Genomic DNA, 144,179 nt, shown 5'->3' on the forward strand with positions numbered 1-144,179 from the left:
ACTTTGTGCTTCTTCTTAGCAGAGCCGAGGGGATTTACAATTTCAAAGGTATCGTGATGTAGAATTAGTGTTTTTCTATTTACATTTTTTTGATGTCATGATTTTAAAGCAATTTACTTTTAATTTCACAGATATTTCTTACAGTGTACATTTTATGAAAAACTGCTACTGCACCTTCTGATATTAGTTTAATTGCTCTTTTTATACTGAACCTTCTAACCACTGCTGGAAAAATATGTCACCTTTGTTCAGCGATGGCCCTGTATCCTCTGCCATCTTTCTTACTCTAAGATTTAAAATTCAAAGAACCTTATTATTCCTAGAGTGAAATTGCTTTGGACAGTTCCTCACTGAGGAAAGTGTGATGTTCACCGGGTCTTTCATAATCTCACCTTAACTGGAAATGAGAAGACCAATCTGTTGCAGAGATCACAGGCAAACAGATTTTCCTTTTGCTGATGTTGTCTTTCTTTTTTAAGAAGGAATTGATCATGTCCATAGAGTTACACACGCAAAACATATGTCAAATGTAGAATTGAGCATTATTAGACTATTATAATACTAATTTCTCTGTATGCAGAATAAGTCCTCTTATTTTGGGTATAGAAAAAATAGAGTAAAAATAACTTGACTCCTTTGCATCTCGCAATAAAAAACTTGAGATGATCAAGTTAATTCCGTATGAGAATAGTACGAAAATTCTCACAACAACAACAACAGAGAAACAGGTTTCAGCCTTCAGGCCATTGGCTCAGCTGAAAAATAAAACCATATGGTAGCAAACACAATCTGCCTTCATCATCCAAACCAACAAATACAAACATTTGGTGTTATAGTTTCATCTAGACAGAAGTCAAACGCTTCACTGCCTTTGTAGTTCAGGGGGAAAGGAGGGAAAGTTAATGGATTTGTGAAGTGGGGATGGGGATTCATCTGGTGTCTTTAATTACAAGAACAGAGGAAAGTAAAATAAATGCTTCCTGGAAGAAAAAAGGTCTTCTTTTGATCTCTAAATATGATTGACAGTGATTCAAACTGAAGTCCCGACAATTTACCTCAGAGCTTTTCTGGACATGAGCACCAGATTTTGTGACATCCTCACACAGTTACAAGGAAAGTCAAACTCAAACTCTTATTAAACGCAACAGAATGAATTGAGAATAACTTTCAACCCCAGAAATAAAATCTATATAAACAATTAAAAATGACAATTTAGTAAAAACATTCATAAATTGCTTTTCTCTGCAGCGGTTTACTTTAACCCAGCCAGATGCCTGCTGAGAGGAAAACTGTTCATACCAAACTTTGTTCTAGGTTGACTGAAAACAGTCCATTGTGGTTAAACACATGTATAATTCTGTTTTCAAGCATTGATGTGTGAAAAGGGAAAACAGAATGTGCACCGGTATCTTCTTTAATAGAGGTAGAATATAACTGCTATCTGTGAACACGCCATTCAAATTTTGTCTGTCTGTAAATGGTAAATGTTCTGCACTTATAAAGCACTTTTCTACCTATTGGCACTCAAAGCACTTTACACTGCTTCTTATTCACCCATTCACACTCACACTCACACACTCATACACCAATGGCCAACGCTCACCGGGAGCCACTAAGTTGGGGTTCAGTGTCTTGCTCAAGGACACTTTGACATGTGACCAGAGGAGCCGGGGATTGAACCAACAACTGTGAGATTGGTGGACAACCGCTCTACCTTCCTGCGCCACAGTTGCCCTTGTCTGTCCGTCTGTCTGTCTATGAAGGCCTGTCCTCCAAGCTAAACCAGAGTGAGAGAGAGCAAATTTTTGCAATTCGCTGATCTTCTGCATTTTCACGTCATGTCTATTCTTTCAACAATGTTTGTATTTACAAAAACTATATTTATAACTATATTTATTAAAACATAACTAGCAATCAGTAAGAAAAATCATAAAACATAATAACAAAAAAGTGAGGTTCCAAACATTTCCAAAACACAGGTGACAGTCTGTACCTTCCTTGAATCCATCAACTGTGGCCATTGCTCTGTGTTCTTTGGAGACACAGTACACAGTGTCTCTTTCTTTTAATGGGGACACAAGGGGTAAAAGAGAGAGGAGCAGGGATGTCTGACATATTTTATACCGCAGAGGTGCTTGACTTCCTTTCTTAGGTTTTATTTTGTTGTTTTCACCTGCTCTGACCATCATTACTGCAGCTTCTTGGCTAACAAAGCCAACATACATGCAGGAACCTCTAAGCAAAGAGTAACAGATCCAGAGAGCTGCTGGCACTGCAGTGCGAGTGACAGTAGAGCAATAGTCTCAATTCTTTCTTTAAAAAGGAAATTCTCTTTAATTAAATGCATTTGATATGTCCACTTCTCTGCTATCTGTCTAAGACAACAAGAGTCACACCTGTCAAAAAAACGTATACTTAAAGCTCAAAAACATTAAAAAGCTCAATAAATCATGTTTCTGATGTCAATAAATAATTTGGCAAATGACCGCTTTCACATTGATAAAGAAAATAAACATGATTATGATTTTTGTCATAATCAAGCTGCTAGTCAACATAAATCATTGTCCTTAGATACGACTGCAATACAAATAAGTTCTTAACTAACCATTCAAACCCAGTTTTCATAATCTGGCAACAACTTTAATTGCTCTAAACATTAACTAGGACATCATAGTGGTCCAAGATGGGTAGAAGTGCAGGTATTGGCCTAATCAAATTCTCCACTTCAAATCTTTTACTCAAGTAACAGTTTTAATCTACATTTTAGTTGAAGTACAAAAGCAAACGTAAGATAATGCATTTTAAACAATACTGGGAAAACGTATATGGTAATTCATTTTAAAAAGGTGGTTTTAACCACAGGGTTAACGCAATAATATTTAATATTAAAACCACCAGATGGATTTAATGGTTTGATCTGTGTCGGCTTGATCTGTGTCACTTGGTACTAGTCCTTCTCCAAACGATGAGCTGGCTGAATCGTTGCATCCTTATCGTTTTCCTTTTCCGGTGCCAATAACCAGTGACCATAAAACCTAAAATACTTCCAGACACTTTGGAGCAGCTGCCAGCATGTTGCCCTATGGTTTGTGGCAGAGGTTAATAACCACTGTGGTTGCTATATGATGTTTTTCCAAGGGTGATGGTAACGTGTTTGTGAAGACAGAAGGAGAAAGAGACAAATACTGCCGTCCCCCATCAGCTTTCCCTCTGGACAATAAACTAAACCAGAAAACTGGCAGCACTTTGTTGAATGTTTATTTTTAATGTATTATTTTTTCACACTTTTTAAAATGATGCTGTGATGGATCATAACATTTGAAGAGGTTTTTGGGTGGATTGCAGTCAGAAGCTCACTGACTTGCTGCATGGAGACTGGAAGTGGATACAAAGTACAAGTCTGCACAACAAACCACACAGACAGTGGTGCAGTGGCTGGAGACTCTGATTGATGATTGGCTCGGCCAGTAATTGTTTTCACACTGTTGTGTTGATACTACAGCTGTATCAATGAAATGAAAAAAGTCTAAAGCCCATTCTCTGCATTCTTTTCTGTACCTGCATTCTCATGGACTTGTGAAGCTTCATCAGTGAAAGCCGAAGTACTGCTCCAGGTCAAGGTTTGTATTTAATCAAATAACTGGAAGTGTTCTCGCTGTGCCCATTTTATTTAAGGATGCGTTGGAAGCTGACTTGTATCCCACAATGCCTCGCGCGCAAACCCGCAGCCTTGGCAGAGAGTTTAAGCTGAGCTTAGAGGTTATAAAACCTCATACTGGCTACACTGTCAGTTGAATAAAAGCCGAGCTGAACATCCGCATCTTACCCCCAACTCTGTCTCCTTAAACACACGATGCTGCCACACGTTTGCTTTCAGACACTATCTTACACTCAGCAAGCAAAAGCTGACTGTAGCTTCTATAAATAGCAAGTCAATACATGACACTAACACAGTAGCAGATGCATTATGGACACGTGTCTCCTGTTAGGCTGTCCCACACTCTACAACACAATTACAGATCTGTAAGTGGCATCCTGCATTGTCAAAATGTGTAACTACACTATCAGAGAGAGGCAGTGGATTTCAGCAGCCCACCTAGCACGCACCCGTCTCTGGCTGTCCAAAGTGGTTCAGTTTAACTCACATTTTTTAAACTAGCAGTATCCTGCCAAGTATCCAAACTAATAGAGCTGCCACCGGTTTGTGGGATTCATCCCTCAAATCAGGTAAAATACATTCACTGTAAACTCTGATTTCATTACATTTCAGCAAAACAGTCATTAATGCACATGTTTTAGTGACAAGCTGCTAAAGGCAAATAAAAAGCCAAAAAATACATTCTTCTGCAAGAAATTTTGAACATAATAAGCCCTGTTTAAGCTCATTTATACGAATAAGACTGACTTCCAAACTCAGTTATCTACCAAATTTCCCTTAACAGGGTGAAATTAAAGGCTCCTCTTAGTTCTTGTAAGCTGCAAATATTCTGATGGAAACTACCACATTTAGAAATCATGTGCAGATTTGAATTCTTCTAAGAATCCTGAACCTAAATTATAGTCACTTTTAACGCTTTCTTTATCTAAAAGCTTCTTTGCCCTTGTCTTCCTCTCCTCCTCCTCCTCCTCCTCCTCCTGCCACTCTGAAAGCCTTTGTATCCTGCAGCTCTCTTCTTCTCCATGGCACTGCTCATGAGCATGACATCCCTCCTCATTTTCTCAATGCTTTGCCCATCCTCCTGAGGCTCTGTCAGTTTCTTCTGCTGGATCACCCTCAAATTTTAAACCTTTCACTCCTCTGTGTCATCTTATCTACCTTTGCTAACCCCTGCTCAACTTGACTGTCTGTCATTTAAACACCAATCTGCAGTACAGATAAAGACACGACATGCTGTGAGGCACACACACACACACACAGACAGACAGAAAAGAAGCCTGAACTGTGTTAATAAACCTGTCTTGTTTTTCTGGTTTTAACAACCTCCAAGATCGAGATCCCAAAGTAAGCCATAGTTCTTAAGACAGCTTCACACATGCACCAAGTCGGCCATACCTAACAACCCCATCAGAGGGAATTAAGGGTGTTTAGAATTGTACACATTACATCCCTTTGAATCCGTAGTGTTCTCACCTCCCCTATTATTCAGGCCAGGTGAGAAACTTGGGCTCCCCTGGAGGATAGAACTGGGTCCCCTACTCAAGTTTACTTCAGGCTGAAGAAGCTGCTTGTATGAGTAGCAAAACATTTCCACCCAAGACGAAACAAATCCAGTTTAGATGACTCAACTTTCAGATAACCGAACCTGGATAACTGAAAACCTTCACAGACCCACAGCTCTTTATTGTTTTTTTTTTATTATTATTATTATTGTGTAGAACAGGCTACTCTTAATTTTAATTTGAAATATAAATGTCTTTGGTGATTATATTACTAACAGTGGAAAGGCTGAGATTTAAACTTCTTGCCCATTATGCTTTACCATTCATGCCAAGTTTGAAGAAATAAAGAGTAATTATGCAGAGGAATGTAACAAGCAGAAACTAACTGATTTAATACATTACAGGTAAATAAAATCAGGCAGCCAGGGTAACATTAAATGTCAGATCAATCGGGATCAAATACAACCAAGGTAGGCAGTTTCTATTGTGACTATGTGGCAAACCACTTGTGATGTAAACAATTTTTAGCTTTTAATAATTTCTCGAATAAACAGACAAACCTATGCATCAAGCCGACAAAGCATAAACCTCAAACTGTGTTAGCTGATCGCTCTAACTTGACCCAACAGCCACACAATAGCTCCAACAATTGCCTCCCACTTCTCCCTGCTATCCAGGTACAATAAACACATTTATGCCCCTAAGTATGTTTAATTTCACAAGGAAGCTGCTCTGGGCTAAGCAACAGCCACTATGGTTGAATCCCATACACCAGAAACACTGATACTGAAGTAGTAAAGTAATTCATTCCTTCCTTCTCAATTCCTTTTAGAGATAAGAAATTCACTTTCATGCTTTCTAGTTTCATTGAATCACAATGGTAATGTTACTGGGTTACCAGATGAAACCAGCTTTTAACATTAACAACCCATCTTAGTGATATGTAAACTAGGGGTGAGGCCAAAAAATCTAATATTTAACCATTCGATTGAGGAGCCTGATTCAACTACCAATCTCCCAAAATATAGTTATGAAACAAGAATTATTCCATTTCAGCTAAATGGAGGTGCTAAATAGAATTACTTGAGAGGATGTTGGATAGATTACTGTAATTAATGATAGGAACAGCATCTCTATCTATGTTATTAATCAGGAAGGTCAAGTCAGATGTGTTTGCTTGCTCTGCTCTTCAATGTTGTTTTGTTTATTTTTTTTGCTTGTCTTTTGCTTTTTCTGCAGTGCACAAATGTCAGCACTGCTGACATAAAACAGAGTAGCTTTACTGGACATTTCCAATTTAGCCAAGCATTGGGAATTCACTGGTTTTATGCCTCTGGAGCTACAAGTCATTGTTCGCTCCCATAGACACCCCCAAAACTCCCAGGAAGACCCAGAAACACTGAGCTCATGTGAGGCGGCCGACACCAGGAAAATGCTCCAGAGACTGTGACGCAAGTGAGGCGGGAGGGGTGGACTCCATGCTAGGCTCAAAGCCCAAGCTGGACGATCTGAGACTAAGAGAATGTGCTTTCACAAAGACACTCAAAGAAAGTCCCTGAACCCACTGTTCAGCTACAGACTCACTTAATGCACTGAGGAGACCTGACCTCAGCCTCCTGTGATGCTAAAGGGGGAGGTGTGTGTGTGTTTATCAGCAACCTGTGGTGTGGAGATGTACAAGCACTGCTCACCAGACATGGAGTTTTTATGGCTGAAATGCCGAACCTATTACCTACCAAAGGGATTTTACTGCTGTGTTTTTGGCCGCAGCTGGCATCACCCCATCGACAGCGCGACAGCGGACTGTACTTCCCAATTATCAGCAACATGTGGACAAATACAAGGTACATGCAGAGCTGCACACCACCCCCACTTTGGACACATCACAGCACATCACAGACTACAGGACCACAACAAGCAACACTAGCAGCTCCTCAGACAGCCTGCAGAATGACCTCAACACCTTCTACACCTGCTTTCAGAAATACAGCATCAATACAGAAAGGAGGCACACACACACCTAGGCCCACACAAGTCCCCTCCCCCCCACTTACTATCTCATCAGCTGAGGTGCACAAAGCTCTGAGGAGGATCAACCCCTGCAAGACAGCAGGTCCAGACAACATCCCTGGGTGGGCCCTCAGAGCTTGTGCTACAGAGCTTGCTGATGTACTCACATCTATCTTTAACCTCTCCCTCACCATACCCACCTCCTTCAAGACCACAACCATTATTCCCCTTCCAAAGAAGAACCCCCGACCTGCCTGAGTGACTACACGTTAGTAGTACTTACTCAAATCCTTATGAAGTGCTTTAGAGAGTGGTTCTGACCCACATTCAGAGCAGCATTCTTGACACATTGGACCCCCTGCATTACGGATACCAGACCAACAGATCCACCTCAGACGCCATTGCTGCTGTCCTCCATATTTTCTATCCTACCTGGAAGATAATGAAGCCTACATCAGGATGCTCTTTATCGACTAGAGCTCTGTTTTTAACACATTCCCCATAAACTCACCCACAAACCGCTTCCACTTGGACTACACCCCACACTCTGTGACTGGCTCCTAGACTTCCTGCCTGCCAGGCTGCAGTCTGTCAGGTTTGGAAATAGAACCTATCGATCATAGGAGCAATCACCATTACAAACACTGGCACCCGGTAGGGGTGTGTTCTCAGACCCATCCTCTACAAACTGTTCCCACATGACTGTGTTGCCTCCCATAAGGACAACATCATCCTGAAGTTTGCAGACGACACCGCAGTGATAGGATAGGTCACTGGCAGGAATGAAGCAGGCTACAGGAGGGAGGGGGCCAGTCTGATGACTTGGTGTGAGGACAACAAACTCACCCTCAACACAGACAAGATGAAGGGCGTGATAGATGATAGTGGATTCAAGGATGGAAAGGAGAACTCAACAACCACTGTTTATTCGGGAGCTTGAAGTGGAGAGGGTGACCAGCTTTAAATACCTTTGGATTCACATCATTAAGGAGCTCACATGGACACTCAAAACCACCCAGCTGATTAAGACAGCACAACAGCATCTGTATTACCTGAGAAGACTGAGGAAGTTTGGCATGTGGCCTAAGATCCTAACTTCTATAGCTGTACTGTTGAAGGCATCAACCTATTGGTAGGGCTGTTCCACTGGGATGGGCCACAAATGTCTCAGCAGGCTCTCTATCACCACAGAGTCCACAGGAAATTTGCTTCCACCCTCAAGAACCCCACCCACCCCCAACAAGGACTTTTCACACTTTTACCCTCAGACCAACGGTACAGGACTTTGAAATGCTGGAAATCCAGACTAAGGAGCTCCCCCTTCCCCTCAGCTATTAAACATGTAACAAATGGACACAGACTGTCCTCATCCATCTCAAAGAGCAGGTTGATCATCTAAATGAGCGCATTTCTTTTTTCTTCCACCAATTTACCATTATCATGTGGTTAATTTACACGTCTTGCAATTTTCACTAGTCACTGCTCGAACATTCATGTCTGTTGCACATAGGTCATTATTGCAAACTTACTTTGTGCATACAGTTGTACACAGTCTATATTTCTACTATTATTATCCAGTTTATACTTTTTACTAACTGCTAGTATTTAGCATCCACTGTGAACAGCAAAGGAAGAATTTTGTTTTACAGGGAAACATGTTTTCCTCACTGTGCACATGACACTAAATGCTTGGATTTGACTTGCTGGGTGTTGCCCAAACTGCGATGGTGCTGAAACCTCCAGTCTTAAAAAGTTTTATTTTAAATTATGACTGGTCTTGAATTTTGAGTTGATGCAGACTAATGAGAAATTCAGTTGATTTAATATTATGTTAACAAATAGAAAGTTGGTAATCTTCCTACTGGCAGGGTTTTTTTTTTTTTTCTGAAGTTTCAATGCAAGGTGTCCCTTTCGTCGGTTTCTGTACTGAGATGAAAGTGAGGACATAGCTTACATCGATGTTACACTTTGCATCCGTTACATTCGATCTCGTCAGTTTCCTATTTCCGACAACACAGAGAAGCACCACTGATAACTACTAGTAAAAAGACAATGAGTATATAACAGATACATTTAGTCTTTTTGAAGACCCTTTGAGCCTCTTTAGGGCAGGCACCCATTTACTGCCACCACACTACAATACTTTTTAAATGGATTTTTGGGACCCTTTTCATTAATCTTCACCATATTCTGCTCAACTGTCACACACAAAGAGGCACCTCGCAAACCAATTACACGTCGGCATGGGAAAGAAAACACGCGGGGATGGCGACTTGATGAGATGGATCACACAATGAAACAACAGAAGGGAAACAAATTGCACCATGTAAGCGACTGTGTCAAAAGCACCCAAAGGGATGGCGGTGGAGCCGCCTCAGACAACTTAATTCCTCTGCTCAAACTTCTCCCAGCTGCTCCCCTCCAACTGATGAGTCAAGTCAATCACTCACTGGCAAAAACAAACCAATACATTTGTAGCTATGCATTAACATTTTGTTCTATTTTCAGTGTTTCACTATCCTGTTTTGAGATGAAGTAGGAGAAACAGGAAGACGGAATGGTATGAGTGAAAAAATGCTGCAACTCCAATGGGGGACAGCCTTTGATAGAGGACTGAATTTGTGTTGAGCTACTAGCAATCTTCGAGAGCACGGTGGTGCAGTGGGTAGCAGTGTCCAGCAACAAATTGCTGAGTTCAAAAACCTGTGGCAAGATTAGAGCCTTTATGTGTTGATTCGTGAATGCAGTTCTCGAAACACGAACAATGTGACAGCCATAAACATACTGTGTTTGGTTAAACATACTCAGACACAGCACATGTTAGAGTCATTTTTATTTGTTTAGGCAAGATCAGTCCTCTTTTCTGACTGCACTTGATTCACACACTGTGTACATGCAGAAGAAGAGCAACCTTTCTTCTCCACATCAGACTCTTTTGGAAGCCTGGCTGACAGATGTTAACTATGCTGATCTAAAGTGGAAACTGAATTAAATCCAGGGTGACAAGCAACTTATTTAAACTTCTACGAGGCAAAACTTTAGTCGGGTTTTGAGCAGAATATCAGATAATATTAGCAGATAATAATCCTTATTAAATCCTTAATAACTTCTCCCCCATTCTGCATTTCATTCCGATCACTGGAAATCCGCATATACCTTCACTTGTGTTCCTTGTGCAGCAGAGTGACACCACACTGGTGAAATTTAGTCAATTGCTTGTTCGCATCTGCAGCCTTCAATGTTCAATGTTTTCTGCCAGAAATTTGTCAGGTTTTCATAAATTAGCTTTCGGCTTTAGTTTAAGACTTAAAAAACAACCTTTCCTGAGAACGGTCATGGGCTCCAGGGTTACTGTTGTTTCCATTGTAAATGGCAGAAGACCTAGAAAAAAGAGCTCAGAAATAGACCTGCATGGGCATCAATTAACTGCATTAATATTTTTAAAGGCAATTCAGACACATCTGTTGGTGGGAGAATGTTGGATTAAAGTGTGTGTAAAGTGTTTATTTACCAAACCTATCCCAGCTGTCACTGCACTAAAGGGTGAACCCTAGAAAGGTTTGTTTTTAAAGGTTTTGTATTCAAATGCCAAACTAATTAATCATTTCAGGGTTTGCAGCCATGATTAATCGGACATGTGATGGAGGTCAGTAGAGAGCCCTAACAAAACAACAACAGGTACAGCATGTGACGCTTGCCTCTTGCATTCCTTGCAGGACAAACGTCAGCTTCATGTACAAATCTGACGGGCATCATGGTGCTGAGTGGTTTAAAGTATATTTAATAAAGACGACCACTTCGACCGCCCATGCTTACATTTTTAAAATGTCTCCTTCATTTATGGTGTCTGGGGTGTATCAAATATGATTAGATCGATGTGCAGGAACTATGGGTGCAATTTAGCTAATCGCGGCACATGTACAGTCCCATACAATAACAATTTTAACTGCCTGATGAGAATACAGCATGTAGATACATGCTAGGAAGAAAGCAATGGGCAACTGCCGAAGTGAGGAACTAGTGAGGATTAGGGTAATTAGCTAAATACTGACTGAGTGATTTGAAACAGGAGACTCTTCTAGTTCATAACAAAGGAAAGAAAATCCCAATGTCAATCCCACTGTGGAAAAGAGGCTTACTGGGAAAAAATGGTCCACCTGTTTCAGATCCACACAGTCACCAAGATTGGTATTTAAGAGCCCTACTCCTCCCTCTAGCTCTTGCTCTTCTCTTCTAACAACTGTCCTCTTTGCTTGAGATCATGTTTGGGGCCTGCAAAGACCCACTAAGGTGTCACAGCTAGATGATATTTTATATAGCAAACCAACTTCACATATTGTAATAATCTCTTATAATTAGGTTAGACGGCATATTTATTGTTTTATGTAGTGTGATCATTATTGGCCTGTACATTTGTAACAAGGGCATCTCTCATGACCCCACAAACACAACAAGCAGGGTGGAAGGCTGAGCTTGAATGTTGGTAAGGTCTGAGAAACAGTTAATTGTGGAAAAAATAAGTTTAATCTCTTTGGTAATGGTTCAGCAACAAATGAAACCTTTGGTATTTGTAAATTGTGGCCTAAACCTGAACGAGCAAAGTGCAGAAACATGAAGTCAATTAGTTCCACCAGTTCAAACAAATACCCTAATATTAGGAGCTTTTAAGTGATTATTAAAGTAAAGAATAATAACTTGAATTATATCATAATTACCAATTACTGACCGATATAAAAAAAAATCATAATATATTTTTTTCTTGGTTGAAAGTCGCCCTACTCACATTTCATACTTCACAACTGTTATTTTCTGGCTTTTCTGGCTTTTCTGGCTCTGACGTGTGCTTATACGGGGAAACATTCTCAAAACTCAGCAACAGCTTTTTTTGTTTCTTAAGAAATAATGAAATAAAAGTTATATTCCACTTCCTTTGACTTCCAGTGTTTACTCAGAGATGACTTTGCTTTTATTTCACTCATAAATCTTGTTGTCAGACTTTGACTGGTAGATTGAGCAGACAAAATGGGCTGCAACTCTGAGCCTAGAAGGAGTTTGTTCCACGACATTACACAGCTGTTTGCAGGATGCCTCCATCCTGAGTGGTCCAGCGTCAGCACAGAAAAAGGAAATAAATCCAGTAGACCCTGCTACGCACAGTTGTAAGACATCAGTCGCCATTTTTACGATGTAACAGGTCAGTTGTTAGTTCCTTTGTCTTCACGCAGTTTACTTGACTTCAATGTCTTTGACTTTATTTACATACCTGGAACTATTATGGTTTCTGTGTACGTGCTGATTTATTCAGAAACATGCTCTATAGGATCCCTTTCAATAAAATCACAAGTACTGAAAGGTTTAAGGACAGAATAGGCTATTAAATGCACGGCTGGTGTTCTGGTGGAAACATTGTAAGTGCCTGACAGCATTTAACTCAGCCCTCTCTTGCGTCTTGAAAGCTAATTCTTCAGAAAGGCATTTCTGTAATATGAAGCATCTGGATATATGAGCATCCTTTGATTACCCTCCAGTGACCGTCACACAGACGGAGCAAGAGGGAGGAGGCCGAATGGAAAGGGAGAATAGAAGGCAGAGAGGAAAACCCAGTGGAGACTACATCTTAAACACTTAAGCAGCGTGTGGATAAGAAGACGGTATATAGTATGAGACACGAGCAATAGAGCTGAAGCAAAATGAGGAATGGGGAGAAGTGTTTGGCTGTGTGTCGTGGCTGGAGGGAAGTAGTTTGTTTTACCCTTGGGACATCTTCATCCTCAAAGCATAAGCTCACAGCTGGCCTTACATTCAGCTGGTGGTAGCCTTAAATTTGTAGAAGCAGACCTACAGTCAAAAACTGCTTTTCCTAAATCTCGGAAGTATTTAAGATTATGCTAGCGAGCAGTGACTTTTTGAAAAACACAAGATGCCTTAAGGCAAAGCAAGCGAGAAGTAAGAGAGAATGAAAGAAAACAAAAGTGTGTGTGTTTTTGAAAGGCTGTTACTATTATAAGACTAATGGCCTTATTTTCATAGCAGCGTGACGACCAGCATAAGCAACACTCTGACAGTGAGGCCTTTTCCTGACCTTGAAACTCTGATTGCCCATCTGTGCGGTGTTTTGGTGCCCAGGAATTTGGAATTGAAGCAGCACAAAAAGAGCTGTTAGTAAATGACACCGAGAAAACCATGTAGGTTTCAGGCTCAGCTTTAATCTGGTGCCACTGATTTTACAGAGATACAGTAAGCAAACCAAATACACAACACGAAGCAACAATTACATAATGTTGCCTAAACTGTTCATAAATACATTGTCTTTACATTCAAGAAAGAAGACGTGTTCAAAATTAGAAATATATGTGCTTAAAGCAGGAGTGCTGACATGTGTGAGCTCCGGTCCATCCAGAAAGTGTTCACAGCACTTAATCTTTTCCACAGTTTGTGATGTTACAGCCTTATTCCACAATAGATCATTATTTTCATTCATTATTTTCCTCAACTTCTTTCACGTTGTCATTATATATCATTGTTTGAAAACAATGATATATAATCTTTGCAAATTTATTAAAAATTTAAAAAATCACATGTATTCACCGTCTTCAGCACCAATTACAGCCTCAAGTCTTTTTGCGTATGATGCTACAAGCTCGGCAGAGCTATTTTTGGGCAGTTTCTCTCTCTTCTTTATTGCAGTACCTCTCAAGCTCCATCTGGTTGGATGGGGAGCGTCGGTGCACAGTCATTTTCACATTTCTCCAGAGATGTTCAGTCGGGTTCAAGTCTGGGCTCTGGCTGGGCCACTCAAGGACACTCACAGAGTTGTTCCATAGCTACTCCTTCTTTATCTTGGCTGTGTGCTGTGTGTGTGTGTCGTTGTCCTGTTGAAAGTCGAACCATCGCCCCAGTCTGAGGTCCAGAACAGTCTGGAACAGGTTTTCATCAAGGATGTCTGTCACCACGCTTTACTGTAGGGATGGTATTAACCAGGTGGTGAGCGGTGCCTGATTTCCTCCAGACATGACATTTGGAATTCAGGCCAAAGAGTTCAATGTTTGCTTCATCAGACCAGAGAATTTAGTTTTTTTTCATGGTCTGAGAGGCCTTCAGGTCATGTGCATTTTTACTAAGGAGTGGTTTCCGTCTGGATACTCTACCATACAGGCCCATTTGGTGGAGCGCTGCAGAGATGGTTGTTCTTCTGTAAGGTTCCTCTCTCCACAGAGAAACACTGGAGCTCTTTCAGGGTGACCATCAGGTTCTTGGTCGTCTCCCTTACTAAGGCCATTCTCTCTTGATCGCTCAGTTTGGCTGGCTCTACGTAGTGTCCTGGTGGTTCCAAACTTTTCCCACTAACAGATGATGGAGGCCACTGTGCTCATTGGGACCTTCAATGCTGCAGAAATGTTTCTGCACTGTTAACTGGGACCTTATATAGACAGGTGTATGCTTTTCCAAATCACATCTAATCAACTGAATTTCCCACAGGTTGACTCCAATCAAGTTGTAGAAAAATTTCAAGGATGATAAGTGGAAACAGGACGCACCAGAGCGTCATGGCAAAGGGCATGAATAATTATGTACATTTGTAATATATTCATAATAAATTTGCAAAGAAATTTAAACAAACTTCTTTCATGTTGTCATTTTGGGGTATGTTTGTAGAATTTTGAGGAAAATAATGAATTCAACTACATTTTTGATAGGCTGTAATGTGGTGTGGTGTGAAAAAGTTAATTGCTGTGAATACTTTCTGAATGCACTGTAGCACTGTATCTGTGGTGTAAATCTGCTTTATACAAAATGAAGAACTTTAAAATGTTCAAATGCCGCCATTGGCAACTGTGGCGCAGGAAGGTAGAGCGGTTGTCGACCAATCTCACAGTTGTTGGTTCAATCCCCGGCTCCTCCAATCACATGTCGAAGTGTCCTTGAGCAAGACACTGAACCCCAACTTAGTTGCTCCCGGTGAGTGTTGGCCAGCTGCATAGCAGCTCCCCCATCGGTGTGTGAGTGTGTGTGTGATTGTGAGTGTGAATGGGTAAATAAGAAGCAGTGTAAAGTGCTTTGGGTGCCAATAGGTAGAAAAGTGCTATATAAGTGCAGAACATTTACCATTTGAAGGATGTAGGACACATCAGAGTGCAGTAATGTTTTGCATGGTTGTCGATACAATCCCCAGCTTCTACCTTCAATAAATCATGCGCTAATGCTACCAGGCTGCTAAAAACAAACACGAACTGGTCTGTTGAACCTTGGTACTCTCTTGGTCCTGCAGGAGACACTGGGTGTAAGTGTCCTCTTAATGTCTCCTTTAGGTTTTTTAAAGAGGTTTTTAGAGCTGATAATGTGATTAACTGAATTTATTAAATACAATACGCTTTAACAAACTGCCCTTAGATGAACCTGAACAAAAAGTGCACGCAAGTCCTGCCAGTGTTCAAGTGTTAACGAGTTTACAGCTTCGTAAGGCTAAATGCTACTATCAACATGCTAAATACAAATATGCAAAAGGTGGGTGCAGAGGAGGATCCATCCAAATGAAACGCTAAACCCACAGATGTTAGGCCCATGGTGGCAGTATATGAAAGGTCAGAGGTACTAGATTAGGATTCATCCTTGTAGGATCATGAATCTCAGAAACACAATTTCGTTATATCCACCTAAGAGATCAACCAACAAGCCAAGTTATTAAAATAAAACAGCACAATTGTACATGCATCTACAATGTAATTCCACTTAGTTTAGATGTTTGCGCTGTGGAGCCCATTCAGTATTACTATTACAGTTCTAGTGATAATCATGATCAGCCATGTTATTACAAAATGGGTGCTGTCAAAGAAAAATCCAGGACACCCAACAAAGGTACCACTGTGCCCAAAGAAGAACATGAAAATACTTTCTTTTATCTTGACCTTCATCAACTCCTTTCTCCTTATGTGCCTCCTCTTTATTGCGTGTTCATGTCACCTCTTTCTTTTTTATTTCTTTATTATTGACAGGGGACTGTCAACACTTTACCATTTCAAACCAATATAGTTTTGCAGAAGCGTATTTGTTAAATCAACTTTGTCTGCTGTCAGTAGCCCAACAGAATCAGCTCTGTGCTTTTAATTTTCTTATTTTCTTTGGTGCATATGTGAAAAAGACAAAACAAAAAGGATTCATGGAAAAAGCCCCTCTAACTACTAAGATGTATCCAAGGCAAAGAGAACAGTCTCTGAGCAGGTCCCCCTCCCATCCTCCTTGAAGTCTGAAATGTGGCCTCTTGCCTGCTTTGATATGGGCTCAGAGTATGAGGGAGAGCCCTCAGGTAACCAGAGCTGGCTCTTTGGACTGCAGGGCCAGGCTCCAGAGGAAGACAGACATGTCATAGAAACCAGCCAAGCATGACCATGGCAGGCAAGACAGCCTGGGGCTGTCTGACTAACAACGACCACATTTCTGCAGGAGAATTCACTAAGCCACCTGTTTTTATTCTCTTAATAAGAATAATAGTGTTGACAGAAGTTTTATTTTCAGCCTGGGAACTTTGAGAAGATATGTCTTTTTTCTTTCTAGAAGATTTCCGTCTTTACCCTTCTGATGAATTATATGTAACTTTTAAATGAAACATGTAACTTCACCATGTGAACAAATTCTAACCTGAACACCCATTTCCCCAATAAGCTTTATTTTATTGCCAATAGGGTCCCACTGTTTTTGTCTGTGTCTTGACTCTCTCCTAACTGGTTTAAAGTGAATGGAACTAGGACATTTGAATTTGTACTCTGAAAGCTTTCAACAACTGTTGGGTTCATATAAACATTTTTTACACACATTGTCCTAATGTCTTATTTTGTGATGTATTTCACTTTAATCAATGCCATCATCAGGTCAACGTGTCAGACACAGGTGTGCAATGACTATAGTATCAAATATAATATCTCTACATAGGGTACATATTATGTACTGAAGGCGTGTTCCAACGCACTCAAAATACCAAAAAATACTGGTCCCGTGTGCTACTATCCGTGGAAGAGTCAATAAGATTGGAAATAGGGCTGTGCACTGATTTAAATGTTGATTGCCAAATTTGATTTTGATTGGAGGAACATGGCAAAGGATTTAGTTTAAGGTGTTGCCGTGGCCTCCAAATCTGCCTCATTTGATGCCTGATCAACATATTTACATATCTGTAGGTTTACTGTAATACCAATACAAGTCCTCTTCATGCCTCAATGATTTAGAGCTGTTTTGTGGTAGAAGTGTGATCAACACCACATTAAGCAGGTAATGTATTGGCTGACTGTTGTATGACAAAACTGAAGATTACGCATTCTGACAAAACACAAAATCAAAATGGGATCATAAAAAAACATTAAAGTCACTTCAGTGCACTGAACAGAACATCTGATTGCAGCAACAAGCAGCTTAATTTAAACTACTGAACCCGAACTGAAATCAAAATAGTGTTTTTTTTTTTAAGGTAAATGTAAAAAAGTGCTGCCAACAGCAGAGCATCCTGAGAGTAACGGAGCGCTCGTTCATTCTGAGGATTAAAGCAGAGCATTTTTTTGATGATGAGCAGACTGCACCATCTTTCCACTACACGTCGCTGTCAGGCTCACGTTATTTGATTTGCAGGTCAGTTTGTATGTGGAAGGGTGATTCCATGGCTACGGCTTTACACATTATAGTTAAATGGGGTCATTTGGCAGCCGGTTTCTGCTCTCCCACTGTGTATCTGCCACAGAGATCAATAGGGCTCTTTCTATTTCATTGACTTTCAATCACGTTTTCCTGAGCTCCCTTGTTCCCCACCAGCTACCAAATACTGACTCATTAGAGGGCTGGTTAAAGGTAACCAGAACTCTGCAGCCAATGCATTATAGCCTGTTTGCCCCTGGGCAAAACTGTCTCATCCATGTTCATGGTGCTGTAATGACAGGCCACTAGTGTTTATGCAGTAAACTATCCTGTCTCATTTTCAGTTGTAATTTTCAGACAAAACAGGGTGAAATCATTTCAGCTGCCTGAATCTCTGGTGAGATTAAAATCTGTGGCAACTGAACAAAAAATGTTATCTTATAGTATTAAATCTAATGGCTTCCTAAAGAAGGTGGAATTCTCTATGGTGTGCAATGGCAGCTGCGGAGATGCTTTTGATTTAAGATTGTTACCGAAACAACTAATAAAATAATAAAAGTTACACGTAACAAAATGCAACAAAGTATTGCATTAGCTCTCTGAAGCTCACTGCGAAAGGCAACCGATATTTTGTCAGACTAAACAAGAAAAAAGCGGCTTCAGCAAAAGGGTGTTTTTGCTGTAACCTTGATAAGTTATAGATTCATTCCACAGTATGTGACCTAAATTACTTCTGATGTCGGCATAGTCGTTAAAAAAAACTCCTTCGGAGCACAGTTAGAGGCAAATTGAAACTTTATAGCAAAACAGTGACAAATCTTTTCAACAGCAGTAAGCAAGAGCCTAAATGTGAAAAAGGCTGATCTAATCAACTCGGGGGTCATTGAAGATCATTTTTTTTGCCAAACTCAATTAAAAGTCTCCTGTTAAAAGAGTAACATACAAAAGACATTTGAGTCCTCTGTTTAGTTAGTCACAAACCTAAATGTCCTCAATAATGAAGAATAATATATTTTCCTAAACCTACAGTACATATGGGAGTAAAACACATCCCATCTGCTCCATTAGTTCAGCAAAAAAGGACTGAGATCCTTGTGAGCTACCACACAAAGAAAAACAGGATCACCTCCTTTTAAAAATATTATTAGGCCTCCATGGCTCTGTGTACACAGGGTCTGTCTGCTGCCAAGCACACAAACACAGATGAGTTTTTACTGTCTCTTTGGCTTCAAGTGAGAGGTCAGCTGGGAGAATTTTCTCCTGTGCTCTTGTTCACTCAAAGTCAGTTCACTTTAACACAGTGCAAACGTATCCACCTCAGTTTTAACCACTGCGGAATAGTCCTGCCATTTTCCAAAATTTCAGCCACATCCAAATAAAATGGACCTGAGAACCATTAAATTCAGAAACTTACATTGTGGACATACAAAACTGTTCTACACTCTTCTACACTTCCTATGCACTTAAATGTATTAATAAAAAAAAAACACTTCCTTTCTGCTCTTTCTTGCATCTCATGAAATGTAAACGCTTTGATGTTTTCTCCTTGATTTAGATTTTTGCTTGCCTTGTAAATCACTCACAAGTCACTGCAGATAAAAGCATCTGCTAAATGACTAAATGTAAATATAGAGGCAATCCTCTATGTAAGTGTGCTACAAATATTGTGTATAAATAGATCATGACTAAGATGGACACCTGGAACCTCCTTGGCTGCTTACCAATGTTAATTAAAGGCCTAGAAGATGTAAAATCTGCACTATGAACAATCCCTCCTTCAAACATCACTGAGACCAGCAAGTTCAACATAAGGCAGATAGAAGAGTATAGAGGTTGGAAAAAGATCAAGGCAACACAGAGAGAAGTTAACCAGCTATCAGAACTGCAGAAAGGCATGATGAAGAAATGGGTACCTAAGAAGTACAGCAGATGGTCGATACCTGAGGCCTTGGAGACTGCGTACAGCCTTGTATACCCAGTTGAAGAGGTACAATAGAGAAGTTGAAGCCAGGACTTATTGTCCTGGCTTTAGCTTCTCTACTGGATGTTCTCCAATGAGGCATCTAAAGAATACTATGAGTGGCAGGCCGAAGACTGAACGATACTGGAAAAGCATGTGGGAGATGCAAGAATTTTTAATTTTCTCTGCAAACTTCTGTGTCTTTAAGATATGTATCTGTCACATCTCTATGTATTCCATGGTTCTCAGATTACTGTCTGGAGGGACAGACATGCGGATACAGTCTGTGAGAGATGTGCAGATGGTGCCCTTAACCTAACCATAAAGATAGCAAAGACAGGGATTCTGCTTGTGCTTTTTATACTTACAACCTTTTATAAATAAACTGCTCAAAATACCAAATAACAGAAACTTGGTGTTAGAAGCAGGATCAGGCTCAAAGGTTGGACTCCAGCGGACAACAGAAGACATGGATCCAACAGAGATTCCTCCCTGAGGGTTGAGAACCTGTCTTTTATGTTGAGAACACTCGCTGACCTGATTCCCACAGAGAGCGGCCAGAAGAAATTAAGCATTGAGTTACACACACATTCACAAGGGAAAAACCATCTCACTATATAAGAGTTTGTAACCAGTAGCTTCTAGGACCAGTAAGTTGGCTGATGCTCCTTAGCTTAAGTGTTGTGTCAGTTTGTGTACTGCACTACTGTTTAGTGCCAGTGGAAGGTCACAACCAGCACCAACAAAACACACTTGTAAGCTAGAGTTAAGGAGGTCTGGTGTTGGTTTGTACTGGTTTTTATATTGTGCTATTTTCTAATCACTAACTAACTATCTAACACTAATATACTCTGTGCCAGCAAAAGCCAATTGATACTACAGGGAAAGAAAAAGAGTGACATCATGGGTCAAGGTACCAGCTGGTGTAAATGTGTGAGACAAAGTCTAGTGCACAGGAGAAGTGTGAACTGTACTTTTCATCTTGGGTTTGTCTATTGACATAGAACACACTAACAAATTGTATCCTGTCTTGCGTGGGTTTCATCGGGTCAGTTCTGATCTGGACAGCTCCCCTCCCAAAGCTCCACCACCCTACAACCAGATGAGGCAGATGAGGGCCTGCACGTAAACCCTGATACCACTCAAGCCCACGGAACTCAACCCATGAGGACACGGTGTCACGCAAAACAAGTGGAGTGACATGACCAGAGGGAGGACGACGAAGGTGTTCCAAGATCCACCAGCTTGTCCATGATCAGAATGGCAGGGGCTACAGGCACTCAGCTTGTTTTCTGAGCCTGGAATGATTCAGACATGAAGGAGGCCATAGAAAGAATCTGTCCCCTTCTAAAGTGGATAAATGGGCGGATGACCTTCGCAACCTAGCACGTTACTACAGACCAACATTTTAGGAGTTTGAGAGACTGATGGAAAGACATCTGTTCACTGTTCCTAACAAGGGACATCGTCCTCCCTACTGGGAGGATCAAGATAACAGTGCATACACTGCAGCACTGACAAATGTGATTGCAGGGGTGAAAGAAAAGTTCCCAGAACACCAGGAAATGACTGGGATGCACTCAATGCAACAACTGTAGCAAACTCTGGCAGGAGTGGAAGAGACCTGGGGGGACAGGGCAGCCAGTTTGACCTAGATGTTGGGAATAAATATGGGAAAAAGGGTCAGTCCAGATAAGAAGGATGAAAGGGTGGTAGCCAACTGAATGGGGGAGAGCGGGGGCCAGCATGGTGGCAGGTGACACAAGTGGCTGCCATAGTGTAAATGAGAATGACTGGCAACCTGTCTATGGTGCACTGTGCCTCTCGCACAATGAGAGTGAGGATGGGCTCCCGACCCTGAACAGCATACGCAGTTAAGATAATGAACGGATGGAAGGACATTTGTAAACTAGTCAAATCTAACCTATCGGTTTAAGTGCCAATAAAATGCACCTAGTTGAAGTACTGACACTGATGCCCCCAATTATGTTTTCCGAAAATACTAAGACTCGGTCGTATATGTGAGTGAAATGTTGTCAGTGTAGGTTCCAGATGTGTCTGCAGACATTTTTTGTTTAATGGGAGGCTTGAGCACAGGAGTCAGCGATGCAGCTTAATGAAGAATGTGAAATTAATTGGCTGATCACACTGCAGTGGTTGTTCAGAGTTGCTGCAGAGTAATACTTCGTATTTCTTGATCTCAGGCACATGCAGCAGCATTGGATGGAAGCCTGTTTCTGCAACATAAAGAGAGCAAACACACAGACAATTCGTTTGAATTGGCCTGTCATCATAGTAAATCATGGAATCAACCTTACCGACGGGTGATCTGAGCTGCTGTTTGACATTGTAAGCAGCAAATAAGTAGCCTACAGGTGCAGTAACGTAGATATACTTGGGGGGCCTGCGTAAGTCTGACTTGTATTTCCACTCAAGAATAAACACTTTGTGCAACACTTTGACGTTAGCGTTACATCGCAAGACTGTGGCGTATATTGTAGGTAAAATTACATCATGCTTTATTCGGTCTTTAGTGTATTCATTTAGTTTTCCCTGTGTTTTGAGCTGTGTAAGTATAAAATAAACAGTTCTGTGAACATAGCGTAGGTCTGCGTCAACGTTTCTGTGTATCAACAGAAAAGTACAATTCTGCCTCAACTCTGCATGGTCAGCAGTCTAACTGCTGAAAACAGGACTCTTCTACAGCTTCTTATGCATCAAATCTTAAAAAAAGAAAAAAAACTGTTGTTTCTTGCACTTGTATCTCGTGAAATGGAAACAATTCTTGTCATAACAGTTTCCTTTAATGTTTTCTCTTTGAAATTTAAAAAAATGTAAATAAACGCCTGTTTCATGTGGATGACACATGAAAATTCCAGAAAAGATGCCATATTTCCACGTCTGAAAGGGTCTGTAATTCTTCATACAGTACTTTCTAAAGAAACCCTAAATTATATTCAAGCTGACAGTTGATGCATTAACCACCAATTGTGGCTTGGATGTAAATATATTATCTTAATAATTGGAGCATTTTCTCCCTCAAATACATAGCATTTAATAAAACCATACTTTCTAACAGATTGTTAGTTAATGTGATGCAGAAGAGCTGTAGGCCTCTAACATTTCAGTACATCAGGTCCAGGGTCTTCTCCCCCCTGTTGTGACAATACTTACATACTGTGTGAAAGCGGAGAGGCTCATGGAGAAGGTTGCATGACTAAAGTCAACTGAAATAATAAAGAGGGCATCAGGATGTCGGCTCTGGAGTCTGGCAGCGACCGAGTGTATGACATCACATGCGCCATCTGAGGAGGCAGAGGGAGGAATATAGATCAATATGGCGTGTGAGAACTTACATATAGTAAGGACGGAGGGCAACAGTTCAATGTCCGGGCAATAGACTCCTGCTTTCACAGTAACATGACCAGTATGACATCACACATTGTTGATGCACATGACAAGGCCCCCTCCTTTCCTTTTTTCTTTCCTCTCTCCTCCGATCTGCCCGCACTGTTCTGAAGAAGTCAATGCTGATGCATGTGCCATGTTTCCATGAAACATATTACTACCTCACCAGTGGAGTCAACTCATCCACCTTGTTCTCCAGAGACCTCACATTACCTGGCTCTCATGTTTTCTCTTCCACCCCTCCACTCTTTTCCTGCTCTGGGACCTCTCGGTGTTTTCCTTCTTATTTTGTCCGGGATGTTTGAAGACTTAAAAGAAACTTAAATCCCTGGTCTGCTGCAGCCCGATCAGCTGTTCCCGACTGTAAACAAATAAAGCGGCTTCAGTGCGCTGGTCACAGCATGAAGCAGAAAAAGTTTTGCGATGATAAAAACAAAGATAAAAACTCCTTTCAAACGCATGATCAGAGAGGCTAAGCTTTACGCAACAAACTGGATACTTTACTATACTAAAATTCAATATTAAACGTATTTAAAAAAAGAAAGAATAATCTAAAAGAAAAGTAAATGGTAAATGTTCTGCACTTATATAGCGCTTTTCTACCTATTATCACTCAATGCGCTTTACACTGCTTCTTATTCACCCATTCACACTCACAATCACACACACATTCATACACCGATGGGGGAGCTGCTATGCAGCTGGCCAACACTCACCGGGAGCAACTAAGTTGGGGTTCAGTGTCTTGCTCAAGGACACTTCGACATGTGACTGGAGGAGCCGGGGATTGAACCAACAACTGTGAGATGGAGGACAACCGCTCTACCTTCCTGCGCCACAGTCGCCCACAAAAGGAGAGCAACTGCGGCTCGCAGTGACTGTTTACTTTTGAAATTTACTGACTGCCCTAAAGTTGATTAGCACTGTAGGAGTGAAAATGTATTTTTAAAAAAGTCTCATTTTTGCAGCCCTCTCTTTCCCTTAACGTGTGTTAGTTTATCCCCAAATCTGTCCTTTCACGCTGTCTTATCGAAGGAGCATGTACAAGGGGAGACATTAATTAAGGTGACCATGACATAAAACGCTGGTGTGCAACATAAAATGGACACGTCTAAAGAGAAGGAAACTAGCTGCAGGGGGCCTGAGAAGCTCAGGCCAGCGAAAATCTAGGAGGAGGGAGAAGGAACAAAGCATCAAAGCATCACAGCATCAAAGCATATGGACAAAACAGCCCTTGTGTGCATCTTGGCAACTGTGGTTGTGCATGTTTTGCTCATGAAGTTGATGGAGATTGAGCCATTAAAGGCATCATCACCGTTGTGCTCAAGGGGACAACTGATGCCGACCCAAGGAGACAAAATCATCTCAACCTGTCTCTCTTCCATTTATCATTGTTGGGACAACAGCTGCAGCACTCCCCGTATCCCCACTAAATCCCTCAAGTGTGTGTTAATGCATCTAAGAATATCTCCGTCTTAAATTGTATATTTCACAAAGGAGGCAATTTACAGTCATGTGATAAAAAGAAGCAAACACAAGATGCTACTGCAAAGAATAAAATTATATCTTGGAAGATAACAGGTGGCCAAAGGGTCAATGATGTTTTTGTATTGCAGATGCATGATTGAAAATGGTTGGTTGTCTGGATTTCTATGTAATAATATTAATAATAATACGTTTAATTTATAATGCACTTTTCATTTACAACATTAACGCCAAACAAGCAAGGAGAAGTTATTAAAAAGCTTTTTTGAAGAGGAAGCTCTTCAGGTCCCTTTTTAAAAGCAGCTACAGTCCATGGGGCCTTCAAATGTTCAGCACAGGAGTTTCACAGGCAGGGGGCAGCTGAGCCGAAAGCTCGATCTCCCATAGTCTGTAACTTAGCTCTGGGGATATTTAGGAGGTGGGCGCTTGTACAGCGGAGATTGTGGGAATACGTTTGCTGAGTGATATGTTCCTTGAGGTCGGCCGGGGCATGGCTATGTAAGCAATGCAGTTTTATATTGAATTCTGTAGGAGACAAGGAGCCAGTGAAGGGACTTGAGAATAGGAATTATATGCACATGTTTGCGCAGAGACAATGGGACCATGACTTTTTCTGTAAATATCCATATGTATGTGTATATTTTCAGCAGGACTCTACAAGCATCTCTTCAAACAAACTTTCACTCTGCACAGCAGACTCGCAGCACACCTGTGTGTGTGGGGGGGGAGTTTGTGTGGCTTTTTCTGCGTGGGACCCCCTGAGGGGTCTGTCCAGGTCAGAGTGTTGAGGACTGAGGGCTGAGTCAGTGCATTAGTGTCATGGCAGATGCATCTCCCAGCCTGTCCCCTGGCACTCAGTGCTGGCCCATAGAGATGCATTCAACCACAGCCAGGGGCACTTTGTGTGATGAGCCTGGCCAATAAGCTCAATAAAGATGGATGGCACCATTCAGAGAGCAAGTAGGAAGGAGGTAGGAAGTAAAGAGGGAGGTGAGAGGAGAAAAGAAGTGATGGCAGGATTACCGACTTTGTGATGGGGACAATTTGTAAGGAGACTGGGTGATGTTGCTGTTCACTGAGCAGTGTAAATGTTCATATAAGCAAACTGTTGGCAATTAACAATGAACAGTCATATTTTCTGACTACAGCCAACCAGACACCTATTATCATGCCTCTAAATTCATTATGACTCACAGAGAAGAAATGAGTCAATTTCACAGCCACACCAAATCAATGAGTGAGCCTCGTCGGCAGCTGAGTCCACGGCACGTGTTGGCCAATGGCATTGCTTTTTGAAACTTTGCTAAGGGAAAGAGCTGCTGTTGACGAGAGGGCAAATCAGTGGGTGTCACCTCATTAGCACTTCAGATCCATATTGCTGAGACTTATAATTATCTGTAGGGCTCTATAGGGAGGCAGACGTGCTGTTATTTAAAAAGTGAAATAAAAGGGTGACTGATTGGGAAGATCAACGATGCGCTACATGGTTCGGTCATCACATGTTGGTTAGCAAGAGAATCTTTATCAAAACACAATAAATGATAGAAATCGGAGCCTCCATTGGGCAGTTACTTTGACAAAAGAGTGACGTGCGATCTTAACTATTAACTTTTCAATAAATGCACTTTGCTTGCAGAGTAGCTGGCGGCTAAGAAAGAGTCTCAAATATTGTTTGGTATAGCATTAAAAAATCCTTTAAAAGAAAATATTAAAATAACAGTCCTACACCAAATCAAGAAGATCAGACCAAAAACAAAAGAACGTGTGTATATTCAACAGGTATTTACTCTGTCATTTTGACAATATTGTGGAATTAGTCAGAATTGCAGTAATTCATGCTACTTAAGGTAAACTGAGAACATATCTTATTCAGGCAGACAAACTTCCAGCTACATCAAAGGTTTCTGTAAAGCAAATACAATGTAAACCTCATTTCTGCTAAACTCATTTTAAATAAATAAAGTTGAATTTGAACTAACTGGTCATCACATAGTACATGTTACTGATGTTGACCAATAAAGCTTCTAATTCTTCTCTTTTTCCAATTACCCGCTAAATGAGTTGTAATCTGTGGATTCAACAATTCCCTATAGTGGAATAAATAAATCACATATCAAGTTTGGTGAACTTAGTAAAGTGGAAACTTGCCATTTTTAATGGTAAAATTGGCTGCTGCAGCTGCTGGTGTGGGGCACAGATTGTTGGCCACTGAACTTTCGTGCATGTTGAAAGGAGACTGAGTTCAAATCCTCCCTGAATCTTACAATTTCGTTTTTCTCTCACTTAACCAAGAGCTATGAGAGCAAAGCTAGTTAACAATACAAAACACTACTGTTTGTTTCGTGACCCTAATTATGCATAAACCCACCCAGTAGCTTTGTGTCCTTCATGTTTTGACTTGCTATTTATTGGAGCTACATTCTACCTTTGGTCGGCGCAGTTGCCCTCTAAACTATGCATAATTATGGGAATATTGAGAAGTTATAAGTGATAAATTCATTAGATCTATTATGTGTAAAAGAGCAGGCAAATCTAATCAATGCTGATATTTAGTTGACTTACATGACGGATGACTAATAAAATGTATTACCATCTTGGGATTATCGGTAAAAGCAAATCAATTAACCAAATTCTTAATATTTTGCATGTTTACTAAATATGCTCTGGTATTATTAGTGCAATTACATTTTCATTGCAATGTTTGCAGATGTACTGTAATGCAGAACTACTTCATTTCTATTTTTACAATGTAACAAAAAAACTATGCTACCTTAAAGTCCATCAGAAAGTAACCAGATGAAACATGCAGCATTTCACATAACCCAGTAAACAGTCCTTATGTTGTACGTTTTGTTCTAATATGAGTGGGCATCCTCCCATTTGTTTTTAAGGTAGATTATTTGTAGAATTGCTCAGTAGTACAACTCATTTCTGCATTTTACACTCGGATAATAAAGTCTGGTAATGAGTTCTTCCGCTGAGAGTCGACTCAGTCAGAAAGCTTCCTAATCAGGAGCTGATCGCCCGCCGACCTGCTGCATCCACTTCCACTGAGCTTGATTATCTCAGCGCTGATTTCCGGCAGTGTTGCAACACGGCATGACTTCTCTATATTGTGAGATCGCTGCTGGCTGCTCTGACTGATAATTAAGATGGAAAGGAACAAAGGAAGGAGCAAGTAATCATTTGCAGAATGTCAAGAGAAGTGGTGGATTAGCACCTCACTGGAAGTTATGCACATTTTTGACCAATGTTTTGTTTTGTATATAGCTATATATTTAGCATCTATGCTAAAGCAAGGTTTCTGCACTAAACTCCTAAACTTATACAAATTGCTTGAACCCAAGTGATTTGCAGAAAACTCATAAATGCATTTACCCATTTAAAGAAATTAAAAAGTGATAAAAAATGTAACTGTCTAAAGAAGATATGAAAAAATACTTAAGAGCTTTAGTCCTTGAATGCCTCACTATGAAAGTAGGATGAGGACAGGCTGATGTCCAGGGTCACAAGGGGCTGCAGCCTATGTCAGCGGTCATTGGGCAAGAGGTGAGATACAGCCTGGACAGGGAGACATACACAGACAGATGTAATGAACATCTCTCAAAAAACTGGAGGCCACTGGAGGGAAAGTATGTGGTGTTTTCACAAAGATTAAATAAAAAACCATCACATGTGGCCCTGGATGCCTGGGTGGGTCCGCACCTTGTGGGGTGGCATTCCAATATGCAGAAAGTTGTGGGTTTGAATCCCACCCAAGCAGCAGTCAGTCACAGTCATATACAAAACATATAAAACATATAAAAAACCCTGTGTCTGAATCCCATTTCTACTACCTCACAACATTAAAATCAGTTATTAATGGGAGCCAGTCAGGAAACTGTCAACTATGCTAACTTCTAAACTGAGTCAATTAGTGAAGATTTCCAATTCTAATCTTCTCACTAAAATATTATATATATATATATATATATATATATATATATATATATATATATATATATATATATATATGAAAACTTGATAAAAATTCACACAGAACTCAGAAACCGACTGGACAAAATTATTGCCATCTTTTACAAATAATTGCTTTTCCAGCATGTGATGCTCCAGTAATTTGTATTAAGACAAACCTGTGAGCAATGTAGTAATCACACTTGCTACCAGTTAAAATGCAGAAAAGTTGACTCAATCTTTGTGGTGTGTCACACTGAGCATGGAGAAGAGCATGGAGAATTCCAAGGGTGTCGATATTTGTGGCCATGACTCTGTGTGTGTGTGTGTGTGTGTGTGTGTGTGTGCTGTAAAGCCCTTGAGTTGCTCAGTGGGGATTTACATCACACCATACATATGGAGATAAAACTGCTTGTTTTCACAGATTGCATTTCACCTGCTCAAATGTTTCCTTGACAGGTTTCAGTATTGTGAAGCAAAAACAGCTGCAGCGTGGATAAATACATACAAAAATCAAACATTACATTAAATCATCACTTGCAATTTGTTTTTGTCTGTTTGTATTTTTAGGACAGACACTGTTCCGTTACAGGGGACAGACAGACGATCTAAAATTCGTATTGTCCATACAAAAGTATCTGGACAGTTAAAAGTAAAAAGATATTGAATGAGACGAATATACTTGACTCTCTTTGCATAACACACAAAGGTTTTTTTTTTTCTCAATTCAATTTTGGTTTAAAGGAAAATCAAGAAAACAAGATTTAAATTTGAAAATGAGTCAGTTGTAATGGTAAAGATCATTAGGTCAGCTCACGATACGAGACAATCACAATCTTTTCCCACTATTTCGAACACTTGTGATTCTGTGCAACACGAAAAGGTTAAAGAAACTGATCAATCGATCACTATTCCTGTGACTGAAAAAAGGCAGCTTTTAAAAACAATATAACTTTTCAAAAGCCACAAAGTTGTCAGACAATGCAGTATATGTATGTAAAGTACATCTTTATTAACAGTACAGCTGTTTCATAAAATAAGTGCAATATAAGCACAGACAGCTGTCAAGCCTTGAAGCTGCAAAGGCTTTAAAGTAGAAAAACATGGGCACATCTTAACTAGTAAATGAGATTTTACGTGAATATAGAAACCTGTGTGCAATACACAGCATATTTAAAACCCTGTGCCCAAGTTGCAAGACTTTCTTTGAAGACTGACTGCAGACTGTTGCACTCTAAGTCAGTTGGTAGAGTTATAAAGTCAGCTGGAGACCACATTTTCAAAGCTGATAAAATCTTTTGACAGTTGCAAAATCACTGCCTAAAAATAAGAGGCCAATTTTGTGCTTCTGTGTGAAAGAGACATTGTTTCAAATGCTATGAAGGATTTACATTTGGTGTCAATAATCTAATTTACATAACCCGTTTTAGATAAGAGATCCTGGTATATTTCCGATAACCTAGAGTGACAATAAAAAAACAAGAACAAAGCCAACAGTGTTCTTTTCAGACAGATGATATTTAGGGCTGCATCAAATAAGTTTTCATAATCAATAATCGGTTAATAATTTATTATTTCATAGATTAATTAATCTGTTATTAGAAACTTTGAATTTGATCCAAATGTATTTCCTGATTATAAAAAGTGTAATGAATTTTGTACCTTTAGCTTATTATGTTTTTTTAATTTTTCTTCAGGGACCATGTACAAGAACATGAATCTGTTCTATCTAAAGTGAGAGGAGATGCATTACACCAGATTTAGCTAATAACTAATTTCAGTCCCCAAACAGTCCCTAAAACTATATTTACATGTGATATTTTTCTTTTTATTTGCAGACATTTCTAAAATGTCATTATGAGGTACTGAGTGTAGGTTCATGAGGAAGAGAAATTTACCTGAAAGATTGTAAGTATGAGGCTGCAAAGTAACCAAATTGAAAAAAGTGAAGGGGGTCTGAAAACTAAACACACCAAGATAATAAAACACCACGACATGCGTGGAAACCTCTGTGTTTACTTCTCCATTCTTCTACTGATGTCAACCTGACAGATCTGCACTGCTGAGTGCTTCCTTATTTTGGTAGCAGTAATTACAGAGGTATGATGTTGGTCAAATGCACTTTGTATGCACTCAATTTGTAGGACAAAGGGAAATTTGATTTACTTAAGTACAAGGTGCAACTCTCCTTTTGGTCTCTTCTTGGTCTTACAAGAACGTTTTTATTCTCTCCTAGAACTAAAGCATGATCATTAGGCCGAAGGTCACAGGCTTGATTGTGTGATCAGTGATATTTGGGCATCGACATCCACAAGAACAGCTCTCAGTTCCCTTTGTAGCTCCACACAAGACATTAGAAAGAAACGGAAACGTAACAGCCATGGACACTAAAATACATTTTGACCTGTCATGTGGGCATGGCAGGGGGGTCTCACTGGCAAGGCTTGCCTGTACTATTGTGGGGGAAACACATTGTACTGTGAGTTGGTATTTGCTAAACCCATGCAGCAGTCGCCTAATAGTCACCTACACATTACTGCAGCAGTTTTCATCCTGTCCATATGTGGGTCATGTGAAGGTATTTTGGGGAGATGCTTCATGTTTCCTTCTTTTTTCCTCAAATCATCAAATCCACGCCCAGACATTAGGTTTTGAAATTAGGCACAAACTGCAAGTCCTACCCTGGAAAATATACAATTTGAAAACCATTTCCCAAACCTGCCCTTTCCCTCTTCTTCTGTTCACCTTCAGCTTTCTAATAACAGTCTTAAGTTGACATTCAGTTTTTCCTGGGGCTAAACACTTCAGCTGGTGCCGTCTGCTTTCTAATTGTAATAATAATTGTGGTTGTAGCTAATCATGGTCGGGGCTTTGACCCTGGTCTGCAGTGAGCGGATTTGAGATAATGAAGTAATTGCCCCAAATGCTTTATTTCCCCTTGCTGTCGCTGAAACCTGATCCTCTTCGTCGAAGAGGCGTCAACAGTCATTTGGCCCTTTATCAGCGGCCTTTTCCACTTTAATTGAAATTTTGATTGTTAAGGGAAAGGTCAGTAGACCAAGCACAGGACAGAGAGGTTAATGTCATATATCTCTCATTGCATTGGGTGTTAGTGTGTGTGTGTGTGTGTTCATATTTTGATATAAAACAAGTCTCATCATCTGTGTTTTCCAGTTTGGAAGCCGTGTCTACATATGTATGTGTTTGTGATGATTAGAGGTTATATCAGCACAAATCTTGTGGTCCAGGCGCTGATTCAGGTAAATGCAAAGGTAATTTCACATTGGTTTGTTAGTATGCTGCCCTACACCACAGTGCAGCACAGGACGTTGTGTGTTTATATAAGCTTTTCCTCTCTTTCTTAACAGGACCTGAGGGATATGAGTATAAATGAGCTATGCTGGCTGAACTGCTACTAACCCATTAATCAATTTGTCTCCGTTTCATTTCAGCCTCTTTGTCTCTTTTCTGTACAGTATATCTGTCTTGCTAAGTCAGAGCAGAAAAACCCCTGTAGCAATACGTTTAAAGAATAACTGACAGCTTGCAGTATGTCTGTTTAAGTCCCAACTTAAAAACTGTTACGATAATGTAACTAAAGGTGTCATTGATGGCGCACGTTGAAGCATTTTACACTATCCCTAATGGAAATGTCTGCAGAAATCCAGTCGGTGCTGCATTTTGGTGCCGTGCCGCAGCTATTGATTAAAATATTTGCCCTCTGGTGCTCTGAAACAAATGCAAGAGCAACGAAAGCAGCACTGCACGTCAGCCACTAACGATAATAGGCACCTGGTTAACTACTGGCTCTGACAGCAGGTGATTATTTTAGCTAGCAGTCACGATAAACATGGTTAAAATGCCTGAAGCTATAGCGTAGCTGCAAGGAATATTTCAAAACAACCATGTTAAGTTCATAAAGCATCTAGCGAGGTATCTATTTGTCTCTGCTCTTAATTCCAGCTCACAGCCCTTTTAGGAAGTGTTTCTATTAAATCATGGATTGTTAAAATGTGCCTTTCATCAGCTGCAGGATATTTCTGAACACTGAATAAGCCCTTTATTGGTCAAGCTCTATCGCATCTAAAAGGCATCATCATACCATATTATTCCAATAGACCACTTGAAATATTTGTACAGTGTTGACTTTATTATGTAAAGTGCAGTCATCACTGAGATTACTTTCTTATGAAGTGACGCTATATGCAAATAAAGCTGAATGGAATTGAACTGAATTAAAAAGTACTGGACGACAAGAGACGTCCAGTGCTTGCTCAGGGACGTTGCTTTCAGGTCTGCTGATGGGACAAAATACACTGCTGCCAGAGTCAACCTGAAAAGAAATGAGAACCCCTTTTTCAGTAACCACACAAGGCAGATGCAGGACGGTGCAGCACATCACCAACCACAGATCCAGCAACATCTCAGTTTATAACAGTGATGCATCACTGGCGCCGGAGCAGAATAATATTTTTGCCCATTTCACGGTTCTAAAAGACCAGCTGGCAGGGGGACTCTAAAAAGATCTTAAACCAGTTTTTATTCATTGGACAATGGTCAATTTCCAACTTTAGTCCCTGACAGATTCACACAAACAAGCAAATACACATTTCTAATCATAAAATAATATACAATAAAAAAACCCGCATGCTAGAATTCAAAACCAAAAACCTACCTAAAAAAACGAATATTTACGGTGCCAAATATTCAGTCCTACCACTTGTTACCAAGACATTTATCACTAACGCCATTAAGATGAAGAAAAATATGTTACTAATGAATTTAAGTGGTTTGCTTAAATTCCATTACATTTCAGTAAGGAGCACAAGTGCTGCTGGTGGAAAAGGTTCATCTAAAGCCCTACAATACACATAATATTCAACTTTTCAGGTGTAGTCACTGGGAAACTACCCATTGTTCTCATTTATGTTTGACTAATGCATGTCCAGAAATGACAGCACAAGCTTTTTTTCAAGCTTTTCACCATTCAAGCTTTCACCACATTCCTTTCCAAAGTAAGTGTATGCAGTGTGTGAAATAAGGAACAAAGGGACCCGTTCTGTGCCGAATGGCATTTAGATCCTGGTTCGTATACTATTCATCAGACTAATTAAACAGACTAAAGAACAAAAGCAAAATTATCCCATCCAGTTCCCTTAATTGCTTCTGACGGAATGCACAGATCATTAAAGATAAGATTCACAGTCTGTGTTAGAATTAGAACACTTTTTAATTAGCCTCTTTCACAGAAACAGACACTTTCTGACCACTGAGACTGCAAAGCTTTAGAGAGCAGTCAAATGAAGGAATGACCTGATTACAATTAAGTAAATTCCTTTATTACAATGCGCATGAGGTTAAGCAAGTACTGCTTATTCTAATACAATGATCAATTATGGCTCGTATACAGGTTTTACTAACTCTAAATTGCCGTCACGTGTGAATGTGAGTGGGAATGTTGTCTGTCTGTGCATGTCACTCAGTTTTGTCTCTGAGACAGACTCGTGACCTGTCTCTTGCCACTGTGGCTGGAAAGAAAAAAAATGGAGTAAATTTAGTAAACAGGCAAACAAGACGGGCTTATTGAAGAGGTCACAAAGAGGACAAGAAGTCACAGGGTGAGTTTAGAGGACTGCTTAAGGTCACAGTAGGCACTTTGTTGTTACAAGGCCCGAAGCAATGTAGTAGATTTTGGATCCTGGTCACAAGATCTACAAGAAGGTGCAATAAAAGGGTTTTATTGCTACACAACTGACATTGACAGATAAACTAAAAAGGGACATGAATGATGCGTGCACCTGATTTCTTCATGTTTTGTGAGGGTGGTTCCTTCCTTAGGTTTGAGTATAAATAGAAAAGGGAGAGATACAAGTCAGAAGACACCAACATCCATGTGTAAACTGAGATGGTTCATAACGCTGAGTTCTGTCTTTAATTCTTCCAAGATCTAGTAACACTAGACTAAGGTAGAGGGGAAATTTCTATCACAATCTTGTGTCAGGATGTAGCTTCAGTCTGTTCAGCAGCTAAGTTGCAATAAGACTCATCAGAAAGCTATAATTGAAAGCTGCTATTTAACTAGAGTAAATATAGCCGCTTTTAAAATGGTGGACTGCATTAAAAAAAATAGGACCTAAAAAGCAGCCTCAGTTTAAGTCAGAACACCTGAGATTTCTGCCACAAACATATGCTGTGGCTTCACAAATTCAACCAGGCATCAAAAGTAAAGGTGGACACAAATTATATTCAAAAAGAGAAAGCAAATGAAGGGTCCCTATGGTTATGAAATATGATATTGTGTACTGTATTGTGTTAAGTGGAGGCGTACTGATGATGTCATCAGTGACATCATATGGCTCTGATGATTGTCTTCGTAGTCTTACCGTTTAAATTTGTCCTCCAGTTGTCAAAGAAACAATGCATAGCAAAGGTTTTGTCGGCTCAGCTCCTGAAAGAACCAGACGTGGACTCCAAGAGACATGATACCTGGGGCAAAGGAAATGACTACAAGGTGGTGTCGACCGCAACAAGGTAGAAGTGAAAGGTTCCGTGTGTAGCTGTGGAGGGAGGTACTTGTTGGAGCATCAGATACGAGTAAGATCACCTCTACAATGATGATGATTATGATATTTATTATTATTATTATTATTATTATTATTATTGTTTTTTTATTGCTTTAGCGAAAGAATGTTTTCAACTGACAGGACACATTTTAGTGAAATTAACAAGGGGTTTACTCACTTTTGCTGTATATAACACAATGAAGTTTGAGTTTAGATGCACTGTTTTCCACTTTGTTGACATCAGTGAACACAAAAGAAATAAGAAAATGAGATGGTTGGATAATCGTCTAAAAAATTTGGGAGGTCACTTTTCTACTCAGTTAACAGGTTATCACGTTAGAGTTATCACGACAGACTGTTCTTCATCTTAGTAACTTAATAAAAGTTAAGCTATTACTCATACAGAACCAAAACCCGAAACAATTAAATGTGAATTATTAAACATCATCTCTCTCGTCTAAATCCCTGTTAGTAAATGACTCCATCAATGATCATCAAATTTACTTTGTCTCACTGAAACTTGGTTGCAGCAGGAAGAACGTGTCAGTCTCAGTGAGTCAACCCCCCCAAGTCATATCAATTATCACATTCCTAGAAGAACAGGCTGAAGTGGAGGAGCAGCAGCAATCTTTCACTCAAGCTTGTACCAAAAGCTCTTGTGATGCCAGAACAGCATATTATTCATCATTAATAGAAGAAAACAAGAACAACCCCCGGTTTCTGTTCAGCACTGTAGCCAGGCTGACTAAGAGCCATAGTTCTGTTGAGCCTAGTTTTCCCTTAACTCTGAGCAGCAATGACTTCATGACTTTCTTTTTTCTTTCTTTCTTTTCTCAAGGAAGCTTTACCTTTAATAGACATGTTTGTATTAGATAGTATTAATCTATCTTTAGAAACAGGTTATGTACCACAGGCCTATAAGGTAGCTGTAAACCACTACTTAAAAAAACCTGTCTTGACCCAAGTGTTTTAGCCAATTACAGACCAATATCTAATCTCTATCTAATCCAGTGTGCAGCTACTGGTTCTACCAATCTGCCCAATGTTTTGTTGTTGCTTTTTGTTGCTCTGTTCTTTTCTATCTTCACTTTCCACTTACACCAACCGCTCAAGGCAGATGGTCGTCCACCCTGAGCCTGGTTCTGCTGGAGGTTTCTTCCATTAAAAAGAGCTTTTCCTCTCCACTGTTGCCTATGGCTTGCTCCAATGGTAATTGTTGGGTTTCCTCTACATACTTGTATAGTGTTGACTTTATTATATAAAGTGCTTTGAGATGACTTTGTTGTGAATTGGTGCTATATACAGTAAATAAAACTGAATTGAATTGAATGGATTAAGAAGAGATTCAGAGATGCCCTGAGTTATGAAATGAGAAGTCAAGTCTGGATCTTTGGGCTACAATCCAGGGTGAACTAATACAGGCGAGTGTGTCCCCTGACAAATCTTATTTAACAATAAGACGTTGCAGAGTTACAAATTCAGCCTTACAGGACATTGTAGGTTGAGTGCACATTTATATTTCACATTTAAAGTAAGATTTGCCGAGTATTTTAATCCGAACATTTTAGCCTGTATTCCTTAGAGGTTTAGAAATGAGATTCTGTTGTTGTGTATAATCCACTTCTATAATGACTTTCCTGTAAATGGATAGATAGCAAAGCCCTGTGGTCTCACTCAAAGTAACTCTGTCAGGGACCAACAGCTACTTACCACTAACACAGGCACTTAGTATAAATACACAGTGTCTGCTGAGCACCATAATACCAAAGCTCTGTTCCACACGGTAAATAGACATTTTCTGTGTCTCCACTGTACAGGGGACAACTCAACGTTGCATTCAGCTCACAGTAGAGGATTGGTTCTACATAGCCCCATCTGTGGTGCTGGTATACTTGCCTGCCCCGAATCATTAATAATAAAGATTCCATTATGAAGTCTTAAATCGATTCAAGTACTGCCCAGAGGTGCACACGTCCAGAGTTTGACAAGGCAGAAGAGCTCATTTTTATCATCTGCTCCTGCTGTCGTGTTCTCATGTTGTACAGCAGGTGGTTCATTATTGACTGCTCACAAACCCACCGGGAGGCCACGGCATGGGTGGTTGACTCCAAGTGTCACCTGGTTACACAACCCCAAATCCAAAAAAGTTGGGACGATGTGTAAAACATAAATAAAAACAGAATGCAATGATGATGGAAAATATTAGCCCATTTTGAATTGGATGGCAGCAACACATCTCAAAAAATCCATAAATCACATGTTTGCAGTTAAGCACCTTGTTGGAGAACAGCATATTATGCAATATTGAAATATTGGACAGTTGGACATGTGCTTTCAAAATTTTAGAGAAGCTCAAATTAATTTCACCTCTAACGGTTACAGTGCATTTTAGGTGCATTCTGAAATTTCACCTGAAAGTCAGACATCCCTAACTTTGTATGAGTAGTGTATTATTAACAATGGTGTGTCCATGCAAAAAAAGGTCAGAAATCAATTGTTAAGTAAACTGTCAGGTTGCATAATAGGCCCCCAAGACCTTGTCTGTCTGTCCATTCCTCTGCACTGGAGTTATAAGAATGTTGTTATAATTAAATGCGGATCCTGACGGTTGGCTGATGTATATTTGTAATGAGTTACTAGTTATATTCAGAATTCAGAATTGGCTTTATTGTGCAAGTTTCCAAACACAAGATGTTCAACCTTGCTGTTCAGTGGTGTTTGTACATAGTCGGTGCAAATAAGACATATACTGAAAAAATACTCTTTGTCTCCTGGTCACGGCTTAGAGTTGAAACATTCTGTAACGTATGAGGAAAATATGGTTATCTTCACTAGAACAGAAACCAATTGACACTGCTTTCATAAAGTGAAGAATGGATTCTACTAAATACCAGCAAATTGCGAATGCAAATGTCCAGCAGTCAGTCAAGAGAGTGAAAGGGAAAAGAAAATCTGTAACACGACAATGATCCAAAGCAGACCTCAACACCTGCCATGAACCACTTCAAGAAACACAAGCTAATACCACAATTCACTGGCCTCAACATCACTGAAGATCTGTGGGGAGAGTGTTTGAAAGACTAAAATGTCCCAAAATCTAAAGAGCAATAGTAATAATAATAATAATAGTAATAGAAAAGAATAATCAGCTACTACAGAATGTATCTGTAAGCTGTGATACTGTCTCAGCCAACAGGGGCCAAGGTTACTACAGTACAATAACTGTTTGGCAGGTAAGTAAAAATGAACTCATGTTAATGTTCGTTATGTTCAATATACTTCTTGCAGACTCCAAAAATCATCTAAATATGGAATTTCTTATTTGCAAAAATGTATATACAAGTCATTACTTGAGTTTCCATTCAGGCAGTAGACAGACTTCCAGGGTTAGGTCATCAGAGATGTGCCCACATGTATGGGAGTTAAAAAGCATCTCAAAATGAATTAATGAAAAGGTCAACTTGAAAAGTTGTTCTTATGACTAATCACTTATGACACAAATCACAAAATTAATAACCAGAAAATGTTAAATGTCTCAAGAAGGCAAACTGCCTGTTAGCTCAGAGATCAGGATTAGCAACAAGTTCCTTGTATTTAGTCTGAGCTCTAGATTTATTATAAAGCTACGCACGGATTTATTGCAGGAAAACACTTCAGTTTTAAGTTTTAAGCACTTTTTAATAAATTCAGCTATTAGGCTGTGGTCATCTCTAATATGAGTTTTTGCTTTAACTTAGTTATCACATTTTGGTTGGTTTGATCCCCAGCTCCTCCGGTCGTGACCTTGAGCAAGACACTGAAGCCCAACTTAGTTGCTCCCGGTGAGCGTTGGCCAGCTGCATAGCAGCTCCCCCATCAGTGTGTGAGTGTGTGTGTGTGTGAGTGTGTGTGTGTGTGTGTGTGAGTGTGAATGGGTAAATAAGAAGCAGTGTAAAGGGCTTTGAAAGCCAATAGGTAGAAAAGTGCTATAAAAGTGCAGAACATTTAGTGTATTTTGAGAGAAAAGGATCATGTTAATCTTAATGTTAAGTTTGTAAAGAGGCTTTTGAGCTTCTATGTTTAAAATGTGTTATCAGTTAAAGATTTCAAACACACACTGTAGCTAATTTTTCTCTTCCTGTAACATTGTAATAATTTGTAAGAAACTTGAACTCTACGGTCTTACTGGGAATTAATTACAGCTAATTTAGCTACCAGAAATGTCTATAAAAGATGATAATATAAAAGTCACCCATGTCCTCTAAATAGCAACTTCATAGGTTTCCGTATATTTTATTTATAGTAAATGTGTTAATGGAAGGAAGCATCCAAAATGACACGACAATGAGGGAGCAGCAAAACCAAATCAGGTCTTAATACAGTAACAATCGAATGTTTAGATCAACAGCCAGCAGCCACAGAAAGAAGCCATTACCTCCGGTGCAAAAGCTGCTCGGAGTGTGACATAACAGGACAAATATCTACGTTTAAACACTGTAATGTACATTTGTTTTAAAACATTATTACCAAACTGTAGCTGACACAGGTTTGTGTCCCTGCAAAGTTTCATCGTTTCCGGAGCCTCTAAATCAGGCTGTGACTTTTCCCACTGTACCTTTGCTAGTAATGCTACATACAAAGCTACGACTAACAACACGATCACACAAACATGCACAGGGTCAAACGCGTCCACACTGACAATTCAGGCTGTTAACTGGACTAAACAGATTTGATTGGGTTGGCCAGTGATGAATCTGACTAGGGCTGATCAGGGGTCCACTTAATGTTTTCAACATATTGCACCACAGACAATAAAAAATTTTACTGTTAGTTTTAACTACTGTGATTCAAAAGGCAGCTAGGAAACAAGCAAGCAAACAGAAAGAGATTTCACTTGGCTGAGCTTCTCCAGCTGAGGTGATGCGTAGACTTACAAGCAAGTTTGCCTGTTGAAATTAAACTATTGTCAATTGAAGGTTTATGATCTCAATCGGACTGACCTGGAAAAAAAAAAAGACATAATTCTAAAGCAAAATATAGACAAATCATGAAAAAACATGATGCAGACTGCAAGACAAGTGCTACTTGGGAGAAGATTTTTCCTCAAGCGAGACAATGACCCCAGCAGCCAAAGCTACACACAAATGTCAGCAAGGTTAATGTTGTGGAGTGGCTGAGTCAGATCTCATGGCTGGACTTGAAAAGAGCTGTTCACTCCCTGATCCCTGTGAAACCTGACAGAACTGAGCTCTTTTACAGAGAAGAATGAGGAAAAACAGCAGTGTCCAGATGTTCAAAGCTGATTGAGTCCACACAGGCTCAGTGCTGGAACTGCTGCCAAAGGTGAATCCACTAAAAACGGACTTAAAGGCCGTCACAGTTTTATGTTTGATCATTTTATCTGTTTTCACTTTGAGATGAAAAAATCTTTTTTGTAAAGCTTAATCACATTGATTAATATTCAACATCAAAAGAAAGAAAAGGCAAAAACGTCCAAAAGGAGTGAACACTTTTTATAGGCACTGTGTGTGTTTTGGTTGTAGTTGTTGTTTAAAACACCAACTACTGCAGCCAGATAGTCTGTTAGTATCAGCTGTCCAAAAACTGAAAAGCTGATGTCATATAATATCCACACTGGGGTTCATCTTAGCATCTTTGATCACATCTTGCAAATTGAGGTTGTATAATCATGTTCCTTCGTCTCTTCCCGTTGCATTTCCATTATACCAAAGCCCAAATTGGATTTAACACATCACTAAAATTGGACACTAAGTCATCTATAGAAAATGCTTCCACACTGGCTGCAGCATCTGACAGGAACAAACTTTGGAAAAGGAAGGTTTGGTGGCTTTTCTTATATGAGTTGTTGGTTTGGTTTTATTAGTGGAGATCATTTCCAGGATTCTCTGTCCAGTAGAGTTCAGTCCTAGGAACAGGACCCTACTTTTAAAACGTTTTTGGAAACACTGTTCATTGTAAGTGGGCCCCTGAAATGCTTTATTGTAAAAAGAAATGTAAAAAAACACTGCTATAAATAATTTTTTCCTCAGTTCTACAGCCTCACATGTAAGTTGTGTGTCTGTGATGACGACTCCTACAAAAACCTAAACACAGAGACAATATGTCCATGTACATTAATGACACAAACATGTTTCACTTACGTCCTGTAAGTAGAACATCATGCAGGTATAGATGTCTTTGCTAGTCAGCCACCTCCTGGTTTTTATACAGCACAATATACAGAAGACAGCATCCACTTCACAGCCCCGTTTGTCCTTTGTAGAAAGACATTCACATCAGGTTGACTGCCTTAAGGAGCTCGCTGTCTTTCTCGTGGATGCATTAGTCAATAGGACACAGGTCCAGGGATCCTTCACCTGCAAAATATCCCTAAAACAAAATTGACACTAAACACCAAAAGATGCCACTAAACAACCACAGAGCGACACAAAATGATCACAAAGAGACATAAAAATGTCCTTAGAGACACTTAAAACACCTACATTGACACACTGATGATACAAAACAACTACAAAGAAACACATCAGGAACACAGACACAACTTGACCACTAATGACACGGCCGCATGTTTGTGTCCCTTTTAGATTTTGTGTGTTTGTGTGTGTGTGTGTTGGGTTTCCGTGTTATTTTGTTATAACTCATCCATCCCTGGTGTTTCCCACAGTCATTCGCTTCAGACATTCTGCTGTCATTTCATTCTAACCCTCATTTCCTTAGACTTAATCCCTGCGGACGACTACTTGTGAGGGGAACATGCTGGTCTTCCACATTAACGATGGAGATGTGTTTAAGTGAGCCCATTAAAACCACAGAGATCTTATCCCAAATTGCCTGAGATTCTGAGAACAATTCTGCTGAGTAAAGGAAAGAACGAACATTTTCTTTGGAAACAAACAGGGGCCCATCATGACTGTGGTACCAAAATAGTCCAGAGCTCACATTGAGACTTGAGACAAGGCAAAAAAAAGAGAGCTGTGCAGTCAGCTTCTCTGGACTGCTTGAAATGCGTAACACTTCCTGAGCCTGGGGTTCCACTCTCTGAAAATAATCACGGAAAAGAGAGCGAGACAGAAAAAAAAAAGGGAGGGGAAACAGTCTGGGCCGTGTTGATTTAGCAAATTTGTTGCTGAGGTCCTCAGAAATGGCGTTGTTCAGCACAATGAGACGTCTCCTGCTGTTCAAACTTTATCACAAGCCCTTTGCTCCTCTAACGTTCTCGCAGTCATGCATTCACTTCTGCAAAGGTCAGAATGCAAAGTCAAGTGTGTATGAAGCTGCTTTCTGCTCCAGCTTGTTGGGAACTTGAGAAAACGTACAGCAACTAAACCATCTGACTTCATTGTGCGTGTGTGCAGGAGTTTTTAAAAAGTGTCAAATGAAAAAGTCCTACGCTTGTGTGATAGTATGTCTGCAGCGTCTCAGAGGGTTGGAAAATAACAGTAGTCTGTGTCACATTTGCAGGTACGTGGCTTTCATGGTGGATGAACTCCATTTTGAAATCTCATACATCTTTCTGAACGGTGGATATCAATCAAAGAGAGAGACCTCTCACTCCGCCGTCTGGGATCCGGCCACTGAAAAAATGAAACCAGTTTATGATGTCTGGGTCGAAGAGCTGTAGAAAATCTTTGGAGGGGATTTAACAAAGGGAACGTAGCTGCAGAGAGAGTGAGATCTAAGAGTCAACTATAAGAATCAACTGTTCCTCCAAGGAGCGAAAAAAACACAGGGAGCACAAGAAAAGAGGCTCCAAACAAACTAAGACGTACTTTTCCTTCACAATTAAAGCGTATGATTTATAGTTAACCACAGCACCAGGTCAAAGACTCCAGAGTGACAGAGACAGAGAAGGAGCTTTGCATTCTGCCACTGACCAATCAATAGTGTGATTAATGGAGCTAATTTTACCTGGACACTGTGGATCATTACCTCCTGTGCTCCATCTCCTCCGTCCTCCTGTCTCTGTGGAGGCCAGTGTGGATAATGTGTTTGCTTCATTAACGAGAGTCCTGCAGAGAGACGGAGGCCATCGGAGGGTAAAGCCACAGACGACCGGTCACCTGGGACTGCAGCCTGGTAAGCAGAGACGCTCCATCTGAACAAGTGGCTGATATAGGAGCCACCGGGTTTTCCACAGTGATGACACAAAATGTTAGGCAGCATACAAGTCTCAGAGCCATAATCCACGACTCTAGCTTTCATGGACTCTTCTTTGTTAAGTAGAAACACTATTGGAAATATTGAAAATAAATAAATGACGAGTTCTCAACACTTTTATTCTCTTCAGTAAAGCATCAGTTCTGATTTCGTGATAATGGAAACATCTTTACTACTCGGGAGTTGTTTAAGAATTGGGCCTAAATTTAAGACAGAGGTTCACAAATCCACCTTCTCATTTCAAATCCTTGAAGTGATAGCTCCAGCTGACTTTTTAATATTACTGATGAGAGTATTGTTCCTATGTTGCTGTGCAAAGATAGTTGGTCTTTACGTTTGTTCGTGTTTGATTTGTCTTGAGTTACAACCTTATTCACACCACTTCAACTAATAGAAAGTTTGACACGTTTCACTTGGACTTGGTTTTAGTCTAGTTGAAGTACTGTGTTTCTCTGTGGGTTGAGAACATTTGCAGACCTAAGAGAAGGTCAACATAAGGTCAAGGCTGGTTTTCCTGCTCTCTGGCAAACTTGGCATTTCACAGGTTTTTATCTGACAGCAACAATAAGCATCCATTGCTGACCTTAACCTTGAGCTTGGTTTCAGAGCACCAGTTGCGATGCTTTTCTCTGTGAATTTGAGATGCATGGCTGCAGAGACCACCTGAGACTGCAGTCTGAGATCCAGTCCAAAACAGGGAACCTCCAGGGGCGTGAGTTTCTCAGGACGACCCCCACAAAATATGAAGTTGCGGGAGAACAGAAAACAAACCCAGAGGAGCTCGTGCAGTAGATGTGTTAAGGCCTCAATGTGACTCAGCTTTGCTCCATGACTTCCTGAACTCTGTGTCTCTTCATTAAGAGTGTACTAGTGTATATTTAGCAATTAATGAGTAGCTTTACAAAAAAACACATACTTTCTCATTTACTTCGAGTGGTGTCTGGTGGTGTAAATGAATCTCTCCACGGTCAGACTATAGCTCTCAAACTACAGCTCATGCGTCTTTTTCAAAGTGACCCATTAAATCTATTTAAAACGTGTTTACAATATGCTGCTGCATTTCATAGAAATCCTTCAGTCAAAACACGGTGGGAAAGCTAAATAAAGTGTGAGCAATTACAACAAAAAAGCTCTGAACCTCTTATTTTTATTATTATTGTTATTACAGCAGTGCAGAAATCTGAATGTGTCTCATTTGAGTGTCTGGAATGTCCACTGTGCTCTGGGTGTGTTTTCTTATGCATGGAGGTGTTATTCTAAGCACATTTCAGTGAGAAGGTGCAGCACATCTGAAAAAAAAAAACATTTGAAGCCAATGATGGAAATGATAGAAATTGGAAATACATTATGCGAGCAACAAGCCCGAGCCGCTCATTGAAAGGCAGCAGCCACAGAAATTGGTGTTTGCTTGTAGCTGTGGCCCAGTGGATTGCAGCAGAGGGGGGTCACTGATTGGCTCATTTAGTATCATTCTACCTGCTGCTGTTAGAAACCGGAGTATTTCTCAGTTGTCCTGTCTATATGGAAGTGGTTTATGCCGGCAGAAATATGGGAGACCAAATAAGATGGTGGGATGAGAAAGGGCCTCTGAATGGACCTGAGGGAGGCTGCACATACTCACAACAAGTGTTTTGTCTTTGATCCAAAGAGACAGAATTCATCTGTTTCTGCTTTGAAGGAACGAAGAAATGACATACGCTGAAACTGTGAACGTAAAAACTGGAATGAAAAGTTCAGACTAGGATTTTTGAAAAGAAAACTTGTTTCCTGATCCGTTTTCATGTCACAGACTCAGTTAAAGCGTATTCCCTGCAGAGATCTGTGGCAGGTCAGGAACTGTGGACACATGAACATGTGTTAATGTGTTTAGTGATCGACTGAGTGCAGCCTCTAAAGACAACAACAACAGAAGGCTGCAGAGAGACATGCAGCGGACAAATGGCATAAAATCATTTTTTTAAATGGACGTCATCAGAGCGGCTGCTGAAACATGATAAAAAAGGTGATGGGACATTTGTTAATCACCCTCCCAATGAGCCAGTGTTGGTGATGGGAACTTCTGCCATGTGGCAGATTGACCAATCTGAATCACGTAACCCAGTGTGAATAATATCATGTGACATCTGATATTGTTGATGAATGGTTAGTGATTTTAGTAGAACGGTCTGTAGTGTTTAGCTTTGACTTGGATTCCTTTACATGCTTTAATCTTTTTCATGTGGACCAAGGCAACAGCTTGACCTCTGCTGACTTTCAACAGGATCCTTTCAAGCAGCTTCGCTGCACAAAGCTACAACACCCCCTGTGCTGGGTGTATGGTCCTGATCCTAACAGTGGCAAGTCAGCAGTGCGCTCTAAGGACTTGGGTCAAATGAAAATGTCTTACTTTGGTTCACTCACACACACACACACACACACACACACACACACACACACACACACACACACACACAGGGTGTGCAGGGTGAAGATGCACTTACTCATAAGCCAGACACAGACTGAGACACTGTAGTGGGCAAAGCAACATGGGGTTTGTGTTACACCCAAACTGCCCTCTGCTCATACAAACACAGCAGAGCTAAATGAAGGAGAGCTGACTGACATGTTAACAGTAAGTTGCTTGTATCTATCTTAGAGGGCTGCTCCTCACAGTGCACACACACAAAGATTGTATTTAGAGGAATGGAGGGAGGATCTAAACATAGCAGGGAACAAGGTCTGAAAGCAGAGGAGTCCTGTGATGAGAAGCAATCAAGTGTAATTTCCTCTCACATTCCAGTCTTGTCACTAACTTTATGTCTAATGTGTCCCAGCAAAGATAAGGTAGATGCTGTTTCCATCAACACTAAATGCCAGCTCTGCACCACTGGGATTGCACATCCCAACACCCCAGAGAGGACAGCTGGGTTGTCTTTACTATTCTTCTTTACTGTGTGACTGTGTAATCTGAACAGTCTCTGCTCATTTTCATAGGTTGAAATTCAGTTTAATCCGGTGCCTAAAAATATTCTATATAAAACCAACTTAAGTAAATTTGAGTCTCCACTGTCAGGTCCTAAAGTTTCCTGAGAACTTCCTCACATTTCATCAGAACTTGACTGGTGGCAGAGAAAGGTCAGTTTGTCTTTGCTGGCATGGTAACCATGAGCACTCAACCTTAAAGCCGTCATTTCTATGTTTACCTATGTGTGAATGATTGATGGTTAGAGATGCTGTAAGTTGGATTTTGTGACCTTTGGACTTTTTGTTGGCACCTGTTTCTGGTTTTTGTGCTAAATTAAGCTCAGCTATGCTAATCTACTGCCGGCAGTATCTAAAAGCTACATTATGCAACTTAAACTAGCAGCATCATGAGTCTCAAAATAAATCCACTCTTCCCTCCTACAATGTGCTTCCACTTTCTCCGATGACTTGTCAGGCTCACGCTCTTTCAAGGTCGTTTTACTAGAGACTTTACTCATTTTATACACATATGTAAGCTTTTCCTGCTTCCCACTGTCCACACCACTAAGCTGTAAGAAATGACACTGTACAGCCCTCATTCCACGGACAAAATGCAATCCTGAGTATTTTTGCGCTTTAAGCTTTTGGGACACAAATAATTGGATCAAACTCACTTCGAGTCCGTGTTTGGATTATATTTGCATGTGTGTGATTGACTCCAGTGTTTCTTCAATCATCATCCAGACATCACAGCTTTGTTTCTGCCAACATAGATCGTATTTGTTTTTATCAATATTGTTCTGAAAGAAGCAAGTGATGGGTGGAAGTGTTCCGAAGACATCACCTGAGACGTCCTGAAAGCAGCAGGTGCTGGTTGATAGCAATCGAAATGGACATAATACAGTTTGCAGACAGTTTCATGTATGTAATATGTAGAACATAAAAATGTTTCTAACATTGTAACTTTGATAAAGTTGGGTGCAAACGTTTGCATGTTATTGTAAAATGACATAAGTGGAAAACCGAGTTGTTTTTTAGACATCATATGTATTATTATTATTATTATTATTATTATGGATAGTTTAGGGTTAATTTTGTAACCCCTATATACAATTTTAATGTAAAGGGAACTATTCCTTTCCAAAAAAACCAAAAACAAATTATCTCTGGTGCTGTTCTGCAAGTTTGTATTGACATGTTTCTATTAAAAAAACATAAATACAAAGGATGAATGTGCTGAACGTTACTGTAAACCATTTCCTGATTCATGACTGCAGCTTCTTCTACCTGAGCGTGTGATGTAGTTTATGACACCAAAGAGCCAAATGCTCCCAAACTACCGTACACACAAGTTAAAGAGTGACAGAGACAGAGAAGGCAGTTGTTAATCATGTATTGATCAATTTATTCATTCTGTCAGGACGATTCTCTATTGTCCCAACGTCTTACACAAAGAAGTCATTGTGACATGTCCAATTTGTTTTTGACCAGAAAACAGGAAGGAAAGAAAACCCAGCACATGGTCATGAAAACAGACACACATTCACACTGCTCGCCATGACAGTGATGACACTAACTTTTGCTAATGCTTGGTTTGTGTGTTGGAGGCCAATTTGATTCCCAATTCCGCCAATTTCCCCAATCGAGCCTCCTGAACTGTTTTCTTCCTTAAACTTACTTGTTCCTAAGGGTGGGTGAGGGGTGGGGTTTTGGGTACACATAAAATGTACAAAAAATAGATGCAAACAGTATTTTTTTCAAGAGAAATGATCCCCCCCCCCCCAATCTTTCGGGGAGTTTCAAAGCCACGTTGAGCAGAACTGGTTGTACGGCAAATGCTGGCATGCATGTCCACACAGGCACTGATCTTGACTTAATGTCTCACTCATTTGTGGGTAAGGAGACAAGAGCATTTGAAACGGATCTATGAGCTCTCTCAAACAGGCCAGGCAACCAGATTTCTTTAAAAACAACAAAAAAAAAGTCACTTCATTTACATACTATAAAAGCATAACAATGAGCATATTAAATGTATATGTATTCAAATTGAGGGGATTATGGGCCAAGGACAAAATAATAAGATTCACACATCAGAAAATCCAATTAAATGATGTCAAACTTACAATTTGCCTGATGGTGTTGCATTAATATGATAAAAGTAACACACAAAAATAGTGGCTTTACTCTGGAACCTGCTGACATCTTTTTATGATACAATTTCTAAATACAGAGTGATCCTACTGTATATTCTGCCCGGAATAGCTCAGCAAGCCAGTGCTGAGAACTAACATAATAAAATCTAAATATACCGATCACAAAATGCTCTCAATTTGCTTCTTTTACAACAAACAACAGCGGTATACAAACCCCCCCCCCCCCCCCCCCCAAAAAAAAATAAAACAAACAAAAAACAGAAAACAAACAAACAATTTTTTTTTTTACCAATAACAGCAAAACCAAGCACAAGTGATCTATAATTAAGGCGAGTTAAAATATTGCAGAATAATTTGGCCCCTGTGTCTCCAACAGACTGCCACAACAGTCAGAGCTCCCCGACTCTTAATCACTGCAAGGATCCAGAGCAGGGAAGGAAGGATGAACTTAAATGAGAACATAAGAAAAAGGAAACGATCCTCTTTGGAGAGAAATTGATTTTTATTTGGTTTGGTTTGGTCTCTTCCTCAGAAGCATCTTAAAGGGAACAGTGAGGACCTCCTTTCAAAACATTTTAAGTTAAAAATGAAAATTTAAAAAAATCAGAAAGAAAATTAGAAAAGGAACTGGTGATGTGATTACCTTGTGTTTCTCTTTGAGTGGAGAATGAAGTGTGTGTGTGTGTGTGTGTGTGTGTGTGTGTTGGGGGGGTGATAAGATCAGAAACTATAAACCAGCTGTTTAATCAACAACCTGATATGACAGATGACGATGCCGTGCCCTGTGGGAAGAGAGCGTGTCCCCCGGAAAGTCCTCCGTCTGATCAGGAGCAGTCAGATAGAGAAAGAAAAGCGGACAGGAAGTTTCTGAGATACAAAGTGTTGTCGACCCTTCTGTGCTCTTGGACTGAAGGTCAATTCAGGCAAAACCCCCACTGTTCCTCTGCTCCCCCCGTTTGTTAAAAAGGCCGGGGGAACCTCGATGTCCCGGGGTTACCTTTTGCATGAGTGGCCGCCGACAGGCTGTCGGGCTGTTTCTGAGGCTCTGCACAAAGCCATCACATCACCCAGGAGGAGGCGTAGCTGTGTGATTTAATACAGATGTCCAAAGTCCACAATCCTCGTCTGTGTGAAACTGGGGGCTGCCATCCCGTTTGCGCCAGTCTCTCCCCCCACCCTTGCCCCACCCTCTTGTCTCTCGCCGCTACTTTAAACCCATTCCTGCATGGAGCGTTTGCAGTAGAGTATGTGGCGTGGCGTGCCCTTCCTCTTAAACTGCACCACAGTGTAGATGAGCACCAGCAGGCACAATGCGAGCACGCAGGGGATGACGATGGCAATCGCCTTCACCGTGTTGGCCTCGTTGTCCAGCTCGATGACCACGTCGGAGTTACCGTCATCAGCCGGTGGGCGGGCGGGGTCGATTGGCATCAGCTCACAGCCCATGAAGTCCTTGAGGATGGAGCGCGGGTAACCCGGCTCCACTCGGAGAAACTGGTTGTTGAACTTCCAGTACTCCTTCCCCTTGTAGAAGTAAGTGAAACCTGAGTGGAAAAAAAAAAAACACCACACAACAAAAAATCAAGCAGGGGCACCGCAAATTTTGAAGCCTATTTTCTGCGATTAACAATTCTACTCAAGTGATGGAAAAGTTATATTAAAGCAAGCAAAATGTAACTTAAGTATTCAGTTACTTACATAACTGCACGTTACTGTGAAAATCTGTGATTGATTGACTGACTCAAATTTGTACCCGACCTGAGCAGGTCACCTCATTCAGATGACATTTCAGTGGGAACACGGATGTATTAAGGAGATAATGGAGAAAATGTCAGTTCTTCGAAATACATCCATCTAACTGAACACGGACAAATGAATGAGTGAGATCAATTATCACATCTGTCAGAGTTAAGTTCTTTGTTAGATCTAATAGAATGGTTTTCCTTCCAGATTAGGCCTTTTGTTTTTCAAAATACATTTTTACATGTCAGGTTAGGTTCGGTTTGGGTCAGATCCAAACTTATAGTCTACTGTACATTTTAGAGCCCTTGGAAATTCTAGCATCTAATCGTCCTGTACGCTGAGCCAGCTACTGCTCTGTTGTGACACTTTCCTGAAGCTTTCCAGCTGCTTCCAGACGCCCTCCCAACACGTTCCCTGCAGTCATCAGTCCGTTAACAGATCTCTGTTTTAGGTCGTGACACCCTCAGCGTACACAATTGCACCCAGTCAATCTCATTTTTCATCCACGACCCACCACTCTACTTGGCCAACCACCAAACTTCTGCAAAAGTGCACTTAGGGTGAGGGAGGCCTTAAAGAGACAGAAGCTAAAAGTGTTTCACAAGGAGCTGAAGCAGAGGTACATAAGGGCCAATTATAAGACAATGAAAAAAAAAAAAAACAATTTGGGAAATTGCAATGCATTTTAAGCAAGGCTGCTTTTTCACGCAATCACACCATAAAACAAACTGGTCAAGAACATTCAAATAATTTTCAATATACAGACTAAACCCAAATGATTGACTTTGTCTAGGAAGCAAAGTGTGTGTGTGTGTGTGTGTGTGTGTGTGTGTGTGTGTGTGTGTGTGTGTTTGAGGACGGTCATGTTGGCCACACAGGGTAGAACCCTTATTTTCAAATTAAAACACTGAACAAACCTTGACTCTCAAAAGTTACCTCACAGGAAAAAAACTGACTGAAGTGGAATCAAAGTGGTAATAACTGCTGGTTTGGTACAACAAGGCCACCTCAAACAATCCGAGGGACGGTGTTGCTAAGCCATTGTCTCCATTGCCTTCCCCTCAGGACTAATTAAATCTGGTCATGAAAGAGAAAACGCAGCCAACCAGGAGCCAAAGCCCACAGCTAATATCACACAGAGGTAAAACAAATGGTTTGGAGAAACAAGCTGCTGTGGGGCTTCTCCAATCACAAATGAATAAATGTGCTAAAAAAGTGAGCCTGGTCATTGTGACGCCTGCCTCCAGAGAAAATGAGGGTTAGTTCACTTGGGAAGACTTGTTTCTCGGCTTGGTTGTGAAACAAGTGTTTCTATACTATTTCAATATACACCAGTATTTAATTCACAAACTGAATTTGCACTGTTGAATAAAACATCTTTATATCTAATCTAAAATCTCCTTGGGCTGTGTGTTAGCATAATGTGCATTCTTCACTAATATCTCATATTTTATAGATATGATAATGACAATGATAAATCAGTTATCAGTTAAAACATAATCACCAGATTAACTAATAATCTACTACACAACCGCTGCAGTAAACATTTTACCAATGAATACTAAAGTAGTGATATGGCATTTTCCTGTTATTGCTAAAAGGTGGCGTTCATTTGTGTTGACATGTTGAAAACCAATGTCCCTGCAGTCCTCGCTCAGAAAGTCCCCGATACACTATGTAAAAAACTGAGCCCGGCAGCCTGGATGAACTCAGGCTCTTTTCTTCCTCACTGGTCCACTTTTACACTTTGTCTCCTGTGATTTATTATTCCAGCACACAGTTTTGGGGGAAAATGAGGGAGGAAACGCTCTGAACTTGCAGCCAGATGGTGGGATGGACCAGAGCTTCTTAGACTACTTGTTTGTTAGAGATGGTAGTGGTGAGGATGTGAAGAAGAGACAGGACAAAGTTCTAGGAGCTTTATCTGGGAAGGACAGGAAGTGATAAAACTAAAATCCAGAAAGCCTTAAAGAAAGTCTGTGTGCTCTGTGCATCCTGTATGAGTGTTTACTACCACACCCAGAATCTGCTCAAACTCACTGTTTTCAGAATTTTCAGCAAAATCAGATTACATCTCATAGTAACAACCTCATGGAAGAATTCTTCTCTCTTACTTATAGTTGCTTTATATTGTTGTGTCTGTGTCTCTACAGAACATATACAACTAATCTTAGAAGCAATAAATCACAAAGCCATTTTTTGGGGGAAATACGCTTATTTTAAAAGTTGTCTAAAATGGCAACTGGAAAACATAAAATCTTTAGCCTCTGTAAAAATACAATGTGATTAAGACGTATTGTTTTTACAGGAAGTATTTCTGGGCAACTACAAAGAGAAGCTCTAAGAAACTACCTACACTACAAAACAAATTCTAAAACCTAAAGTTATTCTATTTACATTTCTGCTTGTGTACAGAAAAAAAAAATGTCTGTCAGTCTTATTGAGCGTTCATATGAATGGGAACGGCTATAGGGATGGAAATCAAGAACCTGTTCAAGTTATGAACCTGTTGCATTAACTAATCCATTAGAATCACTACCTTTTACTGACCCCACGTTCGGCATCTAAGCGGCTTGAAACTGGAAGCTGCAGCCAGAGGCTCAGGTTATACAGCAGCTGTGTTGTTGATGACAATCTGTATGAGCCTTTTTTCCCCTATAGAAAATTGATCAGGTGTCACAAAGAGGCTCGATAAAGAAGTCAGACAATAACCTGAATCTGTAACAGCATTTGTCTTATTAAATCTTTAAAATTTGAATCCCTGAAGGGCTGAGTGTCACACACAGTGAAACTGTTTTAAGGTGGTCCAACTCTCACCAACATATAAACTTGTTGCTGACAAACAGTAACTCGGAAAAACTAATCTACACAACAGAGGCAAAAAGATAGAGAACCTGGCTTGACCACTTAGACCAGAACATCTAGAGCTTGCGGTTAGCTAAAATAAAAAAATAAAGGCTCTGGGGTTGTTGTTTGAACATGGAAACACACCTTTGTCCAACATTCAACACAAATGAAGTGGACACAGGGTTATTAGAGTCTGAACTGTTGTGGGTAATAGCCAGGTCAGCATCACCCCGGGGCCTCTGCTCTGAAATGCATTGCCTCATACAGACTGTCATTGGCAGCCGTTGCATGCTCAATTATGCCTGCTTATCTGGGTCACTATTGTCAGTGCACCACTTGACACACTTGTCTCTGTATACAGTCAGTCTGGCAGGCAAATGCAGGCGGTCACATACACGAGCGTAAATACATGTGATGGACACAGCCATGGTCCCCCTGGATATCAACCCACACTCTTCATGCTCTGATTCATGCCCACTCCACCTGGCCTTACCGGCAGACACGCCCGGCTACAGATCTGGCAGCAGATCCATGGCACAGATGGCCGAAGTGATCAGCACCACCTGTCCTGCTTTTGTTTTTCAACCCGGTAGCTGCCAGGACCAGGCCCAAGCCTGGCACAATGCGCCCAATAGAAGAAGCTTCTTCACACTTCACACCCTCTGAATGGCCAATGGGCAAGCGCTCCGACAGCTATAAGTCCCGCCTCAATGTCACTGCTGATGGCCAGCTGGCTGAAACCGGAATAAACGCCCAGCGGTGGTCTTGTCCTTTCTACCTTCCACAATCCTGCTTCAACTGGGTCTTGTGGTTTACAGAGCAGGAGCGGCTGATCATCGAACAGTTTGCTGGTGAAACTATTCAAAAACATACAAACAAGTCTTTCATCTTTCATTTCCAATATACAACCCCTCCCTCTTTCTGACTGTGTCCCACACTGCTACATGTATGGATGCACCCACTGGGTCTCAGCATAGTAACTGGGGCAAATTTCAATCAATGCTAGCCTGGTTTGTCTCCTGTACAGTGTGTGCCAGTGACCAGCTATAGTCAATGCTGCCTGGCACATGCACTGCGCCGCTTTTGCCAAGTCAGAGTATTGGACAGGACAAATCGTACCGTTGGCTTTGTCGACAAAGGCCCCCTGTGGTGATTCAGGCACACCTCTCCATACTGTGATGGGCTTGGGATAGCCAGGGTCCATAGTTCTCCTTTCTTCATTAAAACGCCAGTACCTAAACAGGAACAAATGATGAGCCACGGGAAGACAAAGCAGGTACAGTATGTCTGTGAAGTCTGGAATGAATCTGATTATATGATGAAAATGACTTGGTTTTTCATGCTCATACTGAGAATCATAATGCTTCATGTTAGGTTAAGAGAAACGTCTTTTACTAGTGATCCATGAAATCCAAATAGTGAAAAAGTTAAAGCCAACTTGAAATGAGATTCGTGGAGACAGGAACTGATTTAGTTTTTTCATCTTGCATCAAAATACCAAATTAAATCAGGGCTGAGTTCAGCTCTACTCATGACTGTGTGGTCATGGTTACCCACAGCTCACTGTCTGATCTAGCCTTTCGTTTGGGGACCAGAAATGTGATTTTAAGTGATATGTCTGATCTTCTTCTATGTGTTCTGTCAATATAACCAGTAATTGGTTATGGTGCACGGCTGTGTCCGATAACATCCCCGGTAATATCTATACTATGACGTACTGAGACATGAGCAATGTATTTCAATTTATCGTGGCTATTAAGCTACAATTGTGTGTAATTATAATATAACTGAAGTGGCTTATGCTGTCCATCTTAGCATTTTTAGCTTCGCAGCCTTTTGCTTAGTGTTGCCACATGATACCAAATGGATTTGCTAATAATTTGCATTAATATACCCTAAAAAGTCTGTCAATATCTTTTCATGACTATTTATGAAGTAAATCTAAACTACTTTATTTAAGAAACTTGATTCATTGCTGTGCAACAGTGTTGAGCTTAATACATCCATAGATCTGAATCTGTAAATACAGGAGATTTTAATAAATATTGAACTCTCCACTCCTGAGCCACACAATTTCCCTCTGACTTTGCAGATACATGCTGCTGCTGTGTGATTACAACCCTGATTCAATATTGTCATTCTACATTTGTTTGATTGCTGTGAGATAGTTGCATCTTGGACCACATAGCTCTTATGCCACAGTCTGCCCAAAAGTGCTCCCTCTGCATTTGTACCCACCTGTCCCCTTTGAAGAAGTAGGTCTTGGCCACATCCTCCCACCACACAGCGGTCTCAATGCTCTGGGCGGGCATGCCATAACCGAAGTGGGTGATGTCCTTAGGGTATCCAGACTCCAACACAGTGTCCTTAAACACCCAGAATTGCTTTCCTGCACATGGAGAGAGGAGGCAGAATATAAATTAGAAGGACAGGTAACTGCAGGGATTAGCTACCAGGAGCCAATCACGAGAGAAGGAAAGATTTACGAGGACAGATACAATGATTGTAACAAACAGCAGCCAATAACCTACTGCTTTGTGTTACTATATTTGATATTGATGTTTCTTTCATAAAAGAGTGCACACAGACATGGAGACAAGGTCCTCTGCCTTTGCTCAGAGGTACTCTAGACATTTTGCAGTGCTGGCACACTGAGCCAGGAACTGCTCGACTGAGATAAACACAAATAGCAGCAACCCTTGTGGAAAATTGACAACCAAACAGTCACATTAAATGTCTTTCGTTTTTCAGCCGCAGGAAACCAAGCGCAAACCTAAAAACTGGGGATTTTTTTTGTAATAATATAAAATATTAAGAAAAACAAATGAACAAATTCATAAGACTGGTTTTTCCTTCTCCTCGTGTCTCTCTGCACACCCTCCATTATGTGGAGTAATCGAGTTAAGCAGTGTGCTTTGACATCTTGTGACCTCAGGAATTACTTTTTTGGTCACTAGTGGAGGTCTAGGGTGGACTGGGAGGAAGTGGGGGAGGTGTGTATGCCAAGAGAAAAAAAGAACCAAGAGGTAAAGTATTTGGTATGTGAAATAATGCAGACTGGATCCCAGCATATCCCATATCTGCTCTCTTTCAAGCCCACACATCTGACATCTAATCCTAAAGAAGTGTTTACACTGTACTGCTGAATTGAGGGCAGTGAGAAATAAGGTTCTGTAGGAGGACTATTGGAGGAACAGAGGGACAGGGTGTTGTTTGAACGTAGGTGGGAAGGAGAGACCTCTTTTGCAAAGGAAATTTCTCTCATTTCACCTCCTTCTCTTACTGTGCCCCGCTGATTTGGGGTCATGCTTCCTCTGGCCCAGACACACACACACAAAAACGACACACCCTGGGATTCAAAGAGTCTCCCAACTCCCAAAGTGATGAGAGCTGCTTTTTCAAGTTCAACTCAATTTAAAAAAAAAACAAGAAGCATCCTCAGAGGAGATCTTTGTAAAACTACACACTTTCCTACACAAAAATCTCTTTTCTTTTAATTTCTCCTTTTCATTACTTGAAATACTGGAGATGACCTGCAAAGCCCTCCACTTAAAAGTCTGTTGTTAATGTGACTGTAAGGGAAGCAGTGATGTGGTGGCTGCTCCAATGCTCTGCTGTAGTTTGACTAATCTATGAAGAGTGTAAGTTACATCGGATGAAGATCTGTTAACAAAAAGAGACACACAAACACATAATATAAAGCCAAACACGTAAGAAAGTTATTATGTGCACTTCACCATTCCCAGTGTGACCTGAAGGATAAGCTGCACAATGTTTCCATGACTCTGCGTATGACCTACATTTGTGTTTCTGGTCTTTTGTTGACTGTGTGGGACATGGAATTATTCTACTTATATTAACTAGATACCCTCTATATAAGGGTACATCATCAGATCATTCACAGTATGGAATGATGGGGATCCTCAGGCCCTCTGGGGCCACTGCATTGAAACCAGACATGATTTTGGTTTCAATATAAAACTTTCAAAATGTGAAATTCTCTTTGGAAACCTTGGATTACACCTCCTCCATACTAAAGTTGATAGGGACCATTTCTGGGGGGCTGCTCTGGTGCATGAGCTCACGCAGCAAGGGTAACCAGACCATTTGTTAAGGCTCCAATGAAAAAAAAATTCCCTTCATGGTTTAATAAAGTATCTATATATCTATCTATGCTCCATTAAGAATATGCTTAATTATACTGTGCAGCATTTCAAATAAAAGTAGACCACACATGGCTCTCTTGCACGTACACTTGTGATGATGGAAACATGGAAAATGTCTAATTATTAGCTTCATGCTGCACTGAAAGAATGAACAACCCAAGCTACATGTATTTCTAATGTATGCCAGCAGTATCTGCTCACTGCCATGGTCTATAATGCCTTAACAGCAATCTGCTAATGAGAGTGCTTTCCATAAATTATGAGCAAACTATATTCTGTGCTTTCATGTGAGTACACTTCATCAGACAAGGAGCTGTTAGAGGGCATTCACAGAGGCTGCTTGGACGAGGACCTTTGAGTGCTGCTGCATGTTGTTTTCTATCCAAGTTTTTTCCAATTGTTTTTGTTTTTTTCTTCCAAATGGGGGTAGACAGAATAAGGCCTTCTGGGAAATCAGCTTTCCATGTGCTAATAAAAATGGCCTTCTGTTAGTATACACTTTTATAAATCTGTGTGCCACCCCAGCCTGGGAAGCTCAAACCTGCAGAGCTTGTGACACATGGGAGCAGTGGTGCACATTTCCAGGAATTGTTTGGGGCTGGAAATAGAAATTGGTTTGAGTGAAGATCTGTAGTTTTTAGCCCAGCAGACTTCTGCTGCTTACCTACGCCTCCTTTCATCAACACCCTCTCTGTCACGGGTTCTCTTAAGTGGCTTTTTGGTTTCAGTCATAATTAGCATTACATTTCTGTTTTTGGGGCAGCTTAGTCTAGATTTGAACATGTGGACACATCGTTTTAGAAAATAGAATTCCTGTAGAGAAACATGTGCTGTGACAGGGATTCTAGGAGCTATGCCTGCAAGTCAGGTTTAGCTACTTCAATTAAAACATACTGTGTTAGTAGTATCAGGAAAACCAACCTCAACAGCAGTTATTATTAAATGATACAACTATTGGATTATAGGGATTTTCCAACCAAGGGAGCAAAATACTACTTTAATCTTCCACAGATTTACATCAGAATCACACACACAGATAGGATAAAGGCAGTTTTCTTAGTAAACGTAACAACAAATAGCAGCTCTGAAAGATAAAAATCCTCTGGTTGTTCCAAGTGCATAAACATATAGAGAATATGTGCAGAAAACTACAGATTAAAGAAGCGATCTTGTGGTTCAATTACCCAAGCACAGGATTAAATCTGGGTGGGAAAAGTGAAGAAGCAGCACTTGCCCCCTCCCTCATCAACACGACCGTGCTGCCCTTGAGCAAGGCTTTTAACCCTAACTGCTCCCGTTGAGGTACTTAGCTGACCACATGTCGGACTGTTCCCTTTCAGTGAAACTAACCTGAGTAAAAAATCATGTGCATAAAGCTGAAAACAAAATGTTTAGACTTTGCTGTAGATCATTATTCAACAAGACAGTGTAAACCAGAATTGTGCAGACATACGTCTGATCTGGGTTGTTGTGGCTCTAACAGAAAGATCTTCACAAAGTGATGATGACTGTGGTCGAGTATATAACCTTACCTTTGAAGAAGACAAACTTGCCCTCACTGTTTTCATAGACGGCATCTATCTTGGGTGGCAGGCCCCTCCAGAAAACACTGATGAGCATGGGGTACCCTGGCATTACTGAATTATCTCTCACTCGCCAAAACCAGTGGTCCTAGAAGAGAACAGAGGACTTTTGTTTAAGAGATCTAAGTAAAGCATGATCCAGTTCAAATATGATGAAGTTAAAGCTAAAAATGTATCCCATCACTGCGTGGGAGACACTAAGGGGGGCTGCTGTGCAGTGAAGTTCACCAGATGAAACTTTTTTTTTCATAAGAACCAGTTGCAGCTCTCTGAGCTTATTGCTGCCCCTTGTTACTGATAAATATTAGGGTTTAATTAAAAATGTGAATCAGCAAACTAAAATCACAAAGTACTATAGTCAAATGTCCCTTTGAAATATAGTGAAGTAAGTACAAAGTGAAGTACAAAGTAGCATATGTTTGTACTTTTGTACAGCACCACACAGTCCTGTTGGCAGTAGATGAGTACATCTACTAAGTTACTTTCCACAGCTGGTTTTGACTAATCTTCCTGGCTTTGAAATACAGCATCACAGAGCTTTTCTACTGGAGGAACCCAGTACTGTCTGCCAGTACACAGGCACCTACTACAACAATTGTCAATTAATACCAAGGTTTTAATAATTTTCTGCTTCCACACTTATTTTTATATTGCCAGCAATGTTTTCGGAGTTTTTTTTTTTTTATATTAGATCAGGTAAATTTTTTGTTGCATTTTCTTAAAACTATAATTTTAGTTTTAGCCCTACTTCATGCAAGTAAAGTCTGTGTCCTGGATGAATAGTATGTAACAAACTTGAAGTACTCTTCAACTATAATTTGCATAAAACATGTATCGTCAAACGACAAATTGTTAATTACTTAGCTGCTGCAGTAACATGGTAAAGAATATACAATGAATTCTGCATAATCCAACAAGGTTGGCAGTGAGTTATTTTGCCAGACACCGGTGAATTTGGGCCAACTTGTACAACAAAGCCTGGTGGTGATGTTTGACTTCGTTTGCTTTGACAGCTGTGATGCCTTTGAGATCCAAATATACTTTCTCAGGGTGCCTGGAAAGCCTGTGTGACCGTCACTACACATGCACGCCAATCTTGAAGAACATACTGGAAAAACCATCAAGTAACAGGGGCAAAGTGATAGCCAGGACCTTAATGGAAAAGCAAGAGTCTCTGATTTCCTTCGGGGGGAAACGTGAGCGCAGCCAAGTGGAAGGTGTGTCTTTTTGATGTTAGATGAAACTTGATGACAGTGGGAGCCGAGGGGAGACCCAGCTGTGAAAGCCATTAGAACCGGCGAGATGTCCCACCCTTTGGCAACAAAGAGCCAATTGCGCCTCCTAAACACACTTGGGTGTCAGGGCCAAAAAGCCTGACCTCATAGAGAAGGACGCAGAGCCAGAGAGAGGGGACACAATGCATCATCACACCCTGTCTCATTCACAGTGAAAGCTAAATAAACAGCCCATTTATCAAACTCTCTGCCCTGCTCTCAGTCTCGTTCTCTGTCTAATGCGATTGTTTCACTGGGACTCTCCACAGTCCCTGGACTCTTCCTCCTCTTTCTTTTCATTTCACCTTGTCTCTCGTTTCAGTTCCCCGACTCGCTCACTTGCTCAATGCCTAGTTCCTCAATAGATTTCAATGGTTCAGCATTTTCCTCTGGACCCAGTCTGGCCCCATAATTGAAAACAGTTCAAACTGTAAAATCCAAGCCATTTGAATTCTTTTCACTTTATAAACCCTGCTGTCCTGCTCTCATCTTGAAAATTCACTGGTCAGCCACAACCATAATACCAACACACCCTGACACAGGTCAGCTATGATGCTATGTGTGCTCTGTCACCTGTTGTTCATCATCAGCATTACATTTTTTCTAACTGAGCCCTGTCCATCATAACATTAAAACCACCTGGAGGTATTAATGTTGTGGCTGACCCAGGGAGCATACTGCTGCACTTAGAATCTTTCTTCTTTTGCTTTCGGCTGTTTCCTCTCAGCGGTCGCCATAGTGAATCCCTTAGAATAAGTATCTGATACTCTAAAAGTTTATTCTTATTTGAAGCTACAAATCGCATCCTCTGTTCTAAAAGGACAGTGCAGGTTTTCTCACAGAAACTGTCTCACGGTGCAGCATTATGGATTCAGAACAATATTGCTGAATTACCACAGGCCCTCGATTTAAATATGAATTTTACACTGCTCTGCGACATTAACAAATTGCCTCTACCTGTGATTTTCCATCAGTGTCAAGGAACGTTTATGAAGCAGAACACAAACTGCAGAAATTGTCCTGCTAATAGGTTTTGTGAGTTGTCAGTTATAAACCCTGTCACTATACTGATAAAGGCCTGAGGTGACAACTTTTATCTTCAGAGCAATGCTAACCATTTTGCATTTCTGAATTTTAAATTACTTCAGCAGGTACTAGGTCAAAGATCAAATGACAATATTAATTTAAGGGTGAACAAACATGCCCATTGTAAAATATGATTAAAAACAACCAGAAAGAGATGCAAAACAACTGACAAAGACAAGCAAAGAAACACAAAAAACTGCAAAACTATCAAAGAGGTGCAAACAAAAGAACCACAAAGAAAGCAAGAGCAAAAGCAAAAGCAAAAGCAAAAGCAAAAAGAAAACGAAAAAAAAAAAGAGAAATAAAGTTTATTTTAAATTTTAACAAAAAGGAAAATGAATGCAGTCTTTCCCTTGGGAAAACAGAGGTAATGGAGAAAAGGCTGCAATATTTTCTATCAGGACGAGGCCCAGCTGTAACAAAGAGATTAAAAGTAAAACCTCATCAGCACCAGCATCCAGGTCAGTCCTGTAAGTGTGTCTGCTGCTGCCATGTGTTTGAGTGAGGAGGTGAGAACATGACACAGCCGGAGGATGAACTGTGTTATAGGACGACTGTTTCTGACCTCACACTCAGTTAATGTGACGCACACACATTGCAGGTGTTAAAGTGATAGCAGCATTTTCTAGAATTCCTTGCCAAAATGTTTTTCACCAAAGACAAAAGTCTACAGATATCCAGCTTTTTAGCACACCGTATTTGCAGTTATGTAGTGGACACTTTTTGTGTCTTTTGTGTCCAGCAGACTGTAACAAAAGTTTATAAATGACTATACGTGAATGTAACTGCAGCTGTTGTAAATAGTGAAGTATGACCTTGAAATACAGTCACTACCATATTAAACAGTGGTTAGATTTTTCAACCGGCAGCGGGTTTTACTCTAATCTGGAAACTTTACAGTTTATCCATATGGCAACATTTTCAAATCCAATAAATGTAGCCAACTTAATCAGACATGTAAGCTTCCAGGCCCCTTAACATTAGAAGGCAGAAGGGCCTTGACAATAAATGGAATTTTACTTACACGAGATGGGGTTTACAGTGTAATTCAATAATAATACAAATAAAAGTTCTATATCCATAGATTACACAGAAAACACATTATTTCTTTTTTCCTGAGGTGGGATTAGAACTGGGATATAGAACTATAAAATGAAACCTGATGAAACCTTAGAAATTACAAGTATTGTACAATTGCTAGCTACTGGTTTACGAGGTTGAACGTGTAAACAAGCAGCTTACCCACCGCTTTATCAGCGGGTTGAGACTTATCATATTGTCTGTTGCCACATGTCATATGCTGTGTCCGCCAATGTCCACGATGTAGTGATAAACCTTTGTAGAATGGCAGTTACATATTATAACTCCTGATTCTATGACCCTTAGTCACCCTCCATCTCTGCTCCCAGGAAAAGAGACAGTAAGAAGACTGGACAACTTACTGCTCACTTGACCACTGTGTTCTCATTAATGGAAGTTGAAATCAAAGCTCAAACAGTCAAGTGGTCAATCCTGAAGAGGCGTCCTAGAATTCCCTGCTCTAAATGTGTCAAGGAGGAAGGACATGTCTCTCAGTGTGTGGTAAAAGCCTTTGAGGAGGAAGCGCGGTAAATTCTAATTAGTTACCTTACTTTAAAAAAAAATGCAAACAGAAAGATTTGTAGCAAATTTCTGTTTTTAAATACACAACTAATTAGAATGTACAGTGAGGAGAAGGAACACTAGAGAGTGGCAGCTGATTTTACTATATCTTCATCAGAAGTAGAGGAGGCCAATGGCCTGATGACATAAGTGTGGTCATTATACATGGCTACAGGTGACATCTGACTCTACATCCATATGTTACTACACTCCAACCTTTAAGGGAAATGAGTTTGCTCAGGGTAAAACCAGTGGAATAGTTTGTGGGATCATACAAAGTTGAACCTGAAGTGACTGATATCATAAAAGTGTAAGCTGTGTAATTTTAATAGGACATTTATTAGTGAAACTGGATCTATGTGACTATACTATACCATCTGTGAACCTCAACTGACCCTCTGTCACCTCACTGCAAAGCAAAATCAGCAACCGTAAAACAAGTGTGGCACTCAGGCTGCCCTGTGCTTTGTAAATCAGCCACTTTTTAACATTGGAGGGAACATTACTGAACTTAGTGCTGTGTTTAACATTTTACCTTCTAAACTTACATCTGTTCAGAAAACATAGCTCTTCCAGCTGTGGCAGCTGTGATGATATTCTTTGACTTGATATAATCAAAGTATTGGAAATACTTTCACTCAGGAAAATACAAATGAAGCACAGCATCAGGTGAGGCAGAGCACTGCAGTCACTTTTGATGGCAGATGGCTACAGCTGTTTGCAAAATTACTTACAATGATTGGCTCCTTCACAGCTGTGCTGCTACTAACATCCAATCATATATATATATATATGTTAAAGTGCACCTCGTAAAGTTATCCTGGGGTTGGAGAGAATTGGCCATTTAGGAGGCAGTCTGATGGAATAACATTGTCCAGTTGCATTATGGGCATTAATGAAGTTAAAATGAGCATATTTTAGTCTCTGCTGAACAGGGTTTGACAAGAGTTTTTTTGTATTAACTGACAATAATCATGATAAACTACACCCTGCTGTCATGTGGAATAAATTTGGTTTTGTGACGTTCCAAAACTGCATATAGCACAGTTTTCTCAGCAGTACGTTGATGAACTGCACTCTGTGATCCCTAAAGTGGAGCACTGAAATATTTTGGAAACAAAACCTCTATCACTGCAGGGCAATAGTTTTCCCTGGTTTCACCTTTTTCTGCTCCCAAAAAACATACAGATACAGGTACTGCTCCAGTGCCCATCATAAAGTTACTAACTTCAAGTGAGAAATGGCCCTAAAAGTCTAACACAGAACAAACCTTCTGTCAAGAAATGTTCTACTTACATGTAAATGTAAATAAAACTCCAATCCAAGTAGACATGAGATAAGGGGAGGAAAGACGGCTCTACCGTAAACATATTGTAAACTGTAACTGACCAGACTGGTGCCAATATACCAGGTTATACAATATATATAATATTGTCATCATATTCTTCATATTAATATGATGACAATATGATTGTCATCATACTGTCATCATATTCTACATATTAATATGATGACAATAGGGCCTAAAAGCTTTGAGTTCTGTAGTACACTGCTTTTCACTGAGCTGAACAAACCTCAAACGGGTCACACTGGTGTGTACTCAAATGTGGGTCAGCCTTGGTTCACAATAAATCAGTTTCACTTCCCACAATGTAGATGCAGCTTTTGCTAAACTGAAAACCTAGTCTCAGTCTTCCCAGGCTCTTTGACCAGATAAACCTGCCCTGAAGACTTTCCTCTAAAGCTGTCTACTTTACATAGCTGGACCACCTGTGGACTTCAGGGGCTGAGAGAGTGCTGGGATATCTGCTATAATGACTTGGCATTGCCTAGAATGGATTCTTGCAAAATCAAGAGGGGGATAGAAAATATAGTCAAGCCGGGCAGAGCAGAAAGACCTACAGCATGAAGTAACTGAGCAGACTATCAGTCAATCAGGCAAAATTGAAATCAATCTTATAAATGACAGCAACAGAAGACAAACATTAAAACATAACTGATACAAGAATCATTTCCATCATGATAGCCAGTCTTTAGCCTAATATGTAAACTCTAAAAGGAATATAACAAGCTCTGGAGAAATACAAACATCACTGATTATGTTTCCAGATCCGATGCTTTATAGTGGAGAAGCTACCAGAAGGCATTGACATGATATCTTATATTTGTGGACAAAACTGGCACAACACTGTCAGAGAATCACAAAATACGAGGACCAACTGTTCCTCCTGTGAAACCTTTTTATGGAGTGAATCCAAGTCAAACCTGGGATGCCTTATTGATTTCACTTCATTAACCACACTTCATCCGCAGGCTGAGACATAGATTATGCTAAAGAGTGAGCAAATCATCACAAGTAATGTTACTGCTGCTCTCAATGAAGTGAACACAGTGGATTTAAGGCAAAACTTACATGTGTTCTGCATCAAATTATCTCGCTCTTCCATCCATCTGTACTTTTGAAAATTGTGAGCTAATGCTACTTAGAAAAGCCAACAAATATTCATATAAGCAGTCAAAATGAGGAAGCCAAAAGCCAGCATGACTCTGCTTATGCTCATGTAACTTCACGTTTTACTTTTTCTTGTTATCAGATTATTCTAGGGCTGTGCCCAAAAAGGTAAGCTGGCAACAAGAATGAGCTGCCAATTAACAACTCCTGAATCGAAGAACCAAACAGTTAATTCTACGTGTGTTATAGAATAGGAAAGTAAGAATATATGCCTGAATACCAATTCACGAATCCATATCCCCATAGTCAAATATTCCATATGATTTTTGCTATTTCTCCATAACTCTGAGCTAAATCTGACCCATGAAGTAGATAAAAGGAACCAAATGAAAGAAAAAATGAAACTGACATTTTTAAACATTTACAATATTTAGCAGTAAATGTCTATCAGCCCTGCACATTGCCTTGGAAGGATTTTAGCATTCTTAAAGAACAGCATCACCTCAGGTCTTAGGTCCTTCTACAGCATTTCTATAGGATTAACTCAGGACTATGGGTATGGAAACATCTTCACTAGATACTAAAATCTGCATTTTAGCCACAAAGTATTGCTGAGGAACAAAGACGATGTTAATTTCGATGTAAATGTGATTAAATGGAAGAATACAACAGCAACGTTCCAAGTTTGACTCTTTCAAGGCTACCAAAAATAAAGGTAAAAAGGCTATAAAGAGAATCAGAAAAAATAAATTACTTAATCTACTTTACTAGATCACACAAAAATACAACTGTTAAATCAATATTTGTGTTGGCTGGCCACTGCTGGTGGGATTTGGCTTTAGTCTAATATAAAAAGAGGTCAGAATTTAACAACATTAAACTGATGTTGGATTACTTATGACATATAAGTTAATAGATTGGGATGATCACACAGTGGAATTTAATTGAAAAATTAAACTGAAACTTAATTTACCATCTCTGCCTTACAAACAATGCTTCTGTGAGCCCAACTACCCTTATCCTTTACTTTCTAGACTTATAAAAAGGTTTGCTGATTCCTCAAAGTCTTTCTTCCCAACACTGCCCCTGAGTCCAGTATAAACTTCCTGATCCTCATCGGTCCATCAGACTGTGGCCATGGCACTAATGACAGGCAAAAGACACAGGGTCTTTATTTATAGAATTAGGGAAAGTAAATATTAGTTCCAGTACAAAACAGACACAATGTGAGGTCAATGTAATGTTTGTGACAAATAAATCCACAGGTAGCAGCTTTGTTTGTAAGACATTCATTTTTTTAATCTAAAGAACACATGGGTAGAAGGGGGAGGACAAAAAAGTTGTTTTTTTTACTCTTGCCTCCACAAGCCTCTTTTTTTTGAACACTATCTATTTATATTTCCATACTGTCGCTCTCACACACAGGATCAGAGGAACTCTTTCTGCTTTCTGCAGAGAACACAGCACAGCTTTGTGTTGCCCCAAGGTTTTCCTCTTCTCCTTACTGCGTGTTGCCAAGGTCTTGTGCTCACAAGCTTAGACCAAAGATAAAGATGCATTAAGGGACGTGTGTAACTTTTCTCCTGTACTGACGAAAGGCAAACTGTGGCACACTGAGAATGGGTTTGTTACTTCTTAGCAAAATACCTATATTGGCAAAATATAGCATAAACTGGCCCAGAGTAACCTGGAGATCCAACCAACTTTTCTGCTAAGGTCTAAAAAGTTGAAAAACTCAGCCAGACTCATTTATATTTCATCCAAGTGAGCTTTTTCCACACTGTACTAATACTAAACACGAAGCAGAATAGCAGAAAAGCTCTCAACCTCTGTATATTTAGATAATCCTCCAAGCTCAGGAAATCCATACCCCATTCAGCTACTGTCAGTTGCAGCTATCGCTCACCACAGGATGTTTCCAAATCTACAGGCCATTTTCATTCGTCCAAATCAACAGATGAGATGGGCCTTTGTTGCTTTCCTGAATTATAACCTTTATATAGTTAGGAAATATGTTAACACTGTTCCAAAAAGTTGCCTTGGCCTGCAACGATTGACCACTGTGCTCTCACACAGCTGAGAGATCCAGGCTAAGGATAAAACACTTCCAGAGTTTAAATGAGCTCACTCAAACAAAAAATGTGAAAATGCCCTAGGTTTGTTTTTCTTAAAAATTTTTTCACTTACCTTGAAGACAAACATCTCTTTCCTCAGAATGGCCAGGGTGTTGAAGCCTCCATCACAGATGTTGGGTTTGGCATTGGGGTGGGATGGTCTGTCCCCTGGAGGCAGCCTGGGAGGTCGTGTTTGCCTGTCTGGTTTACGGGGGTCTGAAGGAGGATGGGAGCGTGGAGGGGGTGCTGTCGGCAAAGGCTTGGTGGGTTGGGGAATCTTATCAGGAGGCCCTGTGGTGAATAACAGAAAAACAGATAAATCATTTGCTAGCAGAACCTGCAAACCACATTTTCACTAAATGTTTCAGGGTTTATGGTGTAATTTGGACCAAAAATCATCACAAGCAACTGTGAACATATTGTAACAAAAACATGTGAAAGATACTAAAAATGCACCTGAGGACTTTGTACGCAAAACATTCCAGCAGGGTCCTTTAATTGTTATTAGTCAGGTATATATAGTATAATACATATATAATATATCTGACTTCTTACACATGCATAATGCAACTGGAAAAACATTTTATCGCTTGTATTATTTTATTATTATTGTTGGTTCATTTTCTTTAATTTGAACCTAGAACATGGGAACTTAATTTTTAGCTCCCATATTGCTTTGGTTAACACCAAGTAAAACTGATTCATTTAGTTTTGTTGTGAGCTACAACTCGAGACATGTTTTTCTGTTTGCACTTTACATTTATTTTATTACATTTATTCAAGTCACCTGATTAAACATTTGATTCATTATATATCAGCAGTTCCTGCCTGCAACATATCTATGGATGTTGAGACAACTGCTATGGGTTTCCTGTGATATTCAGGGAGGTTCTGCAGCTAAAAGTCCCATGGTTTCATGTGATTTTAAGTGGTGTTAAAGAGAATCATAATAGTATTCAGTCCTGGGAAAAAATTACCTCACTTCTCTTTTTGTGTTTATCTCATATTAAACTGTTTCAGCTTGTCAAACTAAATCTAATATAAAACAAAGGCAACCTGAGTAAACACAAAATCACAATTGTATTTATTGACGCAAACAGGTGATGTAATTCCCACTAGGCCTGTGGGAAAAAGTTTTACCCCTTAGTTACTATATCCAATAAACTGAAAACCATTGATTTGGGAAGCGTTACAAAGCTGTTTCTAAGGCTCTGGGACACAAACACAGTGAGCCACATTATCTTCAAATGGAGAAAACATGGAACAATATTACTCCTTCCCAGAAATGTACAAAGAACAGCATTGGGGATTTGTAAATTATAGTAATGTAGGAAGTAGTAAGAAGACAAAGCAATTTATATGCGTAACATCCACATGCTCAAGGATGTAAAAATGCACACAACCACTTTTATTAATAGTTGGCAGCCAAGGGAGGCAAATCATCCAGTTATGTTTCATCCTGTAACTAGAGCCACAGTGGTAAAGCAATAGGTAAGAAATTAAGAGAAAATATGGCAACACTAAATTGTAAAAATAAAAAATAAAAATAAAAAAAGACACAAGAGACAATGGGTACGATAGAAAAACAAGAAGTGGTCATTTAAAAAGCAGTGGACAGAGTCTGAGTCTGCCAAGAGAATCAGTTCAACAAAGCATAATACTACATGTTATGAAGAACTAAACAGAAAATGATATACCCCTTACAAAAGAATACAACTTCCTCTAAACCAAGGGTCCAGAAATGTCTCGGTACAATTAAATGTTACATGAGAGAAGGGGAATGAGAGACAGGCATAGGAGAGACTGAGCGGAATGAGGAGATGGGTAGAGGCAGGTCAAGTGAGTGAGTGGTGTGTTTAAATAACTGAACACATGACGAGGCAGGAAGAACACTGTAAATGTGAAAAAGAGGTTATGAGTTGCCATGTGTTGATCAGCAGATGCAGGAATAGATGACTGAAATATGAATGCTGCAAATCTAAAAGCACACGTACACACACACACACACAGTCATGAAAAATGTCGATGAGAAATGGTAGCACATGAAGAGCCACTATAAACAATCAAGAAATATGCATGAATGATTAAAGGATTTATCAAGGGATTTTAAAGTCAGTGTATGAAAAGAGGATTAAAGGGTTAAGGGAATAACCAGTAATTTAACTGAGACTCCATCTATTGAGGGCAACCAAACATAAAGATAAAGCATCAGCCGATCAACACTGATCACTGGTCTCCATCAGACAGATTTCCTTCACTGACTAAATTACTGTGAATCCCCTAAAATACACCCCGGATTAGCGCAGCCGAAGCTCTCTGTAGTTATGTAAGCAGGGGAAGACTCACAGAAGACATCATGGCATTAGACAGACTTTGGATCTTTCCACAATTTTACCATGTGATCTTTCTTTTTCTATTTAATTCCTGATCAGCTCACTTTAAACCAGCGAGCCGGCCCCTGTTCTTTGTATGCAAATAATGGAATTATCAAGATAATAATTTTGATGAATTAATATAATGCTTTTAGTTTTGAAATCTGCTTTAAAATTAATCTTAAACTGCTGTAAGAGCAACATGTTGTGAAACTCAAACCTGATAAAGTGCTTATTATTTAAAGTTAGGTGGATCAGGACCAAGACGATTCAGGGTGAACCCCAAAAATGAATCATTAGATGGAAACGACTAACCTTTTTTAAAGATAAAACTAACCCTGTGTAGTGTTGATATTATTATAATGCAACCGCAAGGGGACACAAGCCAGTGTCTTCTTGTCCCAAGTCTGGATTAATGCAGAGGGTTGTGTCAGGAAGGGCATCTGACGTAAAACACATGCCAAATAAAAAATGCGAATCATGACAATGACGTCCATACTGGATCGGTCGAGGCCCAGGTTAAGAATGACCGCCACCAGTGCTGTTTACCTGCAGGTACCGGTGGAAATTGGACTACCGTTGGTCAAAGAAAGAGAGGAGCAAGGTGTGTTTGTAGGCAGAGAGAGAAGAGGAAAGCTAAGAATGTAGGACTGACAGTAGGGACTGTGAATGTTGGAACTATGACAGGGAAGGACAGAGAGTTGATTGACATGATGCAGAGAAGGAAGGTGGACATACTGTCTGTCCAGGAGACCAGGTGGAAAGGTAGCAAGGCTAGAAGCTTAGGAGCAGGGTTCAAGTTGTTCTACCATGGGTCAGATAGGAGGAGAAATGGAGTAGGAGTTATACTGAAACAGGAGTTGGTGAGGAATGTTCTAGAAGTGATTAGAGTATCAGACAGGTTGATGAGTCTGAAGCTGGAAATTGAAGGTGTGATGTTCAATGTTGTTAGTGGATATGACCCACAGGTAGGATGTGAGTTAAAAGAGAAGGAGAAATTCTGGAGATTGCAATGGACATGTAGGTGAAGGGAACAGAGGTGATAAGAATGTGATGGGCAGGTTTGGTGTTCAGGACAGGAACACAGAAGGACAGATGGTGGTAGACTTTGCAAAGAGGATGGAAATGGCTGTAGAGAACACTTTCTTCAAGAAGAGGCAGGAACATAGGGTGACGTATAAGAGCAGAGGCAGAAGCACTCAGGTGGACGACATCTTGTGTGGACGTTGTAATCTGAAAGAGATCAGTGAGTATTGGTAGGGGAGAGTGTAGCCAGACAACACAAGATTTGTTTTGTTTTTTTGTTTTTTTTTTGGCATTTTGGCTTATTGATTTGGCAGGTTTTTTTTTTTTTACGCCAGACAACACAGGATGGTGGTGTGTAAAATGATGCTAGTGGTGAGGAAGATGAAGAGGACAAAGGCTGAGCAGAGGACGAAGTAGTGGAAGTTGAAAAAGGAAGAATACTGTGTAGTTTTCAGGGAGGAGCTGAGACAGACTCTGGGTGGTTCGGATGTGCTTCCAGATGACTGGACCACTACAGCTAATGTGATCAGGGAGACAGGTAGGAGGGTACTCGGTGTGTCATCAGGAAAGAGGAAAGTGGACAAGGAGACGGGATGGTGGAACGAGGAAGATCAGGAGTGTATACAGAGAAAGAGGTTAGCTAAGAAGAAGTGGGACACTGAGAGGATTGAAGAGAGTAGACAGGAGTACAGGGAGTTGCAGCGTAAGATGAAGGTAGAGGTGGCAAAGGCCAAACAAAGAGCATATGAGGACTTGTATGTTAGGTTGGACACTAAGAAGGGAGAGGTGGATTTGTACTGGTTGGCCAGACAAAGAGACAGAGATGGGAAGGATGTGCAGCAGGTTAGTGTGGAGAAAAGTGTCAGGTGTGTTGTGTGATAAAAGAGTATCAGCGAGAATGAAAGGAAAGGTGATAAAAACGGTGGTGAGACCAGAGATGTCGTTCGGCTTAAAGACAGTGGCACTGAAGAAAAGACAGGAGGCAGAGCTGGAGGTAGCAGAGCTTAAGATGTTGAGGTTCTCTTTGGGAGTGACGAGGATGGACAGGATCAGGAATGAGGACATCAGAGGGACAGCTCATGTTAGATGTGTTGGAGATAAAGTCAGAGAGGCCAGATTGAGGTGGTTTGGACATGTTCAGAGGAGAAACTGTGAATATATCGGTAGAAGGATGCTGAGGTTGGAGCTGCCAGGCAGGAGGTCTAGAGGAAGACCAAAGAGGAGATTTATGGATGTAGTGAGGGAGGACATGAAGTTAGTTGGTGTGAGTGAAGAGGATGCAGAGGACAGAGTTAGATGGAGGCACATGATTCGCTTTGGTGACCCCTGAAAGGGAACAGCCCAAAGGAAAACAAGAAAAAGTATTGATATTATTTTGTTTTTCTTCCAGGGACATGCAGGTTATTGGGAAAGTTGGTGGCCAGCAATCAGCCATATCTATATTACCACCTGGTGGTTTTATTATGGGAGTAAAAAGGAGACAGCAAAAACACTAGGACTGGTCTATGGCTATGCAGCAAGCTGTGATACACTTGGATTTCTGACATCTGCTGACCCTGGTCAGCATTGCTGACCCATGTTCACCACAACATTAATATCTCCCAGTGGTAATAATGTTGTGGCTTAGAGAGCACTAATATTGTGTGACATGACAAAGGGAATAAAGGAAGTCACATCAATGAGACTTACTGTATGTCCATGAATGTGTTGCCCCAGTGCATGTGGAGGGGGTTCCTAACATACTTGTCTCCATTTTGACTTCATTTACAATGAGATAACTTCATCCAGGGTTAAACTCAAGCTTAAAACTCAACTTAAATTGGCTGGACGAGAATTAACAGGATTTCCTTAGCCTGCTAACAAGTTAGCCTAAATTAGTTAAACCACATTTAAGGTCTTGGAGTCTAATCAGTGAAGCTGGCTGGTTTGGTGATTGGCTACAGTGAAAATCTGCACACTCTTGACCTTTAATAGACAGATGAAAACAAATTGTCTAGACTATAAACAAAGGCGTCTGCACGTTTTTATGTGGTACATAGTGTGTTTCTTCTCTCTACTGAAGGTATTTGTTAGGTGATCAATTGGCAAGTTTGGTAGTGAAAAGCAGCACTCAAGTTCCCCGAGTACCTTGTGTGGTGAGGTTTCAGGGGACACATTCTGTAACAGAGACCAGAGTTTTTCCTAATTGTAACCAAGGTCTCTGAGAGTCTGGCATAACAAGAAAAATGACAATCATACATAGGTACACAAATAAACTACATGGGTTAGTGAACAGTTTGAACATTTGATTAGTAGGAACAAGTTAGAATTGGCAGATATGTTGTATTTATTAAAAGTTTAAATCAATTTGGACAACTTAGGTAAAATTATGTTACAAATAACATATTTGCAAATTAGCAGAATCACTGATCTGGGATAAAGAAAAGCGCCAATAGTTAGAAATGTTCTATGGGATGTGCATGTTGGGGGAATCCAGTGTTTTCTGAGGTTAACAAAGAATCTGTCTCTTGAAGGTCACTTTTTGGAAGAGCAACACTAAATGACTGGAGTCCATGTTTAAAATTACACCATCCTCAAACACATTCCACTGGTGTTCGTGTGCTCCAACATTGTACTAAGCTTCTTATAAGCTGTGCAGTATAAGTGACACATGATTTTTCTTTAGAAAATAGGCTCAAAATGTGCATCTGTGAAATGCTGTTTTGTTATGTAATATGGAAAACTAGATGTTGGTTTTTACTTTCCTCAGTGGCTTTGGAGTTTCTTGCTGTTGAGTAAACAGGAAGCAGGCTACTCTTTTCAAAACTGTAGGAAGTCATTATGTTCAAGCTGTTGATTATTCTTGTAAACGGAATATAAATAAGATAAATGCAACAGCAGACATTTCTTCCCTTCTTCTCTACTCACTATACCACCTCTATGTGAGGAAAAACATTTTTCCTATTCCATCTTAATTCCACAACCTAATAATTAATTAATCTAAATTACGCAGATCCCACCTTTGTCTCTGTTTAGCATCTATATTGCCACAAATAAGAAAATTAGGCCAATTGGGTAGAAAATTGTGCAGAATATTTTAATGGTGTCTCTGGTTTCGGAGATAAAAGTATAGTTTTCACTAGACAATGTTAATAATTTCCAGTTTCTGTTCCAATATTCTTCATATTATATCAGAACAAAAGATGAAGTGTGTTAGTAAAAAAGAAAAAAGTCAAAGCTACAACATTGTGCACACAACTCCCACGGTGTAAGTCACAGAGTATATGATAATGTTGTTAGGAGCTAGAAGTATTGCAGTTGAGAAAACGGCAGCTGACATTCTAAGAGGAAAATAGTTTGCTCTTTTCCAAAAGGAGCTGTGCATGTAAATTTTAGTGAGCTGATTGATCAACCTCTCACACTCAAACTCTCACAAATGGGAAATTGGGAAAAAAACAAGTCAGAGCAGAGGAACTGGCATCACTTTGTGCTGCCCTTCAACTCTGGGCCCAGGAGGCCGGGCAGCAGCAGCGAGGAGTAAAACAGGAAGAGGACAGAGTTGATCACTTGCCCAAGTCTGTCACTCCAAGACGGATGTGCCCTGACCATGTTAGCAGATGGCAGGTTCTTTTGTGTGTGTTCCTGTGTCTGTGTGTGTGAGGCCATTCATGTGACAGAACCCAGTTTTTCAGCACAGCTACACTGGTTTATAGCCCCGACCACTGTACACTTTCACTCACCAACAAGTTGTTTCCTGACCTACACGTCAAACTGAAGTTAAGGTGACAGCAGGAATAATTAAATAATAAATCATACATGATGACTCCAGTCACAACAGCACATACACTATGGAACAATACACACAAAATCATGTGTAGACTGAGGTCTGATTTCAACATCCTGATCTACTAATTTAACCCTGCAAATGTAAAGTTGGAAACTATTTTGTTATGATATAAATCTGTATGTGATACACGCATCCCAGAGCTGTATAAGATTTCTAAATACACGAAGCACTGCAATCAGTGTCTGTCAACTCTACTGTGTTTTAGATGGAGACTTATCTAATATAAAATTTAAGCATTAATTGTATATATATGCATTATGTGGTTATCAAAGTGATCTTGTGCCAGTGGTTGGAAAGTAATGAAGTACAACTAATTTGTTAGTGTACTTAAGTAACTTTTACATGTATGTGTACTACTTAAGCAGATGTAATTCTGGCTACTTTGGCTTTTACTCCACTACATCTAAGATCAAATTTCTATGCTTTTAAATCCAGTACATTTCTAATTTCAAAGTTGCGTTACAATCGCGTCATTTTACAAATTTCTTAATAAACCACTTTTTCCATTTTTTATTTTTTTTTAATGAAAACAATCACTAGCATTGTGTCAGTTTCCATTGTCTTATTTAAAAGCCTTATTTGACATAATAATGCAGTAATTTTACATTTTGGCTTCTCACCTTCTTCTCACTTGACATGAGTAGTTTAGTTACCATTAGTTATTTAATGTCACCCCAAACATGAATAAGCACTGGTCCACATAAAAGTTTACTTTTAATACTTTAAGTAAAATATAAATCATGTACTAACTAACTTTTACTCGAGTAGAAATTTCAGCAAGTACTTATACTTTTTATTGTTCCATGATTACATTCACTTATCATCTTGTTAGTGTTCAATTTAACTATTTATCTAACTATAGCATAACCATGTTCAAAAAAGGTATTACGGTGTGATTCAGTCTTAACCAGAGTGACTGAGTAGCACTACTGGTAACATGTTAGCAGGCAGCTCATCAGCTACAGTACATTACAAACTATCCTGCGAGTAGAGACTATGACTTCAAGGTCCTGGAACCCAACATTTCACAAAGATGGGGACACATTTACTGTACACTGATATTAGCAGCAGGCATTATTGATGCTGATAACTTACTGTTTTATTGGCTACGACTTTCTACTGCATTAGAAATATACTGTTGACTTACCATAAATCTTCTGGATGCCCAGTAGGTCATCCATAGGAAGTTTAAAGTTGTCCGTTTCCATGTACTGGTAGAAAGGAGCCATTATAGCTGTGGGATCATTGGAGTGCTCAAGGCCCAGTGCATGGCCAAGCTCATGGACCGCTACCAGGAACAAGTCGTTACCTGGAAACAGAAAGAGAGAGAAAAGAGGAACCGTCATGTCAGTGCTGGGCTCAACAGGAAATTTGTTTGAAGAATGTTATGTCTGTCACAAGCATTCGAAGGTGAAAAAAAAACCTTGGTCAGCCCCAGGTTATTTGTTTGTTGCTTCATGGCTTGTCAGGTTGCACTTGCTTGGTTAACAGTGCCAAAGTAAGTTCTGCCTGTGTAAAATAGTCCATGCAGCATCTTGCAGAATTAAAATATGTAACCAAACATATGTGAGCATTTGTGTATGAGCGCTGATAATCGACCACTTTACCACCTACTGAGCATATTGTGTAGCAAACCACAACCACTGCTGGGACATATTACAAAGAACTACACAGAGACACACACACACAGAGTACAGTATAAAGGATGCATCCTCACAGAGAACAGAAAACTCTGCTCCCTGTAATTACTCTCGACCTCTGGTGAGCAGATGACTGCATGACTGCACTGGGGTTTAACCTTTGACCCTTTGTGGCCCAACCCAATCTCAAATGTATTAGGCTGAGATATTTGAGTTTTAGATCCATCTATTCAAGTTTCTCAACTTACGTCACCGGAAATCAAACAAAACCACTCCTTAACATCCCCTCTCAAGTTTTGCCAAGACGTCAAAACAGACCCATAAAGAAGCCCATCATCACGGAGAAACACATGAATATACAGTACAGGTAGGGTTAGACTGCTATGCCATGTATTATTTGAAATAGCACATTTGTTGTCTATAACAGCAGGCTCAGGAAAACGTATTCCAAGCTATCATAAATAAAAGTTAGGACAAACAGAGATAAAGACATTAGAAAGTCAGAAAAACTCCTAGATTAAAACTTGAATCTTAGACGCTAAATCTAATGCTAATGCTAATGCTTCCAAGGAAGTTTTTTTATTCTGTCCCTCATTCCATCTTTCTTCCATTTTACTCTTTTGCTTTTTTAATCACAGAGTGACTCTACAGAAATGAGAAAGACCATCACTTATTTATTAAGAATTCTCTTACAGTGAAGCACCAATCTGTTGCAAATGTGTCACATGAATAACATTAGCAGACAGAGATGGTGATTTACAATACATTGCCTAAACATATATGAACCAGACAACAATGGAGAAATATCTTAATTAGGACCTGGTGTATATAAGTATATTGGCCTGTATAAATGATGGTGAGACTTTGTAGGGCTGATGTAGTGTGTCAGTGCACAGGTGTAAAAAGACAGACACTGTATAATTAACTAGGATTATGGAGAAAAACCTTTTATGTTTTAGAAAAACTATTGCCCGAAATTAGAAAGCTTGTAAAAGGTGGGAAATACAAATGCTGAGGCAAAATTCAAGGCTGAGCAACAAACTAGACAGAGGAGATAGGGACAAGTTAGGTGGAGGTGATACTTCTTCAGGCTGTATGGTGGCAGATGTGCCTACAGAAACTGTTGCTGAACAATACACTTATGACTGCACAATAAACAAAGTTTGTGCCACTTAAAATACAACAAAAGAGAACAATCCTCTCAAGGCTTTTTTAGACTGTATAACTCAATATACCTCATTATTGTTTGCTTTGTGTAATGGCGCAAGGTTAAATTGTAAAAACAAAGTTTCTGGATGGGCTTATAGAAAATTTAACACATAAAATAATGAAGGCAGACTCGCGCTACATATGCTTGACAATACTAATTTTAAATAATAAAAAATACAGGTCTACTGTTTCTCATATACACAGCTGACAGACAATGGGGAAAATGTTATTGCATTATAGTAAGACAGGCTTTTATTAGTTGTTATAGATCTGATTAATGCAACTGACTTTGTTTTAGCTAGTTATACATAATGAAGTGATATCAGACTGAATCGTGCATATATTTTTGTTATACATATAATTTTATGCTCAGTTTTCTCTTGCAAAAACAATCTTCATTTCCTGTTAAAATAAAGCAAAACTTAGTAAATAGAGTAGTTAACAAAATACAGTAGTAATCTAATGCCCTTAAAAATCTTCATTTACACAAAGTTTAAAGACAGTCTGGTTTTCTCAGCTGTAAGAGAAAAAAGAAGGACTTTCTTTGTGTACTTCCATCCTTCAATCTTCTGTCAGTCTTTCTGCCTCCTGGGGTCATTTGAGGTCAGTGCTGTCACCTTATTTCGGTTCTTATGTAAGTCACGCTGTGGCAGACAGGGAGGTCCTCTTGGCCCTGGGGCCAAAACACAGTCAAGGCAGTGTGTACTGCCTGGCTAATTATCAGCTCGAAGGTATACACAGCCTACACAGGAGCCGGTGAAGTGTGGTGAAAAAGGGAGAAGGCAGAAGGCAGACAGCAAAGGATGAAAGAGACAGAGAGGTGATGTGAGGGGAAAGGGAGAGGAAGGTGAGACAAAAGCTAATGGAAAGATTTGAAAAAGTAGATAAATACATATGTGTAAATGGTGAGAGGAGGACGGCCGTTGGAGTGATACTGTAGCTGCATGTAGAAAAGTGAAAAAACGACATGATGATGAAGAGAAAGACAATAAATGAGGCAGAGAAACTCCAAACTATTTGTTATCTTGGAAGAGTTTCCAGTGTCCATGCAATCACAAAACATAAAGGTGATAAATTACACCACTGTAACCATTGACTTTGGCATTTTTAACATCGGACGCCTGTCAGTGGACATATCTCAGCCACATAAACATGAGAATAAAGTAGAAAACATAGGGAGCACTGTACCAGGAGAATGCAGGAGATGCAGAGTAACAGAGGGCAACAGTTCTGGATATATGGTGTTTAGAGGGAAAAAAAAAAAGACAATCATTTCTGTATTTGAACTATAAGGTGATTCATCATTTGAATCTTATATGCTACTATGTTAATATAGAAAATAGTTAACCATAAAAGTAACCCTCTATTTAAATAATTAAACTACATTAGAAGTAACAAAGCACAATATTCTAGCACTATTACCTTCCATGTATGTTCCATGTAAACTGCATGTCATTTCTGGCAGCAGCAGTCTGGTTGACACCATCCTCAGAATAGGTCTTTAATTAGCTTGTTGCTAATGAGATAGTGTAGCCAACAGAAATAAAAAGGGTAAGATGGAGTGGAAAAAGTTAAAGGGAAGAGTCGATGGAGATTTAATCAGTCGTACCTCTCTCTCTTTCCCCATAGCAGTTGCAGTAAACGGGGGTTGTGATTACAAACCAGAAACGTTTACCTGCTCCTTCTCCATAATTTACCGGCTACCTGCACATGTCACGTCTGCTGCAGCCCATCTGCTGGCTGAGGGCACACGTGACATGGGAATACTGGGTTTCACACATAAACAAACACACAGATAAACACACACTGGCTAGCAAATTAAATATGGGGCCCTGGATACGGCTCTTCAATTGCAGTAATATCTCAGGTTGTCAGTGAAGGCCTCCAGGGGTCTGTAACTCCTACTGCTTCCTCTATGTTCAACCAAGAGCCCCTGGTTCACTCAATAAATTTGACGTAAGCTACATGCTGGTGCAACCAGCAGCCTGTCCACTTGTTTGCTTCGCTATTTTTCAAACCCATATGCAACTTTTTTATTTGGATAACAACATCCCAAACTATTAAAGGCTCACTGCTTCTCAAATGACGAGGATGTCCAGCAGTGAATAACAATTTCTAAGTTCTGCAAACTTTCTTTAGAAAACACAGCTGCGGCCGTTACTGCCGTTACCACATTGCTGCTGTTATGTTGTCCAAGTGTAACCAAGCATAAGCACTGTCTTTGTCCCGCTGGACTTTAAATGTTTCCCATTGTTCAACTCCTACAACTTGCTGACACTGCATTTTCATGAAATGTCTCACACTGCCCAATAAACACAACAGCATTTAATTTCACTGTTCAACAGCTCAGTCTTAACCCTTTATTAATAAACTTAAAGTAATACATATTATTAAACACACAGGTTGTCATAAACTGTATAAAAAGTATTTCTTTTGAATAGTTTTAATTTATATATGGTATAAAAGAGGATATTGTCACAGTATAGAAAAAAAGGGGGGGGGGGGGGCACCTGATTAAAACAACTGACCTAAAACAACTGAGTGAGCAAAAATGTAAGTACAATAAGTAGAATATATAATGTCACTGACCAAACACTGGCTGAGAGTTCAATAGTGAAATGCAGGAAAGGGAAAGGAAATCAGCTGTTATCCAGAGCTGAGGTGAAGTTCATAACACCAACAGTGGATGTTGCTCCTCTGAGTTGGCATGTCACCAGAAATCTTAACAACCCTGAACCTGAAAGAACCTGCAGACAAAGAGGCAGCAGAGACAGTGGAACCCAGTGCAAGTCAAAGAGAGCCCTGATTGTCCAGGAGTGCTGTGCTGTGCCGACAAGCTGCCAGAGGATCTTAGCCCAGTGGTTCAGTGCCTGGCTCGGTGACCCCCATGCACACATACAATAGCTCTGCTGGCTGTCAGACCAGAACTGTGTGCCGGACCCAACAGAGTGAGCATTGTGAAGGAGGTAGCCAAAGTACAATGGGTGCATTCTGCTCGCTGCCCTGTCACGTGCCTTCTGCTCCCAATACCACCACAGGACATAACAGAAACAGGCATTGACTCAGTTGATGCAATTCACCATATCAGATTACTGCACCACAAGGTTTCCACATGTCAGATTACAAGAATTTTCATCAGGAAATTGGTTTGAAAATGTTACAAAATGTCCTCTTTTGGACTGACCCCCAGTGTACACGTCAGTTTAATTATTTACTTGTACATCCAGACACCAGCCAGTACTACAAGAATTAAATGATCAATTAGGTGATTGTCTGATATTGCAAAACACCCGACTGACCAGTGGAAGCTTTGATTAACCTGTTACTAATGTGATATAGTAGCTACCCCTGCCTTCATCTCAGTTGTTCCACCTGCAGTCCTGTTTCACACTTTCAGAGTTCCCCGGCTGTAGGCTATTGACATTGGTTAAGCAACACTTAAATCAATTACACTTAATTCTCTCAAGCTTGTCACAGAATAAAACCAGGGCTGGTGGGAGAAACATATGTACACTGGAGCAATTATTTATTTACAGAGCCTGCTACACACTGAAATTCTCTGTGTGGAACATTGCCAGGGATCCAAATATTGGCAATTCCAGTGGACTTCAGGTAAATAAACCAGCAGAAAGGAGGAACAAAATGCTGCCAAGAAGAGGACATCCGTTATGCTTGTCATGTTTATCTCTGTGAAGCACCTGTGAGTGGAACAGGAATGGTGTACATTTTCATTGTGATCATTAATCATTAATAATGTGTCTGCATGTGTACGCTCACAAGTGTGCACGCACACTCCTGCAGCTGTGACTATAGACACAGTAAATAGTAATGTTACCACAAAAATGATGGACTTTCTAACTTCTGCACTAAAACTGTACCAGTGAACTAGACAGAACTGTAAAAGAATCTTGTAGGAAACTACAAAGCTGCAAATGCTAAAATATATAAGTAATTTGATATATGTCTTCAATAATGCTACACTTATAACAGTGTCTGTCCTATACAGCATTGATTTGGACCCTCCTCAGGTCATTAACATCCTGCAGAAGATGCAGCGCGCAACTGATGACCCACTTTTACAGCTTTTACAAACATATGGCTTTTTACATCTCAGACTTCTGTAACTATTGGTTCTTCTTGTGGAGGAAAGCAAGAAAATGTTCGCTGCTTTTCCACAGTTGACAACTGACAATGACAGACAGGCACAAACAGACAAATAGAAGTTCAGAAAGAAGTTGAGTTTTTTCAGTTTTAACTTTTTATTACCCTTTTCACTACAAACTTCCTACCTTCAGCGCCTACAAAAGTCACATTGTGTCGAGAGCATTTTTCTATTCACTTTGACAGACATTTCTACTTGTAATGGTTGCACCTCCACTGACACTTTAAATCCGTTAACCTAACAGAAAACCATCTCATATGCAATGCACAGACAGTGATGATCCAATTATTCATAGCACCACCAGCATATGAAAAAGTGAACAGACAGTTGAACACACCACTTTTTTACATGGAAATCTCCAGATTAACAGGATCTGGCTAAAAGCATTAATATATGGTGGACTACAAAGTGTAAACACAGTTAGTGGTCTCTTAACTAACTCTAACCTGACTGGATCAACAAAGGCAAAGACTTTATGTATTTGCTTTTGTTTGAATGTATGGATTTGTTCCATAAATTCTAGCTTAAGGTCATAATGTAAGTAGTAAAAGTAAATGTGAGGGTTTATAGAAAAGCTCCAAACAGTAACAAAGGTTGACATTTCAGTGATGTTTAAGCTGCAGTGTGCCAAAGCATTTTACCTGTGCGCAAAGGTAAATGAAAGGTTCAGTCACAACAAGAACAGAGGAATTATCAATCACGGTCATGGTCAGACTTTAAGGTACGGAGAAATATACAATCAGCTGTTTAATTAGCATAGCACTGAGTGTCTCACACCAATCACACTAAGGTCCAAACACTGATTTTTGATTAGCAGGTCATTCCTGTGCCAGCTAATCTATTTGAATTGAAGTGTCTCAGTTATTTGTTCAGTTTGTTTGTTTGATTGATTGATTCTTGTGTATGCATAGAGCTTGCAAAGTTGTTTTTAAACTTCCCCCCCCCCCTTATTAAGCAATGAATGACTGGTATGCCGATATGGCTATTTCAACTTTTAAATAAAAAAAAAAAACATACACAAGTGAAAAATGTTGAAATGTGTGTTCACAGAACAACGTGTACCCTCAGCAGGTTTGTTTACACTTTTTGTGTGCTAAGGATTATGAATATGAGGTTATGAGAGCATCTGACTGACTGGTGGGAGGGCAAGTCTCCCAAAGTGCACAATTTGTGTGTGTGTGATCATGTGTGGGGGCGGAAGAGAGTACTGCCGCCCACGTGCAAGTTGATGCTCCTGTCAGTAGGCGGCTGTCTATTTCTAGTGGCAGCTTGGTGGGCCGGAACGCATGCGGATATCTCTGCTTTCTTTCTCTTCATTTCATTTTTCTTTCCAAAGTGTGAAAGCAGTTATTTAAGTCCTCTATCTTTCTCCAAAGTGGTGCTCATAGTTTTTGTGTTTAATTAAACTACTATGGTTATGTAACCACCATTTCCACAGAGGTGCTGTATGTATAGTTTTCAATATTGCCATTGTTGATACACAACCTTGCAATGTCATAAAACATTGCAACAAGCATTACAATTTTTAAGAAGAGCTGTTGCAAAATTAGCCATTTTAGGCTGCAATAATCACAAAAACATCTGCAAAATCCTAGAAAGGCTGATCTACTGTAAATGGTCAAGTCATTTAGTAACCAATGCCTAATGCCTGTGCTATGGTCACAACTAATATTAACAGAAATGTAAGATCCACATTTCTAATGAAATATGTAGCTTTTGCCAGAACAAGAATGTTAATTCCGGCATCTCATTTTGTTATGTTTCTTATGTGACCATCTCTCAGTGCAGCAAAATCTAAAAATGTCTTATCCCAAAGATCTATTGATTTATTTATTATTGTCTGCAAATGGTCTGCACTTAAATATCCCTTTCGACCCATTGGTGCTCAAAGCGCTTTACGCTGCTTCTCATTCACCCATTCGCACTCACAATCTGTCAGACACACACACACACACACACACACACACACACCGATGGGGGAGCTGCTATGCAGCTGGCCAACGCTCACCGGGAGCAAATATGTTGGGGTTTAGTGTCTTGCTCCACTTTAATAAGATTTATTCTGTAAAGGAATTACATTTTCAGTAATGGCCTGTAATGACACTATATGTATAGGAAGGGCACATATTTAGTTTCAGAAAGTGGTGAATATATAAAAACCCTTTTACTTACTTACAAAGTTGTTGTACTTTTTTCATTACTGAATAGTTTCTGCAGCTTTTCCTGTCAGCTCATGTACAGTACAGCACCAACAACATCAACCAATAACTTATGACAGCCTGTATATTGCCTGAGAAGCAATGCATAAGGTAGAAAAAAATCTCTAGTACAATAACTGCTGCCCCTCAAACATACTGGGATGAAAAAAATATATTTATAAATTACATTATATATTACTGCATCAATTATATTTGCCAGCTTCTATGACATGAGTAATACCTCATATAATGCCATTGCAATGCTGCATCCCTGAGACAAAGAAGCATCTACAAGAGAGTGACTTCTTTCAGCAGCAGACTTTGTTTTGGTGTAGGTTTTTCTGGTGTTTTACCTCCCGTGTCCTCCCACAAACTGTTATATTTACAGTAAACCAACCATCAGTACTTTTCCTACTGTCTGCCTAAATGTAGCCATGTTGAATGTTCCCGGGTCTCAAACATACTCATGCTTTCAGTAAAAGATAATGGTTTGCTCCTGTGGTAAAAAAAAAAAAAAAAAAAGGATCTGATTATCCCTCTTTGTTTTCTTGGGAGACAGAGGCAGAGGTAGCAGCAACATAGAGGCGATAGCATGACAGAGACAGACAAAAAATAAGTAAGGATGGAAAGAAAGAAAAAATTTGCTTTCATTTAATAAGGGCTTAGAGAAAAAAACATAAATATTAAGCTGTAACTTGTCAGTACACATTTGTGACTTTAACTGATCTCATTTATAATTACAGTATATAAATATATATTTACTTCTACTTTTAAAAGAAGGAAAACCATCTTCTATGCAGATGACATGTTTCTTTTCACCTTAACAGTGCAGAGATCATTGCGTGTAAAATGTTTTAAGTGAGCATTGCTGTTCTATTTTTTTCAAGTGTTGCAGAATTATTTATTATGATATGTATTTGATACTTCCACAGCAGTTGGAGCACTTCTACCACAGCAGTAGTGTAATAGTAGTAGTAGTAGTAGTAGCAGTAGTGTAGTCTACTGCTAGTTAAGCTAATATTGTAGCTTTAATGTTGAGGTCATGTTGTGGGTTACTTCAAAAGTAGGAGGTCAACATTCTTAGTGAAAAATAATGATTCCGCCCCATTACATTACTGAGTCCTTGTCCCTATCAATATAAAAAACCTGAGTGAACCACCAGACACAAAATAACATGCAGCAGCAGACTAACTGATCAAAGTACATGATAAGAAGCCTAAAAAGGCAATGACACTGTACAGACTCAGTGACCAAATCTCCTAAAACTTTATCCAAACAACATACAGGCACATTATTTCCAACATCTGCAAAATATACACTGCAATCTTTGCAGGTGGAAAGTATTCTACTAATCCGGGTAATGCTGATTGTTATGGCCTGGCCACAATAAAGTTAGAAGTGAGAGGAAACAAATTAGTCTTTAATCTACACTTGAAAACTTCCAGGGAGTCATATCATCTAATATTTGGCGCATTGCATTGTTTCAAGTGAGAAGGGAGGAAAGGGACGAGATCTGAGAGGAATAATGGCGCTTGTCCATTTAGACGGCGATAAAGCCAACAAAGTGAAGCAAGAATGTGTTCATACTTATGTATGTTCATACTTCCTAAGTTCTATTTACACTGTAGCATCAATTTTCTGGACCAACTGCATACTCTTGGTGTTAAAGAGTGGGAGGCCAGAAAATAAAGCATTGCAATAATCTAGTCTGGATGACACAAAAAAGAGAGACAAATGAGTAAAAGAGACTGGTAGGAGAGTCCACAGCTTTCTCCATATCACCCAGCAGGAGTAGCAACCTAAAAATAATCCTGCAAGGACACCATATGTGCTGCTACTCTTCAACCTTGCCACCTTTTTTCTTGTAGTCCACCTACTCTATCTCTGAATTTCTCTATTTTTATTTTCCTTCTTTCAAACACCCTGACTCAAGAGAGTCTGCTCAACAATGTCTGCACTGCCCACCACTAAGAACCTGAAGACTGACCTCCTTTCATTGCCTGCTGATAGAATTGTGCAAAATGAAAACTACTTAAAATGTGCAGCCAAATTAGTGGATTGGAAGTGAATGATAAACTGATTGATGACAGGGAGCTAAGCTTTCTCCTACAACTATCAGTCAGTCAGGTGATTAATGTCAGGCGCATCCTGAGACATCATTTCTCAGCCAATCACCATTGTTATTGAGTGCTTTAACCACCCAGCCCCACGTTATCCAATGCCAATGCAAAGGAACATAAATCCTTGCCGTATTTTTCCTCCTGGTGACAGTTGTGTTTTTCTATCCTCGGTTTTATTTTAGGGGCAAGGGTGAAGAAAATAATAAAGCCTGGAATCTCTCATTTCCCGCGTGTAGGTCTAGCCCACATCTCATGTTATTGAGCATCGAAGGCATACCAGGCCTTATAAGTCACCCTGGGTGAGGCTGGGTGTTTGTGTACAGTCATGGTATGCAGTGGTGGTGATGAAACTTTTTTTTCTTTCTGGTGCCATGTTGTTTTTTTTGCAAAATCCCATCAGCCCACAGTGTGATTGAATGTCAAAATGGAATCTGTCTTATCTGTTTCTGTTTGCATCGTTGTAATTTTTCACAAAGAAATACACAGCAGCCTCAGCCCAACAAGATGACCTTGTGATAAATCACACATGAGCCTAGAAAAAAGAAAACTGTCAAACAAAAAACTGGCTTCTACAGATACGTTCACTTTCAAAACTGGTCATGACACATTGAGAGCTGATGAATGGACAATCAAATGCTTTCTATCTCAGTTCCACCTTTTCCCTTATTCTGTGTTTACACTAAATCCCTTCACAATCTTTGGCTTTGCCTCCCAGCAAAGCCTCTGCAACCAGATCTGACCTTTGTTAACATGTTTCATCTAATCAAATTTCATCTTTCCACACTCTCGGTTCAATTTTCCCATCCAACCTCTACTCTTCCCAACTGGAACCTATTACGCCTTTACTTTATTCTCCTATGCATCTATCTGCAGTATGCCTCCATCCACTGACCCCTCACAGCTATTCATCCATCAGTCTCTAAAGCCAAGGAGCCGAGGAATGTAGGGCAGCTGTATGAGATCTAGGATCAAGTCTCACTATTTTGCCCTCAAGGATGTTGCACTCTCAGTCGGGATATCGGCCGATCACCTACACCCCCACACACTGCTGTTGTCTCTCGCCGTGCACCATCATGGCTAAAATAATACTAGCAGCTATCATTGTGCAATCCCTTACACGAAAATGTGTGAATTCTTACAGTGTGAGATAAAATGAGATGAAAAGACTGATATACAAACACAATATGATCCAGGGACATACCGTGTGAGTTAGTGTTTTTCTTTTTAATATTTCACTCTCTCTTTTCAAAGCTCAAAGGCAGGAAGAGAAAAACTACTGAGAAATAAAACTGCACTGAAGGTGCCTACAGACTTGATATTACTTAACAGTGTTATTATCGACCTGTAGGATTTATAAACAAGTAAAGCATTTCACAAATCATGTAGGATGTTAAGCAATTCTGTAAAAAATTAACAAGCATGTTGATCTGTCTTGTATACTGTATATAGTATTTTATCAAGTACATCTCCAAATTTACAATGTGCAAGATTGTGGATATTCCATTTTTTACTTTTTCTGTCAACTGGAAATCTACTGTAATATGAACAAAATGTGATTATGATGGATAGATAGACAGATAGATATTGTATTTATTTATTTTATTCATCCCAAAGTTAAAAAATAAATACAATAATTACAGTAATACTAATAATGCACTGTACATTTGGGTAATTGGAACATAACATGAAAAAAGGGTGAGATATGTTCCTGTATTGCCCATTAAAAGTGCCTCAGTTATTCAGTCTATACTAAATGTGTATATACAGAAAGTGGATGTAAGTTACAGTTGCTATGTAATTATGTTGCAACTGTCTGCTGATATAAATACTGTTCAAACAAATCTTTCTCCTCGACTATAAACTCTATTGTCTTCAAGCAGCACTAAAGATTTACAAACATGAACTGAACAAGAGACAGAGGGAGTGTTGGAATATGGCTAAATCTGTCTGTTAGTATTTCTAAAAAAGGATTTTGTCTTTGTAAAACTCTTAACATACATACAGACACAATTCTGTAAACTGGCCTAATGGTATCCTGCAAAAGGTAAAACTGTTGAGTTGTGTAACTACGTACAGTAATCAGCCAACATGTGATCATCTTTCTTCATAAACAGTCTTTGAGTACAGACTCAGTCAGTTACAGAGACACTTTAACTAACAAGTTCCTTACAGAATTAATGATCTCATTAGTGAAGTTGAAACCATATTTGTCATTTTATCAGAAAATGCAGTGTCAGCAATGACTAAAAATGAGATTCTGACAATTAAATGTTTTTCTCAGTGACCTTTGCTAATGATGCATAGGCTACCAAGTATACCAACTGCTGTTCCGCCTAATCTTCACATCTTGCTGCCACCACCCCACTAGCATATACATGTTAGTCTGAATTTCTTCTAGAAGAGTGCAAAGCAACATTTTCAACCACAGCAATTTACCATTTATTGTGGAAATTCTGGGAGTATTGCACAAATTGTGCTACACGCAAAGTACATGCCATATCCTACAAATCAAATATTTTCCATTCTATTCATTGTAAGCAAACCTTTCATTTGCCTGTGTGTGGACTTTATGTTAAGAAAGTAGACGATCGGACTGGCAGAATGTGTGGAAGGTGTTCAGGGACCGTGCAGTTCAGGACCTGTGCTGCTGTACATGATCATGTGTGTGCAATAGTGGAAAAATTAAATGCATTTAACTTAGTCAATGAAGTCCATTGTGTCTTCATAATAAAGCTCAAAAGAATATTCTACATATTTTACTTATATAATACAATTTTTATCAGCATTTAATAGAGTAGCTATGGTGAATTATCCCTTCGCTGTGAGGGAGAATGTTTTTTGTTGTGTGGAACGCATGGCGGAAATTAATCTAGAAGTAATAATTAAGTCTAGAATAGAATTTAAAACCCTGCTTCTTACATATAAAGCTCTGAATGGTCAGGCTCCATCATATATTGAAGACCTCATAGCACCATATCATCCCAGTAGACCACTTCCATCTCAGAATACAGGTCTACTTGTGGTTCCCAGAATATCCAAAGGTAGAATGGGAGGTAGAGCCTTTAGCTATCAAGCTCCTCTCCTGTGGAACCAGCTCCCAGTTCAGATTCAGGAAGCAGACACCCTCTCTACTTTTAAGTCTCTGCTTAAAACCTTCCTCTTTAATAAAAGTTATAGTTAGTTATAGTTATGCTGCTATAGGCTTAGACTGCTTGGGGACCCACCTCCCAATGCACTGAGCTCCTTTTTCATTCTCTTCGCTCTCTCCTCTCCTCTCACTCCTTTATTTCCCAACACTGTATGACTTTAACTTTGTGTTTTTCTCCTTTAGTTGTCCCTCTCCTCCTCTGTCTCCCTTTTTCTGTCCCTTTCTGCTGGTGTCCCCAGCTTTGGAGCTGTGTGTTTTCTGGTGTGCAGCTACTGGTCCTACCAATCTGCCCAATGTTTTGTTTTTGCTTCTTGTTGCTCTTTCCACTCACCCCAACCAGTCAAGGCAGATGGCCGTCCACCCTGAGCCTGGTTCTGCTGGAGGTTTCTTCAATTAAAGGGAGTTTTTCACTGTTACCTTGGGCTTGCTCAAAGGGGATGTGTTGGCGTTTTCTATACACATCTGGATAATCCAGACTTTATTATGTAAAGTGCCTTGAGATTGAGAATTGGCACTGAATTGAAATAATAATAAAAAAATTTATAATTCAGCAAATAATTCTTAAGTCCTGTAATAGGTGCAATAACGTCGTTCTTCTTGCATCCAGAGAAGCCGAATGACCAGCATCATATATGGAACGAGATGGCTGTAGTCCCCCTGGTCACTCTAGAAATGCACTTGCACTATTTATATTAACATATATTGTTTGCTTATTAGGTCTTAAGTTACAGTGTAATTAAGAATAAAGTTGTTATTTACATTGTAACTGTCACTCTAACTCTAAAACTTCAGTGCAAGTGCTGTTGAGTGAGCTTAGATCAATCATCAGATTTGTCAGTGTTCACAGCTCAGTTACATTTGATGAGGGCTTGAGTCCCACAAATATATAAGGCTTCACAGCGAAATGTACACCATCAGTTATGTTTTTCTTAATATTTGTCGGTCAGTTCAGAGACAGCCAAATAAGACCAATTAAATTAAACAAAGTTAATAAAAGGTTTGATAATGAATTTGTTTGACCACAGAGTTTTATAAATCCAGGTATTTTTCCAAGTTGGATCTGGATCCAAATTGGAACCAGCTGTCCTCCTCCTGCATCTCTTCGCTGCTGCTGCTACAGCTGACACCAAATACCTCTGTTCATTAACTGTGTTTGTTAGTTGTGTTTCTCAGCTGATCAGAACAACAGCTATCTGATAAATTACTTCATACAAACTTGAAATAATGTTAGATCATTTTAGCCTGATGCAACCCTCCCAATTTCTACCAGGCTTGAGACCGGCACTGCAATGCTGGGCGATGGGGATGGGCTGTTGGGGATTTGGTGTCTTGCCCAGGGAAACTGCGACATGTTCTCAGGAAGAGCGGGGCCATTCTACTAACTGGATCACTGCCGCACCCACAATTGTAATTATTTTAATATTTAATTATAATTTAATATCATGAATATAGTGACCAGTTATTTGTATTATCATGCTATTGTAAAATGTGCTGAGAATGTAAAAACAGTACTTCAAAAAGTAATGATATAGTATATCAGTACTACAGTTAATATCAGTACTATAGTAACACAGTTAATATTCTGAGTTGATTTTGAGTATATAAATACAAATAAAAAGAGAGTAATGTTAACTGTAATGATTACAATTTAAAATGAGTAGATATGAAGAAATAAGTGTGGTGTTCACCATGCAGTTTGTCTGCTGTCAGTCTGTCTGTCCACAGTGACCATGTAGACAGTATTTGTTAACTACAATGGGTTTATTGAATTGCCAATATGTATGATTAAGCTAAATCAATTGCTGTCTGTGTGTTATGCTAACCGTTTATTGTGTCATTACTTTATAACTATAAGTTCTGGCAGACTTTGTAGCACCCTCCATGAAGCCCCCTCTCTCCATTACCTATACTACTGAGCCAGCTCAGGTTAAGAAGAAAAAAGGATCAGTATTGATCAGGATCCTGACCAACAGTGACTTCTGTATTTAGTTTAAACATTGCCCAGTGATTCATACCAGGATTTTTTATTTTTATTTTGTGTAGATACAATTATATTATTTATATTACATATACATAGATATTAAATCTACAGTATGTAATTTTACAGATGTAGAAATAAATGAGGCCTTTAATTTTCACTCAGTTGGCAGTTCATTAGCATTACCTGCTAAGTACCTTCAATGCCACATGCCAGCTCCTATATTGACAAGCGTATTAAAACTTTCTCTTTGCAGATAAAACACCTGCAGTTTGCGACTGACTATGGAAGATCATTAACATACTGAGGACTAATGAAGGTGCGTATCTTGATTGGGATTCTGATTACTTGGCTTAGGTGATTATGTATACAGTCAAATTACTTGCTTGACGAAGGTGATCAGGCAGTAAGTAAGCAGCCAACAGGCAGCTGACCAACTCTGCCTTAAGTGGAAGCAAACCAATTAAAATATGCAGCACCCTGAGAAACCTTTACTTGCTTCCATCAAGAGTTTTTTTTTTTAAACTATTCCTCAGATCAGATACTTTTTTGTTGTGGTGTAAGTGAACACCATGTGAGTGCATGGGTGTGACTGCTTCAGCATGTGTATCCAAGTGTTTATCTCCATGCAGATGCAGATTAATCCTCCAGTTAGCGCCAGTGACGTCATCATCCAATACAACAACATTATCAACGGGGGCAATGCTGGCAATGGTCGCCGGGACGACTGATCCTTCCCAACAACAGCGTGGGGGGATTAGATATCGCTTGCACAGGCAGCTTACCAGACAGGAGCACATCTATACTGTGCGTGTGCAGTTGTAACTGGCTTTTTATTTCGTTTCATCTTTTTCTGTTTATTCTCTCTGTTCATTGTGTTTTTACAGACATAAAAGACATGTTGTCTTCTGTCCCAAAATTACATCATTCCCAGCTGTTTACTCCAAAGCAGGAATACGGGGTGAGAGAGGAGATGAATGATAGATGCATTACAAAGCCCTAAAACAAAGTGCACTGAAAATATATGGTATTATCTACCTCTGTTGGCAGAGAAATTGAGACAATGTCAAATGTCCATGTGCATGTTTTTTAAATACTTCAGAAGTGAGCCTATCATCTGACTAAATAATAACACATGGTATAACGTAAGTTGAACGCATGCATCCTTGCACATGTGGAAGATGGGACATGGGATCAGTGCTGGTGGTGACTCTTTAATTCCATCTCCTCCCTTAGTTGAAAAAGTCAAGCAGCCTTCTGGACATAAAGCACATTGATTTGAATGGAACCAGGTGACACAAAAAGATTTAGAAAACCGTTACTTGAATGCATTGCACTGTAGCCTGGGACAGTACTGCACTTACTATAGGTCAGTATATGTGTGAGCCTGCCTCTGATTCACATGTGTGAGGATCTAAAATAATCACTCAGATCATCAGACACACAGGCCTGTTGCTCTCCTGTTGCTTTGTGTACAATCATCATTTAAAGAACAGTGCCTTGAATTTACAGTTTGCAAGTGGACTGGTTGATCCTGTCCACCTTAACATGTAGGGCCAGTCAAATACTTGCAGGCACTTGTAAAATCCTTATCTTGCCAATAACAACAAGACAAAATTATATATTGATTAAAATACGGGCCTTAAAAATCCAGAATCAGTCCAGCTTTAGTTCTACACATTAGGAATCAAACTTGTTATTGCATTATGAAAGGCCCTGTGTATTACAGCAGGACAGACTGCTGTGATGTTCCACTGATGACTCAGACATTTTAACATATGATCAATGGTAGACTGTGTGCAAAAATCTTTATTAATAGTGACACTTGCAGTACTGTTCTCTACTCTAACTGATTTTTAGTTTTCGCTTGCCAAAATTTGCACAATGCCTTAGAGCTTTCGGCTACCGTGCCAAGACGAAAAACAACCTGGCAGGGATACAGATGTACTCGATAGTTGTACAGTAGTAGTTTTTGGCATAGGAATTGTGAAATTTCAAGATATTCTATATCCTGGCACAAAATACTTTAAGCTGTATCTGCCTTCAGAAATCTCTCTCTCAGAGTAACACTGTCCTAATGCAGGAATAAGAACACCTCCTGCCACGGCCAGCAGTCAGGTTTCAGCCAGTGCATGTTCATAAGTTGGCAAGAGAGCCAGTTGGAGAGTGTGTAATAGAAGTGCATTATGGGATGTTTTCACAGCAGTGTGGGCCACAGCAGGGCTGTATTAATATTACATTGAGGGGTAGAAGACATGTGTGTCTGTATGTGTGTACTGAAGGGGGTGAATCATGGCTTTCAATGACAGCTGCTTCTCCTTGCTGTGCGGCAAGACAGCAGAGATGATAACACAGGCTGTGTGTGTGTGTGTGTGTGTGTGTGTGTGTGTGTGTGTGTGTGTGTACATGCTCAGAATGCATCATCACCTGCACATGTGCACATATGTGTCAATATATGTTTTGTCATGTGGGTGGTAAAAACTGCAGACACATCTTTGAGGTAATTAATATACAGTACTCTGATATCGTTAACCTGCTGAAATGATTCTTGTCAGTTCAATCAAACAAAACATTCTCAAAAGTCTTAAATAAAGTCCTTCACCAGATATTATACAGCCCATAAAGCCATGAAAAGCCCCTAGACTTACTACTTAAAATTCAGCCTTCAATAGCAAGTTCCTCACTTCTATTTCCAATGCATAGTGCTCAACATCTCCCACTCATCTCCTCTTTCCTCACTCCTCGCTATGCTGCTCTCTCAGTCCTTCTCTCTTCGTTTGTCTCCCCTATGAGCTCTTTAACTTCCAATATTTATCTAGAGATACTCTGCCATTCTCTCTTATCCCCTTTTTTCTTTTTCTGTTAGCGCCTTCCTGGTGCTAATTTACTGCGTTTCTCTCATGTGTGTCCTCCTCGTCCCTCTCACTCAGTCTTCTCTGACACTGTACCGACTCATGACTCAGTAACAGCCATGACTCCCGTTGAGCTGTGTCTGGGGACCACAGGGCAGGCTTGGCTCTTTGATTTAATGAGGATTTCAAAGAGGGAAAAACAGCAATCCTTTAGACTGTGAGAGATGCTTTCTTCTAGCGACAAAAGTCCAGTCAGAAAATATACCAGGCTTCCATGTAACTTCAACTTCCATTGCTATATTTAACTTGACTTGTATTGAGTCTCTTTTACAGTGTTTTCTTTCATCCTCTATCCTTTTCTCTGTCTCTTTCTACTCTCGTACAAAATCCTGTCATCACCATACTGGAGGCAATATGCATGCACACACAAACAAGCACACACACACGCGCACACACAGCTCTGTTGAATCTCATCCCAACACTAAACAGCAACGCAGCTGCTCGACACACAACTCGCACAACAAAAGGACGTACAGACTGCGCTGAAGGCTTACACACAGCCCAACAAGCTGCACAGCTCTAAGGGCTCAGCTGGGGCACAAGCTCAGAGTGGAGTGAGAGGTGATATGATTACTGTAAGGGAGATCTCTGCTAGTAGGCTTTGATGTTTTCAGAGAGAGAGAGAGAAGGACAGACACAGGAGAGAGAGAGTGATAGAGAGATTACCTAGCAACAGATCAGGCCGAAATCACACCAGAACAGAAATTAAGTCAGCAGTAAACAGATGAACAAAACCGAATTTGAGCATGTATAATCTGCAATTAATCACAACTGTTAGCAGAGCACAGAAGTCAGTGGTTCACTGAGAGCAGATATAGTTTAAGAAGAAGTGTATTCTGAGCTTCCTGTGTCATTGGAAATTGGTCAACAAGATGGCATGTGAATCAAACTCCTTTGAAAGTTGTTAACGAATAGGTAGTGGAAACACTAGTTGTGAGACCAGCAACAGTGTCAAAATAGTAATTTTGTGCGTAAGTTTGTCCGTATCTTCAAGTAAAAAATAATTTTTTGTTTTTGGCTCATCCCATGAGGGTTGCCAGGGTCAGGGTCGCCACAGTGGATCATTGTCTGCATGTTGAGTTGGCACATTTTTTTACACCGGATGCCCTTCCTGACGCAACCCTCCCCAGTTACTACCGGTTACTTGGACCGGCACTGCGCAGCTGGGGAGAGAATGTTGGGGTTTCGGTATCTTGCCCAGAGACACTATAGCCGGGACCAGGGATCGAACCACTGACCCTGTGGTACGTGGATGAATGCCTTACCAACTGAGCTACATTCAAGCATATTCAAGTAAAAATTAACAACTTAAATTATTTCACGATAATAGTCAATATCGACTGATATCAAAAGACTTTAGGTGATTAAGTTTCCATATCGCCGAGCTCTTCTTCAGGTCCGACCAGATTTGGCTGTGGTAAGAGTGTTTACCATCAGGTTCCTCTTTTTAGAGAACTAATTTAAGCATGTCAAATTCAGCCGAGTCCAAACGTTTTAGGTCAGTCCTGCTGGCAATGTCCAATATGAGGACAATTTCGGGATAGAACCATCAGGACAGGAAATAACACACAGTTTTGCACATAAATTGCATAATTTGCAAGCATAAGCACCGTAGAACTTTTTTTTTCAACTAGTAACATGATTGTTTTGTACTCTGTACTTGTACAAACAGTACTACTGTAATACTATTTATGTAAATCTCAACATAATCTATTTAGACTGTATGATATCTAGGACCATGCAATGCACTGGTAGTTTTAGGTCGTTGACTGTTATGGCAGGTTTGGCTTAAAATTTAAATCTACTGTTTACAATGTTAGACATGGCATCTAAACTAAGAAGGCTAGCGCGTACCCACGGCTCTACCGAAGGGGAGCATTGTTATTGTCCTGGTGTCCTCCAGTGGGCCGTCTTCTGTGGTATCAAGATGCCCACAGGTCTATATCAGATTGTTCTGCAGGGTTTTAGTGTAATAGATCCTTCTATTCAGACAGTGGCTGTGACCTGATAGTGGCACCTCCACCGCAAGCGTCCTTACAGGTCTCCAGTCAGATCAGCTTTTTACACATAAGTAGACCTCTAGTCAGAGGCTTGATTCTAAATATAAGTATATATTGTACTTTCTACAATTGACCCATGTGAGGTTAATTTGCTGAAATTGTTTTCATTAACATGTTGGACTTTGTAAATATACTAATCAATGCTTACCATCATGGTGTGGGTTACCCAGGGTCCACGGCTCATCTGAGTCAAAGTGGGTGTCGCCCCCTATGCCTGGCCCTGGAAAGTAGGCGTGGGCCAGGAAGCCACCTTCCCCATCAAAGGGTGAGCTGTCGCCATGGAAACCTGAAGCAAAGATGATGGTGATGTCGACGTCTTTTTTGGTCCTCTCCAGTTCGCTGTAGGGCACAGCCTCAAAGCGAAGCGGCGTCACATTTTGCCAGACGTCAAAGGCTCGCCGAATGGCATCGTGCGTCTCCTCAGCACCCACTTTGGGCGTCACGTTCTTTATGCTTCAGAGACATGAAATAAAGGTTTGAAAAGTTACACTGGGAATACTTTGAAATCTCTGAAAAATCCTCAAGAAACAAGCTAATTTCCTGTGGTGCCCATGTCCCCAGATGTCCCTGTCTTTTTGTTTGTTTGTTTCCAATAAGGACTTCTCCTTCAATGTCAGGATGAGCACATTTCTTGTAAATGGGTCTTATAGGACTCGTGGGTTCTTCAAATTCTTTGTGAAACAAGCGAGAGCAGCTCTTTCTGCTAGATACTGATTTACAGGCAAAGTAAAACAATGGAAACGTGACAAAGGATCACAAGTATACTACTGCATGTCAATCTGTGTCAATATATGTGATCATACACACAAAGCAAGCGTCTGTCACTAACACTTTTTTCCCTCCATGTAGCCATTTCACGCTCATCCTGTTCACCGACAGAGAGCTAAATGGAGCAATTGGTGAGAGAAAACAGCTGAGTCCTCCCCTGCAGGCTTTGAGTGGCTGCAGGTGTGGAGAGGAAGGACAATTTCCTGCCTCTGGAATTTATTTTCTAATTAAGGATTATCAACAGCCCACTGCCTGCTGAGAACCCCAGCCTGGTTTGGGCAATCAGGAAAGCCTCTCTCCACTTTATTCGCTCCGTAAATATCTCGGTGTCACGCTCTATTAAAATTTGGTTTGCCTCCCGGGATAGAGAGAGATGGGTGTAGTTTACATCCTCCAACTTAGACGCACAATATTCTACAGTATGTGTAACTGTGCAGATGGCACAGTGTGGATGATGCTCAGTTCATAAAAGTTTTGAGTAAGCAAAATGCACATCAGACAAACACTGTGCCAATTACTGTTTCTGTCTCTTATGTTTGATTTCAGGAGTTTAAAGTTGATCCAAGAGTGTCCTCTCTTTTTCCTCCCATCTATTGTGTTTTCTTTGTCTGAACTATCTCTCCTGTGTTTCGTTTTTCAATTCAGCTCTTTGCAGCGTTTCTGTCTTTTTCCATAACAGGAACAAATAATTTAAGAACTTGCTATTGAATGCAAGGTACAGTACATCCATACACTACATCTTTCATTCCCTAAAGGGTTTTGCAATGCTAAAATAGCAACAATTATTACAAATTCATCCAATTCCTTTCATTTCTGTGGGGTCATTCTTCAATCACTTGCTTTCCTAAAGTCAAACCTACACACAGAGGCAGATCATAGGTCCCTGACAAGAAGAGAAGAAATATTTGATTTCCTAAATACTGAATAGAATTTGTGGGCATCAAGGAGCTGCTAATTAATATGCAGGAGCCTGCTGAAACTTCCAGGAGAGGTCACAACCAGTTACTAACCAATATTTACACTCAATATAAATTGATTTTGTAAAGGATGGCAAACCTTTACACATGAAAACAGGTAATATGAGAGGTAAAACCATAAAACATGTAAGAATAAATAATTTCTACAAGAATTTACAAATTGCAATTTAGTGTTTATTTCAAGATATTAAGACTGAGTTGTGTATTTTTACATACACACGGTATGTTCATTTTCATTAAAGAAGACTGACTGAAACCCATGCAACCAATGCTATGTGTCTTCTCAACACATCTTTCAGACAAGTTTCGCACCACTCAACTGATCAGTTGGAACTCAGTCACAATCCGCATGGCCATGAGTTGAATGCAGCAACAACCATATTTTGATGGCTTTCCACTGATTGCTATCAGGTTTGCTGTAAGTGACGAAAGGTGTGTGAGTAATGAATGCTCACATCTCAAAATGGGGACTGGCAAACCCTTAAATTGCAAAAACAATCCGGATTATCAACTGAAGAGCTGCTCTGCAATTCTGACGTTTGGCTCTTGAGAAAGTAAATCTGTGCCTGATTGAGACTATGACGGCAACACAAATGGTCCTTTTGTCCTCTAAAGTGCTTTTGTGGAATGCAGGCACAAGTGTGATACAACCTAGGAAACACACTAACAGGTAACCAAGAGAGACTCTGCATAGGCAAAAATGTTCTTCCCAATATTAAAATGGAGTCAAAAGTGAACACAACCCAAGGGTTCTCCATTAATACATGTCCATGTCCTGCTGTGTGAATGCAGCAACAACTGTGACCACTTGAGGGATGAAAGGATGGTTTCATTTGACTCTATTAACCAATTTGCTGAGTGTGTGTTCTATTTTAAGGGTAAGATGGAAAAAGGGAAAAAAAAAAAAAAAACACACACAGGCAGAAGCTGCAAACAAATAAAAACAATCCCAACCTGCTCTAAGGCCATATCAAATATTAAACTCCACGCTGGGAGGTGATAATGATTCCGGATAAAACTCATGTGCCACAGTAGTAACTGCATGCAGGGAGAACAGTAGGGATGCCAAACCTAATTAGTGCCTCCCCACAGCAAGTACTGTATGTGACTACATGAAAACCAGCACACACCTGGGGCCGATATGCATTTGTTATATTTTCCAAATGCCAGCATTGTTTTTTTTTTTTTTTTTTAAGATTAAGTTTTGAGCATGTTTGGTTTAATTGGAAGAAAAAACACTTCTAGGGGAGAAAGAATTTAAAAGATTCACCAATAAAAGCATTTCTCAGCAAGTGTAAAGGTGCACTATTAATCATTTATTAGTCCTAAAAAAATATGTCACACCCAACAACTGACAAGCACATGCTTTAATAACCAAACTAACTGTAGTAGTCCTGGCACTTCTATCAGTTACGATGAAACTACACACTGGTTAGACAATAAGACAGGCAAGTGAAATTCTTTCACAAGACAACAGTTGAACAGCCAAACTGTGTTGTAGTAAACATCTATCCCACGTTTGACCAGCTGGACTTTGTAGTTTAACTTGGGGCTTCGTTACAACCTGTCTGAGCCTCTCGCTGCTCGTTTCTTGTTTCTTCCTTGTCTTAATCTTTGTACAAACCATGGATAGATATTCACCTGTTTATGAACTATTTTTACTTACCTAGTACATAGGTTTCCTTTTTTGACAGGGTAAGTAAACCTTCTAATGCTTTTTTTGGAAGAAATATGCTCAAAAACGTATCATGATGTGAAGAGGTGCTGCTGAAACCTCCTGTGACTTAGACTCATTGAATAGCACTGGCAGAAATGCAAAGATATATGCTATTAATAAATTCATCATTCTATTCATTCATCAACTATTTAGAGAATTTTATAGATATCCACCTGATTAGTAATTTTTTAAGCATGCTTAACAATTGTATTATTATTTTATGACAATGACCTCCTACAGTGCTGATGAATCACGGTGACGTACAGCAGATGCTGTACGTACAGAACACGGAGTTCTGGGTGGAGCAGAGTTGATTGATTTTGAGTCGCATGCTCCTGACAGCTTAAGTTGCATTTTGAATATTTATCATTACCAACAAAAACTTGTAATCTGATTCGAATTGCATCAGCATCTTTCACAAATATCCTATGAATTTACATGCATATACCCATTGATTCGCAGTAAAACTATGAGAAATGTTTTCAAGAAATTAGCCACAAAGCACACGACCTACAATAACAGGCCACATTTTCTAACTATTTAAACTGCTGCAATGTGGAATTAACGAAGGGGCTGCAGGCACATCTGACTACTGAATGACAATGAAGCCATGAGAAAACACGCTCTCTCTCACACACACTCTCTCTGTCAAAAGGCTCCCATCCTATTACATAAGCCTAATTTGTCAGAGAGCACCCTCTGCCTTCCACTGGGGTTTCCCCCTCTTAGCTCATTTCTTTCTCTCTGCAGCTGATTCCCCTCCAACACTGCTCATTCCCACATCTCCACTCCTCCAGTTATCTTTTGCTTTTCATATCACACATAAAGCTGGCTCCCATACCACCAACCAATAAAATCCAATTCCAGTGCAATGTTTCTATAAGAAAAGTGCTCTTCTATCTGGCCAGTTTTGCCATTAGTGATATACAGTCCAACTTCAGCTGAAGGTCACTGATCTGCTAGATTACACTCAGCATGTAATACCGCTTATACATTTATCCTATAGGCAGAGCAAAAATAAAGTGTTGGAGCTGGGGGCATGCATTTATATTACAGAATCTATGCTGCTGACCCCATTAAATCAACAGAGAATTTGGAGCTTTCTGTACATTTTAAAAATCTAAATATCACCGATTGTGTTCAGTTGTTGCTCTTTTGCTCCAGAAGGGGGATGTGAGGAAATACAAAAGAAGACCCAAATGTTTGGTCAGAGTATTACAGTGGTTGCTATGTTGAGGCAGGATGAAGCGAGTAAACAGAAGAAGTTGTCTTCACAACTTGACAAAAGCTTGGTCTGTGGAAGCTGGGATGGTTAGAGCAATTATGAAATGCTGTATTCACACTCCCTACATATGTAGTTACTAATTACAACTACACTCTAAATATAGTGATAAATCCAAATCCGCCCACCTGTATGTGATATGTTTGTGTTGCCACTTCTGTCCTGTGAGCGCATACCGCCGTTTCCTGACACTGAATTTGGATGCACCACCTATCTGGTCAGGAACCCCACATCTGGGCTTCTTCATCCACCTACAGGAAAGGACTCACTCGTCAACACTGAAGGTAAAGATATTATCAGCACAAGTTCTTATAATTTCTAATTAGCAACACACATAATGCACTTAAACTAAACACACAACATGCCATTTCATATTTCAAATTTCGTACACAGTATACATTCAAATATTTATATAAAAAAAGGCCTCACCTTATCGTATTATCACTACATCAACAAAGAGAAGCACAGGGAAGACAAAAAGGGCGGTTATACTATTAGATTATCACATTTCAGCTCCATGGTTGGACAGCTGTTAGTCTGCATTAGCACCGCTGGCCACTACATGTTACAGTTCACCGGCCAATTTGAGCTTGCTGCTATTTGTAGCATATATGATATTTTGGTGTTTGTGGGGACAAATGTCAGTGAACAGTTTTACTTATCTGCAGGTCAGAAGATGTCTGAGTAAAGCCTAAGGGTGAAAACGGGGTCAAATCTGGGCTACATTAAATTTAAAAACAGGAATGTCTAAGTGTTGTTTCTGCAGGATTTCACGACTCTTACGATTCATCGGTTTTATCATCTACTAATACCCTTACTGAAACCAAATATGCTCCCTGTTCTATCTTCTCTTCCACTGAGTTTTCATACTTTGGCATTTTTCAGCCTTTGATCTGACAACAGAGGTGTTCTCTCTGTAAAAGGCCCCTTTGATCAAATTAAAAGGCCCGTCTTAAACCATGTCAGTGTAACTTTGTGTCTAGATGTCAAAAACAACTAAAAACCACATATCTAATCACTCATTTGTAGTTTAAATGCACACTTTACCTTCCACCTATTATTTACAGCTCATGTAAAGTTTCTGTTTCACAGACACAACATTCAGTCATTTGTCCAGTCTAATATAAGAAATGAACACTATCTATTACATTTTTACACAGCTGCTACATTTAGCTTTGAGAATAAATGTGCACGTAGCTGGTTTTCTTACTTTTCAATATTAACACCATCAACCCACTTGTATATATTCTTTAAAGAAAGCCATTATATTCTAAAGACACACAGGTATGAAGGAGTGCGACTCACTCTACAGTGTTGCTATCCAGAGTCCCCGTGACATTGAGACCGTAGCGGCGCTGCATGGCAGCAATAGCTGACTGCATGACTCGGGCAGAACGCAACACTGACATTCTGGGGTCTGCAGGTGGGAGGTAGCCATATCTCTGGAGCCATGCCTATGGACAAAAAGGTGAAAACGGAGAGGGGATATTAGATGTTAGAGCAAAGACTCGCTTAATCAAACTAACTATGATGCAGAGGTAAAACACGACAGGCTGATTGTAGCTGAGTAGTTAAATGTTTTGGTAAAGCTGTTCATTTGCATTGTTGCCAGGAGTTACAGATGGACACCGTAGTCACTTCTGTACAGAAAAGAGGAAGCTAGAAATATAAGCTGAGCTTAGCATGAAGACTGGAAACAAGGGAAATGACTGATCTGGCTATTTGCTAAGGATAAATAATTCACCTATCAGTAAAAACTCCTCCCATTACACCTGTTCAATTGCATTCTCTATTTGTTCACACTGACAAGATTTGAGAGAGTTATCAAGTCTGACAATGAAATGTACGAGGTAAAAGAAATACAACACATTAGTAAATGAGGTTGTTGATACATGTGGGAAAACCGAGGTACCTGTTTTTAAGTTGACTACCTACAGCATCTGAAATCATGTTGGACAAAATCTCTCACTTTTTCTTTAAATAAATGGACCTAAAGAGGTAAAAACACTGAGCAATTTGAAAATAAATATGTCTGGAATAAGGTGTTACCACCACTTCACCCCTACCTGGCCCAGGATGGTAGCAACAGTGTCACAGTAAGAGATCCTGGATTGCCAGCTGTAAATTTATACTACTGTATTTGGGCACAAGAATCACTTAAAAGAGAACATTTAACTCAGCTGAATTCCCTTGAATAAATTAAGGTATAAAATGCTCCCTGTAATATGTGACCTACAAAACAATTTGAATGGCATCAGGATACAGCTTTATTTGAGAGCTGGAGATAATAAGATGAAAATGAGTGTTCAACAGATCTTTTTTCTATTTGCGTAAGGAAAACGGCACCAGAAGAGAGAGAGAGAATTCTCCATACCAGTTATTTGTCATTTGGTTTGTCGGGAAAAGGCTTTGGTTTTCAGAGTCCCTATAAAATCCGGCCAGCAGGAATCACAGCTCAGATCTTTGGACCAGAGAAGAGAGAGGAGGTCGGGCTTTCCCACAGAAAAGCTTCAGGGATTTGGACAGTCCCAGCCATTCTGTATTCTCTTTGTCTTCATCATAAAAATGGTAAACACATTCACTAAACCCGCCATTTAACAGCACAAAGCCAATTAATAAATAGGCATGAAGTGAACACTGAATTGTATTGTTTGAAGTGTAGAGAATCGACACTAAAACCTTGGACTAGAAATGTAAAAGCCGATGAAGTCAGAGCTGTCACGCTGCCTCAAACCTGTGCTGTGAAATCTCGTACACAATGTTGTGGAGCTGCTTCAGTCATTATGGAAGCCTGCTGCTCAGGACAACACACACTGAGAGTGAAATTCACGCGCGAGAGGAAGCGAGGACAATGTAATGAAAAGGCAAACAGTTACTGTGAGACAAAAACTGAGACCAAAAAATAGGCTTGTTACAGCCGTAAAAGATATAAACCTTTGTGAGTTTTTGGTTCTGGGTGCTTAAAATCACTAACCCACTTTAAAATAAAGGTGGTAATAAATAAAGGTTCCTGAATGATGTGCATGTTGTATGTGCAGTGGCAAATGGTTACACAATGAATGGTGTTCGGTGGAAATAGTATTATTATGGGAGACTTTTTAGAAATACATTGTTTTATTGATATAATATCCAGAGGGGAAGAAGCACGTTTTCCAATTCTGGAAAACGTCTAAATACTGTACTCACTCAGTTGTTGCTTCTTTGTACTATAGGTGCATCAAGCTGAAACTAATTTACTACTAATACAACAGTTTTAAGGGCTTTTATCCAAAGCACTGTACAATGCTGCTTCTCATTTACCCATCCAGTACACACAGCCGTTGCCATGCAAGGTGCTCACCCGACCCACTGGGAGCAACTTTGCCCAAGCACACGTCTGCACGTAGCCGAACTACGGTCAAAATGTCTAATGCATGTGTCCAGAGTTCGATTTCTTCACACCTGCCTCCTTAAATAATCATTCTTTCTTCCCCCTTTTTTATCATTTACTTTCTTTCTCCTTGCCTTTTTCTTCCTATCTGGTTGTCTCCCTCTTTCCATCGTGCACTCAGTGGTTAACCGATAGCATTAAGATCTGGGTCAATGTTTTACCCACCGAATAGACCTCTGGGGGGAGAGTTACATGGGTGAGATAGATGCTCAGGTATCAAAACTACTGCTACATAATCTGACACACGTGTACTGGTTTAGGTAAAGACACAAATACAGATTCATGAAAGCACAGTCCACCCTGCCCTGGTTTTTGATATTAGATAGAAAATCCTGTTAGCACCTCTTGCACAAAATTCTCTAGTACTAGAAAGAGAATGAGAACAGTAGCTCCAAGGCTTTGCTGCTACACTATTTCAACCAACAAACACACACAAACGGCTCAGCCACACAAACAACCTGTGTCCGTCTTTTAAGTAAAGAATTCACAAACCAATAATCTCCCTCCAAAACTGCTCATACTGTAGTAATCTGGAGGTACCATATGTAGAGTAATATTCACCATTTATACAGCTGAAAGCATAAATCATGATAACTATGTTACATGAAAAGCACAAATAATTGAATGGCCCGCTGTTGCACTCTGCCAAGTCTGGTTTGAGTTGTTTTTGAGCTTTTTATTTCCCCAAGCTTCAGATCTTTCAGTATCAAAAATACCAGCATGCAAAGCAGAAAGGTTGCATTTTCAAACTCAGAAGAAGTGTGTCAAATCTGGGAAAGCCATGCACAGAACCCTCAAACGTCTGTAATACTGCAAACATTAAAGAGCGACTTCCCCAATTTTGAACTTGCTTTCTATGGCCTTAGTTTAGGGTGTTAATTTACATTAATGTTGTTAAACTTGCCTCTGACTTCCCTACATCCCTACAAATATTCCTCTTCTTCTGGCTGAAAAAAATCCTCCAGATGACATCGCCCGGAGGAGTTTATTATCATAAGGGGTTCAGATGATGTCATCTGGAGGAGCTCTGGAAAAGCAGGTTGACTAGGATTACAAACTCCATAGTGTGGGCAACAAGATGACATAATCTGAACTGAAGGCTCCTCCAAGTGATGTCAGGAAAGGTTTATTTACATGTGCTTCCCAAACTAGAATCAAGAGAAGCCAATTCAAAATGAGTGAAGCTTTATAAAATTTAATGCACACATTAAAATATTGTTTTAATCCTTCCAATCTTATTTTTTGATTTTCAAAATCAGACTTTTAGAAACTTTTAGAACTCACAATTAACCCTCAGAATCGTTCGTTTTATTACTGTAAATCTAATTATACCTCAAGCAATGTTTACGTGATTCACACTGAGTTACAGTCATGCTTCATAATCCAACACTGTGAGAGCTTTACTTTCTCTGCAATGCCTCATGTTTCCTTTCCCCCCACAACTTGTCTCTCTTCTTCTCCTAATGTCTACTTTCCTTTTTCTAGTCCTGTAATCATGTTTGTCCTCTCCCATGTCCCTTTCCCACATCGCCTTTCAAAGACTAGAGCTATTTTATTGTAACCACGCTTGGCTCTGTCCTATTACCACTGCCCTGGTAAATTCCAATCTGGTTTGGTGGTGAAAAGAGGAAAAATAGAATTTACAGTTTAGACGTGGCACTGCATTCGCCAAACAAAACTCTAGATGCTCCTTGATCCTTGTGCATGTAAACAAACACTGTACAACGTATTCATTGCACTTTAACAAATTTTATTTCATTAATCAGTTCATTAACAGAGAATAAATCATCTTGTATTTTCGAAAAGTTCCAGTTCCACTTTTCATTTTTTGTTAATCACATATACAGTACGGTCGTGAATTGAATAACTGGGGGTTTTGGGTACTTGTTTAAATTAAACAAAGGGTAAAAGAAAGCAAACTGTTTAAAAACTGCACTGAAATTACGTGTTATTATTATTATGTTATACTAAAATGTAAGGTTGTCAAGAAATGTCTTTATGTGATATTTGCTACAAGAGTAAGAGTGTGAACAAGAAGCTGCAGAGAAAACAAAACAATGCAGTCTTTCTGAGAGGTTGTGGCATTAAGTAGTAAGTAAGGAGGTGTGATGTGTTTGTGCTCCCACACAATGCAGCCATTATCAGATTCAGAGATGAATGTGAGGCTTCAAAAAAGAGCTGACAGGGGCAGAGAAAGCAGCGACAGTTGTTAGAGATGTTTGACAGGATATTGGCTAGTGTCTGCACGTGTGCATGCAGGAGGTGAGGGGATGTTCAGTGTCCCATAAGAGAATAAAAAGCAGAGACAGAGGCAGGATATGAACAGCATAGCTGTCACACTGATCCTTCAAATATACTGCACTGCAGCGAGACGGCACACAAATTAATATGGCGTTGGGAAAAACAACCATCCAGTGATTTGAATGAAACTTAAATGAAACAGTTAGAGTCACAGTTGTCATCATCTCTCCTGCAACATTTTGCAACATAATTGAAATCTCAATTCTGCTCATGCAGGGACAGATGGATAACTGAGGTCGGCCTCTTATTGTCCTAGAGGGTAATTAATGGTAGCTACTTATGATTACAACATACTTTCTCTTTAATCTAAATGTTACTTCCACTGTGCAACTCAATTCTAAATAATTATCACAAAATGAATTAATGCATAGAGTAAATAACAGGTACTGCATTCAAAATATCTATACCTCCCATTTTGTTTCAGCTATCAATGTACAGTTTTCTGCTTGTACCAACTAAAATGAAAAACATGTTTCTGTCTCTGTTGTTATTCCAGTCATTCAGAAAGCAGCTGTATAACTTACCTTCTGCAACCAACTCACTCTCAGCAGCACCGCTCACATTTCCCAAAGCTATAACATTGCTACCATTTGCATTTTCATACAAACATGCATCTTTATTCAGCTTATTGCTCACATAAAATCATTCCATGGTCAGACAGACACAAAAGTGGCCACAATAGCACGTCTCGAATCAAAATATGATACAAGATTCAAAGAGACAAGCTCAAGGCTCAAATACATTAATACTGCACCCAGTCTTTAATCTTTGATTCCATTATCAGGTCTAAATGTATAGATTACGCTTTGGCTTGCACAATATTAGTATTCAGTGACTCCTTATGGTAAGAGGCGAAAAATACATGGAGCAACAGCAATAGGAAAAGTCAGTTCCAAATTCTAATAGACAGCCACTGACAATCTCAACAAGCCTTGAAGAAAAACAGCACTGAAACAACAGAAGAACACAGAGCTGCCTGCTAAGACGTGTCCCACAGTCATCATGTAAAACCTAATGACTTTAATGATGAGCTTCTTAACTTTTTCTACCTTTCACTAACTGTCCTAATCTCTGTCTGGTTTCTTTGTCCTCCATCTCTGCTGCTCACTTCTCTTTCTCAATGATTGACTTGTTCTCTTCCTGATCTATAGAATTACTGAGAGCAGGAAGATAAATTCATAAAGACAGAAATTCCTCTCTGTCCTCTTTCCACAAATGGATAACAAGGAAGCATGCAAAGTATGTAAGGTGCCATTCAGCAGAGAGAATAATGACACAAACAGGAGCCATAACTCATGTAGTGCTGCATTAAAGGTGGCTGGCTGGGGCACTATTGCCTGTAGTGGCACTAGTGCACATTAAGTTCAGATTAAGTCAACTTTTTTGACCAGAGCAGATCATTTGATTTTAACAGCTTTAAAACAGAAAAGAGGTCGACAACTTCTAACTTGCTTTTTTTTTTCAGTACTTTGGCATTTTTAAACTTTAAGCAGTTTTTGCCTTCATACAGGATTTAATGTGTGGATTTAAGTCACTTAAGAGTTACCTTAGTGTAGCTAAAGAAATGGACGCGGTATTGACAAGGTATTGTTGAAACATTTTTGGAGCTAGTACCAGTATCAACACTGAGTATAATATGGTTCGTAAATTATACTCTTTTGATTAAAAAAAATTAAAAAACAATTTTTAAAGAATCAAATTGAGCAAAACAATTTACAAAAATAAATTATACATGATGCAAAAAATCTGGTATATTTTTCATAATTCTGGCATTTTGACACTTAAAGCGGTTTTACAAAATATTTATCACAATTTGAAGATGTCTTCTATGATATAAATGAATAAAACGATATATGAAGGGTGCTAGATGTAGCTTGTATAAACAGCTTATTGGCTCACTGATGTTAATAGGATTTACTACTTAGGTATTAAAATTTGGTGTTGAATAACGAGGCATTTTTTTCTTGATAGTATTAAAGCAATTCAGTCAGTGCTATAAAAGTATAAATGTACAGTCTCTCCAATCTCAACTGCTAAAGCTTGTAAGGGCCAATTAAATGGTTTGCGTGCCTGTATTTATGATCTGCAAAAGTCTGGACAAACTTCTTCAAATTACTTGGAATGTTATGTTGCTATTTTGTCATGATGAAGATTTTGACCAGGATACAAATTCACCAGTAACTACACCTTTCATATACGTGTATTTATACAACAAGTATAGCAGAATAACTGCATTTAAGTGATCTCAATTTAACTCACTGATGAAACAAACAGGCTGCACCAGTAATGATTCAGGTGAGCTACATGATGATTACAGTACTTAGAGTATACAATTGTTATAAGTATATAATTATTTTATTTGTATTTTCTGATATCTGATTTCATGTTGTAAAGATCTTTTTTCACTTTAAAATGAAAGAGTTTCTGTAATTTTTTGATCAAAAAAAAAAAAAAAAAAAAATCACACAAAAAATACATTAAAAATAAATAAATGACACAAAGTTAAGGACACTTGCTGACTGACAGCTGATCCCTTTAGATCAAGTGCAGAAAGAGAGAACATGTTTCCTCAGTTCGTCTCTCCTCATATCTTTGTACCTTGGGACCTTTATTTAATTATTATATCAGCCAGAAATGTTACCCTAAATAGATTTTAACAATCACAGATCATGTTAGATCCATTTACACATTTAACAAACACGGACAAAACATTGAACAAGTCACAGAACAAACCAAGGCACTTTTGAAATGGAAACATAAAGGATCCAGCAGATTGCCTTGATGAAGGCTAAAATTTCTGCCATTCCTATTTTTGGGTTCTCCACACTTGATTTCTATCTACTTTGAAGTGGATTTCTCTCATGCTTCAGATGTTAGTACGCGGCTTCACCTCACCTTTCCACACACTTCTTCATGGAGTGCATTTCTGTTTTACCTCTGTCACACAAAAAACTGCTTGTGGCTTGATCCATAGCTACTCGAAAAGGGCACTTCAGTGCATTTCTAAAGCTTTACCCGAAGAAAAATAACATTTCCTGTTGTGCACAGGCTCTTATCCTGATCCACACTCTATGAGCATTCATGTACAGAGGAGACGTTAACGGAGACAATAAAACCAAGCAAAGTCATATCTGATAAACTCAGCTAGCAACAGAAAGACAAAATTAATGATGGCTGTACTTGAATATTTATTCTGCGCCTTCTCTGCTCTGCTGTTTGTATGTATCTAATGGACTCTAATTTCACTCGCCAGTTTATAGACGCTGTTCCAATTTTGGGTCGGGTGTTGGAGGTCATCCATAGCAGCCACATGTCTGGAAAGTAGCATGTAACTTCTAACCAGTGAAAAAGAAGGCAGAATCCAGGAGTGACTCAGACACCTTGTCATCCTCCAGATGCCTCACACAATGCTGCCCTGACCACCTCTCAGCTAGGTGGCTCACTCAGCCTACTGCCTGAGGAGTAGATGGAGGGCTAATTAGCCAACTGGTGCCATCAAAAGACCAACCTGCAAGATCCTGAAATCACTGTATTATAGATGAGCTGTGCCTCAGGAATGTGTTGACAGGGTGTTTGTGACTGGTCAGCTGATGACAGCATGTGCTGCAAATGTACATTGTTAATGGAGAGTAGTTTGCATGGTCAGAAGACAACGGTGGACATTTGACATTAGAGTGACTTGGAAAATGGCTGAAAAAGTAGTTACATTGTTGCATCTTGTTCTTCCTTTATCTGAAAGGTGTAAGCTTGGTGCTTTTCTCACCAAACCCTAACTGACCCGTAACGGAACATTGCTGCCACGTTTAAGGTTCCACTTTGGTTCCACTGTTGTTCGCTCCCTTTGGGAACTATTTCTGGGAGATTTCTGCATGGAGGAAAGCAGTGGGTGAGAGAGTTGAGTAAAATAAGGGGGATGTCACATTTCTTTTTTCTTTTATGTGTGATTGTTGAACAGCTGTTTAAATATTTGCTTGCACCGTCTCCATTACTTGAGGATTTTTCTGCGTGTATGGCTAACAGTTACTGTGGTTGACTTAATTTCCCATCATTGTCTTCTGTTCTTAGTTGAGCCCTGCCCATCATGTAAATTGTGACTGGCACAGACAGAAGAAGGAAAAACACAGTGGAAAAGCAAAACAGGATGAACCACCATTGCCTCATAAATTTTATTTTTGGGAAGCTCCCGGTTACAGGTCTGTAGATTCCTGCAGTGGAAAAGGGGCTTTAAAGTGCATCTGGAAAGATATACTCACTGCATAATGCCAACAGGTTTCCTTTGCACTACGTGAGCTCCTGTCAGTGCTGGATACAGACACTAAAAAGCCCACTGGTTTTCATTCTACTCATCTAATCAGTGCATGATTTACACCTAGAGATGCAGAGTGAATACAATTGACGCCCTGCTAGGAAAATCTGAAAACCAGCAGCAGCAAACCTTGCCCAAAGTCCTTTGATACTGCAAACAACAGGTCCACTAATTATTACACACTAAAGAAAGCAGTTTTAGAGGAAATGTCATTTTTGAATCAATTCAGCTGTGATATTTATGAGAAAATTAAAGAAAACAATTTATTGCATTTTAAGATAACAAGAAGTACTTAAGCAAGCATGTCCCAATTTCAGAGCTTACAGTGGGTCAGAAAACAGGCACAGCAGCTGCCAGTGGTCCAACATGTGTAACTATTCAATTAACAAATCAAGAAGAGCTGGACACCAGATACACCATGGAGTATCAGATGATATATTAAAACACAGGGTGGTGGTGGCTGGTGGGGGTGAAAAGTACATCCATCTGTCCTATAACATGTCTGGGACTGAACAGGAGTGACTGGAGTGCTCAGTCCAGGTGTCTTGTGGGAACACGATCCTGGTCTCCAGGGAAAGCCTGCCACCTCAGACCACCCTGAATTATTCATTGGTTATACGCTAAACCACTAGAGTGTGCCAGGGTTGTTATGGCAACCACAGCCCTCATGCCCACACCAGTAACCACAAACCCACACGCATGCACACACAATTCAAACTGCACTGTCCTTAAAGTCAAACTGTAAAATATGAATTTGCATACAATTCAACTTATAATGACACTAAAAATGAAAACCTCATGAGATGCAATGTGATGTTTGCAGAGGCTAAAAAGAGCATTGCTAAAAATGTGATCCCTGCCATCGACACACACATACACACAATGTTTTATGCATGCCATGCTCACAACTGCAGCGGCCCCATTAGGACGAAATGTCACAAAAATGTCACAGTCTGATTATACATACTGATCAGAACAGAGCTTCTAGTCTTCTGGGGTTTTTCTTTTGCATTTTGCAAGCATTTTGAGAACAAAAAATAAAAACCCTGGATTATGACTTTGGCTCATGCTTTATAAAGTGTCTCCACAGTGCAATCTCAAGACAAAACCTCCATAAAAGTTGACAGATGTTCATTACTTTGTAATTAAAGGTTATCACAAAATCATATTGCTGGTTTGTGACCATTTTGCTCCAAACAGGAGGAGACTGCAAGAGCTAACTCACACAACTGCCGTGTAAAAAGTTCCACACACACATCTTTGTGATTTTTCTGTCAACAACTTCATTGACAGCCTTGTATGTGATGCCTCACTGGCATCATCTACTGTTGCAGTTGTCGGTCACATTAAAGATTTAACTGCTCAGTAAGCTGTGACCACAGACACACCTCAGAGGAAGAAAGACAGTCTGCTGACACATAGGGAGAATGATGTTACAACAATAACGTGATGATAACAAGAGTCTGCAGTGGAAAAATCAGGTGTGTGTGACTGTGATTATAACTCATTTAGGTCTGTGCAGGTGTTGTTGTATTTCTCTTGAACTGGGTGAACAGACTGACACAGACACCCCAATGGCTGTGAAATCTGCTCTCTTATCAAAGCCAAATGACGTCAAGAAAGCTGCATGTGCATGTGTGTGTTTGTTTGTCTCTGTGTGTTTGTAGTTGTAATCCATATGACTGCTCAGTAAGAAATGAGGGCGCAAGTCCACAACACTGATAAATATGCCTGCATGCACTTAGACACAAAGGTAAGCTCATACATACAAGGATGCAGGAAGAAAATGTGGCTGCATCAGTACTTCGTTATAGGTGTGGTTGGTAAATAGCTACGAAAATAAAGGGATAATATTTTAATATTTGCATTTTTTGTGAACAAATGCAAAATTGAGGATCAAGAAGGCAAATGTTAGTGAAAAGCCTTTGCAGCAACGGAAATTATGCATTTTCACCACAAGGCTATTTTACACAATTATGTTGAGTAGTTAATATCAGTGCTGATAACCACCAGAGCACAGGAAAGAAAAAGGAACATTCAAACTTCATTAAGAGAAAATTCAAGCCAATGCACCATGTAGACTGCGAGACTGCCAAAGTGATTTCTGGGAAATGCAGCACAAAAACAGTTCACCAGTCAGAGCTTATCACCAAAAAAAGCAAATAAGATCTCGTGGATTGTTTTAACATTATGTATGGAGCTAAGCCTCTTTGGTCTGGTGACCTACAGGACTTTGGTTACCAGTGGTTCCATGTAACACACACACACACAAACACACACAAACACACACACACAAAACTCTTGCAAAAATACTTAAAAAAGGAGAATAAAAATCCACCTAACTATTTACACACATTCATATTCACATTCACTATTATTGAGATGCCGCTGAGATGCCAATTGGTAACCTGAGCTGTGATAGGCTGATAAGCCGTTTGCACTGGACCAGACTGTGCCTGCACAGAGATGAACACAGAGCTACACTGCCAACATACACTATACAACATCCTGATATTTACCTGGTATTTCAATCTCTATATCTACTTACATCACATCACATTAAACTTTCCACACATGTAACACTAAAACAAAAATTTCATTCAGTTTTAAAAAAAGGCCACGTTATGCAAAATTTCTAAAGTCTTCAAATTTATTCGGGACACTACTGAAATAGTTTCGGGCAATTTACAATTCTGAAGACTTATTTTTCTTATACTTTATTCAGTACCTCTTCTCTGTATGAACTGTTTCATTTTGCCTCCGGTGGCTTTAATCAAACCTCATCTTTAGTCCACTCTGTTGTTACTGTCCATCTTGTGGAAGCCTGACCGCCAGCTGAGAAAAGCAGTGAGCTTTGCATGTAATATTATGACAGTGGGTGAGCATGACTGTACTTTGTGCAGCGGAGGTTCATTCAAGGAACTACAACATTTGTACATAGGACTGTTTGGAACGTTTTGGATAAAGTCTAAAGAAACAATTGTTATTCTTATATGGGAATTTCAAAACAACGTTTATACTAAAATCACAAGACCTTTAAAGATTAAAAATAGGTAAAAAAAAAAAAAAAAAAAAAAAAAGTCAGCATGGCTCTGTTTAATGGTAAAAAAATATCAGTATCCGAACCCCAAATCTCCCAAATTAATACATTGCATTTCATTTGTTTAATCATAATAAATTAAGATAAAAGGTAATATTTATGGTTGCTTAGCTGTGGTTTTAAAGAGGTCACAGCACCAGACCATCAAAAGGTTCAGTAAATAATTCCCACTAAACCAGTCATTTTAGATTTGTGGTGTAAAAATTAAGGAAAGGAGATGTTGGTAGATGTATTTTAAGCTATAGACAGTTATGTTTCAGCCTTTATGCTTCTTCTTTTCCTTTGGGCTGTTTCCTTTCAGGTCTCCACAGCGAATCATGTGCCTCCATCTAACTCTGTCCTCTGCATCCTCTTCACTCACACCAACTAACTTCATGTCCTCCCTCACTACATCCATAAATCTCCTCTTTGTTCTTCCTCTAGACCTCCTGCCTGGCAGCTCCAACCTCAGCATCCTCGTCTCTCCCAAAGAGAACCTCAACATCTTAAGCTCTGCCACCTCCAGCTCTGCCTCCTGTCTTTTCCTCAGTGCCACTGTCTCTAAGCCGAACAACATCTCTGGTCTCACCACCGTCTTGAACATCTTTCCTTTCATTCTCACTGATACTCTTTTATCACACTTTTCTCCACCTGTTCCAACCTGCCTGCACTCGCCTCTTCACCTCTTTTCCACACTCTCCGTTGCTCTGAACCGTTGACCCCAAGTACTTAAAGTCCTGCACCTTCTTCACCTCTGCTCCCTGTAACCTCACCATTCCACCTTGGTCCCTCTCATTCACACACCTCTTGCTGCGGCTTCATTCCTAAGCTTTTCCGAGCAGACCTCCACTTCTCTGCCGCTCCAGACGTCCTCATACAATACCACAGCTCCTCTCTCTGCACCCTGTCATACGCTTTCTCTAAATCTACGAAGACACAATACAACTCCCTATGACCTTCTCTGTACTTCTCCATCAGCATCCTCAAAGCAAATACTGCATCTGTTGTTCTCTTTCTAGGCATGAAACAATATTTCTGCTCACAAATCCTCACCTCTGCCCTTAGCCGAGCTTCCACTACTCTTTACCACAACTTCATTGTTTGGCTCATCAGCTTTATTCCTCTGTAGTTGCCACAGCTCTGCACATCTCCCTTGTTCTTATAAATTGGTACCAGTACACTTCTCCTACAGTCCTCACCATCCTCTCACTCTCCAAGATCTTGTTAAACAAACTAGTCAGAAACTCTACTGCCACCTCTCCTAGACACTTCCATACCTCCACAGGACCATCAGGACCAACTGCCTTTTTACTCTTCATCCTCTTCAACTTCCTCCTCACTTCACTCTTACTAATCTTTGCTACTTCCTGCTCCACACCAGTCACCTCTTCTACTCTTCGTCCTCTTTCATTTTCCTCATTCATCAACTCTTCAAAGTTCACATCCTTTACATCTCTGTCTCTTTGTCTGCCCAACCTGTAAAAATCCACCTCTCCCTTCTTATTGTCCAACCTAACATACAAGTCCTCATATGCTCTTTGTTTGGCCTTTGCCACCTCTACCTTCACCTTACGCTGCATCTCCCTGTACTCCTGTCTACTCTCTTCAATCCTCTCATTGTCCCACTTCTTCTTAGCTAACCTCTTTCTCTGTATACACTCCTGAACTTCCTTGTTCGACCACCAAGTCACCAAGTAGAGTATTCTCCTACCTGTCTCCCTGATCGCATTAGCTGTAGTGGCCCAGTCATCTGGAAGCCCCTCCTGACCACCCAGAACCTGTTTCAGTTCCTCCCTGTAAACTACACAACATTCTTATTTTTTCAACTTCCACCACTTCGTTAACAAAAACCAGTATGGCAGTCACATTCAGTGTTGAAGTCATGATTCGTATGTTTAATTTGGCATGTGTTCACTTATTTTATATTGTAGAAAAGCGTATACATTTTTGCATTTTGGAATGTAGGGCAAATAGAAAAAGCCATTTGCAAACAGCACCTTGGGCTCTTGGAAATATGTTCATTTTCTCACAATTTTCTAACAAACACTAATAAACTGAAAGAAAAAAAATCTGCTAATTATTTGATCATGAAAATAATAATTATTAGCAGCTGTGACTGAGATTCTGTCTGTCCACTACATCTCATAGTGATACCTCACTGACAAACAGAGAACAGACGAAGCATATTTGGTGAAGTTAATAATTATGAGTGACAGACATTCCCTTTAGAAGTAATTCAATACTCATCTCAATACGTTACTCATAATGCATAAACACAGAACAGTTAAATATATAAACAGTAGATTTTTTGTCAGTTTTATTTGATTCAGTTGACATTCAAGTTTATTTTAGCTTCTATTTTACAACACTATAAAACCCCATGTCCTTGTAAATGGAATGTTAGCTTGTTGCTTCACTGACTATCTCTGACAGGGGGAGTTACAGAATAAGCTTATGTGTTCTGAAAGTAGCTGTTAACACCAGCACTGAAACTGACTGCTCCTGCTGCTAACTTCATTGTGACAGTCGGAGTCTCATCCACTGATTTAATGCTGTGTTTCCATGAATAGCAATATTTATTACGGTCATTAAACTTGATGCTGGCTCTGAATGTTTTGCCCACCACTTTTGTTTTATCAAGAATTCGCTTCATTGTTTCTGCAGAATCTGGAATACTTCCAGTGTTTGGAGTTTATGTGCTGCTGAGTTTAAACACAGTGGTCTGTGACATGTTTTCGCCTGGTGGTGAAATGTGCGGTAGAGATGTAACTGGATGTTGAGCAGACAAAGTACGTCACATGCACACAGACACTCTAGGACACAGACTGAGCCTTAAGCACAAAGGGAAGCAACAAGGAACTTGCCGAAGATTTTTTATTTTTTTTTTGGACAAATTTAATGATTTTAGACAGACTGTGGGAAAATATGTGCCTTTAAACCGATGCTGCATCTCTTGTATCGATTTTCTGATACGTATGCTCACACTCCTAGTGGCATGGGTCAAACATTTAAGGTCTGAGCGCAGTGCTGCACCCGATGCCTTGATGTGAGCGTAACCAAGGCAGTGCCAGTAGGCTTCAGTGCTTTCACATTGGCGTTGCTGTGTTTCTGGAGTAAGCTACTGTGGGGAGAAAGAATATCTCAAATCCCAGCAGAATGAAGGGAAGGTAAGCTACAGATGTTACAGACCCAAACCATGGAAACAAAAGCCTTTAAGACGAATTGAATGTTTCTCTGCTAATTCATAAATGGACATAGATATTTGTTACATTGTGCTTTAGCCATAAACCATAAAACTAGCATAGCATCAACCCAACATAAAACTAAAAAAGACAAACTTGGACGTTTAAACTGTTTAATGTGATACTGCAAGTTAACCTGAGAGCCTTAAAGCCCCAATCAGATCCATGTCTTCACACAATGTGATAGGACAGAATAAGTACATTTCAGACGAGGCTTTATAAAGTAAAAACGGAAGCATGATCCTAACTGTTGGACAGTACCAAACACAAAAAGGAGAAAGACATTAAACATTCATTGTCAGTCCTTTACTCAATGTGCTAAATTCAAAACTAATGATAAAAATAGGCCGACTGCTGCCACTGCCCACCTACACTACGTGGACTTGGAGAGGAAGCATTAAAAATGACTTTATTGTTACACAAGACCATTTGTTTTCCATGTAAAATCAATATGGATTAAATCAGAAAAGAAAACTCATGAGGAGATAAATGAAATAAACTGGTGGCAGTATGTTGTCTAATTTGCAGAGAAAATGACTTCTTCAGGGAAGACAATGAGATAAAGAAAAGCCGAAGAGCTTTCAGTAAATACTTCTGCAGTAAGCACAAACTGGCAGATCTATAGTGTTGAAGTGAGGTGTTACAAGCTAGTATTAATTAAAGTCTTATCACCTAGTGACAGGCTGTGTTTCTGTAAAAGTGTAATCCAAAGCAAGAAGAGCAGGAATATGAACAGTGGCATTACAGTAAGTTCACCCATGAAGTCAAATCCAGAAGAGTGCAGTCTTCTGACCACTGTCTGAACGCTGATCACAGTAGGATGACCTGCCACCTCAGACCGCTCCTTAGAGGAAATACTTATTTCACTCTTCATTATTATTTTCTGCAGCCAGTGGTGTGCAAGTGTAGAGAGACAAACAGAAGAAGTCCAGAGAGTAGCTCCAGTCAAACTCATTGGTTTTGGACACAATTTTACAGTATACAGAAATTCTTATTTAGCTCAATAACATCCTACTGGATATCCAGTTACCCGCATTTACACTTTGAAGTAATACAGTACCATCTCCTTCTGAGAACATTGGCTCCACTGGAGAAGCTAGATGTTACCCATACTCAAGCAGCCACCAGAAAACTCGGGCCAACAAGAACAATTTCATTAGTAAACATAAATAATGACTCACATTACAGCGAGAAGTCCACTTTCTACATACCAAAGTTAGACATGAAGCTGGAACAGAGATCACATATAAGACTACTGTAACCACACGTATTCAGTACTGCATTCTCCTGGCAGGATAGTGTACTGATTGAGGAGGGCTACCTTTTTTCCACGAATTGAAAACTAGTGTGAACATAGCCTCAGTCGATTTGTTGCCACGGACTATTAAAGCTGTATGACTTCTGAATAACAAGTAGACAATTAAAAAATAGCAGAAAGCCATGACTATTTTTTTTGTTTATATATATTTACTTTCACCGTATGTCAAAAAAAGCTTTGAAACAAAATGAAATATGCAAGAGGCCTAATAACTTGTAAGTTAAAGTGGAAGATGTGGGAGACAGGAATATGAAATCCACTAAAAATAAGCTTTGAAGTACCATGGTAATTATGCAGTCGCAAAAACTAGGCTTTTACTTACATTGCGCATTATGTCTAGGTATGGAAGCAGGAGTTTTACATTAGAGGAAGCTGTTTCGTTTACTGTCAAGGCAAACAGCCAATAATGATCCTGGTATAATTGAGATATACCTAACGCCAGACAATAAAAAGTAAAGACCTCAATATTCCTCATCAACTTGCTTCTGCTTTCTGTCATGTGGATGTTTTAACTGACTAACCTGTAGCATCTGGACAGAATCTGCTGCCTCTGTGCTTCTCCAAAGGGAAACGGTGCAGCCTGCCAAGCTTGCAAATTATGTGGACATGTAGATGTAGGACACGAATGGCCATGAGTTGACAGGCCAGGATGTTCCTGTATGTTGTCTGTGCTCAAGTGTGTGCAGCCAATTGTTAGAGAGACAGCAAGGGTGCGTGTTACACTTTATGATAGCTTTATGCTCTCAGCTTGGGCTAATCAGGGGGATGATTTGCTTTGGAAGTAAAGTGAGGCTATAAAACCGACAGATTTACTCCGCATAAAACATATAATGCAGACTTATGCCATTGGAGGAAAGCATGTGTGTACGCGCTCCAGAATCTTGAGACAAAAACAATAAAGGTTGACTTAGAGGCTGATTGAGTTTCAAAGTTTACTGGCACTTGTAGCTTGAAGCCTCTCAACAATCCATTAACGCTATGACATCAGATCAGCCTAAAAGCTCAAAGTCCTTTCTCCGTTAAAATATTGGAGGATGTGCTGTTCTTTCTAAGGAGATGTGTGATACTATCTGAATCTCTCAAGTCCACACACACATTTAACCACCGACCATGTCTTAATATGTGACCTGTTTGGTAAGATTTTAGTGCATTTGACCTGGTAATAAATTACATATTTTGATGTGTGTCTATTGGAGTAGACTGGACTTACCAGTTTTTGGCCTACACAGTCTAATGTGAACATTTTCTCTCAAATATTATGGTGGAAAAAAAGGCTGCTAATAATGCGCGCGGCCGGCAGAAAATGAACCCAGATTTGGATAAAATATCATGTGAGACATACCGCATTCCGTTTGCCATACCAACATTTCCCCCCTTTCAAAAGTGGAGATAAGGATGAGACTGTACAGCCAAGCTGGGCATCTCACAAAGACTCTGTTGTTGTCGAGACAGCACCGCGGGCACAGACAAACCGAACGCGGACTAACAGGAGAGCGAGCACGTTTCTTTGTTGGATTCTTATCGTGTCAACAAATAACGCGCCCGGTTCTTACCTCCACACTGAACGGCTGTTCCTCTCCGTTCACGGCACATAAAATCCACAGCAGCAGCTGCAAACATAGCGTCCCCACGCAGCAGCGGTGAATACATCTCCTGTGGAAAACCATGGTGAACTCTGTCTCTGCTCAGTCTGATGCACGCTCGACACAAACGGACGGACGACGGGGATAAATCCTAAACGTTCAGCAGCGGCATAGCTGGTGGCTCGGTGTGTCTCTCGCGCAGAGGAAGCAGAAAGAGTGAAGCGCGAGACAGAGCGGTTTCTGCTGCTGTCGACGCGCTTTCGGGAGGAGGTGGATCCCCGGGGAAACGTTAGCTGTTAACGCCTGGCAGCAGCCTCCCGGTCCCGCAGTCCCCGGGTCAGTCCTTCGGTACACCTGCCGTTGTTCCAAGTGGACGCGTCTAACCCGTTTTCCGCACCGAGCGGCATAGCTGCCCGTTTTCTATCGTGTTTCCCACCGAGTGCGCATGCGCGCCCCGAGCGCCCCCATCCCACTCCTGAGTTCTCCCATAAAAGCAGCCTGTCGCTGAGCAGACCAGTCGTCTTGGCAGCTCGAGTTTGAAATGTTTTACTTTTGCTGTCAGGACATTACAGGCCACATACTGATGTGAATAAACATGAACACGACCTGTCCACATCTGGATCTTGCTAGGTTTTCACAGTTTTGCAGAAGAGAAACAAAAAACAAGCCATTTGTGAACATTAGGCTCTGGATGATTTGTGTGTGAGATTCATAAAAAAGTGATGCTCATTGGTTGTGGAGGCTGTAATGATTAAACTTAGTCACAGAAACGAGTTTAACGATTGATAGCAGTGCATGACCCCATCAGGACAACATGTGGGGGAAGCTCTGCTTTCACTATAAAGACATCTGTCCAGACAGAAATGTTTTAATGGGTCACTTAAATATTGTCAGTTATACGTCTGTCTATATTAAGTTGTGTTGTTAAAGCAAACACTTTCCTGCATTATTTATGTGTGGGCCTAAATTCATCTTGTTTAATTTATCATTTCTACCTGTAAAAAAAGTGTTACATCATAGTGAGTGTGTGCTTTATTTGCTGTATATGCAGTATTTCTAAATCCTTCAGGTCCACCAGAGGGCGATGATAGGCTCAGCTTCAGATGAGAAGAATCCTACTTTCTTTGTCTCAGTCTCAGGTTTCCAGTAGGTGTTGGTGATGATGATGTCATCAGGACCGTGACTGTAGAGGAGCTAATGTGTTTGAGGTAAGCAGGCACAGCTTAGCTTTTATAGGAAATCAAATAATAAAGACCTAATCTTTTAAACACTGTCTAACAATTTGATGTGTCATACATTAATAGTAATATTAGTACTAGGACTGCACACTTCTGAACAGGGTTCTCAGATGTTGTTCCTGGAATCTGCTGGAGCCACTCGTTACCACTTGTGCCTTCGCCTTCCACATCTTTTCTAGCTCTTCTTTCAGCCCTTGGTATTTCTTCCTGATGCTGCTATTGCTTGAAATTGCTGCATCTACTACCACAGCCTTGTTCTGGTATTTGTCCACAGCTATCATCTTGGGTTGGTTGGCCATTACCAGTTTGTCAGTCTGGAAGTCCCACACCTTTGGAGCTGTTTCCCATTTTGACTTTGGGACTTCCAGCCTATACTCTGCAAAGATGTTTCGGTACACTATGCCAGCCACTTGATGATGGCGTTCCATGGATGCCCTACCTGCTAGCATCTTGCAGCCAGTGTTTTGTGCTGGGTGGTCTCAGGGGCATCTTTGCAAGAGATGAGAATAGGGAGTTATTGGAATGCTACTACACAAGTAACCCTAGTGAGAGGGGTTACATGCCAAGGATGCAGGAACTAGGGATATATATATATATATATAGAGAGAGAGAGACTCTATAAGTAGATATAAATGTACATACCAAGTCAGATCAATGGTTGTTAGGTTCACCTAATACCAATGTATAAAGTGTATTTGTGTTTCAGGTGTACTGCACCATTAACCAACTGATGAGGTTTTAATTGTCATGCTTTTCAAACACGCACACACTGCTGTATTATACAACTTCCATTACGTACGATGATGTACGTTTTCTGGTTTCCTAAATGTTTATGTGAATACATTGGTTATTGTTCAAATTTCAAGAAACAGCATTCGTAAAATTTTGGGCCCTGTTAATCCTACATGTGGTCCTACAAACCGATAATGGGCACCAAATGGGGCAATAGCATTCGAAGAATGTTGGGTCCAACTGACAATGTTGAAATCAACATAAAATCAATATCCGCTGAAAAGTCGATCAGTGCTTTCTGCGAGTGGCTGCAGGTTTAGGTGTGACACAGTAGACAAAAAAAAAAAGAAGGCATCAAAGTATTATATTCAGCAGGAAAAGTTAAATGTGTAAAATCAGTTTGAGGTTACACCATTCTGAATGAAAAACTCTTAAAATCAAGACAGAAAGTGACAGTGACTGATCCTGCACAGTTCAACGTTGTAAACGTAAAAGATGTGTTTGTGCTGGGAGGTGTGCTGACCCACACAGCCATTAGTTCACACTGTGTGAAGCAGGCATAAATTGATGATTTATCTTTAGCACAGCAGAGCCAGTTGTGGGGCTTTATAAAAGACACTGCAATAGTTAATTTATTTAATACAGGATGACAATCGAGATGCTAAAATCACCTGGGATTCCGTAAAAGATCAGTGACTCAAGTTGATATGACAAGTTGTCTTTTCTTCTCATTGTTAGTGTGTTGTTGCATGTGTGTGTGAAGGTTTCTTCTCCAACTAAGGTAAAACACAGTACCTCCCGTAGCTGACCCTCTGACATCAAATATATTAAAATGTTATCAAAATCATTTTAATGAAAACCACTATTTACAGGAAATTTGCAGTAACTATAAAATGGAGGTAAAGCAAAACTTCATCTGTGTAGTTATACTGCAGTCTGGCTGAGGACCTGTGGCCACACTTTGGAAACTCACTGAAGGAGGTGTTCATCAAAAACAGAATTATTAAAAAGAATCCAAAATGCTGTAATTGATTCTCAAAATGAAGGCCAGACCCAATAAAACCCGCATAGAGCCAGACCCCACCCAAAAAGATCTGAGGACAATCTGAGGACAAATAATCTATAAATTACAGTAGTTTGATCAAGTAACCAAAGTGAAAAAGTTTGAATTACATTATTTTGAAATAAAAAAACCAAGATTTCCATCAACATAATATTCAATGCACATTCAGCTAGTACGACTGTTATTCCATCCAAAATTAATTTGTTAGTTTTTAATAATTTATTAAGAGCAATCTTTGACCTTTTTTCTACTGTACTTATATGATGAAAGAACATTAGTACTAGATGAGTGTGCTTTATTAGGATTAGGGTTAAGTTCACATCCACCTACACTGAAATGGCATTTTGTATAAGAGAATGCAAACCTGACCCTACATTTAACATAATAATAAAAATACATGTTTAACAAATGTTCTCTTTAGGAGTCAACAAAAATAATCAAATTCTACAGTATAAAAAACATATGGCAAAGTGCGGTTGGATTAAACAGTAGGCAGTATAATATGAACTGTTACAACAACTAGTTTTTATTTTGAGATAATTGAGAACATTGACGAGTAGCCTACTCTAATCATTTAATACGTTTATTCATATGATGTATCTTCAAAAAACATTTGTGCTCTTTATCCTTGGATTTAATGAATCTCAGTGCATTTAGCTGTGATAGACACTTACTATAATTGTCAGTTGACTTCCACACTATTTATTGGCTGGTTGAATCATCTTTCTCATTTTGACTTCCTCTTTCCTTTCCTAATTCTCTTTTCCTCTCCTCCGCTTAATAATTTCCGTTCTTGCTGGTGCTCGATACTCCTGAATACCCTTTTTGAAAGGTTCTAGCCTTTTCCAACTGGTCCTCCCACCAGCGCAGAGCTTTGCCAGGATCCTCAAAGCCTCCCTTTCCAAACATGACTGTGTCTCATAACTGCCGCATCTGCTCCCAGTCAGACCTCCTGGCTCTCCTGGCAGCATGAATCCAAAGCCTCCCGTCTGTTTTGCTTTCTCCTCAAGCAGAGGAATAAGAAAAGATAGGATGAAGAGGCCAGTGATGTGCTATAGAGCATGGGTTGGTAACAGTTCCTGCAGGTATGCGAAAACTTCTAGTACATTTGTTCTGGGAATGCCCAACTACTGTGCACTTGGCTAGGAGCAGTAAATTCAACAAAATGCATCAGGGAGCAGGCGCTTTCTTCACTTCTTTGAGAGTAAAACAAACTCTACAGCTAATACTCTTCCTGGGGTTGGGTGGGATCGTGATCAGATCACATTTTCTCTCCAGTTGGGGCTGCAGGGTTGTAATGGAAGCTCAGTAAAAAGCTGCCCTCTCACACTGATTGCTGTGTTATCGTATGGCCAGCTGCAGCCAACTAAAAGGAAAAACTACTTTAGAAAGAAATAACTGCTGTATTTCAACAAGAGCCTTTTTCACAGTTGGACCACTTTACTTGGATCTGAGCTCAGAATCATTTTGTGGAATTCCTCACCCTCACAGGGTGGATTTCTTTGACTTGGAAATTCATCCAAACCTTGAACAGTTTACTTTATGTTTATTATATGCAGCTATTTTAATTTTATCTCAATAAAAGGCTCCAGGTACTTCGTGTAACTCACAACGTTTCACGTGAGGGCATTTCCTGGTTCTGAGGTTTCTGTTTGAATTACATAGAGCTTTTGACTGGATTTATTGGAGCTTGGCTTTCAAGTTTGCCCATGTCCATTTAGTTGTTCAGTTCAATAAAAAATAAAAAGCTCATTCTCTCCCATCTCCTCTCACATTTGCATTTGCTGTAGTTAAATAACTTTCATTGCAGTTCTCATGCGAATGCTCCCATTGTTGCAAAATAATATTGGACATTTGTGCACTGCAGTAAAAACCTTTGATTTTATTCTTTTATTCACAGTTTGACCCTGCTCTCAGGAATAAATGACACATCTGGGTCTCCAGCTTTGCTCACAGCCCATTGATGATATGGTTTCACCTCCTTTTAGGATGTTTTAGGACGTTTTGATGTGAATCAAATAGCTAATCTTTAGTAACTCTGCCATCTCACTGGCACTCGTGCCATGTCGCTGACTCTGAGCTGGGCACCGGCTTGTTTAAACTTTGGACACACGGACAAACAGCAGAAATGAGCTGGCTCAGTATAAAAATAACCTGATTACAGCCCACGCGTTGCCATTCCTGGGTGCAGTCTTGATATTTACATAATGAGCTTAGTTGTACAGTCAGATCGCACCCGAGAGAAACCAGCTTCAGTTTGCAAAAGCAACAGGGTTCCAGTTATTTCTAGCCTACTGAGAGAAAACTATGTAGATAACTTCACACACTTGCTTGGACTGGACTCAAAACCCACAACTTGATAGAGCTTGACTTACCTTATTGAGCACTAATCTCTAAATTTGATAACGCTTAGGTCAGTTGCATTTGCCAGTAGATTGTATAAGGATGCACTGATCTAAGCAAAGGCCCAAAGAAAGGCAGAACGGTGAGGAGAGGAGTGAAAAGCAAAGGCTGTGCCAAACGCAATAGTGTAAGACTGGTGTCTTCATGAACTTGTTCATTTAAGTTTATTTAAACAGACAACTTTTTCAAATGTTGGAAAGTCAGTTTCAGGTTTAGAGAGTTTTAAGGAAAGATAATAATGGACAGCCAGTGAGTTATCAGTCATTATCAGCCCATGGTCATGGTTTGATAGCTCGTCTTCTTCACACTGCTAGTTATAAAGAAGATGTGGGAAACTGTGACTCTTAATATTATGCGTGTGTATTACGTGCATATTACCAAAGTGGCATGTGATGATGTATTTTAAAGCTGACATAGTATTTGGGAGGAAGTTGGGGTGACAACATAAAGAACTATGAAAGAAGTTTGAAGAAAGCAGTTTGTGTTCAGATAGTTAGTCAGTGTTGTTACTTTAGTTAATTCTCTTTCTATATCTCAACCCAACCCAGGATTGTTTCCTAAACTTAATCTATTTAGTTTGGGGCCTAAATCTAAATCCAATAGAGTGATCTATTTGTGCCAAAACAACAATTCCATTGCACAAAATAACATGATAATGAATTACTGATCATAATAGTGTGTGGAGCAGATACCTACTGGCCTATATGTACAGTGATGATATGAATAGTTAATAGACAATGAATTATGTGACACCACTTGAAGCACAGGAAAAAATATCTTAACAAACACATTTAATGAATTTGACAAAAAGTATTACCCTTGATTACATATCTTACCTCAGATTTGCTAACTTTTTTATTCCTCATTTTACTAAACAGGATGAACTTAATTGTCTTTGATGATGTTGTGAAATTCAAAGAGGATGCTCTTGATTAAAGATAGAAATGGATATACACACCAGTTATGTAACCCTCTTGGTTGATGCTTTAGATTACATAAGTAGCATTTTCCTATCTGAATAAATTTAGGGAACTAAGTACAATGGCTAATTATCTGCTGGACTATTACCAGGAACATTGTGACTCATTTTACTTTGATCGCCCACCGTTTTTAGTCGAATTAGAGTGCACGGAATCAAAAAGGCATCTGAACAACAATGGAAGCACAAGCAGAAAAACCAACACACCACACTGCCCATTAGGAGAATCTCTAAAAACTAAGTCATAATGACAATGTTCACAATGTAATGAAAAAGTAATTTACTATTTGGTTTGAGAAAAAACTGTACTGGTAGTTAATGTTGGCATGGAACATTTGCCAAAGTGTCGAATATGATGCCAATTTCTGTGGGGATATTAAGAACTTTAAAAGTATCTTCTTTGCATTTTAGTTGCAAGAAATGTGTCGGAATTAAACAGAATTAAACAATACAATTAAGTATTATATGTCCACCTATCTGTCAAACTGACTGGTAGCATTGGCCAATGTAGAGCAGGCTATTATACCGATTCTACCAACTACCACACTTAAATTCTTTGATTTTGTTAAAAAAAAAAAATCAGTCAAAGATATAGATCACCTTTCATTATTATTTTTTCCACCGAGTTCACTTTGTTCTTTAATTGAATTTCACAAATGATACGTCCCATTAAAAGGTGGGAAAAAATTATGAAGTGTTTTCTCTTGGTCTGTTTTTTTTTTACATCTCAAAAACTATGTAGACAAAAATGATTTTGGAGAAACTTTCCCCTGTGGTTGCTTGTGGTTCCCTTTGGCTTTGAAGCCAAAGCCCTGCACCAAAATGTTTCCACCCTTCCTGTAGGAGATGAGTATTTGAACTATGACGACACCCATTAGCCAAAAACTTCAAACTAATCTTTGCCGCAAAATAGGAAGTAGGTCAATTGGTGCCGTTGGCAAACTCTCTCTCTCTCACTGATGCTCTAAAGTCGACCTTTGGTTTTTTAAACTTGTGCTCGTGGGAATAAAACACACTGATGCCATAACATTGCTGTTAATAACTTCAGTGGGAAATTTTTATATTAAATTATATTTTAAAAAAACCATAACAAAAATAGTTGTATTCATGAACACACTGTTTTTAAGACATACTAAAACGTCCAAGTTAAGTTTTTCATTTTAGGAGTTAGACATGTAAATTGACATCCTTTGTCCCTCAAAAAGCTTCAGACAGTGGTTAGCACTGCTGCTTCACAGTTAGAAGGTCCCCAGTTTAAATCTATGTTCTTCCTATGCTTGTGTTGGCTTCCTGCCACAGTCCAAAGACATGCGTGTTAATGTTAATGTGGTTTTGTTTTGCTATAAAAAAGAGGTGCTTTTGTTACATATTTGGACAAAAAATGAGACAGGGTGAGGGAAATATTGTGGGATGGTTTACAGTACTGAAACAACACAAACGTAACAATTGGGAGTAATGATATGAAACTGTTATAAACTGGTTTAGGTACAAAAACAAGACGATTAAGGAAAGATTGTGAGGTTGCTTAGAATATAGATACATTGACTCACCGTATCAAGTCATATCACTCATCACATCATAAATATGCAAGTAGTTAGTAGGTGACCTGCCAAATGATAGGCTGATTAATTGCCATTCAATGACATCATAATGCTAGAATGAGCTGACCAGTCAGGGTTTAATGATATATACAGGATTTTATTCAAATGTCTGTGTGTGATGAAGAAACGAGGAGTTGGAAACATACAGCTTTGACCAGGACGGAGCCTGTCTCTGACTTAGTGTTGGTTGGCCTCAGAACAGGTGTAGGAACAAGCAGGGTGTTGGCCAACCCAGGGACAGGACTGACATCAGCTGAGCTGGAAACAGGACTGGGAGGGATGCTGGTCAATTAGGAAGTCATCAGTGCCGGAAGTGGACGAACAGGAACTGGATGAACGGGAACTGGATGAACAGGAACTGGAACTGGACGAGGTGTAGAAGTGGTCAGAGCAGGGTTGCAGGTGACGGTGTCAACCTGGGTGGGCCCCTCTGGACCACAGGCAGTCTTGACCCGCTCGGCGGCAGGAGCTGAAGTGGCGGCATCGATCTGATGCGACCTGATGATCGCGAACCATAACAAGAGTGGCAACACCGACTGAGCCAGGGACAGGAACAGGTGGGCATTGGTCAAGCCAGTAACATGAACAGGCAGGAGTGGAACCCCCACTCCTAGAGTTAGCTAGGAGCTTCATTAACCTTGGCATCCCGGTCAGGTCTCACATCCAGGGTTGGGAACAGTCATTTCATTCTCTCTGTATGATGTTGTCCCTGTGTGTATCTGGGTCTGTAGACCGCTCCCAGGTGTCCATGAGGTGGGAGAGGAGGTGCATAATTACGGGGCATTGTTCATTCAGGCTAAGAGCCAGTTCATGTGACAAGGGGGAATTGGTTGCCTGAGAGGGTGGATGTGTCTGATATCGGGGATCGGAGTGACTGATGAGGTGGTAACCATGATACTTGGCAGACCCTGGTTTTGCAACTAGTGCATTGGTAGGCTCAGGAACAGACACAGACTCCGAGGCTGATAAAGAAGCAGGGGCTGCGATTGCAGTGGCAACATGGTGGAGACCAGGGGGGCAGTGACAATAGTTGCAGCAGTGTCAGTGATGTGTCCAGGGGTAGGAACTGGAGCAGGAAAAGGCAGGACTGCCAGGGGGGCGTGAACTGGTGGATGACAAGCTGAGGATTTGCAATTAAGGTAGATTGGGGCTGAGGTGTACACAAGGGCTGAGGGTTGGACTGAGGTTTGGAATTTCTTTTACGTTGGAATGCACTCCCGGAGGACTAATTACTAGTCAAGTACCCCCAAAACCTCAAAACAAAACAAAACAAAACAGTAGTACAGGACACTAAGCTAAATTCAGGAGCAAGGGGGGACGTAAGGACAGAGAAATCTGTCAGTGTAGCTTTAAGGGTGGGAAAAGAAAATGTGCAGGAAGTGCCGTCACTATGAACAACTATTCAAACAATGACAGTTCACATTACTTTAGATTCCCAACTCCACCTGCTCCACCCTTGATAATTTACTTTACACTAATTACTAATTAGTGATGGGAATTCAGGCTTTTTGCAGTGAGTCACGTCCTTCCTCTCGGCTCAGCAATGAGCTAAGCTCTCTCAGCTCCCAAATGGCTTTTCATTTATTTTACTTTAGTAATTCAAGAACATTGTGCTATGAATCAAACTATTGTTTGTATGTGTGTCTTTTAAAATATCCAATATATGTATATCAAACCTTATAATTTCTAGAATACCATTATTGTACATGATTTGACTGTACACCACTAATAATAATAATATTAGATTTTATTTATAACGCACTTTACATTTAAAGTAAGTGCTACAAGGAAGATGTAGAAAAAAAATAATACAATAGAATAATTTAAAAACAGAAGTTAAAATATGCTTTCCTAAAAAGGAAGGTCTTCAGTACTTTTTTTAAAACCAAGCACTGTCTGTGGACTGGAAGCGTGTTGCACTGACGGGGACCAGCTGCCTCAAACACCCTGTCCCCCATTGTTTTGAGTTTAGTCCTGGGCAGGTGAAGACAGTGCATTTGGCCTACCCGGGTTTTAGAGATGGTCTGCAGAGTGAGGAGTTCTGTGAGGTACGTGGGGGCATCACCGTAGAGACAGAGATGAGTGTGATTCAACTCTCTACAGAGGTGAATAGGGAGGCTTTGGAGTGTGTGGAGGATTGTGGTGCCCATACTTCTGCACTCTCAACAGGATCCTGGCAGCACTGTCTTGTATGTATTGGATTTTTTGAAGGGTCCTACCAGGAATCCCAATGAGTAGCACATTCCAGTAGTCCAGCCTGGAGGAGACAAATGGACGAGCCTCCAATGTGTCATTGTTGCTTGGTGAGAGGAGAAGACAGGGATAGCTTCATAATGGCCTGGTGGTCCGAATAACCCACGTCATAAACCTGGAGGTCTGTACCTGAGGCGGAGTCAGTATTAATCAAGTCCAGCGTATGTGTCAGAAGTTAGGTTTTTCATTTCTTTGATTGGATAAAATTTGTTCCTGTGTCTCTTGTTTTTTCATCTTGTCTGTATGTGTCCCCGCAGTTGTCCTCCCCACCAGCTGAGGCTTCTCACCACTCAGATTCACTATTTGTGTACAATTGACCAAATGCACCACTGTTGGTAGGGTTCTCTTGGTTGTCCATTCACAACCGACACATTAGTTTGCCCTCCTGCAAAATTATGGGCTGGAATCCCTTCTGTCTGTCTAATTGCTTATGCACGGCTTAGTCTCATCCAAGTAATGTTAAACGTAAACCTGATGAACCCATTGACCTGTCTAAGATCCCCACTGACTATCATGATTTAGCTGAAATTTTTAGCAAGGCACGTGCTACATCCTTACCTCCACACAGACCTTATTTATGACCTATTTGATTACGATTAATTTGTTGCTTGGTACTATGCCTCCCCGGGGTCGTGTTTTTTTACTTTCCCAGCCCGAGAAAGAAGCTATAGCGGGACTACCATTTTCACCAAGCACAATTTAAGCAATTTATCATCTTGTTCGTATTAGGGAGTTGGATGAGTGGAAGGCTGCTTTTAACACCCCCAACGGTCACTATGAGTATCTTGTCATGCCTTTTTGTCTCACTAATGCCCCTGTTGTTTTTAGGACCTAGTTAACAATGTCCTCCGCACATGATTAATAATTTGTTACATCTACCTTCGTAACCTGGAGGAACATAGACAACACGTCAGAACAGTTTTGCTACGCCTCCTGGAAAATCAGTTATTTGTTAAGGCCGAGAGGTGTGAGTTCCACACTACACTGACCACCTTTTTTAGGACTTGTCATTGCCCCAGGAAAGGTCTCTATGGATGCAGAGGTACAGAGTGGCCAGTTCCCAAAGACCGGAAACAGTTGCAGAGGTTCTTAGGCTTTTCAAACTTCTACCGACGGTTAATCGGGTGCTACAGTAAAGTAGCGGCTCCTTTACAGGCCCTTACCTCCACCAAGACCTCGTTCATATGGGGAGGAGAAGCAGAGAGAGCCTTCAACCACATCAAGACATTGTTGACATTGTCCTATCCTCACACTCCCAGACACCAAGAGGCAATTCATCGTAGATGTCGATACCTCTGGCACTGGGGTGGGAGCAGTGTTGTCCCAACGCTCAGGAGCAGACAACAAGGTGCATCTCTGCGCCTTTTTCTCCTGACACTTGACAGAGGCTGAGAAGAACTACGAAATTGGAAACCGAGAGCACCTTGCTCTTAAATTGCCATTTGAGGAATTGAGGCACTGGCTTGAGGGGGCTAAGCAGCCAGTTCTCTTCTGGACTGACCATAGGAATCTGTAATACATCAGTACTGCTAGACGCCTTAATGCTTGGCAGGCTCATTGGTCCCTATTCTTCTCCAGTTTCAACTTTATCCTGTCTTATCGCCTTGGATCTCAGAACACCAAAGCTGATGCCTTGTCACGCCAATTCGAGGACGAGGCAGACTGTGACGCTCAGGAGGAGCCCATCCTACCACCGGTGGTGTTGGGGGCAATGCGGTGGGACCTGGAGAAGAGATTTTAAGCATGTAGGTCAGCATAATGCCGGTCAGGCCCGCTTTCTTGACTGGGGAACTGGTGTTAGCTACTAACCACGATCTTGGCGCACAGTGTTGGATGGTCCACAGCTTGCCAGGAAATGGTAATCCGGAGCCTAAGAGCCTAAACTCGACGTCAGGTGCCATGCGTCTCTTGTAAATTAGCTAAAAACACAAAAAACTGAGCATCTGGTCCTTGTGCTTAAATATTAAGTACAGTTTCAATGCTACTGTTATGTCCACATGAAAAAAATAATAAGCAAACAAAAAATATCAGTTCCCTTCAATCATGTAATTTCCTGGATTGAAGCAGCAGGATGTAATGATAGACTTTTAATAGTGGGTTAAATCCCACTTTTTATTTCTGATTCCCTACTCAGTGTTAGTGATCTTAAAGTTCTCCGGTGCTCACACGTACAAGTTTTAGATGCCCATTTAAAATGTAAATGTTAAAAATGTGATGAGCTAAATTAGCTCTGAGCAAAGAACAATGGGGAGCTTAAAACATGCCATGTGAAAACCATTATCTTGCAGATGCTTCTCAGGTGAATAATCACAATAAAACAAAGGTTATGACATTACAGGCCTTTAAAAATGTTAATTGTAAGCAAAAGGCCACGAGCTTTCAAGTGCATAATTGCTGTAACAGTTAAAGACACTTTATGAGGAGGCTGTACTGCTGATATGAAGACAACGACCGGGATGATTAAGGAAAATGTTAATAAGATCTTATTACGATGGGTGAATTAGGAACCCCAGAAGGAAGTGCAGGGGGTCTGGTAGTGTGTTTTACTGTAACACAGATAGAACAAACTTCTGACAATAATCATTTCTTACTTTCAACTGGTCTAAATGAAAACACTCATGAGAGCAGTAAAATAAAACAAGCTGGGCCTAGTGTGCTTGTTAACACCAACCCATGCAGCCATGGAAATATTTCTTTTAAAGAGGGCACCTGCAGTTCACACATTTAGCTGAAATGAGTCAGCCAAATGGGTGATGGCAGTCAATCCACTAGAGCAGGATTACACACAATCCCTGTGCTTTGATGCTTAGTTCATTTGAACAGTAATATTTCTCCTATTATATGAAATGAAAACCTACCTGTAGCCTGTATTCTGTCAGTGTGTTAAAGGTAGGTCAGACTGTGACCTAAGAGCAGAATCAGCACCCACAGGCAGAGGTGGAGAAATAAATAAAGTTTAATATAATGACCATTAGACAGCTGAGTACAGGGGGAAACAAAGGCAGGCTACACCAGAGTGCAAACAGTTCACGCCAGAGTACTTGCAGTGTAAAGTGAATAATACTGACAGGCAGGACGCTCGGGAGCAGGACAGGATACAAATACCAACGTACAGACTGATGATCTCGACCCAGGAGCAGACAAAGGGGCAGCTAAGACACAAAAATCTAATGTTAATTAACTGATAATTTGTGATCTGTCAGTACAGAAAATGACTAAAGTCAGCTCCACCTGTTCCTGTTGTTTTTGAGTCACTTTAAGTCTCTATTTGTCTGTATTTTTAATATTATTATTGATTACTGGATTAGTAATTAGACAAATGTGCCTCAGGAGGTAGAGGATGTTATCCACCAGCTGTAGAGACAGTGATTGAATCCCTAAGTCCTCCAGTCCACAAGTGGAAGGGTCCTTGAGCAAGACAGAAAACCCAGAGCCGGTCTTTTATGTCCTTTGGTATGTTTTCATGTGACCATAGTTAGTATCACATACTGTCTTTCCATGAGTTTATCAAATGCCCAACCAGTGAAAATTAAGCTTGGTATTAATTTCAAAGGTGCTTCATTGACTTGTTCTGCTTACACCCATGAGATCATGGGGTCCATATGGAGGGGACATACTGTAGCCTGAGTAAAATAACTATAAGCTGTGTCTCCTGAAGACAGGAATTACACAGAGAAACATATGGGATCCTTACAGATACATGCATGGCTGAACAGATAAGTGTGTTTGTGTGTGTGTGTTATCAGAGAGCAACCTGGCAGCATCACCACCCAGACAACGTGTCATTTCCTGGCAGCAGCCCCCTATACACACATGTGACGGCATCACAGGAAGTTCACCTGCTGCTTTTGACCCTGACTCATAAACCAAACTGCCAACTGGGATGATGGTGATGATGATGATGTGTGAGTGTGTGTGTGTGTGTGTGTGTGTGTGTGTGTATTGGATCACAGTGCAGAGGATGTATTAGGTCACATCCCCTGGTATGGGGGATGGTATGTACTGTCTCAGGAAATAGTCATAAGCTCACATTCACAAGTTTAAACTAACAAATATTTTTGCTGTAAAAATTGGGGTTCAGTGTCTTGCTCAAGGACACTTCGACATGTGACCGGAGGTGCCAGGGATTGAACCAGGGGATTGAAAACTTTGGTCTGAAGAATAATGTTTGTTGCACCGCAGTTGCAGTTCTTAAACAATGTTATTTATCTGGATGTTTTATATCTATTATGTTTATATCTATACATTGTCATTGACATATTTGAAAAGAAGTAATGGAGAGAGGTGGAATAATGAGTGATTGCAGCCTTGGGTGGAACATGGTGGAAGCTGTGTCGTGGTTTAGGGCTTCGTTTCTGCCTGTAGGGTTGTTGCAGTAAAGTACTGTCCAAATGGAAGGAATGATGAATGCGACAGTTTTAAAAAGAAAAGAAAATACAGTTTTAAATCACCATACCAATGCATTAAAATTATATTTAAATAAAATAAATGGTGACTAAAAGACAGTTATGGACTGTCCACAGAGTCCATGCTGCTTCCAGAATATCATGGAAGCAGTCTGGAATCACCTGGATAAAAAAGAAATAAAAGACTAATTTGAAGATTATGTAGGAAACCTTAAACACAGTTTCCCCTAAAGAATTAAAGATGTGTTAAGTGCAGAGGGAGCGAGAGCCACAGCAGGAACTGACTTTTACCTGCACAAGTCACTTTGCTGTGAAAGTTGTGTTTTCTTATGAACCTTTTAGGAGACTGGATGACTAAACATGTATGAAATAATAATGTAACCTCATCGCGACCCACGTTAAAGAGACAGAGACACAATCTATAGGAAACCGTATGTCCACTTCATCATCTGACAAGTTTAACATAAACACAGGGTTATGACAGCAGTTGTGCGATCGATCAGATTTAAAACTACTATCACCAAGACACTGTCGATGCTTCCACAGACAGTAGGATTTAGTGCCGTGGACCGGGGACGAGGACGACACTTTGTGACACCTGGTGGCTGAAAATACAAACTGCAGGTTGGATTTAATTGGCGTTTTTTTTAGAAACTCACTGCATTCCTGACTAAACGCCACCAGTAGGACACCGCGGACATACCGCTCACAAAAACCCTGACACTTTCAATGGCTACATCTGTACATACGTTATTCCCTGTAGTTTCTGGTTAAATCTCAGTAAAGAGATCTAGAAATAAATATAGATTACGACTGCAACGGTGCAAAAATAGCTAAGCTGATGGTGGCCTAAGACTTTTGGAAAGTACTGCACATGTCAAACTGCTGTCAGTACACTGCAAAAAGCCAAAAAACTGACTGGGAACTGAAGGTCTCATTAGGGTTGTTTGTTAGCATGTTAGCTTCCTGATTCCTGCTGCTCCTGCAGGACTCTGGAGATTTGTGCAGCAGTTGTTGTAAAAATATTTACTCTATAGCTACACATGTTAATGTACTGTGCACTGTGGTGAACTGACTTACAAATGAAAGTGAAAAATGTATTTATTTGATACTTTAATATTCTGGACTCAAGGGGAAATAACTCACACATCACAGTTTTCACTTTTCATTATAGCACCACTATGACCAAAAGAACACATTTTTGCATAATTTGTTATCTGCACGATCTATTTGATTTACTTCACCCCACAGAACTCTTTTCATCACATAAACATTTTCATCAGAAGGCAACATGATGGAAGTATTCTTCACAATGTCTACTATTACCAACCCAAGGTGTATTTGATAAAGATCTTTTGCCAAAATCTGTAATTAACTTTTTTCTGCTCTCATTTAAAATCATACATTTGCTCCAGTTGCCTTAAAGGCATTAAATTATTTTCAATAAATTCAATTTTAAAAAGTTCTTATTCACCACAGCGTGTGGCATCAAAAAAGCTCTTATTCGATGTTCACGCTCACACACGCAAACATGCATGCGCGCACAAATCCTTACGCACAATCAGCAGGAGGTATGAAAAAGACTGAAAGTCTAGTAATCAGAGGAAACCAGCAGCACATGCCTGTATGCATATAAATTAAATATTGTACTTGATTTATGCCTTTTGTTAAAATACATCTGCATATTATGGACTATTCTATATATCTATTCTCTTTTAATATGCTGCCACCTTCTAAAGCTCCATGGGCAATTCCTCAAATAGGGCATGTTTCTTTTTCCAGTTTCTGTTAGTCAAAAACGCACAAGGTCAAAAATAATGATTTATTTTTGACCTTATGCGATTTTCAAAATGGGGAATCTAAATAATATCTCCAAGAGTATACAACACTAATCAAAAGTCAACCACCAGGCCTGTTACATTAACAATATAAAATACTTGTATTTAAGGACATGTCCAGTGCCAGTGAATGTGTTAATGTGCCCTCAGCCTTCTTGCATTTACAGCAATTTATTGGTGCCACCAGCCCCATTCTAAATAATCTATTTGGGTTTCATTAAAACCTATGTAATATGTTATGTAATATGTAACTGTATGACAGAGTACTACCATTGGATATGCTGCCATTCCTGGTCCCCCAAACATACTTCTAGCCCCCTTTTCATTGTTGCCCACAAAGAGCCACCAATCACCTTGCTACCGTTATACATTAGCAATTTGTAATAGTTAATCCTATCGCTTTTTTAAAAGGTAATTATTGGATACATGTAAGGAGCATGGAGTGTAGTAGTAATTCATTCATGGAAAGTAACAAATTTTAAGAGCATTCGCCCCACAAGTCCAGAGACACCCGGTATTAAAGGGTGAAAATGTTTTATCATAGTATCTTTCAAGTGTGGAGGAAAGACACACCAATTCTTATCTAAAAGTGATGGCACATATGTAATGGGATCTAAGACAAGACAAAGAGAAGAATGTCCTCAGCATAAAGCATTATCTGTGGGAATTGTCATTATATGAAATTACACGAAGGTAGGATAAGACATATCTATTGACTGCTTTTAACTGATTTAATTAAAGGGCAACTTCACCAATTTTCAACCTGATCATTATTGCTTTAGTATAAATGTACTTGGTGTGAGCAACAAGATGACATAATGTAAACTGAAGCTTCCTCCAAATTATGTCATCTGGGGGCATTTTTCAGCTAGAAGTAGAGAGATGTTTTGATAAACAGAAGTCAGTGGGAAGTTTAATGGCATTTATGTACATGTATTGTCCAAACTAGAACCAAAAGAGGCAAGTTTGAAATCAGTGAAAGCTTCGTTTCAAATTTCTCCAAAATCTAAAGTTCCTAAGATTTTAATACCCCATATGATCAAACACTTTTTCTGCATCTTAATTTCTCTTAACTCTTGAAAGTGCCAACATTACATTAAGACTTGCAATTTACTGTAAGCCGGTGAATTTCATTTTAAAAATAAAACACACTTGATCTTCAAGCATGACATTTGCAAATACACCAGTATTTTAGCGTCCACTAAAAGAAGAGATTAGTTGGTAAAAATAAATGTAATACATGATTGTGATTAAAGATCGGGAGACAAAGCTCAGGTAAAGTTAGTTACTGTAGATCTACCTGAGAACCACTGGCAGAGACTGTGTCTTAGAACTAAAGACTAGAAACTTTACACATCTTTTAATTGGCTGCACAGTCACTTCGAGCTTAAATAATTGTGATTAAAGTTCCTTTTAAATTCTACTTCCAGGTTCTTAACCTTTTGGTCAGTTTCTCTCTGTTTTACTATACTTTTCTTCTTCTTCTGTGAAACACCCTGTTTGGGATAACAAATCCTCTCAGCACTGCCTTGAAGGGCCTCCTAGGTCACTTCGACCATGGAGACTCTCTGCAAAAGTCGGATCTGATTCCAGATTGATGGAACAACCATCTTGGCATTTGCGTTCTATCATCAATAATGACATATTATAACAGAGTTTTGGAAATCATTAAATAATCCATACAAGTGTATGTTTTGTGCGTGTGGGGAAAAGTATAATCTTTACTGTTTGGATTCAAAACCGTCCAGACTCCACCTCTGCAAAGAATCCTGGCTCGTCTCCATTTGGTCATAAACATTAACCAAACGTTATCATTGTTTGGGACAAAACTACTGCAACGATGATGAGGATCTTTCCCTCTGTGTCCTTTTTCTCCTTCGTGCTCTTGAAGGGCTCATTTTTATTAACCATTATTATCGCTCCCCTTTTTTGGCATAGACCCACATTACAAAATACCTGTCTGACCCAGCCTTTGCATAATTTCCCTGTCTCCCTCAGTGACTAATGTGTCTCCTGGAGAAAAAACTATATCATAAGGTTTGGCCTCAGAGTTGACAGGGTCTTTTTTTTTTTGGTGCCCCAGACCATTCATGTTCCAGGTGGCAAAAAGTATTATTATTTATTATTCACTGTATCTGACATATGGAACAATTACTACTATATGCACATAGAAAATGTATATTTCTGAAAGAAAGATAATAGAGAGTAATACCAAGTGCTGGCTTGGCCCTTGAATCAATTTCAAAACTCATGTGTAACACCTAAAAGGAAAGCTGAGGGGAAAATGGTCCTTTTGTATAACAAGAAATCGGGTTTGTCTTTTGTCAGTGGCTCAATGTGAGTGGCCGCTCACCATCTAAGGGGTCGGAGTTGCGCGCCCAAATATTCCAGACCACATGTAGAAGCGTCCCTGTGCAAGACACTAATCCCCATCCCCAGCATTGGGGAAGGTTGCGTCAGGAAGGGCATACGGGGAAAAACTGCCAGATCAACATGCGCACTAAAGATCCTCGGTGGCAAACTTACGGGATAAGACGGATAGGACAAAAAAAAAAGTTCTATTATTGTGTGCTTGGTGTTTGGTTTTAATGTGTGTAGGCAGCATCTACCAGCTCATAACTATAAAATTCCTCACTCATAATTGAGAAAAATCCAACTGATATGCTGCATCCACAGTTCTACTTGTGTTAGAATTTCTGTATGTATAAACCCCATTTCCAGAAAAGTCAGGACACTGAGTAGAATGTAATTAAAAAAGATTATTTGCAAATCATCGAATTGCTTTTTAAATCATTTGCTCAATTTGAATTTGATAGCAGCAACAGGTCTAAAACAGCACAGAGACATGTTTAGCATCATGTGGCATCAGCTGTTCTTTGTACATGATGAGGAACTCGGGAGATCAACTGCTTTAATTTTTAAAGCAATAAATGTCCCATATCTTGCCAGTTATACCATTTCAGGTTCTCAGCAGTATGGGGCCTTATTTGTCATTGTTGTTGCCTCATAATCCCTAAAACATTTTCAGTGGGTGCCCTGGAGCATGGGCACTCATGGGAAATGGTGAGCACTCACAGAAGAAGACAAGAGTGCAGTTTCCTCTGTGTTCCCACTCCTCAGTTATTATGATTATTACATGTTTCATCCCCATCTTAGGTTTGTGCTCATATGCATATAGAACAACCAGCACTTCAACCGTTTCCTGACCTTGAAATTGTCTGTGTACGGTGCATAGAAGAAGTGACAGTCATAATTATGTAGGTTTACTCAGATAAAGAAAAGAGCTCTTGGTGTTTCTGCACTGAGGACCGTTTCTGAGGTAACAATTCTCTTTGGGATTTTATCAAAAACAAAATAATGCCATCTGTGGGGGGGCACTGTGATTCTGCATGTCCATCTGCTGCATTTACCCCAGTAAGTCAGATGCAAATGACTAAAAACTTTAGAGTCACCAATGAACCTAGCATTGATGTTTTTGGATTGTGGGAGGAAACTTGGGTACTTGGAGGAATCCCACATAATCACGGGGAGAACATGCAAACTCCACACAGAAGACAAACATATTGTATGGTGACAGTTCTGAACTGAAGGCAGGTGAGTTTAGCACCCGGACTCTTTTATTTCTGAGCAATGCTGTTGTAATATGAAGTAAAAAAGTCAGAATGTCTTTCTCCTCATAAGCAAGGAGGACAAAGTGTGATATGATACCTGCCTTTTTTATATAACAAATAATTATAGTAGTAATATTAGTACAACATCTTATTAAAAGGCGGATACAATGTGGAACAAGAACAACAGGTTTTCACAGTTCTTCAAATAACTTGCACATGTACAGATATGATGAGTCTTATTTAATCTCGTGAATCTAATTTTAAGCAAGAGCAGGCATTATTTTTACAAAGAATTTCAAGTTTTTACTCAAATGTCTCAACATTTGACATGTCTTTGATCTATTTACATTAAAAAATGGTTTGATGATTTGCCAATTGTGGTGTTGCTAAAACATCCTTGTTAATTTTCTGTCTGTCCATTTTAAACTTTAAATGTTTATTCTTGTGTTTTCTCTCTTGATAATAAGACTATAATTCTAGTCCTGTTACCTGTTTGAATAAAGGATTAAATTACAATGTGTTTACACAGCAAGGGAGTAAATTTTTCATTGTAAATGTTTCATTGTGTAAGCAGGAGTGTTGACCTCAGCACTGTCTTCGGTGCACGGTGCAGGTCAGCACCTGTGAGGTGTCCTGATGAACGGCGGATCATATTTGCGTAAATGCCACAGCAAATACGTTCAGCGCTGTAGTTTGTATTCAGTGAAACATCAGTTCAGGTTCAAACAAATCTATCCACAGTGTGTCATGATAAGAAGATGCACTAATTTGAAAGGGCAGGCTTGTCTGAGCCAGACAGCTGAAGATAACTGCCAATAATACATTATCAACCAAGCAGCAAATAGGTGTCAGCGTGAAGGTTTGTCATTTCTTTGTTAAAATATAAGATCATTTTAGACAAAGATGAGGGACGATGATCTACTGTACAGACGGAAGAATCCGGCAGATAATCAGTGCTGCTCTACTGTGTCTGTGCAACAGACCTTGACCTTCTACTCTTGTTTTCTTTGCTATGTGCAGCCCCTTTCAATTTGTGAGTGTATGTGTGTTTGTCTGTTTACATGATAGACTTATGAGGGCTGCAGACTTCATCAGTATCATTAACCCTAATTACAAAAGCAAATAGTGTGATGTGTAACGTGATGGTGATATTGCTCGATTTCCCCTGTTGCGTTGCAATGAATCCAGTGAGTGTTGTCATTCACCGGTGGCCTGCTGCTGAACCAAACTGATGCTGGCATCACCCGGTTACCTTACTAACAGTGCTGCACACTGAAATGTGCATTATTATCCGGGAAGGTACTTAAAGCTTTGGTTAAATCTATGGTGTCCACTCTGTGAGCGCTGTAACCAATGGCTAATAACCATCTTGCAACCAGGTGGAACTAGATTATCTGACTGGGAATTTTACTCTTTGTCTCAGGGCACATTGAGAGTTGAAGGCAGCTGCAGGGTAGATGTTCCAAGCAGGATCAACATGGTGGTGCAGCCAGCGAATGTTGTTGTCAGTGTGGTGGGCTACTGGGGAGGTTTGTGCATTAACAGGATAGTAAACTTCAAGGGGTTAATCAACATACTGTATGTTCAAACGTACCTGTTCGCTTCTGTTGTCAATGTTTGGTCTGTTTCCTTAGTTATTCTTCTCGTATTCTTGTGTTCAGTCGGGTGGTGAGTCTGTGTTAAGCATTTTTGTTTAGCATTTTCTACCTGCCATATTTTTAAGGCATTATGTTATATCCTCTACTTAGGAGCTATTTTTGTTCATTTTGAGTTTTCTCTTTTCAATAAACTGGTTTGAGTTTACTCCTTCTCACCGTCTCTCCTCTTGGGTTCGCCTTAATACAAAACTTGATACCGGGGGCCTTGGGCATCACATGTGAAGGCTGTAAACATTTCCTTCCATTTGTTTGTTGTAGGAAATTGATCAAATGTTGTATAAAATCCAAATTCGGTTTTACTTTTTCTTTGACATCATATTACCAAACTCAATCAAATTTTTTATTTGGTTTTTTGCCCCTTTCGGTTTATCCCGTGAGTTCAGGGTCGTCACAGCGGATCATTGTCTGCCTGTGGATTTGGCACAGTTTTTACACCGGATGCTCTTCCTGACGCAACCCTCCCCAATTCCTGCCGGGCTTGGACCGGCACTGCACAGCTGGGGAGGGGAATGGGCTGTGAGGGGTTCAGTGTCTTGCCCAGAGACACTTCGACATATTTCTTTTTCTCTTTTGAAATGATGTGCTGAAATCAATTACTGTTTTTAGCTCACAGTACTGAATTTATACAGGTGTTTGATTTTTTAAATTACCAAGAAGGATGATGATCAATATTAGAAACTGGTTACTTAACGTAGATTCCTGATTAATTCACTGACACGCATTCATTTCTTTCAACAATATAAAGATGTATTGATTCCAACAATGCTGTTATAGTATTATAACAGTTATAATTACAATTTCTGGTATCACCCACTCTTTCACTATTTCATAAAAGTGGTGCTGAATTCTGACCACCAGGTCATTTGCTGTCACCACAAACAGAACAGGCTAAAGCTGCTAAAGGTGGTGCAGTGGGTACAGTAGTTCTGCTGCCTCTGTGTTTGAAAGTTGCCTTGCTTCACACAGAGGGTCATGGGTTTGAATATGTCAGCTGCCTGTGGCTTTTCTGTGTGGAATGCGTGTGTGTGTTTTCCCTCCCACAGTCCAAGGACATGCAAGTTAGTTAATGACTCAAAATTACACACTAGGTGTGAATATGAGTGTCAACAATTGTTTCAGTTTATTAGTTTTGCCAAATGTAAATGTTAGTAGCCACAATATCATCATAGTTTATATTGATTTACACAAACATGGAAAATTCAAATTTAAGTTAACCTTTGTTTGACTTGCATAGGAGTTTAATAAACCCAATGCCCAAATAGTTTTAGGTCTGCACCATACGTGTGTGTGCATTTGTTTCCTTGGCCCTCCGTCCTTGACAGCCTATTTGATTGAGATCATCACGCTGTCATGTGCTTTCAGAGTTACTCACTCTCTGAAATGGGACATGTCCCTCCCACCACAATCTGTCTCTGTTACAGAGCCGACACTGTGAGGGACCCTGGTCACTTCGCACGCTTCTCGTTCTCTGTCCCTCTCTCCACCCACTCGTCATTTAGTGCCCAGATGGAACCGTTGCAGGCAAAGGAAACTTGAGCCGTGGACCCCATTTTTCCGGAAAAAAATAGCTGCAGGGCAAAGAGAGAAAGTAAAAATGCTGACATCAAAAGCTTCATGTCAAGTCCAATAAACGTTTTGCGCCAATACCCATTGAGTCAAAACAGTGAGTCACATTCTGGGTCACACTGGCTGTATCTTCAACAATTACTGGATGACTTTACTTTCCATTCCAGTAGTCCACACGCAAAGCTCCAGATCCCCCTTTTTTGGTTAGGGTAGTAGTTGATTTATCAATTTACATTTTATGAAACTATGGTAAATCACAGTAACAATGTCATTTTTACTGTATGAAATTAAATCCTGAAGTAAAATGTAAATTGATAAATTATCAAATTATTTTTCTCTTAAAAAAAATGTAAATTCACAAGGAAAGAGGACATATAATGGAAATGTTCTGGTTAATATTTTGTGATGATGGGCTACTTAAACTGTTTTGGATTATTTAAATTCCAAAAACCGCCTATTTTTCTCACAATCATCCTTTATGCAGTACCTCCTCTTCATTTGTCTCAAAGAGTTTTAGTTTCTGACTTTTAAAGGCCCCCTCACCTTGAGGCCACTATTCTGATTAGCCAGCTCGTGGAATCCTGCTGGTGAGCCGAGCAGAGCGGTGAGCCATGAATGTAACATGCCAGCAGGTAGTAGCGACCGTGTTTACAGACCCAAAACAGAGGCCTGTTATCTCAGAGGTTTAGAAAGTAGAGGGGTCATCCAACAGTCAGAGCTTTAGTGGTTCAATCCCTACAGCTCCTCCTGTTCCTAGTCTGTCGCTATTGGTGTGTGAGTGTTTCTTTGTGTGAATATGTGAATGTCAAGCAACATTGTAAAGCACTTTGGGTGTTTAGGCCATGATCATTTAGCTTT

General features: G+C 39.9%; 1 protein-coding gene across 3 annotated transcripts; it reads right to left on the reverse strand.

The window, feature by feature from the left end:
* Positions 1-47,637: 47,637 nt before the first annotated feature.
* Positions 47,638-120,422, reverse strand: LOC137104680 (matrix metalloproteinase-16-like). 3 transcript variants are annotated; one of them, XM_067486259.1, is made up of 11 exons: positions 119,944-120,422; positions 102,020-102,168; positions 101,144-101,158; positions 100,843-100,965; positions 96,119-96,423; positions 75,691-75,852; positions 67,393-67,610; positions 58,702-58,840; positions 55,242-55,392; positions 54,123-54,238; positions 47,638-49,957 (listed from the first exon to the last, which is right to left on the reverse strand). In XM_067486259.1, the coding sequence occupies exons 1-11, from the start codon at positions 120,055-120,057 to the stop codon at positions 49,623-49,625; spliced, it is 1,827 nt and encodes a 608-aa protein (XP_067342360.1). In that variant the 5' UTR covers positions 120,058-120,422; the 3' UTR covers positions 47,638-49,622. The 3 variants fall into 3 exon arrangements, with proteins under 3 accessions (XP_067342360.1, XP_067342361.1, XP_067342362.1); XM_067486260.1 differs by lacking the exon at positions 101,144-101,158; XM_067486261.1 differs by lacking the exon at positions 58,702-58,840 and having other exon boundaries at positions 49,708-49,957.
* Between the last annotated feature and the right edge of the window lie 23,757 nt (positions 120,423-144,179).

The sequence above is a fragment of the Channa argus genome, chromosome 19, assembly GCF_033026475.1.
Source record: "Channa argus isolate prfri chromosome 19, Channa argus male v1.0, whole genome shotgun sequence".
In the NCBI taxonomy this organism is placed as follows: domain Eukaryota; kingdom Metazoa; phylum Chordata; class Actinopteri; order Anabantiformes; family Channidae; genus Channa; species Channa argus.

Bases quoted from the DNA above. Each gene is read 5' to 3' on its own strand.
- LOC137104680 (XM_067486259.1), bottom strand. From the start codon at position 120,057: ATGGTTTTCCACAGGAGATGTATTCACCGCTGCTGCGTGGGGACGCTA. The intron at 67,611-75,690 runs GTAAGTCAACAG...TATTCACCACAG, and splicing joins GGGCATCCAGAAGATTTATG to GGCCTCCTGATAAGATTCCC. The intron at 55,393-58,701 runs GTAAGGTTATAT...CTCCATGTGCAG, and splicing joins CAAGTTTGTCTTCTTCAAAG to GAAAGCAATTCTGGGTGTTT.